This window comes from Apteryx mantelli, chromosome 6 (assembly GCF_036417845.1).
Source record: "Apteryx mantelli isolate bAptMan1 chromosome 6, bAptMan1.hap1, whole genome shotgun sequence".
Classification (NCBI taxonomy): Eukaryota; Metazoa; Chordata; class Aves; order Apterygiformes; family Apterygidae; genus Apteryx; species Apteryx mantelli.
In genome coordinates this window covers 7,044,077-7,185,440 of record NC_089983.1, presented here as the reverse complement: position 1 = coordinate 7,185,440, position 141,364 = coordinate 7,044,077, and the positions used below count along the sequence as shown (strand labels likewise).

The 141,364-nt window shown below is 50.0% G+C and overlaps 1 protein-coding gene across 1 annotated transcript; it reads left to right on the top strand.

Moving 5' to 3' along the window:
• The first annotated feature begins 60,371 nt into the window (after positions 1-60,371).
• LOC136992338 (double-stranded RNA-specific editase 1-like) lies at positions 60,372-108,632 on the top strand. Its single transcript, XM_067298679.1, has 9 exons — positions 60,372-60,466; positions 62,444-63,378; positions 77,366-77,480; positions 81,634-81,802; positions 82,343-82,491; positions 83,104-83,272; positions 94,942-95,123; positions 106,978-107,156; positions 107,797-108,632. The coding sequence occupies exons 1-9, from the start codon at positions 60,439-60,441 to the stop codon at positions 107,971-107,973; spliced, it is 2,103 nt and encodes a 700-aa protein (XP_067154780.1). The 5' UTR covers positions 60,372-60,438; the 3' UTR covers positions 107,974-108,632.
• The last annotated feature ends 32,732 nt before the right edge of the window (positions 108,633-141,364 follow it).

Below are 141,364 nucleotides of genomic sequence, written 5' to 3'. Positions count from 1 at the left end.
TGGCAGCAAGAAGCAGCCTTGCGACTGTGGCTGCTGCAGCCCCGAGTGCCTGCTGGAGGGCCTGGGTGCCCGGGGGCTCCGTGTCACCCTCTGCCATCTCTGGCCACACGTGTGGGGCTGGTGGGAGCCTTGTTCAGTGCCTCACAGCAAGGCCCTTGGGTGTCCCACTGGGAAAGCGCCCTGGGGTCAGCCCAGCCCGAGGGGAGGTGGGCGCATGGCCAGGTGGGCAGGGCTGGGGGCCATGTTTGCTGCTGGGGGTGGGCTGTGGAGCAGGGCTTATGGGGGGCTGTGTGTGTGCCTAGGGCTCGTTGGGCGGCGCATGAGGGGCCGGAGCAGGCAGAAGCTGGAGGCCATCTGTGAGGGTGAGTGAGGGCAGCAGGGTGTCAGGCAGGGCTGGTGGGAGGAAGACAGATGCTGGGCAGGGAGCTGCCATGCCTGCCCCAGGCGAGGAGGGCTCTGCTCGCCGTGCAGAGCAGGGGCGGTGTGGGTAGAGTAGAGAGAAGATTTCAGGCACCTTTGGGACATTCCTGGCCAGTAACTGCCAGCCGATCCATTTGTCCCCCCTGCTCCCTCCTGGCTGTGGGAAGAGCCGGGTGGGACTGGCTGTGTCAGGAGGCGATGCCTGGGGCCTGTGCAGATACAGGGCCTTGATCTCTGCTCGCCTCCTTTCCCTCTCAGCCCTTCAAGGCTTGCAGGAGGACATCAGCCCGTCCATCCATTCCCTGGCGACACAAACCATCGTGATGCTGAGAGCTCCAGGGAGGCAGTCTGCATCTGGAGGCACCCATGAAGGCTTGTGCTACCGGCTGAGGAGAGCGTGGCAGCGGTGGCACTGTCCTCTGCGAGGAAGCTGCTGGTGCTCGGCCACGTCCTGATGCCAGGGTGCTCTGTGCACAGGGGCCACCTGAGTGTGCGGGGAAGTCATGGGGTCCCTGGCCTCTCTCGCTGCCTGCAGGACAGCTCCAGCCCTCAGGCGCAGCCCGTTGCAGACTTGTGCTGCCCGTCCACCCTCTGCTGGCCTTTCCCCAAAGAAGCAGCCCTGTCTCTTCACCACATGTCAGTGTCTTTTCTTTGGGCAAACGAATTGGTGGAAAAGTCAGGCCGTGAAGGAATTGTTCTCACCCCGAGAGGGGAAGGACATGCCCTCCCTGCAGCAGTCTCTGGCAGCCACAATGTAACCCCCCCCCCTCCCCCCCCCGCTTAAGCAGTGAGGGAAGGCCCCCGTTTCCCCTTACAAAAGGGTCAGCAATGGCTGGAAGATGGCAGCGGTCTTTCCGAGAGTCTGCCTTGAAAAGCCATGACCTCTTGTGCCTGAGGAAGGGCCTGGCGCTGGGCCCTTGCCGGCGCAGGCTTCCCCTGGTGTGGCTGAGCCCAGGAGCTAGGCGGCTGCCCAGATGCTCTGGCTCCAGCAGCCAAGTCAGCTGCCGTGCTGGGAAAGTCTCCTTCGCCAGAAGGCAAGGCTGCACCCGTTGCTGTCCCCTGCAGCCTGCCCTCCTGCGCTCAGAGAGGAAGAACCGCTGGGCTCCCCTTTGCACGCCAAGGGCGGTGAGTGCCTGTGGCCAGGCACCGCAGGATTTGCCCATGCAGCACCAGTGCCCCAGGGCGCAGAGCTCTGCACAGGCACTAGAGGCTCCAGCCCCTCTGCAAAGGGAGCTCTTCAGGCTCCCTGACTGCAAAAGCCAAATGTAACAGCAGGAACAGGCTTGAGTGTGCGCCTTCAAAACGATGATACAGTATTTGCCCAGAGAGTTTACACCTTTCAGATGAGGATTTGACACCTGCTGATTTCTCTCCTTCAAGGCTCTTCTTCTCCATGCCCACAATAGGGGTGATCCCTGCTGTAAAACCCGCATGGCCGTGACTGATCGACCCAAATTCAGCCGGGAGCCCTTAAATGGCCATGCATAAAGTAGATCAGCACAGTGCAACCTTGAGGCATCAGCCCTCTGGGTCCCTTGTGCAATCAGGGTGCTCAGTAAATGAGTGCTGCAGAGCGGACGCCTCAGTATACCCCAGCTGCAGGACATGGAGCCAGGCCCTGAGCTCAACCCAGCTTCTCCCGTTGCAATCCCAATGCCCCGGAGCGGGGGCCATTGGCAGCAGCAGCAGCAGCTCTGCACCCGAGGGCTCAGCACCATGGGCTCAGTTCAGGCAGGCGGCAGCTCGCCCAGCTCTGTGCGGCCGCTGCCCTCAACCGCTCGGCACCGCCTGGGCGAGCGCTCAAGGTGACACCTGCACCCCACGTGCCTTCTCTTCCCGCCTTTGCCCTCTGCTTCCCTCTTCCTGCTTTTCAGGACACCCCAGCGCCTGCTGTGTCGGTGTCCCCAGAGCCCTCTGTTGCTCTGCCCTCACTTGACCTCTGAGTCCTGGGAGAGAGCCCTTGGCACAGGAGCATGGGCTATGTGACTGCTAAGCAGTATCCCCTCATAGACTTCAGTGGAGTTGCACCTCCCGCAACTGTACAACAGCATTTACTTCTATCACAAGGACCTTGCCCATCTCCCAGTTACTTCCACATACCCTTCTTGCCATCCAGTGCCACAAGAACAATGCCAAACTTAAAAGCAAATGACTGCTCCAGCAAACCTCACAAATCAGGTCTACAGCTCAGACAGAACAGAGATCAAAACATAACCCAGCAGGTATGCTGTAAGACACAGCTTTGCTCCCAGGGCTGAGCAAGTCCCAGGGATTTCAACAGGACATTTGTGCTCCTCCAGCTTTTTCAAAAAGCAGAGGGATCTTAAACTGTGCATCTTGGCAAACTCACAGAGTGCAAAACAAACTGATCCTCTTCTCACCTCACATCTCTCCCATTCTAAGGAGCTTTCTGCAGTAGCACAAGAGGAACATGTGTGAATGCTGCATGTGATAGTCACAATAAATGGTTCAACTGTCCTCATTATTTCAAAAACATACCTAGAGCTAACTTGAACAAGAATTAGTTGTAAACAGCCACCTTAAGATTCAAGGCTCTGCTAAGCAGGCATTTCTGAACCCTGCTCCTACAGCCACTGCACTTCCTGGCAGTTGCAAGGCCCCTTGAACTATCAGCAAAGGAGGTCAGGAGTCACCTTCTGCATGCTTGACATCTACTCAGCAACACAGTACATTTCAGACCTTAGCATTTGCTGGGGTGGCAGCAACACAGCTGACACTTAACCAGACAAGGAGCAACCCTGGCAGACCTCACCTTTGCTTCTCTGACAGTAGAGCCCACTCCTTAAATTAGGTCACTAACTGCAGCCACCTGGTTGCAATTAATTGTTCACACACCACACAATTACCCAATTAGCACACCAAAGTTAAGTAATCCAGTAAGAAAGTTTCTGATCTAGCCAACAGTTACAAATGCCAGCATCTATGCTCCACTGTGGACACGTCCTGGTGCAGATAGGAGGGGAGACAGTGACTTCTGGCGAATCTGCCACACCACCAACACTCATTGATTCTAAGCCCTGACTCATTGCTGCTATCTAGTTCTCACAAAAAGCCTGTTTAAGGTGCTTTTAGGCTGCACTTATGGTTGAACTGCTCACACTGAGAAGTAGCAAGCAGCACTGCCCTAAGCACATGCTTTTAGTTCATCAGCTGCTGGCTCATGCAGCTCCCAGGCTCTGACCACACCATTAGCCTCCTCAAGCTCCAAGGCACACTTGCATGTCAGCTCAGAGTTTGGAAATGCCATGACCACAGGTTCCTGGGGCGCAGCTGGAACCCTGGACCCAATTCATCAATGAACATTCTGCACGTGCTTAGCTTTAAATAGCTATGTTGTTTGAGTGACCAGTTAAGTGTTGCCTTCAAGTGGAACCAAAGCACCTCGGCTTCTCTCTGATGTCCCTGTAGCAACAAGAGACTGCTGCTCAGTGACAGCTTCAGCAGTGGTTTTCCAGTTTCCATTCAGGAAACTAGAGCAGACTGGGCAATACAGTCATTTTGCTACTTTGAGTCCTGGCACTACAAGGACCCATTCAGCAGAAAGCAATATACTGATTACAGCTTTCCTGCAGACAGCAGGTGCACCAGGCAGTCAACCCCACTCCCCTTCCCCTCCCCCACCCCACCCCACCCCACCCCCTTTTTTCCCCCCTTCAGTCACAGTTCTCTTGTCTCATAGTAAGGCTACTTTTCAACTAATTTGGGCTTGTCTGGGGAAACAGTGGTGTTCCCTCCAGGAACTTTAGCAGAGCAAAAGCTACACACCTATGAAATCTCTCTCTGCCATTATGAAGAAAAAAATGTTAACAGCAACATTAGCCCGAGTTACTTTATTGCACACGCAGGTGAACATTTCCTGTTGAAACATTGGCTTAAATGGCTCATTGGAAAATGTGTAGCAACTCATAAAGCACCTTCCTCTTGGTATGAAACTCATAAATTCATACTGCTCTCCTAGTGAAAAAGCTTTCTTCCATCAAATATTATGCACAGACCTGGGGGGGGGGGGGGCGGGGATAAGGCTGGGTCTTGTTAGGTGAATATGAGTAGTTAATTAATCATTGCAAGAGTTTGCCTGGATATTTTATAACAGAAATTAATTTTTCCACACCAACAATAGGATGCCATTGGACTGGCAGAAAAAATACCTGCTAGTCCTTCTTCACTGCTGAGAAGGACTCGGGAGCAGTCCGAGAAATAGCTGGGTGACATCCACCGAGACCTGACATACGAATGGCCTCTTAGGAGAGTTTCTGGAAACAAGCAGGGCTTCATTTAATGCCTATCTATTACTTACCAACGAGAGGTACACGTTAATTTTTCCAAGCGTTTAGACTCAAAGCACAGCTTTACTTGAACGTCTCGAGATCTATTTCACCCTCCCAAGAAACCTGAAAGTAACCTAAGCCTAATAATCTAAAATAAGCTTTTTAGCACCTCCCAGGAAGCAACCCCCCCCCCAACACACACACACTGAAAGCAAACCAGTGCTTAAACTGAATAAAAATGCTCCCATTTAGAAGCCCCCTCACGGGCCCTGCGAGGAAAAACTGTGCAAGAGAGCGGGAGGACGCTCCCACGAAGCAGGAGCCGGGGCGGGAAATGGCGGCGCTAACGGCCGCCGGGCGGGGGGGCGGGGCCGGGGGCGGGGCGGGGGGTGTCTCAGCAGCGCGGCGGGAGGGGGCGGGGCAGGGCCCGGCGGGGCGGGGCGGGGCTGCGCTGCGCTGCGCTGCGCTGAGGGGGCGCGCGGAGCGTTGGCACGTGTGTCGCGCGCGCGTGGAGCGTTGGTGCTGGCAGCTTGTGCGGCGGGTGCCGGCCTCGCTTCAGGAGCTGCTGCCGGAGCCGGGCTGCTGGCGGGGAAGGAGGAGGGAGGCCGGGGCGGGGAGGGTTGGGGTGGCGGGGCGCAGCACACACGGGCGCCGCTGAGGGGTGTAGGCCTTTTGGCGGTTAGCAGAGGCCCAGGAGCTCCGCTGAGGCCTGTGTGGGGCTGTGCAGCTGCGGCCTTCCCGTGCTGTGAAGTGCAGTGTGCGGCACTGATGACCGCTAGCAGTGAAGCCTCAGCGCGGGGAGAAGGAGGATGCCGTGCAGGCTTGGGACTGCAGAGCGGGCCTGGGACTGAGGCAGCCTTTTGTGTGAGAGACGTGCTCTAGCTGAGGCACTGGGCTGCCAGGGGAAGGAGCTGAAGGAAGAGGTGAGCAGGCTGCACGCCGTGAGGGAGGGTGAAGAGGAGCTTGATGGGGTCTTTGCGGGAAGTCTGCAGAGGCAGGAGCCTGAGCCACACAAAGCGAGGAAGGAGGGACGGCTGGAGGCACCAACCTGAGTCCTCCGCGGCAGAGCCCTCCCTGCGAGCCTGCCACAGACCGAGGCACCGATCTGCCACAGAGAAGGCTGCCAGCCCTGGGGATTGAAGAGCTCCATACAGCATCGGGGTGCTGCTTGACTGTGTTCCCCAGGGGGAAAACATATTTACGTACATACTGACAGACATATCTATCTGTGCATACACACATATTTAATTTGCCAAAAGACTTCTCCCTTTCAAATTACCATTTGATTCCAGAGAGGCCAGCGCTGCTGCAAGACCTCAGGCTGAGTCTCCCCAAGAGGCGAGGGAGGCGGGACACTGCCGTGCTGCAGGACGAACAAGGCAGCCTCAAAGGGGTTGTGAGGAACGGGAGAGCAAAGGCTGCTGAGCACATCCCTTCCTCTGACCCACTGACACATCCTGGTGCCAAAGCCTTGCGTGAGGGAGCGCTTTCTGCCCTGACATCAAATACGTTGGCTATGGATCAGAGGAGCCAAAACCTCTCAGGTCCCCCTGTCCTGCTGTGCTGCCAGTTCACGCCTGTGTTGTGCTTTGCCCCAAGAAGCAGTGCTCTTTCTTCGTGACACGTGGGTGTCTTTTCTTTAAGGAGACAAAGGCGAGGAGGAAAACAGCTTTCCCATCGCTTTGGGGTCACTGCCCTCAACATCTCCATGCCCATTTCTCCCAGGCTGGGCCCATGGCTCTTTATGTGGCCCTGCCAGTGCAAGTGCTCAAGGCAACGCCTGCATCCGCGCATCTTCGCTTCGCCCTCTTCTCTGCCACAGCTCCCTTCACTCCAGAAATGCCCGTGCACCCTAGCAGGGAACCGAGCAGGCCCACGCATAAGAGAAACACTCCATCTGCCAAGCTGAGTTTGAAGAGAACCACAGCTGCGATCCTTCTGGAGCTTCCTGAAACGCCGGCATTACTGCCAAGAGCCCCCTTTCACCCTGCCGCTGTGCCCTGGGTGCACAGTGCTGGGACGAGAAACCTCTGCAGAAGCTGGAGCAAAAGATGAGGTGGACAAAGAGCCACAGCAGGTGAGAGCATGGGCCGCACTTCAGAGCAGGGCACTGCAGGTGCTGTTGGTCATGGCAGCGCAGGGAAGAGATGAGGAGAGCCTGTGCCAAGGAAGAGGGCTGTCTGCCTGTGAGAAAGAGGCAGCTGCTCTGTCCCCAAGAGACTGTTATTTGGAAATAAAGCAGCTTCCAGAGACACAGGGCCAGCATGGTGACCCGATGTTGCAGCCACTCCTGAAGGACTACTGGCAGTGTATTGATGGCCATGAGAAAAAAGAGGCAGCAAAGCCTTGCAGAGAAGAAAATGAAACAGAGTCAGTTCAGTTTTGTGCAGGAGGAAACTAAAATAACAAGGGACTTGCTTCTAGTCACATTGGAAAAGCAAGGCCAGGACATAAAAGAGTGCAGAACAGACTAACAGAGCTCCTTCCAGACGCTAGTTGAAAGACTATGGAGAGAAGGAGACTTCTCCGTGTCAGGAAATTGTTCCCCAAAAGGAAGGAAGAGAACCCCCCCCCCCCCACCACCACCACCTCTAGTTCGTCTTCCCATGCAAGGGAACAGCCCCAGCACTCAGTGCTCACCATCTCAGCTCAGCAAGTGCCCTTCTTGCCCAGGCCAGTCCTGGCACAATTGCAGGAGCAAATTGAGCTGCTGCAGATGGAGGAAGGGGCTGCTGCCTCCAGGCCCCGCAGCAGCAGCAGCAGCAGCAGCAGCAGCAGCAGCAGCAGCACTGCTGTCTCCATCCTGATGGCTGAATCTTCCGTTTTCAGTCGTCTGCCTGTCCACAAGTAGACACGTTCATTTGTACTTAGGAATTTGTTTCACCTAAGTTGCCATCTTTGAAAAATTAGGCTTTGAGTCCAAACTCAATGTGTAGGTTCCGCTAAGAGTAAGCTGAGACAGGCCTTTCTATCCTATCCTAAGAGTCACCCATGAAGGGCCTCGCAGAGCTACCCTTAAGCAGATGCCCAAATTTCTTGCATTGAAACTGGGGTTGAGATGAACCTCTGCCCAAACGTGCCAGTCTAGTTTAGATGCTTCATGTCTCAAGAGCTACAAGACTGAAGTTAAAAGTGAGCTGTAAGTATAGAGATGGAATTTATTCTTTCGTTATTGTGGTACTGCTGGAGATGAAGGCTGTACATGCAGGCAGCGCACATCAGTCATTAGTTCCGTGGTGGAGCAGGGACTCCGTGGAACTTCTGAGAAAAGAGAGTGGCTGGAGACAAAGGACAGATGGCCTGACCCTTGACAATTAAGTAGTTGACTGCTTGTTACAAGAGCCGTCTGGGTAGAAATTGCAGACAGTTTAAGAAATGTCCCCAGGCAACTGCTGCCGTGTCTAGCTCGATTTGTACTCTTAAATGTGTTGGTTACCATGGTGGGTGGAGTGTCCTCCAGACTCCTGTGGGTAGGTCTTACTGCACAAGTGACCAAACTGGACACAGTTAAGCCATTTGTAAAGAGTCGGCAGAAATTGTTCTCGCAGAAATGGTCACTTAAGACGGGGTGCTCCCTGCATTGCTGGAAAGCAAGCAGGTGAATATTTTGCTTGAAGGAGCACTAGGATGAATGGCCTTTCTTTCCGCTGATCTTTTCTAAATCTCTTTCTTTCCTTGCCTGTTTTGGGGTTTGCTTCCCTGATCTAAGGAGGGGGTCTCCTCATGATGCCTCTGTCTCTGCCCCTGTTCCCCAAGAAAGGCGAGGCAGGGAGAGCGGAAACACACTGGCCACCCCGCGGGAGAGGGCTGGGGGCTGCAGGGCTTTGCCCTGCAGCACAGCAGGAGGGCCCGGCTGCCTGGATCCTGTCACAGATGAGGTCGGGGGTTGGGGGCAGTGGGCCCAGAGGGCAAAGGGCCCACGGTCGCACAGCGTGGGGGAGATGGGGGACACCTCGTGGAGGCCTGAGTGGTGTCAGGGTTTGGGAGGGCTCAAAGGCCCCAGGGGTGTGTGAGGGCCCTGGGGACTCCAGGCGGGCAGTAGGGACCGCTGAGTTTGGCCGTGCCCCCCAGGGGGTGGCTGGTGGTGGTGATGAAGCATCCGCCAGGGTGCCGCGTGGAGGAGAGGTTTCCTTCGGGGCTCATGCCCTTCACACCTCGTCCCACGTGTGTCCCCGTGGGGCGCTCATTAGGGTGGCTGAGGGCAGGGCCAGGGAAGAGTGGTCGGGGGGACCAGGCGAGGATGGGAGCGGCCCTGAGGGGCCCAGACGCCCATCGGGGCCCCGGGGCAGCCCGAGGGCAACCAGAGGTGTCCTGGGACGGGGGGGCGAGCCGGCCCTGCGCCCCCGAGGGGACACAGCCTGCCCCTCCCCCGGCCAGTGACAGGCCCCCCTAGGGTGACAGTGGGGCCCTTTGTGACTGTGCTCCTGTGACACCCCGCGGCGTTGCCAGGCGCCGGCACGGCCTCGGCCCCGCAGTGTCCAGGAGGACGGCGACGGGAGCGGACGGGAGCGCGTGGGGCTGGCGAAGGAGCCCCCTGAGTGCACCCAGGTCTTTCCCTGTTGCCCCCGGGCAGCCCCGCGGAGCCTTTGCCACGTGGCCAGGATGGCGGAGCGACCCCCCAGCCACCCCAGGGCGGCCGGGGAGGAGGAGGCGAAGGACGACGGGGCCCTTGCAGAGGGCAGCTGCGAGCTGGAGCCCCGCGAGGGCTGGGTGCCCCAGGCGCTGCCAGCGGGTGAGTGCGGGGGCACCGCTGGGCTGGGCAGGGCTGGGGGCTGCGAGCCCTCCTGCTCTGCCCCGGGCTCCCGGCTGCCGTGGGGGCTGCCGTGGGGGTACCGGGGCCGCGGGGCCTGAAAGTGCTGTGCTGCAGCGCTGCGCCCCGTCCGCTGGGCACCTCGCAGGCCTGGCGAGCCCAGGGCAGCCGGGGTGTCCGTGGGCCAGTGCAGGTGCCTGGCCCGGGGCTGGCTGCGTGCATGGCAGCAGGCGTGCGGCGGGGCAGAGGGCTCGGCTGTCTGCTCTGCTCCCTCTGGCAGCCCTGCAGCTCTGCCTGCTCTCTTTCTGCATCAGCTCCCGGCCTGACTGTGCCCAGAGAGGAGGCGGAAGCCCTGGGGTACATGCGCGCCTTTTTGAGACGCCGAGGGAAGGTGAGTGTCGCCATTGCCTGCTGGGCTGAGCCTGCATCTCGTGGTGGGTGCCTGGGGGTGCGCCACGCTCAGAAGCCCCCGGAGGGCTCTTGGCCGTGGAGGGCTGCTCCCTTGCAGGCGCCGCACCCGTGGCTGCAGGCCCTGCAGTGCTGCGGTGCTGCTGGCCGTGCCCCTGCCCCTCTCACGCTCTCTGTTTGTCCCTCTGCTCCTGGTACCAGGAGGCGGCTGAGAAGCTGCGGTTCCTGGCCTGCGTCCGCACCCTCTGCACAGCGGCCCCCTCCAATATCTTGTTATGGCAGGAGCTTTTGCTGTGCAGGCAGGAACTGGCGGAGTCGCTGGAGGTGAGGGGAGAGGGGACCGCCATCAGGCGTGGTGGAGGGAGGGGGCGGTGGCCCAGCAATGAGGGCAGGACGGGGGTGTCTGAGCACGGGGGGCTGTGGGGCCCTGGCTGGTGGGCAGAGCCGCTGCCAGTGTGGGGCTGCTGGAGCCTCTGAGGAGGCGGGGGAGCTGGGTCCTGGGCAAGGAGGGGGCCGCCTGGGTGTCAGTGGTGGCATGGGGCAGCTGGGCTCTGGCAGCCCTGCAGACTGCTCGCTGGGCCCTGGCAGCTGCCATGGCCCATCGTGGTTGTGCTCTGCAGGTGCTGCTGCAAGAGGAGCCCACCGACCAGCTGGGCACTGCGGTGCGGCAGCAAGTCATGCTTGCCATCAGCGCAATGAGGTAGCTGTCGCAGCCCCTGGCTTGGCCAGGGCCTCGGCAGCAGATGTGCCGGTGGCCCCAGTCCTAGCTGGGAGGCTTCCCCCATCCTGGAGGAGTCTGCCGGCGTCATCTGCTGGGCCTGTGCTGGGCCCCAGGGTGGTGGAGACGGGAGGGCAGAGAGGGCCCTGGGGCTCTCCCACGTCTCCTGAGCTTTCCCCAAGGGTGAGGCAGGAGATATGGGTCCCGATGCCCTGTGGCTGCCAGGCCTGTCCTCTGTCCCTGGCCAGCATCGTGGGGGGAAGAGGTGGCTTCCCCACGTAGTGTGGGTATCCCCCGTGGGTCTGCCACGCCCGGGTCTGCATCCCCCTTGCCAGGGCACAAAGGTCCTGCTGCCAGCTGCAGGCACTGAAAGGCCCCTCTCTGTGCTTGCAGCCAAGTCGGGCTGCTTGCGAAGAGCAAAAGGAAGAGCCTGCTGCACGCCTGCTTCTGCAGCGTCTTCTGCCTGCCTCCAAGGGAGGAGCTGCGGAGCCGGGCTGCTGCCCTCGACTCCCAGGTATGCGCTGGGTGGCTTAGGGAGGCGCGCCAGGCTGCCTGGGCTGGTCCCTGGCTCCCCTGTGCCGAGAGACAAGAGGGAGCTCCAAGGCAGGGCAGGCTCTCGGCTTGGCTTTGCCACCCCCATGCCTTCTTCGCCTTGCCCTGGGCAGGGTGCCGGGCAGAGCCACCAGGCTGGGCCCTGTGCAGCAGCTCTCCTGCCCTGGGGCCTCTCCGTGGGCTCCACAGCACCATGGGTGTCCCCCTCGGGCAGGAGGAATTCAAGGCCCTCTCGGGCAGGTAAGGGGCAATGGGGAAGAAGCACCTCAACCCTCTGTGCCCCTTGCAGACCCTGGACGCTCTGGACAGCATGCTGCAGGTGTTGGCGCTCGACTGCCCTACCTCGGGCCTCCTGGAGATGCAGAACATCTTGCAGGTGTGGTATTTGCCAAGAGTGGGGTTCCCAGGACGAGTCCCTCATTTGTAAGGGAAGATCCCCCCTCAGGTGGACCCCTCCCTGCCCAGCAGCAGCTGCAGAGAGCACGCTGCCGGGAGGGGCCTGGCTCCCTCGTGGGAGCGGGCTTGCCCACGGTGCTCTGCTGTGAGCGCAGTGTCTCCTGGCAGAGCTGCCTGCCTTGGAGCAGCCGTCAGGGCCCAGGGCAGAGCAGCAGCTTTTCTCCTCCCAGGTGCTGCTGCCCTTCGCCGCGTGCCAGCCAGCAGCTGTGCGTGAGAGGGCCGTGGGACGCATTGCGAGGCTGAGTGATCTGCTGATCGGCTCTTTCTTGCTGCCGGTAAGGAGCGTGTGGTGCAGGCAAGCTCCAGCCACCCCATGGCCCCTTGTCATCACCCCCGAGTGGCCTGCAGCTGCGGGCTCCCTCTGAGGGCAGCCTGGGCAGTGGTTAGGGCCCTCGGCAAGAGCCTGCCCTGAAGCTGAGGTCTTGGCCTGTCTCTTTGGGCTTCCCCCTGTGGTCCCTGCTCTCTCGGGAGGCAGCTGTGCCGCCAGCGCCGTGCAGGCCAGGCCTGCCCTGGGTGCATGCCGTGGGCGCAGCAGGTCTGGCAGCCGTCCCTGGCCTTGGCTGCTGCTGTGCAGCTGCTTTGGGAGCCAGGGCAGTCAGGGGCCACCAAAGCTCTGGCTCCCCTGGGAATCCAGGCCTGCATGGCGCGTGGGTTGAGGGCTTTGATGCTGAGCTCAGGCCCGGTGTCAGCGCTGCCTCCCTCCCCCAGGCCCGCGGCTGCTTTGAAGGAATCGATGCCAGCTCTGCCAGCCTCGAGCAGAACTATGTCCCCATCGTGGGGCAGCTGGTGGGGCATCTCACCCTGTGTTGCGCCAACGAGGACGAGGGGAGCAGTCACGAGGCAGCGGATGCTCTTTGGCACCTGTACAGATTCCTGCAGCGGGAAGAGAGTAAGAAGCTGCGTCGGGTGGGTCCTTGCAGTCACGGGCAGCCAGACAGCAGGCACTCATCCCTGTGGTGCTGAGCGGTGGCCTGGGAAACCTTTGGCAGCACCTGCTGCTCCAAGGCCTCCTGTCTTGCCTCAGACCAGAGCATCCGCTCAGAGTCATTCTGCCTTTCTGTATTCTTGCAAGCAATTTGCCCTTCCCGCGCCTTGCAATAGGCCCAGACCCTCCCTGGGCGTCCTGCTGCCCAGCCTTTTCTGGCATGCCCTCTTCATCTGCCAGGGGAGACTTCTCCCTGCCGCCTTAGTGGGCCATGTCCCCCTCTGGAGCCTTCCTGCTGACCGCCCTGCGTTTCCCCTCCTGTGCAGGCAGGGAGCTGTCGCAGGATAGCCCAGAGCACCTGCAGCTCCAGCAGGCCTGGGAAGCTGCCAACAGCTTCTGGCTTTCGGGGTCTAAGGACGTCAGCGAAATGAGCAGGGTAAGGAGCGCCTCGCTGGTTGGGACTGCCAGGTGTGGGGTGAGCATGGGACTTGGACGAAGAGAGGGATGGCTAACGGGGGGGGCTGATGGGGCCTTGCGGTCACTGGGGAGAGGGCTCGCACTGTGTGTGGACTGGGAGTAGCCAAAGGCTTCCCTGCTGCCACCAGCGAGCTCTGGTTCCCTGCAGGAGCAGTGCACGGGGACCGTGACCCCAGCCATGCAGCTGCAGCCCAGTGCCGTCAGCCATCCCGGCAGAGCCCCTGCTCCTGGCCCTCCGGGGGTCGCCGTGCCAGCACTGCCGCCCGTCTCTCTGCAGGGCCGCTTGCTGCTCAGCCAGGCACCGCTGTTGGGACCCTGGGTGTGACGTATCTATCTTGGCTGCCCTCCTTTCTCCCGTAGCTCTTTGGGAAATACCTGTATCCCGCTGAGAGGACAGCCGTCATCCTCACAGCCATCGGGGGCATGAGAGCCGGCAGCACCTATGACACGCAGGCAGCTGCTGCCATGCTGGATGCGCTTGTGACAGACGATGCCTCCCTTTTGGAGCATGTAGGTAGCCTGTGGGTGGCGTGGCCGGGGCTGGAGGCCTTTGGGGAATTGCTTTTCCCCTGAGCGCAGGCGTGCCAGGGACCCGACCCCCTGTGAGGGCAGCACAGAGCGGTGGCAAGGGCAGCCGTTCTCGGTGGGAGCTGGGCGAATGGCTGCAGTGTGGCAGCAGCCCCAGTGTGAGCCGTGTCCCCCCAGGTGCCAGAGATGGTGAGGTGCATGTGGAGAAGCGTGCTGTCCATCGGGGAGGTGTCTGCGCGGCTCAGCCTGGACAGGGCTCTTCTGCTGCTGACGTGCGCATACCCCAAGGAGGTGGTTGTGAGCCTGTTGCGCTGTTCCCCATCCTGTGACAGGTATGTGCCCGGCAGCCTTTCGTGCTTGGGGCCCCGCAGCCTTTCGAGCTCATCGCATGTGGGCTGCAGGCCAGGTGGAGCTTTTCAGTACTCTGCTGAGGGGCTGGGCCCTCCCGCTGTCCCCGTGTGGCAGCCCCGGTGCAGCAGGCAGGGCTGCAGCAGGCAGAGCTGACCAAGCCTGCCTGCCTTCAGCCCCTGAGCCCGCTCGCCTTGCTGCCTCCCTGCCCCACAAGGGACTTGAGCTTGGGCGTGTGGTGCCTGGTGGGGCAGGGCAGCGAGGGGCAGTGGGCAGAGGCAGGGCTGGCGGGCAGCCCAGGCCCTGTGCGGCTGCCCAGGCCACGGCGCTGCGGCTGCGGCACCTGCTGACAGAGCGCTCTGGGCCTGCAGCGCTGCCGCGGCCATGTGGCGGGTGCTGGTGTCGAAGCCCGGAGGTGCGGAGCGGGTGCTGCGGGAGCTGGTCAGTGTGCTGGAGGACTGGCCGCTGCACAGGACAGTGACCTCGGATGGGGACGCCATGGACGTCTCTTCGCTGGCTGTGAGTTTGTGGAGGAAGCCTCGCTCTCCCCTAGGGCTGCGCTCGCCCCTGCGGGCGAGAGGCAGGGAGCCCTCTGCCCTTCCCCATCCACCGCCAAGCTGTGACCTCCCCCAGGGCTGCGGCTGGCAGGGCCCTGGCCAGCGCCCGACGTCGGCCGCGCCAGCACGCTGGGCTGCCGCGCCTGCTCTGGGCCCTCTGTGCACAGCGCCGGAGCTTGCCTGAGCGGCTCTCTGTCTTCCTCCCTGTCTGCATCTCCCTGCCTCGCCGGGCACGCTGGCAACGTGGGTTGGGGGCAGGATGAGGGTGCGGGGCATGGTTAGGGGCAGGCAGGAGCAATGCGGAGGCCAGGCAGGCCACAAGGGCTGGGTCAGGGACGCCAGGGTGGCCTGCAGGCTACATGTGGCCCTCCAAGGTGATGTTCACACCGTCCCAGGAAGGCTTGTTGTGGCCATGTGACAGAGAGGAGCTGAGCCCCAAGAGCTCCCATGGCTTTGCTCTGGCCAGACAGCCAGGGCAGGCACTGCTGCTTCTCCCAAGGCGCAGGGCAGTGCCTGAGCCTCACCCCCAAGCTCGGGCAGCGCAACAGGGACGTCTCAGCAGCGAGAGGTGTGTCTGTTTTTTTTCTGCAGGCCACCAGAGCGCTACAGGAGATCCTCCAGCAGCCGCCCTGCCTGCAGGTGCTAGAGGTGTTTTTCCCCCAGCTCTTCCTGGCGCTGCTCTTCCAGATTTCCTTCAGTGCAGAGCTGACGCTGGGAGAGGCTGACATCTTCCGGAGGGAATGCCGAGGAGAAGAGTCTGCTCCCACCAGCCCCGCCAGGTGCTCCACCGCAGCCCCGCCGTCTCTGCCGTGGACCTATAGGCAGGGCCAGGGGTGCCAGCGTGACCTGGGCTTTGCTCCGCACGCAGGTTAACAGTGCGGACCATGAAAGCACTGCTCTGCCATGCTGGCTACGAGAGCCAGGTGCTGGTCCTGGCGAGGAAGGGTGGCTGGGACCTGCTGCTCCGCGCTGAGACCTACCGCAGGGGAGTGGGTTTGCTGGCCAGGTGAGAGCCCCCTTGTCCCCGCTCTGCCCCAGCGTTTCTCCCCTGCAGACAGGGTGCCCCGCAGGGGTGCCCATCCGTGCAAGAAAGGGGCTGCAGCTTCAGCACTTGTGATGGAGACATGGCTGAGTAGAGCGGCCAAGGCAGCTCCTGCTCCAGAGCTGCTGCCCAGCTCTGCACACTGCTGGGGGAGAGGCAGTGTTAGGAGGCCCGAGAGAGGGTGACAGGCAGCAGCAGTCCCCTCGCAAAGCCCTAGAGTGCCCTCCCGAGGGGCCTGGGCTCGTTGCACTGAGAGCCCTGAGGTGTGTGTGTGCAGGCAGCCCTGGCAAGGGCAGCGTAGCAGGGAAGGGGCAGGATGCCCGGAGGAACACTAGAAGAGCCCAGGGGGCATCCATCCAAAATGGGCAGCAAATGGGTTGTGTTGGAAGTCTGGACTTCAGGGCAGGAAGGGTGTCTTTCCAGTCTGCCCCGCCAAAAGGAGCCTGATGACGCTGGGCAGTGACTTTCTCATGGCGAGGTGTGGTGGGGAGAGACCATGGCTCCCCGAGCAAATGCTGCCAGAGCTGAGCACAAACGTGGCCTTGCCCTCCGTGTCATGGCCCATGGGGGCCTGGTGAGAGGGCTCGGGAGTGCAATTGGAGAAGAGGTTTGCCTGGGCTGCTGAGAGCTGACAGTGCCTTCTTCCCTGTGCCAGAGAGATGAGGAAGACCCCAAGAGAGCTGCGTGTCTTCCTCTTCCAACGGCTGACAGCGCTGCTGGAGAGCGAGGAGTCCTGCCGGGAGATCCCCGCCATGGCTTTCCTCGTGGAGGTGAGGCTGCTGGCAGGCGGTGCCTTGCTGGGGTGCCTCTAGCTCCGGTGCTCTCTTGTACCCACAGGTGTGGGATGGCCAGCAGCGAGTGGAGGGAGCTGGGGCAGTGGGTGCCGTGCGATTAGTGCCCTTGGCCTTGGCCCCTGTGTGGTGGGGTAACTCTTGTCGCCACGTGGATTTGACGCCTCCTTTGTGCCAGCTCTCTAGTCAATGGCTCCTCAAAGGCCTGAGGATAAGAGGCTGCAGCTGGTGGCAAGGAGCAGAGGAGGAGGCGAGGGATCTGCGCAGTGCGCCATGAGGCCGAGGGCAGGGAGCGTGGCCCCGGGGGCTCTCAGCACTCAGTGCTGCGTTTGGGCCGGGCTTTGTGTGTGCCTGGTGGCCTTGGCCCGAGCTGTTGGTGGGATCCAGCACTGCGTGACACGGGGAGTCCTGCCGCCATTGCCAGTTTGTGTGTGCTGTGTGTTTCAGCTGCTGGCCTGCAGTGACCTTCGTGGAGACAAAGACGCTTTCTTGGACCTTTTTCTTTGGACGTCTCTGCGGAGTCGCTGCTGCGTGATGCATGGGCTGGTGCTCAGAGGCCTCGTCCTGCTGTGTGAGAGACAGGAGATGGTGAGCAGGGGACAGCGGGGTGAAGGTGTGCAGGCAGCGTGGGTCTGGGTAGGGAGTGCTGTGGAACAGGGTGGCTTGGACTTTGCTGGGCCTCTGGAGCTGTGTTAGCTAGAGATCGTGGCGCAGCACCAAGCAAGGCAGCTCCAAAGGGCTTGTGTGGCGGGAGTGCTGTGGCCAGAGGGAGCGTCCCGCTGGGAGGTGGAGGGGAGCCTGAGCACAGGGCCAGGCTTTGGGCACAGGCAGCTTCCGGGCCGCGAGGCAGCAGCCCCCACCCTGCGGAGGCCAGCACGTGCTGAGTGCTGCCTGGGGGGGGGGGGGGGGTGTCTCTGCGCTGCGCCGTAGCCTCTGTGCACAAGCCGTGGGTGTCCGCAGGGCCTTGGCAATGGGGCCCTGAGCCCCGGCGGGACAGGAGCCTGCTAGGGTTGGGACTGCTCATGGCCAGGGCAGGTTTCCAGGCAGCCTTGGTTACTAAGCGCGGTGCCCATTCAAGTCTGGTGGAGAAGAGGGCCACTGGTCAGGTGCAGAGGAGCCTGTGCTGTGCTCTCCTCCCTCCCTGTGCCTCAGACCCCCCCAGGCCCATGGCTGTGCCGATAAGCCCAGGCAGCCGGGAGGTTGCTGCAGTGATTGCCGTGCCAGCTTCTGGGAAGCCAGCGGGGAAGCTGGTGTCTAACAAGGCAGGCCTTTTGGCCAGGGCACTCTTTTATTTCTTCAGGAAGTGAGGTTGTGTTTCCCCCAGGTAAGAGAACTGCAGTACCTGTTGCCGCTGCTCATGAGGTACCTGCAGGATGTGGACAGGGACATGAGCACCAAGGCCTTGATGGTGCTCAGCCGTGTGGTCCCTGTGATGGAGGGAGAGAGGATCACCCACGCGGCTCCGCTGCTGGCCGGGAAGCTCCTGCCACTCTTTGAGGACGTAAGGCTGTGGGGAGGGCCGGGGGTGCTGCTGGTGTGCGTGTGAGGCTGTGTGCGGGGTCACGGCTGTGGTGTGTTCTCCTGTGCGTGTGAATTTGTGCTTCCCACCACAGGCCATTTTGCAGTGTCTGCAGAGCTGGCCCACAGCTCCTTGGTGCAGAGGGAGGCTCCGAAACCTTCATCTCCCTATCAGCCACACTGCCCCCTGTGCTCCATGTGGGCTTGGAGCAGCCAGTGCTGAGGTGCCGCCTCTTCCTTCCCCCCAGGAGTCTGACTGCGTGCGGAAGCTCTCCATCCAGCTCTTCGGAGCTGTGATGGAGACTGTAGCGGGCACCAAAACCCAGCAGCTGAAGATGCAAGTGCACAGGAGCCTGCTGCCCCTGTTCTTCCACCTGCATGATGAAAGCCCAAGTGTGGCCGAGGTATGGATGTGCAACGTGAGCGGTCATTTGGGGAGGGCAATGCTGACCCCCTTTGGGTGGGCGTGAGCGTGAGGAGCAAGGGCTGCTGGCAGTGGGCCCCTTTGAACGTGGGTCACCTTGAGGCCCAGGCTGCTGAGTGCCTGAGGAGGTGCAGAGCCCCAGCTTCCCAGCTGTCCCTGCAGGTGTCCGAGGATGGGGTTTGACCCCCAATCGCTGTCGCCCCTGTGCTCTGCCCAGGGCTCGTGGAGAAGTCTGGCCTGGGGCATGCCCAGAGCAGCTCAGCAGCTCTTGGGGCTCTCTGCTGTGCTGCCAAGGCAGGACGAGGTGCCTGAGGTGCTGCTTGCTCCCCGTCTCTGCCCGGGACGTTGAAGCCCATGGCAGACCCAGGTCCCAGCTGCTGCCTCTTCCCATGGTGGGCCAGGAAAGGCCCTGAGGCTTGCCAAGAGGAGGGGGTCGCAGGGTCTTGTCCCCTGGGCTGCGGTGGCATCTCCCAGTCTCTGCTGCTGCGCAGGTCTCTCAGGAAGCCCTCGTTGGTGCTGCCGAGTTCCTCAAGTGGCAGCAGCTCAGACACCTGGCTGAGACAGCGCAGACATGGAGGATCGGCAAGTGCCTGGTAAGGACGGCCACAAAGCGCCCAGACCCAGCCCGGACAAGGCCTGTTCGCCTCCATGGCCGGCATGTGGGGCAGGCAGCTGTGCCCCTCACCACGGCTGCATCGCAGAGCCGCCTGCCTGGAGCAGCACTCACGCTGCCCTTCTCCAAGCACACTGCCCCGGCAGGCTCTTCTCCAGGCTCCTCTCCCCTTGCTGACCCATGGGATGCTAAAGCAGCCTCTGGCCCAGCTGGGCCCTACAGCGGGAGGGCACCTCAGCGTGCCTGGGGAGCAGCCTGCCCTCTGCTCCCTCCAAAGCTCGGCACTGCCCAGCTTGTGTGTGGGAGTGACGAGTGTCCGGGCAGGGGAAGGCCGGGGAAGCTGGTCCGGGGTGGAGGGACTGCCTGGCTGCGTGGAGGGGTGTGTGTGCCAAGGCCATGCCCTTGTGCTCTCCTCAGCTGGCGAGGGGCAGGAGAAGAGTGGACGAATACCTGCGCCAGAGCCTGTTGTACTTGGAGAGCCCCCAAGAGTCCTTGCGAGAGGCAGCTGTGAGGTTCACTGGTGAGCCCCAACCGCTGCGGTCCCTCTCTGTCCCGGGACAGCTCGGCCCCAGCCCCGGCTGCTGCGCTGGCAGCAAGAAGCAGCCTTGCGACTGTGGCTGCTGCAGCCCCGAGTGCCTGCTGGAGGGCCTGGGTGCCCGGGGGCTCCGTGTCACCCTCTGCCATCTCTGGCCACACGTGTGGGGCTGGTGGGAGCCTTGTTCAGTGCCTCACAGCAAGGCCCTTGGGTGTCCCACTGGGAAAGCGCCCTGGGGTCAGCCCAGCCCGAGGGGAGGTGGGCGCATGGCCAGGTGGGCAGGGCTGGGGGCCATGTTTGCTGCTGGGGGTGGGCTGTGGAGCAGGGCTTATGGGGGGCTGTGTGTGTGCCTAGGGCTCGTTGGGCGGCGCATGAGGGGCCGGAGCAGGCAGAAGCTGGAGGCCATCTGTGAGGGTGAGTGAGGGCAGCAGGGTGTCAGGCAGGGCTGGTGGGAGGAAGACAGATGCTGGGCAGGGAGCTGCCATGCCTGCCCCAGGCGAGGAGGGCTCTGCTCGCCGTGCAGAGCAGGGGCGGTGTGGGTAGAGTAGAGAGAAGATTTCAGGCACCTTTGGGACATTCCTGGCCAGTAACTGCCAGCCGATCCATTTGTCCCCCCTGCTCCCTCCTGGCTGTGGGAAGAGCCGGGTGGGACTGGCTGTGTCAGGAGGCGATGCCTGGGGCCTGTGCAGATACAGGGCCTTGATCTCTGCTCGCCTCCTTTCCCTCTCAGCCCTTCAAGGCTTGCAGGAGGACATCAGCCCGTCCATCCATTCCCTGGCGACACAAACCATCGTGATGCTGAGAGCTCCAGGGAGGCAGTCTGCATCTGGAGGCACCCATGAAGGCTTGTGCTACCGGCTGAGGAGAGCGTGGCAGCGGTGGCACTGTCCTCTGCGAGGAAGCTGCTGGTGCTCGGCCACGTCCTGATGCCAGGGTGCTCTGCGCACAGGGGCCACCTGAGTGTGCGGGGAAGTCATGGGGTCCCTGGCCTCTCTCGCTGCCTGCAGGACAGCTCCAGCCCTCAGGCGCAGCTGTTGCAGACTTGTGCTGCCCGTCCACCCTCTGCTGGCCTTTCCCCAAAGAAGCAGCCCTGTCTCTTCACCACATGTCAGTGTCTTTTCTTTGGGCAAACGAATTGGTGGAAAAGTCAGGCCGTGAAGGAATTGTTCTCACCCCGAGAGGGGAAGGACATGCCCTCCCTGCAGCAGTCTCTGGCAGCCACAACGTAACCCCCCCTCTTCCAGCAGTGAGGGAAGGCCCCCGTTTCCCCTTACAAAAGGGTAGGCAATGGCTGGAAGATGGCAGCGGTCTTTCCGAGAGTCTGCCTTGAAAAGCCATGACCTCTTGTGCCTGAGGAAGGGCCTGGCGCTGGGCCCTCGCCGGCGCAGGCTTCCCCTGGTGTGGCTGAGCCCAGGAGCTAGGAGGCTGCCCAGATGCTCTGGCTCCAGCAGCCAAGTCAGCTGCCGTGCTGGGAAAGTCTCCTTCGCCAGAAGGCAAGGCTGCACCCGTTGCTGTCCCCTGCAGCCTGCCCTCCTGCGCTCAGAGAGGAGGAACCGCTGGGCTCCCCTTTGAACACCAAAGGCGGTGAGTGCCTGTGGCCTGGCACCGCAGGATTTGCCCATGCAGGCACCAGTGCCCCAGGGCGCAGAGCTCTGCACAGGCACTAGAGGCTCCAGCCCCTCTGCAAAGGGAGCTCTTCAGGCTCCATAAGTTCAAAAGCCAAATGGGGCAGCATCTGATCGATGGCTTTAAATATCTGGAGGGAGAGTGTCAAGAGGACGGAGCGGGACTCTTCTCAGTGGTGCGCAGTGCCAGGCTGAGGGGCAAGAGGCCCAAAGTGAAGTGCAGCAAGTTGTGTGTGAAGCTAAGAAAAAGCTGGCTTACTGTGAGGGTTCGTGAGTGCTGGAGCAGTTGCCCAGAGCGGTTGTTTGGAGCGATGCTGTGGTGTTGGAGTGAAGTGTGAAAAGCCCCTGGTGAGGGGCAGAGGCCTGCCCAGGATGGGGAGGGAGAGAGGACGCAGGTGCAGGAGGGCATGTGGCTAAGTGCCCCAAAGCGGGCTGTGAGCAAAGCTCAGCCCCACTCTGGAGGCACGAGCATCCTGGGAGCATCTGCAAGGGGGGGTTTTGATCAAAGCTCAAGCCTGCTCTGGCTTTGAGGTGTGAGCACCGCCTTCCTGGAGGGGTGCTTGTGCCCTGTGCGTCCTAAGTGGAGGGCCCAGGAAGGAGCCCTTGCTGCTTGCTGGAGGCAGGGGGATCCTGGGAGCATCTGCAAGGCCCTTGTGAGTGAGGTGGTGGGTGGGAGGCTGGTTTGGGGGTCTGTGCGACGGGCACAGGCTGCTGGTGCTGCAGAGGCCCACGGGAAAGGCCGCCAGGCTGGAAGTGTTACCAGGGGCCTCAGGCAGCTTCTCAAAACAGGGAGTGGGAAAGGAGGCAACTGTTGCCAGGAGCTTCACACAAGAATACACTCAAGGATACAATCCTCGCAACTGTAACTGAGACATCCTAGAGGAGTACAGCTAAACCAGCAGAAAGCAGTGGGAACCAAGGTTAGGCACAAGACAGCTTTCTCAAGCAAAGAAATGAGCCAAGCCGAGACCATCTATGGAAAAGGAGCTCAGAGTTCATGGAAAAGGCACCTCCTCAGCAACCACTAGGGACCACCAGAGACCCCCACAGAAGGGCCCCCAGCGATTCAGACCGCATGCGTAATGACTACGTAAATATGATAATAAGTTCCAGGAAATAGAATGAATATGTATGATCATTCCGAGAAATTTAATGCATCTGTATGGAACAAAGCAATATTACCTTTGGCTAATGCAACATACGGTATGCACGTTGGGAGGAGCGATTCCCCATGCATCTGGCATCGTAATAAAGAGAATGCTTGTTTCTTAATGCTCCATTGGTGTTAAGGAGTTTTACTGCCGCTTTCGGTGACAGTTTTGGCGACCCAGGTGGGACTCTGCTTCTGAATCTTGACGGATCCGCGGGATGGCAGCACCTGCAGCCAGCACCGAGGGATTCTCGGGGAGAACCTCCGATCCCTGGACTGAAGAGCTCTAAACAAGACCCCTGGGAAGGTAAAGGCATTCCTTTCTTAAAAGTAAATAAACATAAATAAATAAACAAATAAAATTAATTAATTAAAAAAAAAGGTTTGGGTTGCCTGCCCATAAGATGCGGCAAAAGCCTCGCAGGGTTGGGCTAAAGAGGTACCGCAAGCGGGTTAGAGTCCCGCCAGATCAGGCTGGAGTCCTGAATTGCTCGATTTTTGTGGTAATGTGACCTTTGGAACGTTATTGGACTTTGTTTTGTGGATTTTGTGGTTATGGGTAAGCAAGCATCAAAAGAGGGGGGGATCTTGAAGAAATCACCTCTGGGATGTCTTTTCCAGCATTGGCGCACCGGGAGGCACACTTACCAAAAGGCAATTAATTAAATATTGTAATCATTGGTGGCCAATGTATACTTTAGATGATCAGGAAGAACGAATAAGAATGCAACTGAGAACTATAATACCATATTAGGAGAGCAAACTTTGGCCTCTTCAGGCACCTGCTTGGAGGAATCCCATGGGTTAGGGCCCTAGAAGGAAGGGGGGCTCAAGAGAGCTGGTTAATATTCAAAGATCACTTCCTCCAAGCTCAAGAGCGCTGCATCCCTATGACTAGGAAGTCAAACAAAGGAAGCGGGAGACCTGCATGGATGAGCAGGGAGCTCCTGGCAAAACTCAAACAGAAGGAGGAAGTCTGCAGAAAGTGGAAAGGGGGACGGGCCACTTGGGAGGAATATAGGAACGCTGTCAGAGTATGCAGAGATGCGACGAGGAAGGCTACGGCCCATTTCGAATTACATCTGGCAAGAGATGTCAAGGACAACAAGAAGGGCTTCTTCCAATACATCAGTAGCAAAAGGAAGACTAGGGAAAATGTGGGCCCATTGCTGGATGGGGTGGGTGCCCTGGTGACGAAGCATGCAGAGAAGGCAGAGTTACTGAATGCCGCCTTTGCTTCAGTCTTTCCTGTCAGGCCAGCCCTCAGGAACGCCAGACCCTGGAGGCAAGAGAGAAAGTCTGCAGAAAGGAAGACTTTCCCTTGGTTGAGGGGGATTGGGTTAGAGACCATTTAAGCAGACTTGACACCCACAGATCCATGGGCCCCGATGGGATACACCCACGAGTGCTGAGGGAGCTGGCGCATGTTATTGCTAGGCCACTCTCCATCCTCTTGGACAGGTCATGGAGAAGAGGAAAGGTGCCTGAAGACTGGAAGAAAGCCAGTGTCACCCCAGTCTTCAAAAAGGGCAAGAAGGAGGACCCAGGAAACTACAGGCCAATCAGCCTCAGCTCCATCCCTGGAAAGGCGATGGAGCAGCTCATGCTGGAGGCCATCTCCAAGCATGCCCTCCCTGCAGCAGTCTGTGGCAGCCACAACGTAACCCCCCCTCTTCCAGCAGTGAGGGAAGGCCCCCGTTTCCCCTTACAAAAGGGTCGGCAATGGCTGGAAGATGGCAGCGGTCTTTCCGAGAGTCTGCCTTGAAAAGCCATGACCTCTTGTGCCTGAGGAAGGGCCTGGCGCTGGGCCCTTGCCGGCGCAGGCTTCCCCTGGTGTGGCTGAGCCCAGGAGCTGGGAGGCTGCCCAGATGCTCTGGCTCCAGCAGCCAAGTCAGCTGCCGTGCTGAGAAAGTCTCCTTCGCCAGAAGGCAAGGCTGCACCCGTTGCTGTCCCCTGCAGCCTGCCCTCCTGCGCTCAGAGAGGAAGAACCGCTGGGCTCCCCTTTGCACGCCAAGGGCGGTGAGTGCCTGTGGCCAGGCACCGCAGGATTTGCCCATGCAGCACCAGTGCCCCAGGGCGCAGAGCTCTGCACAGGCACTAGAGGCTCCAGCCCCTCTGCAAAGGGAGCTCTTCAGGCTCCCTGACTGCAAAAGCCAAATGTAACAGCAGGAACAGGCTTGAGTGTGCGCCTTCAAAACGATGATACAGTATTTGCCCAGAGAGTTTACACCTTTCAGATGAGGATTTGACACCTGCTGATTTCTCTCCTTCAAGGCTCTTCTTCTCCATGCCCACAATAGGGGTGATCCCTGCTGTAAAACCCGCATGGCCGTGACTGATCGACCCAAATTCAGCCGGGAGCCCTTAAATGGCCATGCATAAAGTAGATCAGCACAGTGCAACCTTGAGGCATCAGCCCTCTGGGTCCCTTGTGCAATCAGGGTGCTCAGTAAATGAGTGCTGCAGAGCGGACGCCTCAGTATACCCCAGCTGCAGGACATGGAGCCAGGCCCTGAGCTCAACCCAGCTTCTCCCGTTGCAATCCCAATGCCCCGGAGCGGGGGCCATTGGCAGCAGCAGCAGCAGCTCTGCACCCGAGGGCTCAGCACCATGGGCTCAGTTCAGGCAGGCGGCAGCTCGCCCAGCTCTGTGCGGCCGCTGCCCTCAACCGCTCGGCACCGCCTGGGCGAGCGCTCAAGGTGACACCTGCACCCCACGTGCCTTCTCTTCCCGCCTTTGCCCTCTGCTTCCCTCTTCCTGCTTTTCAGGACACCCCAGCGCCTGCTGTGTCGGTGTCCCCAGAGCCCTCTGTTGCTCTGCCCTCACTTGACCTCTGAGTCCTGGGAGAGAGCCCTTGGCACAGGAGCATGGGCTATGTGACTGCTAAGCAGTATCCCCTCATAGACTTCAGTGGAGTTGCACCTCCCGCAACTGTACAACAGCATTTACTTCTATCACAAGGACCTTGCCCATCTCCCAGTTACTTCCACATACCCTTCTTGCCATCCAGTGCCACAAGAACAATGCCAAACTTAAAAGCAAATGACTGCTCCAGCAAACCTCACAAATCAGGTCTACAGCTCAGACAGAACAGAGATCAAAACATAACCCAGCAGGTATGCTGTAAGACACAGCTTTGCTCCCAGGGCTGAGCAAGTCCCAGGGATTTCAACAGGACATTTGTGCTCCTCCAGCTTTTTCAAAAAGCAGAGGGATCTTAAACTGTGCATCTTGGCAAACTCACAGAGTGCAAAACAAACTGATCCTCTTCTCACCTCACATCTCTCCCATTCTAAGGAGCTTTCTGCAGTAGCACAAGAGGAACATGTGTGAATGCTGCATGTGATAGTCACAATAAATGGTTCAACTGTCCTCATTATTTCAAAAACATACCTAGAGCTAACTTGAACAAGAATTAGTTGTAAACAGCCACCTTAAGATTCAAGGCTCTGCTAAGCAGGCATTTCTGAACCCTGCTCCTACAGCCACTGCACTTCCTGGCAGTTGCAAGGCCCCTTGAACTATCAGCAAAGGAGGTCAGGAGTCACCTTCTGCATGCTTGACATCTACTCAGCAACACAGTACATTTCAGACCTTAGCATTTGCTGGGGTGGCAGCAACACAGCTGACACTTAACCAGACAAGGAGCAACCCTGGCAGACCTCACCTTTGCTTCTCTGACAGTAGAGCCCACTCCTTAAATTAGGTCACTAACTGCAGCCACCTGGTTGCAATTAATTGTTCACACACCACACAATTACCCAATTAGCACACCAAAGTTAAGTAATCCAGTAAGAAAGTTTCTGATCTAGCCAACAGTTACAAATGCCAGCATCTATGCTCCACTGTGGACACGTCCTGGTGCAGATAGGAGGGGAGACAGTGACTTCTGGCGAATCTGCCACACCACCAACACTCATTGATTCTAAGCCCTGACTCATTGCTGCTATCTAGTTCTCACAAAAAGCCTGTTTAAGGTGCTTTTAGGCTGCACTTATGGTTGAACTGCTCACACTGAGAAGTAGCAAGCAGCACTGCCCTAAGCACATGCTTTTAGTTCATCAGCTGCTGGCTCATGCAGCTCCCAGGCTCTGACCACACCATTAGCCTCCTCAAGCTCCAAGGCACACTTGCATGTCAGCTCAGAGTTTGGAAATGCCATGACCACAGGTTCCTGGGGCGCAGCTGGAACCCTGGACCCAATTCATCAATGAACATTCTGCACGTGCTTAGCTTTAAATAGCTATGTTGTTTGAGTGACCAGTTAAGTGTTGCCTTCAAGTGGAACCAAAGCACCTCGGCTTCTCTCTGATGTCCCTGTAGCAACAAGAGACTGCTGCTCAGTGACAGCTTCAGCAGTGGTTTTCCAGTTTCCATTCAGGAAGCTAGAGCAGACTGGGCAATACAGTCATTTTGCTACTTTGAGTCCTGGCACTACAAGGACCCATTCAGCAGAAAGCAATATACTGATTACAGCTTTCCTGCAGACAGCAGGTGCACCAGGCAGTCAACCCCACTCCCCTTCCCCTCCCCCACCCCACCCCACCCCACCCCCTTTTTTCCCCCCTTCAGTCACAGTTCTCTTGTCTCATAGTAAGGCTACTTTTCAACTAATTTGGGCTTGTCTGGGGAAACAGTGGTGTTCCCTCCAGGAACTTTAGCAGAGCAAAAGCTACACACCTATGAAATCTCTCTCTGCCATTATGAAGAAAAAAATGTTAACAGCAACATTAGCCCGAGTTACTTTATTGCACACGCAGGTGAACATTTCCTGTTGAAACATTGGCTTAAATGGCTCATTGGAAAATGTGTAGCAACTCATAAAGCACCTTCCTCTTGGTATGAAACTCATAAATTCATACTGCTCTCCTAGTGAAAAAGCTTTCTTCCATCAAATATTATGCACAGACCTGGGGGGGGGGGGGGCGGGGATAAGGCTGGGTCTTGTTAGGTAAATATGAGTAGTTAATTAATCATTGCAAGAGTTTGCCTGGATATTTTATAACAGAAATTAATTTTTCCACACCAACAATAGGATGCCATTGGACTGGCAGAAAAAATACCTGCTAGTCCTTCTTCACTGCTGAGAAGGACTCGGGAGCAGTCCGAGAAATAGCTGGGTGACATCCACCGAGACCTGACATACGAATGGCCTCTTAGGAGAGTTTCTGGAAACAAGCAGGGCTTCATTTAATGCCTATCTATTACTTACCAACGAGAGGTACACGTTAATTTTTCCAAGCGTTTAGACTCAAAGCACAGCTTTACTTGAACGTCTCGAGATCTATTTCACCCTCCCAAGAAACCTGAAAGTAACCTAAGCCTAATAATCTAAAATAAGCTTTTTAGCACCTCCCAGGAAGCAACCCCCCCCCCAACACACACACACTGAAAGCAAACCAGTGCTTAAACTGAATAAAAATGCTCCCATTTAGAAGCCCCCTCACGGGCCCTGCGAGGAAAAACTGTGCAAGAGAGCGGGAGGACGCTCCCACGAAGCAGGAGCCGGGGCGGGAAATGGCGGCGCTAACGGCCGCCGGGCGGGGGGGCGGGGCCGGGGGCGGGGCGGGGGGTGTCTCAGCAGCGCGGCGGGAGGGGGCGGGGCAGGGCCCGGCGGGGCGGGGCGGGGCTGCGCTGCGCTGCGCTGCGCTGAGGGGGCGCGCGGAGCGTTGGCACGTGTGTCGCGCGCGCGTGGAGCGTTGGTGCTGGCAGCTTGTGCGGCGGGTGCCGGCCTCGCTTCAGGAGCTGCTGCCGGAGCCGGGCTGCTGGCGGGGAAGGAGGAGGGAGGCCGGGGCGGGGAGGGTTGGGGTGGCGGGGCGCAGCACACACGGGCGCCGCTGAGGGGTGTAGGCCTTTTGGCGGTTAGCAGAGGCCCAGGAGCTCCGCTGAGGCCTGTGTGGGGCTGTGCAGCTGCGGCCTTCCCGTGCTGTGAAGTGCAGTGTGCGGCGCTGATGACCGCTAGCAGTGAAGCCTCAGCGCAGGGAGAAGGAGGATGCCGTGCAGGCTTGGGACTGCAGAGCGGGCCTGGGACTGAGGCAGCCTTTTGTGTGAGAGACGTGCTCTAGTTGAGGCACTGGGCTGCCAGGGGAAGGAGCTGAAGGAAGAGGTGAGCAGGCTGCACGCCGTGAGGGAGGGTGAAGAGGAGCTTGATGGGGTCTTTGCGGGAAGTCTGCAGAGGCAGGAGCCTGAGCCACACAAAGCGAGGAAGGAGGGACGGCTGGAGGCACCAACCTGAGTCCTCCGCGGCAGAGCCCTCCCTGCGAGCCTGCCACAGACCGAGGCACCGATCTGCCACAGAGAAGGCTGCCAGCCCTGGGGATTGAAGAGCTCCATACAGCATCGGGGTGCTGCTTGACTGTGTTCCCCAGGGGGAAAACATATTTACGTACATACTGACAGACATATCTATCTGTGCATACACACATATTTAATTTGCCAAAAGACTTCTCCCTTTCAAATTACCATTTGATTCCAGAGAGGCCAGCGCTGCTGCAAGACCTCAGGCTGAGTCTCCCCAAGAGGCGAGGGAGGCGGGACACTGCCGTGCTGCAGGACGAACAAGGCAGCCTCAAAGGGGTTGTGAGGAACGGGAGAGCAAAGGCTGCTGAGCACATCCCTTCCTCTGACCCACTGACACATCCTGGTGCCAAAGCCTTGCGTGAGGGAGCGCTTTCTGCCCTGACATCAAATACGTTGGCTATGGATCAGAGGAGCCAAAACCTCTCAGGTCCCCCTGTCCTGCTGTGCTGCCAGTTCACGCCTGTGTTGTGCTTTGCCCCAAGAAGCAGTGCTCTTTCTTCGTGACACGTGGGTGTCTTTTCTTTAAGGAGACAAAGGCGAGGAGGAAAACAGCTTTCCCATCGCTTTGGGGTCACTGCCCTCAACATCTCCATGCCCATTTCTCCCAGGCTGGGCCCATGGCTCTTTATGTGGCCCTGCCAGTGCAAGTGCTCAAGGCAACGCCTGCATCCGCGCATCTTCGCTTCGCCCTCTTCTCTGCCACAGCTCCCTTCACTCCAGAAATGCCCGTGCACCCTAGCAGGGAACCGAGCAGGCCCACGCATAAGAGAAACACTCCATCTGCCAAGCTGAGTTTGAAGAGAACCACAGCTGCGATCCTTCTGGAGCTTCCTGAAACGCCGGCATTACTGCCAAGAGCCCCCTTTCACCCTGCCGCTGTGCCCTGGGTGCACAGTGCTGGGACGAGAAACCTCTGCAGAAGCTGGAGCAAAAGATGAGGTGGACAAAGAGCCACAGCAGGTGAGAGCATGGGCCGCACTTCAGAGCAGGGCACTGCAGGTGCTGTTGGTCATGGCAGCGCAGGGAAGAGATGAGGAGAGCCTGTGCCAAGGAAGAGGGCTGTCTGCCTGTGAGAAAGAGGCAGCTGCTCTGTCCCCAAGAGACTGTTATTTGGAAATAAAGCAGCTTCCAGAGACACAGGGCCAGCATGGTGACCCGATGTTGCAGCCACTCCTGAAGGACTACTGGCAGTGTATTGATGGCCATGAGAAAAAAGAGGCAGCAAAGCCTTGCAGAGAAGAAAATGAAACAGAGTCAGTTCAGTTTTGTGCAGGAGGAAACTAAAATAACAAGGGACTTGCTTCTAGTCACATTGGAAAAGCAAGGCCAGGACATAAAAGAGTGCAGAACAGACTAACAGAGCTCCTTCCAGACGCTAGTTGAAAGACTATGGAGAGAAGGAGACTTCTCCGTGTCAGGAAATTGTTCCCCAAAAGGAAGGAAGAGAACCCCCCCCCCCCCCCCACCACCACCTCTAGTTCGTCTTCCCATGCAAGGGAACAGCCCCAGCACTCAGTGCTCACCATCTCAGCTCAGCAAGTGCCCTTCTTGCCCAGGCCAGTCCTGGCACAATTGCAGGAGCAAATTGAGCTGCTGCAGATGGAGGAAGGGGCTGCTGCCTCCAGGCCCCGCAGCAGCAGCAGCAGCAGCAGCAGCAGCAGCAGCAGCAGCACTGCTGTCTCCATCCTGATGGCTGAATCTTCCGTTTTCAGTCGTCTGCCTGTCCACAAGTAGACACGTTCATTTGTACTTAGGAATTTGTTTCACCTAAGTTGCCATCTTTGAAAAATTAGGCTTTGAGTCCAAACTCAATGTGTAGGTTCCGCTAAGAGTAAGCTGAGACAGGCCTTTCTATCCTATCCTAAGAGTCACCCATGAAGGGCCTCGCAGAGCTACCCTTAAGCAGATGCCCAAATTTCTTGCATTGAAACTGGGGTTGAGATGAACCTCTGCCCAAACGTGCCAGTCTAGTTTAGATGCTTCATGTCTCAAGAGCTACAAGACTGAAGTTAAAAGTGAGCTGTAAGTATAGAGATGGAATTTATTCTTTCGTTATTGTGGTACTGCTGGAGATGAAGGCTGTACATGCAGGCAGCGCACATCAGTCATTAGTTCCGTGGTGGAGCAGGGACTCCGTGGAACTTCTGAGAAAAGAGAGTGGCTGGAGACAAAGGACAGATGGCCTGACCCTTGACAATTAAGTAGTTGACTGCTTGTTACAAGAGCCGTCTGGGTAGAAATTGCAGACAGTTTAAGAAATGTCCCCAGGCAACTGCTGCCGTGTCTAGCTCGATTTGTACTCTTAAATGTGTTGGTTACCATGGTGGGTGGAGTGTCCTCCAGACTCCTGTGGGTAGGTCTTACTGCACAAGTGACCAAACTGGACACAGTTAAGCCATTTGTAAAGAGTCGGCAGAAATTGTTCTCGCAGAAATGGTCACTTAAGACGGGGTGCTCCCTGCATTGCTGGAAAGCAAGCAGGTGAATATTTTGCTTGAAGGAGCACTAGGATGAATGGCCTTTCTTTCCGCTGATCTTTTCTAAATCTCTTTCTTTCCTTGCCTGTTTTGGGGTTTGCTTCCCTGATCTAAGGAGGGGGTCTCCTCATGATGCCTCTGTCTCTGCCCCTGTTCCCCAAGAAAGGCGAGGCAGGGAGAGCGGAAACACACTGGCCACCCCGCGGGAGAGGGCTGGGGGCTGCAGGGCTTTGCCCTGCAGCACAGCAGGAGGGCCCGGCTGCCTGGATCCTGTCACAGATGAGGTCGGGGGTTGGGGGCAGTGGGCCCAGAGGGCAAAGGGCCCACGGTCGCACAGCGTGGGGGAGATGGGGGACACCTCGTGGAGGCCTGAGTGGTGTCAGGGTTTGGGAGGGCTCAAAGGCCCCAGGGGTGTGTGAGGGCCCTGGGGACTCCAGGCGGGCAGTAGGGACCGCTGAGTTTGGCCGTGCCCCCCAGGGGGTGGCTGGTGGTGGTGATGAAGCATCCGCCAGGGTGCCGCGTGGAGGAGAGGTTTCCTTCGGGGCTCATGCCCTTCACACCTCGTCCCACGTGTGTCCCCGTGGGGCGCTCATTAGGGTGGCTGAGGGCAGGGCCAGGGAAGAGTGGTCGGGGGGACCAGGCGAGGATGGGAGCGGCCCTGAGGGGCCCAGACGCCCATCGGGGCCCCGGGGCAGCCTGAGGGCAACCAGAGGTGTCCTGGGACGGGGGGGCGAGCCGGTCCTGCACCCCCGAGGGGACACAGCCTGCCCCTCCCCCGGCCAGTGACAGGCCCCCCTAGGGTGACAGTGGGGCCCTTTGTGACTGTGCTCCTGTGACACCCCGCGGCGTTGCCAGGCGCCGGCACGGCCTCGGCCCCGCAGTGTCCGGGAGGACGGCGACGGGAGCGGACGGGAGCGCGTGGGGCTGGCGAAGGAGCCCCCTGAGTGCACCCAGGTCTTTCCCTGTTGCCCCGGGCAGCCCCGCGGAGCCTTTGCCACGTGGCCAGGATGGCGGAGCGACCCCCCAGCCGCCCCAGGGTGGCCGGGGAGGAGGAGGCGAAGGACGACGGGGCCCTTGCAGAGGGCAGCTGCGAGCTGGAGCCCCGCGAGGGCTGGGTGCCCCAGGCGCTGCCAGCGGGTGAGTGCGGGGGCACCGCTGGGCTGGGCAGGGCTGGGGGCTGCGAGCCCTCCTGCTCTGCCCCGGGCTCCCGGCTGCCGTGGGGGCTGCCGTGGGGGTACCGGGGCCGCGGGGCCTGAAAGTGCTGTGCTGCAGCGCTGCGCCCCGTCCGCTGGGCACCTCGCAGGCCTGGCGAGCCCAGGGCAGCCGGGGTGTCCGTGGGCCAGTGCAGGTGCCTGGCCCGGGGCTGGCTGCGTGCATGGCAGCAGGCGTGCGGCGGGGCAGAGGGCTCGGCTGTCTGCTCTGCTCCCTCTGGCAGCCCTGCAGCTCTGCCTGCTCTCTTTCTGCATCAGCTCCCGGCCTGACTGTGCCCAGAGAGGAGGCGGAAGCCCTGGGGTACATGCACGCCTTTTTGAGACGCCGAGGGAAGGTGAGTGTCGCCATTGCCTGCTGGGCTGAGCCTGCATCTCGTGGTGGGTGCCTGGGGGTGCGCCACGCTCAGAAGCCCCCGGAGGGCTCTTGGCCGTGGAGGGCTGCTCCCTTGCAGGCGCCACACCCGTGGCTGCAGGCCCTGCAGTGCTGCGGTGCTGCTGGCCGTGCCCCTGCCCCTCTCACGCTCTCTGTTTGTCCCTCTGCTCCTGGTACCAGGAGGCGGCTGAGAAGCTGCGGTTCCTGGCCTGCGTCCGCACCCTCTGCACAGCGGCCCCCTCCAATATCTTGTTATGGCAGGAGCTTTTGCTGTGCAGGCAGGAACTGGCGGAGTCGCTGGAGGTGAGGGGAGAGGGGACCGCCATCAGGTGTGGTGGAGGGAGGGGGCGGTGGCCCAGCAATGAGGGCAGGACGGGGGTGTCTGAGCACGGGGGGCTGTGGGGCCCTGGCTGGTGGGCAGAGCCGCTGCCAGTGTGGGGCTGCTGGAGCCTCTGAGGAGGCGGGGGAGCTGGGTCCTGGGCAAGGAGGGGGCCGCCTGGGTGTCAGTGGTGGCATGGGGCAGCTGGGCTCTGGCAGCCCTGCAGACTGCTCGCTGGGCCCTGGCAGCTGCCATGGCCCATCGTGGTTGTGCTCTGCAGGTGCTGCTGCAAGAGGAGCCCACCGACCAGCTGGGCACTGCGGTGCGGCAGCAAGTCATGCTTGCCATCAGCGCAATGAGGTAGCTGTCGCAGCCCCTGGCTTGGCCAGGGCCTCCGCAGCAGATGTGCCGGTGGCCCCAGTCCTAGCTGGGAGGCTTCCCCCATCCTGGAGGAGTCTGCCGGCGTCATCTGCTGGGCCTGTGCTGGGCCCCAGGGTGGTGGAGACGGGAGGGCAGAGAGGGCCCTGGGGCTCTCCCACATCTCCTGAGCTTTCCCCAAGGGTGAGGCAGGAGATATGGGTCCCGACGCCCTGTGGCTGCCAGGCCTGTCCTCTGTCCCTGGCCAGCATCGTGGGGGGAAGAGGTGGCTTCCCCACGTAGTGCGGGTATCCCCCGTGGGTCTGCCACGCCCGGGTCTGCATCCCCCTTGCCAGGGCACAAAGGTCCTGCTGCCAGCTGCAGGCACTGAAAGGCCCCTCTCTGTGCTTGCAGCCAAGTCGGGCTGCTTGCGAAGAGCAAGAGGAAGAGCCTGCTGCACGCCTGCTTCTGCAGCGTCTTCTGCCTGCCTCCAAGGGAGGAGCTGCGGAGCCGGGCTGCTGCCCTCGACTCCCAGGTATGCGCTGGGTGGCTTAGGGAGGCGCGCCAGGCTGCCTGGGCTGGTCCCTGGCTCCCCTGTGCCGAGAGACAAGAGGGAGCTCCAAGGCAGGGCAGGCTCTCGGCTTGGCTTTGCCACCCCCATGCCTTCTTCGCCTTGCCCTGGGCAGGGCGCCGGGCAGAGCCACCAGGCTGGGCCCTGTGCAGCAGCTCTCCTGCCCTGGGGCCTCTCCGTGGGCTCCACAGCACCATGGGTGTCCCCCTCGGGCGGGAGGAATTCAAGGCCCTCTCGGGCAGGTAAGGGGCAATGGGGAGGAAGCACCTCAACCCTCTGTGCCCCTTGCAGACCCTGGACGCTCTGGACAGCATGCTGCAGGTGTTGGCGCTCGACTGCCCTACCTCGGGCCTCCTGGAGATGCAGAACATCTTGCAGGTGTGGTATTTGCCAAGAGTGGGGTTCCCAGGACGAGTCCCTCATTTGTAAGGGAAGATCCCCCCTCAGGTGGACCCCTCCCTGCCCAGCAGCAGCTGCAGAGAGCACGCTGCCGGGAGGGGCCTGGCTCCCTCGTGGGAGCGGGCTTGCCCACGGTGCTCTGCTGTGAGCGCAGTGTCTCCTGGCAGAGCTGCCTGCCTTGGAGCAGCCGTCAGGGCCCAGGGCAGAGCAGCAGCTTTTCTCCTCCCAGGTGCTGCTGCCCTTCGCCGCGTGCCAGCCAGCAGCTGTGCGTGAGAGGGCCGTGGGACGCATTGCGAGGCTGAGTGATCTGCTGATCGGCTCTTTCTTGCTGCCGGTAAGGAGCGTGTGGTGCAGGCAAGCTCCAGCCACCCCATGGCCCCTTGTCATCACCCCCGAGTGGCCTGCAGCTGCGGGCTCCCTCTGAGGGCAGCCTGGGCAGTGGTTAGGGCCCTCAGCAAGAGCCTGCCCTGAAGCTGAGGTCTTGGCCTGTCTCTTTGGGCTTCCCCCTGTGGTCCCTGCTCTCTTGGGAGGCAGCTGTGCCGCCAGCGCCGTGCAGGCCAGGCCTGCCCTGGGTGCATGCCGTGGGCGCAGCGGGTCTGGCAGCCGTCCCTGGCCTTGGCTGCTGCTGCGCAGCTGCTTTGGGAGCCAGGGCAGTCAGGGGCCACCAAAGCTCTGGCTCCCCTGGGAATCCAGGCCTGCATGGCGCGTGGGTTGAGGGCTTTGATGCTGAGCTCAGGCCCGGTGTCAGCGCTGCCTCCCTCCCCCAGGCCCGCGGCTGCTTTGAAGGAATCGATGCCAGCTCTGCCAGCCTCGAGCAGAACTATGTCCCCATCGTGGGGCAGCTGGTGGGGCATCTCACCCTGTGTTGCGCCAACGAGGACGAGGGGAGCAGTCACGAGGCAGCGGATGCTCTTTGGCACCTGTACAGATTCCTGCAGCGGGAAGAGAGTAAGAAGCTGCGTCGGGTGGGTCCTTGCAGTCACGGGCAGCCAGACAGCAGGCACTCATCCCTGTGGTGCTGAGCGGTGGCCTGGGAAACCTTTGGCAGCACCTGCTGCTCCAAGGCCTCCTGTCTTGCCTCAGACCAGAGCATCCGCTCAGAGTCATTCTGCCTTTCTGTATTCTTGCAAGCAATTTGCCCTTCCCGCGCCTTGCAATAGGCCCAGACCCTCCCTGGGCGTCCTGCTGCCCAGCCTTTTCTGGCATGCCCTCTTCATCTGCCAGGGGAGACTTCTCCCTGCCGCCTTAGTGGGCCATGTCCCCCTCTGGAGCCTTCCTGCTGACCGCCCTGCGTTTCCCCTCCTGTGCAGGCAGGGAGCTGTCGCAGGATAGCCCAGAGCACCTGCAGCTCCAGCAGGCCTGGGAAGCTGCCAACAGCTTCTGGCTTTCGGGGTCTAAGGACGTCAGCGAAATGAGCAGGGTAAGGAGCGCCTCGCTGGTTGGGACTGCCAGGTGTGGGGTGAGCATGGGACTTGGACGAAGAGAGGGATGGCTAACGGGGGGGGCTGACGGGGCCTTGCGGTCACTGGGGAGAGGGCTCGCACTGTGTGTGGGCTGGGAGTAGCCAAAGGCTTCCCTGCTGCCACCAGCGAGCTCTGGTTCCCTGCAGGAGCAGTGCACGGGGACCGTGACCCCAGCCATGCAGCTGCAGCCCAGTGCCGTCAGCCATCCCGGCAGAGCCCCTGCTCCTGGCCCTCCGGGGGTCGCCGTGCCAGCACTGCCGCCCGTCTCTCTGCAGGGCCGCTTGCTGCTCAGCCAGGCACCGCTGTTGGGACCCTGGGTGTGACGTATCTATCTTGGCTGCCCTCCTTTCTCCCGTAGCTCTTTGGGAAATACCTGTATCCCGCTGAGAGGACAGCCGTCATCCTCACAGCCATCGGGGGCATGAGAGCCGGCAGCACCTATGACACGCAGGCAGCTGCTGCCATGCTGGATGCGCTTGTGACGGACGATGCCTCCCTTTTGGAGCATGTAGGTAGCCTGTGGGTGGCGTGGCCGGGGCTGGAGGCCTTTGGGGAATTGCTTTTCCCCTGAGTGCAGGCGTGCCAGGGACCCGACCCCCTGTGAGGGCAGCACAGAGCGGTGGCAAGGGCAGCCGTTCTCGGTGGGAGCTGGGCGAATGGCTGCAGTGTGGCAGCAGCCCCAGTGTGAGCCGTGTCCCCCCAGGTGCCAGAGATGGTGAGGTGCATGTGGAGAAGCGTGCTGTCCATCGGGGAGGTGTCTGCGCGGCTCAGCCTGGACAGGGCTCTTCTGCTGCTGACGTGCGCATACCCCAAGGAGGTGGTTGTGAGCCTGTTGCGCTGTTCCCCATCCTGTGACAGGTATGTGCCCGGCAGCCTTTCGTGCTTGGGGCCCCGCAGCCTTTCGAGCTCATCGCATGTGGGCTGGAGGCCAGGTGGAGCTTTTCAGTACTCTGCTGAGGGGCTGGGCCCTCCCGCTGTCCCCGTGTGGCAGCCCCGGTGCAGCAGGCAGGGCTGCAGCAGGCAGAGCTGACCAAGCCTGCCTGCCTTCAGCCCCTGAGCCCGCTCGCCTTGCTGCCTCCCTGCCCCACAAGGGACTTGAGCTTGGGCGTGTGGTGCCTGGTGGGGCAGGGCAGCGAGGGGCAGTGGGCAGAGGCAGGGCTGGCGGGCAGCCCAGGCCCTGTGCGGCTGCCCAGGCCACGGCGCTGCGGCTGCGGCACCTGCTGACAGAGCGCTCTGGGCCTGCAGCGCTGCCGCGGCCATGTGGCGGGTGCTGGTGTCGAAGCCCGGAGGTGCGGAGCGGGTGCTGCGGGAGCTGGTCAGTGTGCTGGAGGACTGGCCGCTGCACAGGACAGTGACCTCGGATGGGGACGCCATGGATGTCTCTTCGCTGGCTGTGAGTTTGTGGAGGAAGCCTCGCTCTCCCCTAGGGCTGCGCTCGCCCCTGCGGGCGAGAGGCAGGGAGCCCTCTGCCCTTCCCCATCCACCGCCAAGCTGTGACCTCCCCCAGGGCTGCGGCTGGCAGGGCCCTGGCCAGCGCCCGACGTCGGCCGCGCCAGCACGCTGGGCTGCCGCGCCTGCTCTGGGCCCTCTGTGCACAGCGCCGGAGCTTGCCTGAGCGGCTCTCTGTCTTCCTCCCTGTCTGCATCTCCCTGCCTCGCCGGGCACGCTGGCAACGTGGGTTGGGGGCAGGATGAGGGTGCGGGGCATGGTTAGGGGCAGGCAGGAGCAATGCGGAGGCCAGGCAGGCCACAAGGGCTGGGTCAGGGACGCCAGGGTGGCCTGCAGGCTACATGTGGCCCTCCAAGGTGATGTTCACACCGTCCCAGGAAGGCTTGTTGTGGCCATGTGACAGAGAGGAGCTGAGCCCCAAGAGCTCCCATGGCTTTGCTCTGGCCAGACAGCCAGGGCAGGCACTGCTGCTTCTCCCAAGGCGCAGGGCAGTGCCTGAGCCTCACCCCCAAGCTCGGGCAGCGCAACAGGGACGTCTCAGCAGCGAGAGGTGTGTCTGTTTTTTTTCTGCAGGCCACCAGAGCGCTACAGGAGATCCTCCAGCAGCCGCCCTGCCTGCAGGTGCTAGAGGTGTTTTTCCCCCAGCTCTTCCTGGCGCTGCTCTTCCAGATTTCCTTCAGTGCAGAGCTGACGCTGGGAGAGGCTGACATCTTCCGGAGGGAATGCCGAGGAGAAGAGTCTGCTCCCACCAGCCCCGCCAGGTGCTCCACCGCAGCCCCGCCGTCTCTGCCGTGGACCTATAGGCAGGGCCAGGGGTGCCAGCGTGACCTGGGCTTTGCTCCGCATGCAGGTTAACAGTGCGGACCATGAAAGCACTGCTCTGCCATGCTGGCTACGAGAGCCAGGTGCTGGTCCTGGCGAGGAAGGGTGGCTGGGACCTGCTGCTCCGCGCTGAGACCTACCGCAGGGGAGTGGGTTTGCTGGCCAGGTGAGAGCCCCCTTGTCCCCGCTCTGCCCCAGCGTTTCTCCCCTGCAGACAGGGTGCCCCGCAGGGGTGCCCATCCGTGCAAGAAAGGGGCTGCAGCTTCAGCACTTGTGATGGAGACATGGCTGAGTAGAGCGGCCAAGGCAGCTCCTGCTCCAGAGCTGCTGCCCAGCTCTGCACACTGCTGGGGGAGAGGCAGTGTTAGGAGGCCCGAGAGAGGGTGACAGGCAGCAGCAGTCCCCTCGCAAAGCCCTAGAGTGCCCTCCCGAGGGGCCTGGGCTCGTTGCACTGAGAGCCCTGAGGTGTGTGTGTGCAGGCAGCCCTGGCAAGGGCAGCGTAGCAGGGAAGGGGCAGGATGCCCGGAGGAACACTAGAAGAGCCCAGGGGGCATCCATCCAAAATGGGCAGCAAATGGGTTGTGTTGGAAGTCTGGACTTCAGGGCAGGAAGGGTGTCTTTCCAGTCTGCCCCGCCAAAAGGAGCCTGATGACGCTGGGCAGTGACTTTCTCATGGCGAGGTGTGGTGGGGAGAGACCATGGCTCCCCGAGCAAATGCTGCCAGAGCTGAGCACAAACGTGGCCTTGCCCTCCGTGTCATGGCCCATGGGGGCCTGGTGAGAGGGCTCGGGAGTGCAATTGGAGAAGAGGTTTGCCTGGGCTGCTGAGAGCTGACAGTGCCTTCTTCCCTGTGCCAGAGAGATGAGGAAGACCCCAAGAGAGCTGCGTGTCTTCCTCTTCCAACGGCTGACAGCGCTGCTGGAGAGCGAGGAGTCCTGCCGGGAGATCCCCGCCATGGCTTTCCTCGTGGAGGTGAGGCTGCTGGCAGGCGGTGCCTTGCTGGGGTGCCTCTAGCTCCGGTGCTCTCTTGTACCCACAGGTGTGGGATGGCCAGCAGCGAGTGGAGGGAGCTGGGGCAGTGGGTGCCGTGCGATTAGTGCCCTTGGCCTTGGCCCCTGTGTGGTGGGGTAACTCTTGTCGCCACGTGGATTTGACGCCTCCTTTGTGCCAGCTCTCTAGTCAATGGCTCCTCAAAGGCCTGAGGATAAGAGGCTGCAGCTGGTGGCAAGGAGCAGAGGAGGAGGCGAGGGATCTGCGCAGTGCGCCATGAGGCCGAGGGCAGGGAGCGTGGCCCCGGGGGCTCTCGGCACTCAGTGCTGCGTTTGGGCCGGGCTTTGTGTGTGCCTGGTGGCCTTGGCCCGAGCTGTTGGTGGGATCCAGCACTGCGTGACACAGGGAGTCCTGCCGCCATTGCCAGTTTGTGTGTGCTGTGTGTTTCAGCTGCTGGCCTGCAGTGACCTTCGTGGAGACAAAGACGCTTTCTTGGACCTCTTTCTTTGGACGTCTCTGCGGAGTCGCTGCTGCGTGATGCATGGGCTGGTGCTCAGAGGCCTCGTCCTGCTGTGTGAGAGACAGGAGATGGTGAGCAGGGGACAGCGGGGTGAAGGTGTGCAGGCAGCGTGGGTCTGGGTAGGGAGTGCTGTGGAACAGGGTGGCTTGGACTTTGCTGGGCCTCTGGAGCTGTGTTAGCTAGAGATCGTGGCGCAGCACCAAGCAAGGCAGCTCCAAAGGGCTTGTGTGGCGGGAGTGCTGTGGCCAGAGGGAGCGTCCCGCTGGGAGGTGGAGGGGAGCCTGAGCACAGGGCCAGGCTTTGGGCACAGGCAGCTTCCGGGCCGCGAGGCAGCAGCCCCCACCCTGCGGAGGCCAGCACGTGCTGAGTGCTGCCTGGGGGGGGGGGGGGGGGGGTGTCTCTGCGCTGCGCCGTAGCCTCTGTGCACAAGCCGTGGGTGTCCGCAGGGCCTTGGCAATGGGGCCCTGAGCCCCGGCGGGACAGGAGCCTGCTAGGGTTGGGACTGCTCATGGCCAGGGCAGGTTTCCAGGCAGCCTTGGTTACTAAGCGCGGTGCCCATTCAAGTCTGGTGGAGAAGAGGGCCACTGGTCAGGTGCAGAGGAGCCTGTGCTGTGCTCTCCTCCCTCCCTGTGCCTCAGACCCCCCCAGGCCCATGGCTGTGCCGATAAGCCCAGGCAGCCGGGAGTTGCTGCAGTGATTGCCGTGCCAGCTTCTGGGAAGCCAGCGGGGAAGCTGGTGTCTAACAAGGCAGGCCTTTTGGCCAGGGCACTCTTTTATTTCTTCAGGAAGTGAGGTTGTGTTTCCCCCAGGTAAGAGAACTGCAGTACCTGTTGCCGCTGCTCATGAGGTACCTGCAGGATGTGGACAGGGACATGAGCACCAAGGCCTTGATGGTGCTCAGCCGTGTGGTCCCTGTGATGGAGGGAGAGAGGATCACCCACGCGGCTCCGCTGCTGGCCGGGAAGCTCCTGCCACTCTTTGAGGACGTAAGGCTGTGGGGAGGGCCGGGGGTGCTGCTGGTGTGCGTGTGAGGCTGTGTGCGGGGTCACGGCTGTGGTGTGTTCTCCTGTGCGTGTGAATTTGTGCTTCCCACCACAGGCCATTTTGCAGTGTCTGCAGAGCTGGCCCACAGCTCCTTGGTGCAGAGGGAGGCTCCGAAACCTTCATCTCCCTATCAGCCACACTGCCCCCCGTGCTCCATGTGGGCTTGGAGCAGCCAGTGCTGAGGTGCCGCCTCTTCCTTCCCCCCAGGAGTCTGACTGCGTGCGGAAGCTCTCCATCCAGCTCTTCGGAGCTGTGATGGAGACTGTAGCGGGCACCAAAACCCAGCAGCTGAAGATGCAAGTGCACAGGAGCCTGCTGCCCCTGTTCTTCCACCTGCATGATGAAAGCCCAAGTGTGGCCGAGGTATGGATGTGCAACGTGAGCGGTCATTTGGGGAGGGCAATGCTGACCCCCTTTGGGTGGGCGTGAGCGTGAGGAGCAAGGGCTGCTGGCAGTGGGCCCCTTTGAACGTGGGTCACCTTGAGGCCCAGGCTGCTGAGTGCCTGAGGAGGTGCAGAGCCCCAGCTTCCCAGCTGTCCCTGCAGGTGTCCGAGGATGGGGTTTGACCCCCAATCGCTGTCGCCCCTGTGCTCTGCCCAGGGCTCGTGGAGAAGTCTGGCCTGGGGCATGCCCAGAGCAGCTCAGCAGCTCTTGGGGCTCTCTGCTGTGCTGCCAAGGCAGGACGAGGTGCCTGAGGTGCTGCTTGCTCCCCGTCTCTGCCCGGGACGTTGAAGCCCATGGCAGACCCAGGTCCCAGCTGCTGCCTCTTCCCATGGTGGGCCAGGAAAGGCCCTGAGGCTTGCCAAGAGGAGGGGGTCGCAGGGTCTTGTCCCCTGGGCTGCGGTGGCATCTCCCAGTCTCTGCTGCTGTGCAGGTCTCTCAGGAAGCCCTCGTTGGTGCTGCCGAGTTCCTCAAGTGGCAGCAGCTCAGACACCTGGCTGAGACAGCGCAGACATGGAGGATCGGCAAGTGCCTGGTAAGGACGGCCACAAAGCGCCCAGACCCAGCCCGGACAAGGCCTGTTCGCCTCCATGGCCGGCATGTGGGGCAGGCAGCTGTGCCCCTCACCACGGCTGCATCGCAGAGCCGCCTGCCTGGAGCAGCACTCACGCTGCCCTTCTCCAAGCACACTGCCCCGGCAGGCTCTTCTCCAGGCTCCTCTCCCCTTGCTGACCCATGGGATGCTAAAGCAGCCTCTGGCCCAGCTGGGCCCTACAGCGGGAGGGCACCTCAGCGTGCCTGGGGAGCAGCCTGCCCTCTGCTCCCTCCAAAGCTCGGCACTGCCCAGCTTGTGTGTGGGAGTGACGAGTGTCCGGGCAGGGGAAGGCCGGGGAAGCTGGTCCGGGGTGGAGGGACTGCCTGGCTGCGTGGAGGGGTGTGTGTGCCAAGGCCATGCCCTTGTGCTCTCCTCAGCTGGCGAGGGGCAGGAGAAGAGTGGACGAATACCTGCGCCAGAGCCTGTTGTACTTGGAGAGCCCCCAAGAGTCCTTGCGAGAGGCAGCTGTGAGGTTCACTGGTGAGCCCCAACCGCTGCGGTCCCTCTCTGTCCCGGGACAGCTCGGCCCCAGCCCCGGCTGCTGCGCTGGCAGCAAGAAGCAGCCTTGCGACTGTGGCTGCTGCAGCCCCGAGTGCCTGCTGGAGGGCCTGGGTGCCCGGGGGCTCCGTGTCACCCTCTGCCATCTCTGGCCACACGTGTGGGGCTGGTGGGAGCCTTGTTCAGTGCCTCACAGCAAGGCCCTTGGGTGTCCCACTGGGAAAGCGCCCTGGGGTCAGCCCAGCCCGAGGGGAGGTGGGCGCATGGCCAGGTGGGCAGGGCTGGGGGCCATGTTTGCTGCTGGGGGTGGGCTGTGGAGCAGGGCTTATGGGGGGCTGTGTGTGTGCCTAGGGCTCGTTGGGCGGCGCATGAGGGGCCGGAGCAGGCAGAAGCTGGAGGCCATCTGTGAGGGTGAGTGAGGGCAGCAGGGTGTCAGGCAGGGCTGGTGGGAGGAAGACAGATGCTGGGCAGGGAGCTGCCATGCCTGCCCCAGGCGAGGAGGGCTCTGCTCGCCGTGCAGAGCAGGGGCGGTGTGGGTAGAGTAGAGAGAAGATTTCAGGCACCTTTGGGACATTCCTGGCCAGTAACTGCCAGCCGATCCATTTGTCCCCCCTGCTCCCTCCTGGCTGTGGGAAGAGCCGGGTGGGACTGGCTGTGTCAGGAGGCGATGCCTGGGGCCTGTGCAGATACAGGGCCTTGATCTCTGCTCGCCTCCTTTCCCTCTCAGCCCTTCAAGGCTTGCAGGAGGACATCAGCCCGTCCATCCATTCCCTGGCGACACAAACCATCGTGATGCTGAGAGCTCCAGGGAGGCAGTCTGCATCTGGAGGCACCCCTGAAGGCTTGTGCTACCGGCTGAGGAGAGCGTGGCAGCGGTGGCACTGTCCTCTGCGAGGAAGCTGCTGGTGCTCGGCCACGTCCTGATGCCAGGGTGCTCTGCGCACAGGGGCCACCTGAGTGTGCGGGGAAGTCATGGGGTCCCTGGCCTCTCTCGCTGCCTGCAGGACAGCTCCAGCCCTCAGGCGCAGCTGTTGCAGACTTGTGCTGCCCGTCCACCCTCTGCTGGCCTTTCCCCAAAGAAGCAGCCCTGTCTCTTCACCACATGTCAGTGTCTTTTCTTTGGGCAAACGAATTGGTGGAAAAGTCAGGCCGTGAAGGAATTGTTCTCACCCCGAGAGGGGAAGGACATGCCCTCCCTGCAGCAGTCTCTGGCAGCCACAACGTAACCCCCCCTCTTCCAGCAGTGAGGGAAGGCCCCCGTTTCCCCTTACAAAAGGGTAGGCAATGGCTGGAAGATGGCAGCGGTCTTTCCGAGAGTCTGCCTTGAAAAGCCATGACCTCTTGTGCCTGAGGAAGGGCCTGGCGCTGGGCCCTTGCCGGCGCAGGCTTCCCCTGGTGTGGCTGAGCCCAGGAGCTGGGAGGCTGCCCAGATGCTCTGGCTCCAGCAGCCAAGTCAGCTGCCGTGCTGGGAAAGTCTCCTTCGCCAGAAGGCAAGGCTGCACCCGTTGCTGTCCCCTGCAGCCTGCCCTCCTGCGCTCAGAGAGGAAGAACCGCTGGGCTCCCCTTTGCACGCCAAGGGCGGTGAGTGCCTGTGGCCAGGCACCGCAGGATTTGCCCATGCAGGCACCAGTGCCCCAGGGCGCAGAGCTCTGCACAGGCACTAGAGGCTCCAGCCCCTCTGCAAAGGGAGCTCTTCAGGCACCATAAGTTCAAAAGCCAAATGGGGCAGCATCTGATCGATGGCTTTAAATATCTGGAGGGAGAGCGTCAAGAGGACGGAGCAGGACTCTTCTCAGTTGTGTGCGGTGCCAGGCTGAGGGGCAAGAGGCCCAAAGTGAAGTGCAGCAAGTTGTGTGTGAAGCTAAGAAAAAGCTGGCTTACTGTGAGGGTTCGTGAGTGCTGGAGCAGTTGCCCAGAGCGGTTGTTTGGAGCGATGCTGTGGTGTTGGAGTGAAGTGTGAAAAGCCCCTGGTGAGGGGCAGAGGCCTGCCCAGGATGGGGAGGGAGAGAGGACGCAGGTGCAGGAGGGCATGTGGCTAAGTGCCCCAAAGCGGGCTGTGAGCAAAGCTCAGCCCCACTCTGGAGGCACGAGCATCCTGGGAGCATCTGCAAGGGGGGGTTTTGATCAAAGCTCAAGCCTGCTCTGGCTTTGAGGTGTGAGCACCGCCTTCCTGGAGGGGTGCTTGTGCCCTGTGTGTCCTAAGTGGAGGGCCCAGGAAGGAGCCCTTGCTGCTTGCTGGAGGCAGGGGGATCCTGGGAGCATCTGCAAGGCCCTTGTGAGTGAGGTGGTGGGTGGGAGGCTGGTTTGGGGGTCTGTGCGACGGGCGCAGGCTGCTGGTGCTGCAGAGGCCCACGGGAAAGGCCGCCAGGCTGGAAGTGTTGCCAGGGGCCTCAGGCAGCTTCTCAAAACAGGGAGTGGGAAAGGAGGCAACTGTTGCCAGGAGCTTCACACAAGAATACACTCAAGGATACAATCCTCGCAACTGTAACTGAGACATCCTAGAGGAGTACAGCTAAACCAGCAGAAAGCAGTGGGAACCAAGGTTAGGCACAAGACAGCTTTCTCAAGCAAAGAAATGAGCCAAGCCGAGACCATCTATGGAAAAGGAGCTCAGAGTTCATGGAAAAGGCACCTCCTCAGCAACCACTAGGGACCACCAGAGACCCCCACAGAAGGACCCCCAGCGATTCAGACCGCATGCGTAATGACTACGTAAATATGATAATAAGTTCCAGGAAATAGAATGAATATGTATGATCATTCCGAGAAATTTAATGCATCTGTATGGAACAAAGCAATATTACCTTTGGCTAATGCAACATACGGTATGCACGTTGGGAGGAGCGATTCCCCATGCATCTGGCATCGTAATAAAGAGAATGCTTGTTTCTTAATGCTCCATTGGTGTTAAGGAGTTTTACTGCCGCTTTCGGTGACAGTTTTGGCGACCCAGGTGGGACTCTGCTTCTGAATCTTGACGGATCCGCGGGATGGCAGCACCTGCAGCCAGCACCGAGGGATTCTCGGGGAGAACCTCCGATCCCTGGACTGAAGAGCTCTAAACAAGACCCCTGGGAAGGTAAAGGCATTCCTTTCTTAAAAGTAAATAAACATAAATAAATAAACAAATAAAATTAATTAATTAAAAAAAAAGGTTTGGGTTGCCTGCCCATAAGATGCGGCAAAAGCCTCGCAGGGTTGGGCTAAAGAGGTACCGCAAGCGGGTTAGAGTCCCGCCAGATCAGGCTGGAGTCCTGAATTGCTCGATTTTTGTGGTAATGTGACCTTTGGAACGTTATTGGACTTTGTTTTGTGGATTTTGTGGTTATGGGTAAGCAAGCATCAAAAGAGGGGGGGATCTTGAAGAAATCACCTCTGGGATGTCTTTTCCAGCATTGGCGCACCGGGAGGCACACTTACCAAAAGGCAATTAATTAAATATTGTAATCATTGGTGGCCAATGTATACTTTAGATGATCAGGAAGAACGAATAAGAATGCAACTGAGAACTATAATACCATATTAGGAGAGCAAACTTTGGCCTCTTCAGGCACCTGCTTGGAGGAATCCCATGGGTTAGGGCCCTAGAAGGAAGGGGGGCTCAAGAGAGCTGGTTAATATTCAAAGATCACTTCCTCCAAGCTCAAGAGCGCTGCATCCCTATGACTAGGAAGTCAAACAAAGGAAGCGGGAGACCTGCATGGATGAGCAGGGAGCTCCTGGCAAAACTCAAACAGAAGGAGGAAGTCTGCAGAAAGTGGAAAGGGGGACGGGCCACTTGGGAGGAATATAGGAACGCTGTCAGAGTATGCAGAGATGCGACGAGGAAGGCTACGGCCCATTTCGAATTACATCTGGCAAGAGATGTCAAGGACAACAAGAAGGGCTTCTTCCAATACATCAGTAGCAAAAGGAAGACTAGGGAAAATGTGGGCCCATTGCTGGATGGGGTGGGTGCCCTGGTGACGAAGCATGCAGAGAAGGCAGAGTTACTGAATGCCGCCTTTGCTTCAGTCTTTCCTGTCAGGCCAGCCCTCAGGAACGCCAGACCCTGGAGGCAAGAGAGAAAGTCTGCAGAAAGGAAGACTTTCCCTTGGTTGAGGGGGATTGGGTTAGAGACCATTTAAGCAGACTTGACACCCACAGATCCATGGGCCCCGATGGGATACACCCACGAGTGCTGAGGGAGCTGGCGCATGTTATTGCTAGGCCACTCTCCATCCTCTTGGACAGGTCATGGAGAAGAGGAAAGGTGCCTGAAGACTGGAAGAAAGCCAGTGTCACCCCAGTCTTCAAAAAGGGCAAGAAGGAGGACCCAGGAAACTACAGGCCAATCAGCCTCAGCTCCATCCCTGGAAAGGCGATGGAGCAGCTCATGCTGGAGGCCATCTCCAAGCATGTGGAGGACAAGAAGGTGATCAGGAGTAGTCAGCATGGCTTCAGCAAGGGGAAATCATGCTTAACCAATCTGACAGCCTTCTATGACGGAATGACTGCCTGGGTAGATGAGGGGAGAGCAGTGGATGTTGTCTACCTTGACTTCAGCAAGGCTTTTGACACTGTCTCCCATGACATCCGCATAGACAAAGAAGCTCAGGAAGTGTGGGTTAGATGAGTGGACGGTGAGGTGGATTGAGAACTGCCTGAATGGCAGAGCTCAGAGGGATGTGATCAGCGGTGCAGAGTCTAGTTGGAGGCTTGTAGCTAGTGGTGTCCCCCAGGGGTCAGTACTGGGTCCAGTCTTGTTCAACTTCTTCATCAGTGACCTGGATGAAGGGTCAGAGTGCACCCTCAGCAAGTTTGCTGACGATACAAAACTGGGAGGAGTGGCCGATACACCAGAGGGCTGCCATTCAGAATGGCAGGTGCTGCCATTCAGAGAGACCTGGACAGTCTGGAGAGGTGGGTGGAGAGGAACCTCCTGAAGTTCAGCAAAGGCAAGTGCAGGGTCCTGCACCTGGGGAGGAATAACCCCATGCACCAGTACAGGTTGGGGGTTGACCTGCTGGAAAGCAGCTCTGCTGAGGAGGACCTGGGAGTGCTGGTGGACACCAAGTTAAGCATGAGGCAGCAATGTGCCCTTGTGGCCAAGAAGGCCAATGGTCTCCTGGGGTGCATGAGGAAGAGTGTTGCCAGCAGGTCGAGGGAGGTGATTCTCCCCCTCTACTCAGCCCTGCTGAGGCCACATCTAGAGTACTGCTCCCCAGTACAAGAGGGATGTGGCACTACTGGAGCAAGTCCAGCGAAGGGCTACAAAGGTGATTAGGGGACTGGAGCATCTCTCTTATTAGGAAAGACTAAGAGAGCTGGGCCTCTTTAGCCTGGAGAAGAGAAGGCTGAGAGGGGATCTTATTAATGTGCACAAGCATCTTAAGGGAGGGTGTCAAGAGGATGGGACCAGACTCTTTTCAGTGGTGTCCAGCAACAGGACGCGAGGCAACGGGCACAAACTGAAACACAGGCAGGTCCATCTGAACATGAGAAAAAACTTCTTCACCGTGAGGGTGACAGAGCACTGAAACAGGTTTCCCAGAGAGGTGGTGGAGTCTCCTTCTCTGGAGGTATTCAAAACCTGCCTGGACGCAATCCTGGGCAACGTGCTCTAGGTGACGCTGCTTGAGCAGGGGGCTTGGACTAGATGATCTCCAGATGTCCCTTCCAACCTCAACCATTCTGTGATCTGTGGTTACAATTAATGCTGTTTTGCCGGGGGGAGGGGAAATGGGATGAAGTACCATATGTGGGTTGCTTTTTCACTTTACAAAATGATCATGAAGCCAGAAAAAAATGTAAACTGATGGATAATGATTCTAACGGTATATATGTCTTGGCTGATAAGGTGCAGAAGAAACGGAGACCGGAATGTTGTTCTGCATGTGATATTGGGAGAGGTTGTATTAAACAGTTTGAGGAAGCAGAGGAAGTGCAAATGTTAGTAGAAGTTGTATGAAATAAGGCAAGGGGGGGATGAAAACCCCTCACCATTCTATGAAAGATTTTCTGAAAGTGCTAGGAAATGGCCTGATTTGGATCCGGAGGATGAAGCCAACAGGAAAATGTTTAATATGTTGTTTACCGGGCAGTCAGCACCAGACATTAGGCGAAAGCTACAGAAAGTGGATGGCGTAGGAGGTATGTCCATTTGACAATTAATAGAAATAGCTTAACAATAGGGAGGAAGTAGAGAAGAGAGAAAAACTGAAAGAGAAACAGAAGGATCGAAGGTGACAAGCTTCTCTGCTAGCAGCTGCTATTGCAGGAAATATGTTGTTTTGTGGAGGGCTGGGAAAATGGGGTGAAGTAATGTATGTAGATTTGTTTTTTGCATTAAGGGACCACCGTGAGTGGCAGAAAGATTGTGGGATGATTCCAAGGGATCCAACGGTACTAGCACTAGAGAAAGAGGGAACGGGTCAAAATTTGAAAAGGCGTTGTTGCGCTTGGAGTATTGGGAAAAGGTGTTTGAAGTGTGGACGGGAGGAGGAAGAAGATTTGGAATTGATGGTTGCTCCCCGACAGAGGTCTTTCAAAAAATATATGAAACTTCTCTGAGCTGCAGCTTTCTGCTTTTTACTGTCATCTTTACAATAATAGTTGTTTCATCTGCCAGGTTATGTTTTTTATATGACATTTGACAGCTATATATGCTGTTACATGTTAATGTATAACACTGGATAGTCACTAAATACAGAACTTTCCATATAACTTGTATCTAGTTCTTCTTCAATGATAAGTTTCGACCAAGGTAGATATTAAAAGGGTCCTTTACAACTTTTTTTCATGTAGTGACAATACAGAATATTCAAACAAATGAAACATGAATTATATCTGTGTTTGTCCTCACGTAGTGCATATTTGTTCTATCAAACATTTAGTTAAAAATCTTTCAAGGAGCCACTCAGGGAAACAAAGTCAAATACTGCTGAGTTGGCTAACACATTTGGAAGTACTTCTAGTGTTTTCATGCCTTTGGAAATACTCTGCAGGGAATAGAGACTTCAGGAAAATAAAAGGCTGTTGACTTTGGGAAGTCTGTTAGCAAAACTTGGCATGCATGCCCACGTATGAAAAATGTGGGACTAAAACATTACTGTTTGAGATTTGCATATTTGTGTATACCTGTTATACAGAAATATATCTTGTGTGCGTTACTAGGTGTTATGTGAAATGCGTAACTAAGAGCGTGAGAAATGAGAAACAATCATAAAGCACCCTGAAGAAATCTTAATTTCTTGCGTGCAGCTAGGATATATAATGTGTTCCCCTTTTATATGCCTCATGTTTCTATGAAATGTAAAAGGCTGATGCCAGGCCAAAGAGCTTCCCTCCTTTTCCGTTTATTTTGAAAGCAAATTTGCCTTTCCACGTCTGGTGGTGATGCAAGACGGCACGTGAGGACATCTTTGGTATCGTCGTCTGAGGAAAACGGTCCTTCCTTGCCCGCTTTCACTTTCAAAAATGTCTCGAAGGGTTAATTGTCACATGTGCCTCTTGCGGATGGTAGGACTCAACTGCAGTGTTGATTGTACCCTGCCGTTAATCCTGCAGTTTGATGAATGGACCTTGAATAGGTGAAGAGAGTATATAGTGGGGATGTAACACAGGGTTAACTGTTCTTGCTGCTGTGACTTGCTGGAATAAATCACTGTATCTGTCTGCCGAGAAGTCCTGAGGGCTGACCCACCCTGTCTTTAGCTGGGCTCCTGCTCCTTCTGTCACCGAAATCGGGAGTAAAAGGCTTAAAAATGTAAACTTGCTGTACTTTTTTATGACTATTTAAATTAGCATACAGCGTACTTTTAAATGTGATTTTTTTTTTTTTTCTGTGTTTGGCATAGCTGGTGTGTAATGCATTTAGAAAAGGAAGGTTTTTTGGTTTGGTTTTTTTTTGATACTGCTTGTATTCTAAATATTACAGGATGTGTTGCTATACAGAATCACTTAGCTATGGTAATTGTTTTTAGTTAGCAGCTGGATTTTGATTTGTCACACCATGTTAAAAACCAAAAATCCCCTCTACTACACCATCAGAGTGAAAGCCTGTATTTATTTTAACAGCCTACCTGAGAGAAAATAGGGTGTTTTTTTGTTCCAAAGGTCAGATTTTTTTCAACAGTCCTTTTTCCCAAAAAAGGTTCTGTATATGCACTGACTGGACCCAAATCAGTTAAGTAACTGAGTAATTAATATTTATGTCAGTTGTTCACTATTGCTATTCTTTTCAAAGCTTGGTAATCTCTGAGCAACAATTAACCTTTTTCCATTATTCTTATCTTTTATTGCAAAATTAGAGTTTTTTCAAGTGCTCTCGAAGACTGTTACTCCAGTTGTTACTTATTTTAGAACAGGTTATTAGGAATAAAACTGAGGATTTTGATCGTATCTGCTGTTTGATGTGAATGCACAGTTTCAGTAGAATCCTGAATTTATCATTGGTCAGATGTCACTAAAAATTACTGAATGTTAATTCTCAAGCAATGCAAAGATTTTATACCTGCAGGATCCGAGAGATTTCTGAACATCTGTAGCTAAATAGGTTACTTACGGGCAATAAGTAAGTTTATCTATTATTACAGCTTCACAGCAGATTTTATAGTGCAGTAATGCAAGTTTGGAAGGTCAAAGAAGTCAGAAAGCCTGTTCCTTCTTCAAAGTGAAATCATAACTGAGTTATTAATGATTTCAGGACTGATCGAGCGTGCCTTGGCAGGAGAGGAAGCTGTTTGCTGTAGTGAGAAGCTTGGGTTCAGATGCTTTTTTCCTGAAAACACTCATCCCGATTTCTCAAAGCATGTGATTGCACTGTTCTCGGTGGGACCTGTTCTGTATGGAAGGGCGTTTTAAAATTTTCTTTATAGCCCAATCCTATACCTCTAGAAGCTAGCTGAAAAAATTTCCGTGGAGTTCAGTGGAAAAAGATAGGAAGATTAGTCTCCTAATTAAATGTGCACAAAAAATGCTGGGACATATTAATTCTTTCTGCCCTAGCCAAATACTGTCTCTTATATGTTATACATACTATTTGAATGTTTTTTACTAGGAAAAATAAATGTTATTTGGACTTCTTTAATAAGTACATTCTGTAGAAACCTTAACAACAATTTTGTGATAGGAAATTGCTATGCAGGAGAAAACTGAAATTTTCTAAGCTTTTAGTTGAATAGCTGCAACAAATTCCACAACGCATTTTTCAATTGTAATGGCTTGTAGCAGTGATCTAGCTCTCATTCTGTTCTCTGATTTATCCGATTATTGTTACTTTTTCCAAGAATGGCTTAATCTGAGAATTGAGTTGAGAGGGTTTTCTCCCCCCCCCCTTTTTTTCCCCAATACAGACCTGCAGGTAGCACAGCCCTTCCTTTTCCCTAACGTGTCCATATAGTAAGTCCATGGGCACTCTCTTGTTGCTGTGCATCCACAGCTGAGGGCCTTACAGTCCTTGTTTTGCAGTGTCAAGGGTGCTGCTCTGGCCTGCTCTTTGGTCGGCAAGCTTCTCATTAGTCCTGCAAAGCAAAGGAGCCCAAGCATGACAAGCTTCTTGGAAGTACCACTGCATGGAAATCCTTTCGGAGAACCATTTGGATATTGCGAGTGTTCCTGGGCGGTGGCGACGGGAGGTGTCGGGTAGCTCTAAATGAGTCGTGCGTGCCAGATAGGCAGGGGCTGCATTCAGAGCTGGCGTGATGGGTGCTGGGTCAGCGTTTCTTCTCTGTACAGGCACAGAGGTACCTGCCGTGGCTGTAGCCGCCAACTGCAGTGACGCCTGCAGAAAGTGTGGTAGTATGTGAGAAAGTTAACTTTGGGATTGCCTCTATCAAAGGGCAATGGATTTACGCTTCTAGGACTGGGGTATGTATGTCACTAGTTTCTCCTAGAGCCACCAAAATGTCTACATCTCAGCCTCCAAGAGGAGTTTCTGAAACAATGGTACGACAGAAGCTGTCTTGGCATTGTCTATGGCCATGATCTCTGAAGAAGCAGGAAGAAGCAGTGAGTTCACTGGCTTTAACCCTTCACTCTCCCTCATATGCTCTCAAGTTAGTGCTCTGGGCAAAAACTAGGTCTGGAACGCGTGTATACGCTCCAGCTGGAGACCACCCTTGGTTGTGCCTCCTCGCAGCCACGTGCACTTCCCAGGGGCTTCTGCTGGTATGACTTCACATCCATGGTGCTCTGAGACAGAGGAGGGGAGAACATCTCTTCATACTTAACTTCAGAAAAAGTCACCAAGGCCAAAAGTAATGGAAAAATTTAGCCAAGTCTGAACCTACCTAGCAAACCCTCAAGAGACTTGTGTTTAAAGTCAAACACAACTGTACAAACCTTTACTCTAATAAATATCTAAGCTATAAGCAACGCCTAGATAACAGCACAGATGGAGAAGGTGGCTGTGCCAGCTGTTTGACTTGGGCTGCAGACTTAGCTCGCGTTTTTGTACCCGCTCTTGTGAGTTCAGGCAACAGCAAATGTGAGCTTTGAAAAAATATCTGCCTGGGGTTTCTTGGCACGGAGGTGACGTCCCATCTAGGCTCTGAAAGATGAACGTAGTTGGGCATCAGGCATCTGAGGGTGATAATTGAAAAGGAAGGTTCATCTGTATTTCTCTTATTCAGACTTAGACCTGCTATTTGACTCAGCTCTCTACCTCTCCTGAAATCTTTCTGGCTTGGCTGGGAAAAGTAATAATTGCAGTTGACTCTGGTCAAAAATAAGAATTTCACAGGCCCCTGTTCAAGCTTGCAAGCTTCGTTCAGTTATAAGTATGTGGTGGTGTATCGTTGTTCATTTTTTGTTGTTTTTTTTTTTAATTGATGTGAACCTACTTATAGACTATAGAAATACATAGCATAGGAATATCTTGACTCATAAAGACTTCCGGCATTTTATTGTTTTCAGAGCATTTTACTTTATTGTTTTATACACACTGAAACAAATAATTTTAAAAAGATTTTTGTACGCAGTTTTTACAAAATTGGGCTCTTTTTGTGGTATTGGAAAGCAAACTTGAGAAGCTTTTACGGAGCAAATTTAAGTAGCCTGTTCTCAAAAGTTTTACTAGGATTTTTAATCTCTTTAGGGGAGGAAGGCTTATGTGATTTGTGTTATCCTTTCCATCTCTCTACCCATCTCTTCTAGTGAAGATGGCAATCAGACAGAAGAGACACTCCCAAACTAGTGCTGCTGTTGTGCAAGGGTGGCCCACTCGGTTATTAAAAATTGGTGAGCCAGCTGCTGCCAAACAACTGTGCTCTTAGAGCACCTGGGTTAAACACAGGGTGTGATCTTTCCTGCCTGGTGGCAAAGGTCCTGATCAGTGTACTGTGATCGTGTATCAGGTTGTCTATCAGAAAAATGTCTCAGGCTCTCAGAAGAGGTGTCTCCTTTCTGAAGTCTCTAGCTTCCTAGCTGAGACCGGAGAAATCTCACGCTTCGGTCTCTCTGGCTCTTCATTTGTGTAGCACTCCAACAGAAAGCCCAAAAGGCTTCTGGTTGTCCTGTCCTCCTTTTCTCCCACTCTGCACGTGGGCATGCACATGTTATTTGAAAACTGTCGTCTCCAATCTCTAGGCATTTTCTTTGACTGTCTCTGGAAAATTGCTCCATTTCCTTCCTGATTCTTTCACTCATCCCTTGTTCCTAGGTAGTCTTTTATTGTCTATTTGTTATTGCTGTAATACTTGGCATTGGTTCAGGACCCTGGAGTCACCTACCTCCCTCTCTGAGTGGATTTGGCCTCCTTGACAGGTTTTCCTTGGTGTCCAAATGCTCTTCATCCCATGAGTCATTTTGTATTACTGTAGTGCTCGAGAGCCCAGCAGTGACAAGAGCCCTTGCACTGAGGTGCTGTAGAGTCAAAGAGCAAAGAACAGGCTCCTCACTCTGGAGAGATGAGAACTTTGTGCCAAATTCAGACGAGCAGCAGCTAGGGCTGAACAGGGAGGTTGTGATGTGTCCTGAGTCGCCTGCCCAGCTGCGTCATGGACGGCAGAATCGGTGCTCCTGCCTATACTGAAAGTAGCTCTAAGGATATATGATACTGCAAGAAAGGAGGGGAAAACCCCCTCCAAAACCTCAAACCTACCAACATTAAAGAATATTCAAATTTGTGATTTCTTGTGTACTCATCTGCTGCAAAAAGGCTGATGCTTCTTTCAGTATTAAGCAGTGGAGATGTGCTACCATCCCATTTAATGCAGTGGGTTTTTTTCAGTGTATGGGTGTAACCCAGAGGCTGTTGAAGACAGAAATAAATAAAACTGTGATCAGCTCCCATTTGTATGTTTGAAAGGCTTTTCTGATTCCTAAGCTTTATTTAAATGAAGGCTCTCTCGATTTCTGGGTGTTTAAAATAATAATTGTTTTGTTTTACTGTGCTCAGTAAAACATGCTTGTTTATGGCAACTTCAGTTATCTGTTTTTTCCCCCCCAAATTGCACCAGGATGGAAGCTGTCATGAAATGGGGACTCTGCTAGCCAGAATGAAACGGAGTAGCCAAGATTGTTGGAAGCTTGCAGCTGAAACAAGACATGATCAGGAGCTCTGCATCCCCCCATGGGCTATCAGGAGTATTTTACCTCAGGCCTACAAAATCTGAAGTACCTAAGAACCTGAAGTATTTCAGTGGTCCTCTAAATGCTGAAGCTATTTGTATTGTGGAGCTGTTTCATGTTTTGTCAGCCAAAGTGCCAGCATCTTAGGGGATGAAGCCTGTTAGTTTTAGTGGTACGGGAGGAAACATAAATGGCGTGTTAAACACGATAGTGCAAGGTTGACAATGAGACATGGGCTCACAGAGCAGCTGCAACAGTTTCTAAACACCTGTGGGCACTGCAGCGGAAAAGACCTCTAGGGCAGGATTTGAGAGAATAACATTACAGCTTTCTGGATACTTACAGGGAACTCATTCCTGCCGTTTTCCTGCTAAAGAAGAGAGTTTAATAGTGCTCACACTGAAACAATCAATGTTGATGTGTTTGTGGAATGAAGTTCGGGTAGGTATCCCATTACTGCATAAAAGGTGGTGATAGAGCTGGGCTTGTCGTGAGGAACCCTGAAAGTCAAGTGTTGCAGTTTTGTGTGAAGTGAAACAGATGGAGCAGGGGACACCAAAATTGCTGTAGAGAGTTGTAGAGAAAGTGTGTAAGGATGTGAGCATGCATCTATAGCTAGGTTTGAAGTGATGGTCTTAAAGACTCTTTGAATATGTACGAAAGGTAGGATGGGATTTGTTAAGGACCAGTGGGGAGAGGCTGTAGTATGCAAGGTGCATGATGATGAGGGTAAGGACGAGAGATTATCACTGTGAAACCTGCAATTTAGCTAAAGCTAAAAGCTGAGGAAGTTCTGTAATTTGGTTTCAAGTGCCCCTAGGAGTCTCAGGAGTAGTACGTGTGAATGTAGTGTTTCAGCTCTGTGCCCCTTGCAGTTCCAGACTGCAGGTGACATAGTCCTTGGGAAATTTTACTCTTTGTCTTGTGCGTCGTGCTTATATGCGTGATGAAGATCTGCTTTAGTCTGTGCTGTCTAGCTAGTGGGAGATCTAGGCAGCTTCGTATTGTTCAGAAATGCGTTTTGTGCATTTTGGCACTACGTTTCCTCTCCTTGTTTATGGAGAATCCTCTTAATTTCTCAGATCGGTATCTTTTCTAGACTGGGTTGAGCAGTGAAATGGAAATTGTCTCTCAGGAATGAAGAGGCATTTTCAGGTCACAAACTTGAGTGGTCATAAACATTTTACATTGCTGATAGGAAATTTAGGATAATTACAGGCTCTCAACAGCCATGCATGGGGTGTTTTATTATTGAAACAGCAAGTGAAATGGTGACAAACATATGACGTATTATTCTTTCTCATGTAACTTTTAAAAGCATAGTATTAATTAGCCTAATGATTGCTAAGTAGGCATTTTGCTTTTTCAGTAAGTGCTGCTCAACTTCTGCTGTGAAAAGTAAGCCATAAAGACTGCAAATACTTTGCTTGCTGAAGGATTTGTTCGGTTGAGGATATAGCAATTTTAAATATTTTTAATTACTGAATAACAATCTTTGACTTAGCATAGGTGTTAACATCACAAATATACTGTCTGTATATTTTATTGACATTTATTCCCTTTCTCAGTATCTGATACTCCTTTCTGAGTTACAAGTTTGTAAATGTTTGATATGCACATTTAATTTGCATTTTAATCGTATGTGCCAGTGGCTATGGGTTTACAAAACCTGTTTTTCGAAGTGACCATTTCACTGTGCAAGTCATGCACTTATCCTGTCCCAAACTCCTCTCGGGTTGATCAGTGATGACGCTTGGGGGTTTTATCTATAGATCCATGGCTCGACCAACTGTTTGGACTGTAGAGGTGACTAGTGGTGCTTTTGTGGCTGAAATGCTGGAGGAGGACTTGATGTCTGCCATCCCAGTGGGTTATACAGCTGTTGAGCGGTCAGCTGTATTACTTGTTTCAGTATCCCTGCATATTGTATTTCATTCTTGGATGCAAGGTTTTTTTGTTTTCTTTGGTTGTTTTCTTTTTTTAATGTTAGCAAAGTGTTTGTTCCCCCCCCCCCCCCCGTAAAATGGTTCCATATATTTGGCATTTAGATCTGGACTCTGGATTTGCTGTGCTCTGCATGACGTGTCTACTAAGATAATAAGTATGAGTGGAATGTCTGGTTACTTCTGGCAATCTTTGACTTAAGAACAACTTGAACGCAAAGTTCTACATTTTTTTTAACTAGCTAAAGCTCAGTACTGTTTTAATGTTAATGTAAAATGGAACTGAAGCTAAATTTTCCCACAGGAAGTGGGAAAAGAACTGGAAAAAAATTCATTGTTATGAAGCAGCCATTTGGTTATATTAAACCACTTTTTTTTTATTTTTACATCATCCTTACCAAGTGACCATACTGATTTATATGGATCTCTCCTCTCAGTAAGTGTTGAATCTGTTGTCTGATTTCCACTAATGTTGACATTGAAGGGAGTATGAATTGCTAAATATTTAATTAAAGTTGACAGCTAGATGGAAGAGAGAGATATAGATGTGTGTCCCCAGTGAGGGAGAGGCTGCAATAAGAGCAAAACAACGTAATCGAGTGAATACTTCAATATAAATTGGGTATTGAACAATACATAAACAGAAAACCCCTGGGGCTGCAGTGAGTCCAGCTGTGCTGTTTGACATCATAGTGTTCACGTTGGAAAGAGGTGTTGTGAAAGTCCTGCTGCAGGGAGAACTTCAGCTGAAGCTGATGCGGCACGAGGCAGTCCTGCCAAGGTGAAGCTGCTGAGATGCGAGGCAATCGTGCCAGGAGGGTTGGAGCTGGAGGCAGCCAGGTTTCCTGAGTTCAGCTGCTCGCAGAGCTACTCGTTTGATCAGTGTCTTACCATAACATGCTTTGCTAGGGTCTCCACCTAAGCCGCCTCTTTCTTCTGATGATCTTTGTAATGGGCGCAGTTATCAGTTGTGCCAACCCATGCAATGGCATAAAACTAAGCTGTGTCTTTTATGCCACGTGCCTTCCAGTATTCCTCCTTTTTTGGAGGCACAGGCAACCTCTGCTTCCTGACCGTTTCTCACTGTCCCTTCCAGTTGCAGCCTCAGTCCACGGTTTCACCATGTGTTGTCTTTCCTGGCGGTACGATCTTAAGATATCGCCAGTGTCTCTCCTCTTCCTTGCCCAGGAATCATTTGTTGTAGTGCTGCAGAACTCTCTGATAGTTTTGCTAGTGCCACCAGTTGTGTATCCATGCTGAGAATCGGCTCCCTGGTCTGACCTGGCACAAGCATTTCTTCGTCCCCTGCACAGCCTGGCTGTGCAATAGCTGTCAACAGAGATGAAGAGAGAACATGCCCTGGTGAAGGAGTGATAAGACCGGTGTCTTAATCCCCACTGAAGACAGCATACGTGACTGCAGCCTTGGTCTGAATTGGTTGTCGCTTGTTCTGCTGAGTCCTGAATATCCTGAACACCTATCCTGAAAGTGTGTCCGTGCAATCATTAATTTTTAGGAAGATATGTACTTTGTAGGTAAAATTTCCATGGGTAATTAGAAATGATGCCCCAGAACTTCAGCATCTGGGTTCATCCAGATCCTAAAATTCTTGCAGCTTCTGAAAATATGACATGTCAAATATTTTTTTGAAGGGAAGAAAAGAACAAGGTTCTTAACGGCCTCAGGATACGTGTTGCAGCACTGGGAATGAGAAAGCTCCAGGAGCTTTAAAGCCCTGTTCCCTCTTTCTGCGTTAAAAGTAAACTAAGTAAAAGGCTGAAACTCTGACGGGAAACAACTATGTTGTTGGCAATAATAAAAGAGTGCTAAAGTTTGCCTTGTGATTTCTGTGGACTCTTCGTTTTGACGGACCAGATGAAAGATGCCCTTAACAAAAGTGGGTGTTGAATCTTAATTTAATCTGACTGTCAGCAAAAGCAATCAAAGTCATGTTGGCATATTAGCATTTTTGATAGTTACTAAAAGGAAATTTGAAATGTAGTAGAATAATTAATTATGTTAAAGAATAACATGGGATTGCTAGGCATTGATCTTTGTAGGAGAAGCATTACTAAGAATGTATTATTGACTGTTTAGGGAGGGTAATGACAGCAACTGTGGTGCGCTAAGGGAGATCAGAGGTGCAGCATGGTGGGAAACCTGATAATGGTGGTAGACTTGCATCCCTCCCATGTAAACTGGATGAATGTCACGTCAGGACTCGTATCAAGACTGGATTTAGAGGTTGCTTTATCATGGAGCAGCTAATAAAGAAGGAGGCAAGAGGGGAAGCAGTTCTCAGCTTGGTCCTGAACAGCTCAAAGAGCCTCCTGCAAAATGTAATGATCAGAGCTGTTGTACAACAGAGATCATAATATAGCTCGAAGCACATCCTTGCAGGAGTGACCAAAGCCCTCCCCAAATCCACTGCAGTAGTGCCTGATTTCAAAGAGAAGAACTACGTAGAAATGGGGAGACTTGCTAAGGGGGTGCTAGGAAAAGTAAGACCTTTGCAGGTGATGTGTAGACTATTTCAGTTTGTGATTTTGGAGATGAGATGAATGCACACTGCCTGTTCAAAAGGCCTTGAGAGAAGGCCGGGGGACCACAGCATGATTAAATAGCAGAATAAGGGGCAGCAACTGGAATTACGTGGTCTCCTTCAAACAGCTGAAGCTGCTGCCAGATAGTGATAGTGTTGCTCATGTTGTGTAATAAAGCTTTGGAACATATTTTATATGTTAATATTTGGTCCTAAAAGCAATGGGAAAATTCAGGGGGACCCTTTCCCTCTGCCCATCTTACGGCATCCATTTTTTTATTCTCCGTTTTTATTAGTGGGAAACAGAAACAGAGAGGCAGAGCGATTTGCCATCAACATGCCTGTCTGTGATGGGGTGAAGAATTTAGTTTAAATTTGCCTGGAAATTCCTGTTCTTGCAGAAATATCTTTGAAAGAGAGGCCTTGACAATTTTCAGAGAATGGCTAGATTATCACAGAACTGTTTTGCATTTGCACAATACGATTCTCTCTTCAAACGCTTTCCAAACAGTTACGGTAAGGAATCCGCAGAAAATAAATGCATCATAAAAAGAGCAATAACGCAATGCAGAGTGCAGAGAGCACAGGATTTAGCTACTAATACTTTAGGAATGCTGAGAGGCAGGCGAACACAAAATTCAACAGATCGGCAAGTACAAAACAAATGACGGTTTCCCATGGTTTGATCCACTGCAGTTAAGGATGCCAAGAGGTTAATTCTCCGCTTTACTCTCCTCACCGTAACAACAGATCTTTTGGTAGAAGTGTGCATCTCTACATCTTTCACGTGTGGTTCTGGGTTCAGTGCTCCCTGTTGACTACTGGACTTGTGAGCAATACCTAAAGAGCGGCATGTGTTAGGTACCAAACAGACCTGCATCTTCAGTGTATCGACTGCTTGAACTGTGCTTTCACGTGCAGAGTGGGTTTGACATTGTTTTTACCTTGAGACGTCCTGCTGGTTCACTGCGGGAAGAGCATTTCTTCACTTAACCAGGTCTGAAGTTGCTGTCACAAACTGCTGACTCTAGAAGTTACCCGCAATAGTTGGTGAAGAAAAGTTGTGTTTGCAGCGAGATGATGGGGTTTATGTACGGTTGTACTTCTGATACGTGTCTATATCTTCAGATTAAAAATGTTGTGGCCTGCCATAGAAAAAGCAAAAATGCTTGCCTAAGTTGCAGAATTGGCAGTTCTGCAGGCTGCCCCTCAGCTGCAGAAATAGAAACGACCGAAAAAGGTTATGCGAAGAATGAGCTGTCCATGGTCACTGGGGAAAAGCGTAGGGGCAGCCCAGAGCAAAGCCAGTGCCCAGGCTGGCGGATGCTGAAGGAGATGGATCACTTTAGCTTGTATGTTGGCACATTAAAGCTTAAAAACCCCATTCTCTGTTTTCCAGACAGAAGCAGTCTCCGCCAGCCAAGAAACCAGCAAAAATATTTCACAATGGACGTAGACGATGAAGAAAACATGAGTAAGACGTGTTTATTTACACAGTAATAAATGATGTAATCGCTTCTGAAGGTGACTTTCTCTCCCTAGCACAGCGGGTGACTATGAAGAAATTTTGTAAGCACAAATTAAAACGGTTTCTTTGAATGTTTTAAATATGCTATAGAAGAATGAATCAGAGCTTTTGCACTAAAAGAACTTTTAAATACATATGGCTATATACTAATCTAGTTACCCTGTGTGTGTTTCATATTTCTCTTCCAACACTTGGCTAATCATGCAAAATATTTATATTTCAAAATAGTCTGTAGTTTTGTAACATGACTCTTCCTACTTTGAACTGGCAACGAAATAACGATGACAGTTTTCTCACATTGATTAAACAGTTTGGTACACTGCAGCGATATCCCACATATGGGACTGACGCATCCCGCTGTGCTAGCGTAGGTAGCGCAGAGAACCCTTTCTGTGCCCTGGCTCTGTACTGTGTGTCCTGGCTTTCCGGCTGCTCTTCTGCAAATTCCTCACCTCCCGAAAGACCCGCAGGTAGGGTTGCAGGTCGCCTTGTCCTTGAGCTAGGTGAGATTAGTTCAAGAGCAGATTTTGTGCGAGGTTTCCAATCCAGGTGAGAGCCTTTTGTGCAGTTTTAGTAGGCAGGTCATTAGGAGGCTTCCTGGAAATAAAGATCGTGATTACATGAGATGGTGAGGGAAGAGTACTGATTTGAAAGGTCAAAGGCCTGCCCCAAGTGTGTACAGTGCCTCAAGCAAACATGTTGAAGACAGGACCATTTCTGTAGTCCGTAGTGCACAAACCATGCTAATGGTGGCCAGCATCGTTCTGGGCTTCTTGGGCTTTTTCACTTAGAATGACTGCAGTGTTTGTGGTTTGCTTGTTGCCAGGGGTGTTAGTTACGCAATGCAAGATACCTCCGCGTTCTGCCATCACAGCTTTCACGCTGGCAGAGAGGTAAGAAGAGGCCACTGGAAGAAGAAAAACAATCTGGAAGAGGGAGAAACGCTGGAAGTGCAGATGATAAGCATTAGGGTGCAGTTAGAGGTCAGGATGGGCAGGCTCAGGGGGAGAAGGGAGAAATGAAGGAGGCTGAATCAACATACATAAAATAAGTGGGGGAGAGCAGAAGCTGGAAGAAGGAAAAGCAAAAGGAGGAGCTAAAAAAAATCACAGTGCTCAGCTCACCACGTATCTTGGATGCCTGATTGTTCTCATTAGACAGCTAATTGTTCCAACCCTGGCCTAGTGAAGTGTTTAAATATATGTTAAGCACAAAAAGAGTCAAATATAGTGACCATCTTAATGAATACGTTGGTGAAGTGCTGTGAGGCTGCTTATTCCCTCTGAATGACAGTGGCTAAATGCTACATCTCTCGCAATGTTTTTGAAGCCCAGCACTATAGGAAGCTTTAGAAGAGAACAGGTGAAATTCAGTTTGAAGAAGTTACAACATGTTTTTCTTGGGAAATGTTGGATTATCATAAAAAGAAAACTAAAAAACTTAATTGTTTTTGAATGCTTCATTTTTCTTCAGCTGTAAGAGTGAACTTGCCTGGAATAGCTCTTAATATCAATTTCCTGATTTTTGGTCTTCAGCATCTGTTTTTATTTTACTTGTGGTAATTTTTTGTTTTATAGGTGTATATTGCAAATAGTATAAACTGTATTTCTGGTCTAAAGCCTTTTTCAGGCCAAATGTAATTTATGAGTAAAAGTTTTGTTCCAGTGTGATTTGAATGCAAAATAAAAGCTTTGGTGTTTTATTGCTGTAGGAAGATACCAAATGCATAGTTCAGAAATCGCTCTTGAATGTTATTCCTTGAATTATTAGGAGATCTAGCTCTCCGTTTGTACTGCAGAAACGTTAGCCTGTGAGCACACATCACTTAACCAGTTACAAAGATAGATAAAGGAATCTATAAATTTTGCATTTACAAGATCCTGCAACGAAGGCATTGTAAGTTACTCTTTCTGGGCACCACAGGTTCAAGCAGCACTGATGTTAAAGAAAACCGCAACATGGACAACGTTCCCCCTAAGGATGGCAGTGTGCAAGGCCCCGGGGAGGGGACTCAGCTCTCCAATGGTGGTAGCAGCAGCAGCAGCAGAAAGCGTCCTTTGGAGGAGGGCAACAATGGCCACTCCAAATTTCGCCCGAAGAAGAGGAAGAAAACACCGGGCCCCGTTTTGCCAAAGAATGCCCTGATGCAGCTTAATGAGATAAAACCTGGTTTACAGTACAAACTTCTGTCCCAGACGGGTCCGGTTCATGCCCCCATGTTTGTGATGGCGGTCGAAGTTAACGGACAGGTCTTTGAGGGGTCCGGCCCTACGAAGAAGAAAGCAAAGCTCCACGCCGCTGAGAAGGCTCTGCGGTCTTTCGTGCAGTTTCCAAACGCCTCTGAAGCACATCTAGCAATGGGGAGGACTCTGTCCGTGAACACAGACTTTACGTCTGACCAAGCAGACTTTCCAGACACGCTTTTCAATGGATTTGAAACTCCAGTTCCTTCCGATGCTTCCTTTTATTTAGGGTCCAATGGCGATGGATCCTTTAGCTCTAGTGGGGACTACGGTTTGTCGACGTCTACTGTAACTAGTAGTCTTATGCAGTCACCTCTCCCTGCACCATCACCGTATCCATCCACAAGTGGAAAGAACCCTGTAATGATCTTGAACGAGCTGCGGCCAGGGCTGAAGTACGAGTTTCTCTCAGAAAGTGGGGAAAGCCATGCTAAAAACTTTGTCATGGCAGTGGCGGTGGATGGTCAGACTTTTGAAGGATCAGGAAGGAATAAAAAGCTCGCAAAAGCTCGGGCTGCTCAGTCAGCTCTGGCATCCTTATTTAACATGCAGCTGGACCAGACTCCATCTCGACAACCCATCCCTAGCGAGGGGCTCCAATTACATTTACCGCAGGTGAGGAGCCCATTTGCTTTTTGTTCATATATTTCGGTGACTGCCAAGAGTATCCGAGTCATTTGTTTTGAATCAGCTTAAAGCATATTTCTGATGTTTACACCGCTTGCGTGTCTTGTTGGGTGATTTATCCACTTACGGCTTCTGTCAGCGACGTGAAATCATTGTATTCTGAAATCCTTCTGTTCCGTTGGACAGCAAAGAGGTTTTGTTTGTTGATCCTTTCAGCCTTAATCACATCACGTAATAAAATGCAAAGCATAGCTTAGTGCCCGCTTAAATTACAGTTTTTATCAGGGAAAAAATTGAATCATGGCTTTCTCGTGTGAGGCAGCTGTGCACAGATGGAGTTCAAGTCAGGATTTTACTGCTTTAAATAATTTGATTATCTGATACAACAGTTTTTACTAGAGAAGAAAATCATTCTCTCCTGCAAACCGAAATTGTTGGCATGAACGGTGCTGAACAGCGAATGTCAAGGACAGGTTAAGTGAGGCCAGCGCAGTGGTCCCTTGCAGCCAGTACTTGAATAAAAGCCAGACTTTCAGTGCGTGTATCCAAGAAATGTGTGAAGAGTTTTAAATAACTGTCAGCTAAAGGATGATGCACTAATCAAATCAGTTAATTGAAATTTACAATTATTTTAGTCGACAAATATGTGAAAATTACTTTGGCAAGTAAATCTGGTAAGAAATAGTTTAAATCAAATAATAGATGAATTAGGCAAAGTATTGAACATACCAGACATAGACAAGAAATGTAAAGTAGCTAGAATGGAGTAAATTTTTAATCAAGAAAAATTCCCCCTTATTTATGTACTTTTGTTTTTCCCCAGTCAGACACCAGTAATCATTTTTCAAATGACCTCTTTCTAGTGCATCCATTGGCCTTTTTATATTAACATTACATATGCTTATCTCAATTCCAATACTTGCCTATTATTTTCTTGCACCTTTCTGTATGCTTTTTTTAATGAGACTTTCAAGGCTTTGACCTTTGCTATCCCCAAGGAAGGTTTTAGAGTTTGTTAAAAATATAAAATATTATTGTCTAAATCAATGCATCATTCAAGAAAGTGGGATTAAAGAACATAATTTGAGGTTGTGAATATTTTAGGTACATTTTTCCCTCAAAATGCTTGGACAATTTGCATCATTTGGAAACTCATATATGCTGTCTTTTTATGTTGCACAATTATTGCATTATCGGTGAATGTTTCCTGCATTTTCAAATCTAGGACGGTGATATTTCATCTAGTTATTTCTGTTTATGATTTCTCAGTAGTTTCAGTTAATTCAGACCACATTCTCTGTAGAGCTTTTTAAAAAGCCTGTGGCACCAGCCGCTAAAGTAGTTCACTCTAGTGATTTGCACAGTATTAGTTCTTGAATCAGTAAAATGGTCAAAATTGGAACTGCCATAAGAAGTGGGGAAGAATTATTCAGAGTAGCTTCGGATAGGTTTTAATCTTCATTCCTGATGTTGTGAATCACTATCAGCTGTCTTAGCCTACTGTACCGTAAAACCGACTATTGCTATAGGTACGCTTGCCCTCATGCAGGAGACGGCCAGGACATTCGAGCCTTGGGCTGCGTTTTTAAATAACAAAACAGCAACACACACAATCATTTTTTTTGCAGTGCTCCTATGCTGACCTTCATATCTATATTGTATAGAACAAAGGGTCCTTTAGGACCAGATTGCGTTTTACATCTGTTACAGGTGCGCAAAGGAATAGGCTACTCGGCTGTGGAATTACCCTGACACAGAGCATGGCATAAACTCAAGAGCGCCCAGCAGGCTTTAGAAGTAGTTCAGAAGTCTTTTGATCAGCTTGTAGTCAGGAATTTATTGTCCTTTCTTCACTTTGGTGTGTTGTATTAATGTGCTTTTAATTACAATTGGAATTAGCTGTCAAGTTATTGGAATTGTATCAAGGAAGAATTCAGTCTGTTAGTAGTTAGTAGTTAATAAGGGACTTCAGCATTTGTGGGACTTTTTAAGGGTTTGTATTAGGTCTTGCTTTATTTATCTTCTTTATACTCTTTGTGGGTTGTTCTTTTTTTACACAGTGCTTATTCAGTATGTGTAAAGATGATAAATTTGGAGATAATCCTAAAATGAGCAAAGCTGCAAACACTGGAGAGCACAGAAGTGACGTCAAAGGGATAGGATGTGTTATAACCCTTAGACCAAATAAAATGGTAACTGGGTTGGAAAAATCGGAAGCTCGGTGCATGCAAGGGGAGAAAAATCCAAGATACCAAATGTTCAATGGAAAGAGTAAAGGTATGATGTAGTCATGCCAATAAAGATGTTGGAATTTACTGTCTGAGTGGCAGGTTCAAAATGAATTTTCAGTTCAGAGCTGTGCGGTAAAAAGGACAGGACAATTCAAGATGCGTAGTCTGAGATAGCATTACATTATGGATCTGAGAGTCAGTGGTCATCCTCTGCACAAGTCTAAGACATCTCTAATATGCTGTAGATTAGCTATATACATAGTTAATACGTTATGGTTAATTTGTGGTGCCTCATGAGAAAAACTGATAGAGTGCAAAGAATTTAGAGGAGAGAAAAGATTATTATTACTCTGGAGCTGATTGTAAGTATTGGATGGAATGCATATCAGTTATTACACACCTGATAGCTGCAGACACTGTGGAGGAAGTTAAATTTGGAGATACATGCGTAAGTTATCAAATGAAACAAGGAAAGTTTACATTGGAAATGAGCTTATAAAAAGGACATTGGTATAGTCTTTTGGGCCGTGGAGTGGATTATCAAAGTGCTAATCCAGTGGCTTAATACATTTAAAATCAGTCTGTGCAAAGCAAGCATATCTGCTTATTTCCAGCTTGACCTTTTGTGAGGGATGAAGCAAGGTTGCCAGTGGTGTGGAGAATCTCTTTGCTGAGAAAGTGGCTTGAAACCAGTAAGTCGCTTAATAAAATGTGCCTCAGAACAGATGAAGAAGTCCTGACGAAAATCAGGCCTCGTGTATGTATTGCCTTGGCATCCAATGTATTAACGTGGAAGAGATTTCGTCAGTCTTACATATCGGGCTTTACTTTTCCAAAACAAAGAAATCAATCCGGTGAAACCTTCTGTATTAGCAGTAAGAGAAAGCATATACCAAGGACTCCAAAATGTGCACTCTTCCACTCCTTGCCGTGGAAGAAAATTAAATGTTTCAACACATCTAGGTTAATGTTGTTAAAATGTTTAAAATCCATGTTTAAGGCTTATCATGGATCTATAGAGTCTGTAGGCACTTAAGGTTGATGAGAACTGAATAGAGAAGATAGAGAAAGGTGAACAGTATTTTAAAATCTGCTCTGAAGACAAATGTGTCATGTGTTTATAGATGAAGTGTGGTAGCTATTGCAACCAGGCGTTTGCAAATTGTCCACGTAAAGTCCAAATCAGGTTACTGAAGAAAGGAGTATTTTGGAGGCACTGAACCCCAGGAAGAGCCATAGTGAGCCGGACCAAAGCTTCTTCTCGCCCATCGGCCTATCCCTGGTGCCAAATCGTCCTTTGCTGTCCCAGAGATCACTTGTTTTCTCTACTTTTTTTTTCTTTTCCCTTAGACATTCCCTGCTTCCCAAGAGGGCTGCAAGGGTTTGAAAGAGGTGGGCTGATGCTGTCACTAAAAGCAAAATCAAGCATGGACGGTGGCCAATACCAAATGCCTTGAGAAAACTGAGAACAGGGCATATCTCTAGCAACACTCCCCCAGCATATTCTTCCAAACTCAAGAATTTTCTTAGCCAAAAATGGCATTTTTCCATTTAAGAGCCCTTGATGGATTAGGACACCCTCCCTCCCCCCGCAAGAATTTCAGTTCTTTCTTGAACTTTTGTAAACTTTTAGCTTCCACAGCACCTTGTAGTATTAAGTTCTGCAGTTTAGGTGCGGATTATGGGAAGAAGCATCTCAGCCTGTTGGTTTTGAACCTGCTGCAATGCATTCTGGTGTGCCCCAGTAATTCTGCTGCCTCCTAGTAATGCACTTTTCCAGGCGCTTGGTACTTTTTCCTGCAGTGTTTCCAGTGCATATTGTGCACTTTGTGACTTCTAGTAAAGTCTGCTGGTCCAGGCAACACCTGCTGCCAGTGGTTGTGATGGAAACTGTTCTGCCAGGGTAGGTATCCTCTCGGGGCCACTGGTGGCTGGGGTTGGGAAAACCTTCATAGAAGCTTATCATGATATTTCCCAGATTTCCTCAAACTGTTGACTTAAAAAGATAGCTAATGAGTTGTGATGCAAAGGGGAAGCACTGCTGGGTCTGGAAACAACTGAAGAGATAGGAATGAGGGAATTGAAATTGTAAATATTGAATCTTACGGAAAGAGTTATTTAGATTAGTGAAAGCTGGAGAAGTTGTGAGAGAAGGCAACAAACTAAATAAATAAGCAGCATAATTGCAGATGAAAATAATTAAAACATCCACTAGAGGGAATACTTTTAATTATTCACCTCATTTATTGCAAATTCAACTTAGGGCAGAAAGAGCTTGTGTATCATTATGGACATACGTGCAAACAAAATGTTACACGGAAAAAATTGAGTGAGATCCAATAGTGTGATGGGTATTTTCACTTGAGGTACAGTATTTAATCCTGGTCTAATTTGGGGCAGGCAGGGAATAAAAAAGAAGTATTAAAAAACAGAAACGATGTACAAGTAAGTGATGCAAGGGATCAAAGGTCTGGGAAGACTTCCTCTGGAGAGATGCTTGAAGACACCTAGAGTGTTTAGTGAAATATGTTCAATGTATAAAGTTGAATAAGAATGTAAGAAATTCAGACCTGGTAGAAAGATCATGCTGAATATGTTCATAGGAATTCGTGAGTAATGTCTTGAATTAATTGTGGTGGAATTAAAAGAGATAAAAAGATACATTTGTGTAAGTAATGAGAGAATTTACTGTCTGATTGGAGTTTCTTTAAATAAATATAAGAAACTTTTTTATCATGGAGAACTAGAAAATAACTACCGTGTTTTATTAGCATAGATATGTTTGCACCTTCTCTGAGTTGTGTATGCTGATCACTGTCAGAGGAGAGATAATGTGCCAGGCTGACCCCGATTTTGCCTACTGTGGACACTGCCAGTGCTCATCAGCTTGTGAGAAAGTTCACATGAGCCCTAAACTGTAAAGGTAAGAAGAAATAAACCTGAGGGAGAACATTTGTGCTTGAGAGGAAGAGGAAAGATCCCTAGCGCTCCAAAGAGTGCCCAGAAGTTTGGGAAGTTTTGGGTCAGTTCCCCGCTCAGATCCAAGAGTGCTGTCAACCCCTGAAGCGCCCTTGGTCCACCACTGCTTCAGTACTTACCAGCATTTATCTAGATGGAACAGCTGCTTTTGGTAGGAGTGATCTCCTGCTGAGATCTTCCTTCAGATCCAGACAGACCTGAACATTTTAAGGTTCAGAATATTTTAAAACATAGATTTTCAGGGTTTTTTTTCTTTTTCTGAAACATTGCTGTAAAATATTTATTAACTGAAATTGTTTTGTATATGTGGAAAAGAACTGGTTTCACTGTAACTTGCACCAGAGAAAGGAACGATGCACCCAAAATAGCTTTGAGCTCACATGCCTCAATGAGCAAACTGTCATCTATTTTGGGTCTTTCCTTGTTTGAATTATCCAACTTTGAATAAATGAGTTAATACAGGAGAGGGTGGTAGAGAAACTGTATGTGTCTCATGTTAGGGCACTTCTTGAGAATGGGAGAGGAAAGTTCAAATTCTGCTTCAATTAATGTTTATTTATATGAGATGGAATAGATCCCGAAAGAGATATGACAGATCCACCCCCCAGACAGGTCAGTGGTCTGGGCTTGATGGGGAGGCAGAGCTTCAAGTCCTTGGATTTTTTTCTTCCAGAACCTGACATTTTTATCAGCCCCAAAACAAATTTGAGGTCTGCAAACTATTAAGTTTAAGTATGAAGGCACCTCTGAAGTTGTCTGGTCAGTTAGAGAAGTTCAGAGATTTCTAACGCAGTGTATTTATGGGTGCATTGGGAATGCCCGCATAACTACTTATTAAGCAGTTATTGTTAAGCAGCTGTTTTGTACTCTCATTTTTACTTCTTCCTTAGGCTTATCAAGAATAACAGGCGTTGAGGATTACAGCCTTTAAAGTATATTTCATTTAATGAAGTGATTTTCATCTGGTGTCCTTGTCTTTAAACTGACCTGTTAAACGAGGTAATAAAACAAGAGGGAATATCTCTTTGGAAAGAGAAAAATCTTCATGGTTGTTTCTGGAGGCGATCCAAAGCGGCTGGAGGAGGAGAAGTTGAGCGTTGTGGCCTCTTTGCTTCCAGCGGCCGGGCTCCTTGGCAGGCTTCCGCTGCGCCTTTCCTCACCCACCTCCAGCCTTCATTTCAGAGACATCCTGCACCGTTTGCTTCAGTTTGCGCCCCTTGTTACCTTTGATAATTCCTTTGCAATAGTAAGGTTCAGCTCTGTCAGGCTCCTTCCCTTCTGCTCTCTTCTGTCTCTCCTTCCACCTCCTTTCTCAGAATCCCTTTTATAAAACTGAATTCAGAGTATATCCTTATTAATTGTAGAAGCCATAAAAAGGGTCACTGAGGAAAGAGTTTCCTTTTCTTCTTCTTCTTCTTTTTTTTTTTTTAATTCAGGAGACTAGCAGTTTAAAAATATTACTATGGATTTGAGAAAATGGAACAGTTAACCTCAGTAAGCTCATATGTTACATATAGACTTCAACTGTTACTGTTTTTACTCTGCTTTTGTGAGACTATTTTAGAGTGTGCACCCAATATAATAATAATAAGCGTATTCAGGTTCTAGGAAACATACGAAAAACCATAAAATTGATTGGCTAGTACAAGCTTGCTTTCTTCAAAACTTTTAAGAATCGCTGAAAAGATTTTCTGTCCCTAAGTCTGCAAATATATATGCAAAAGCTTCTCTAGTGTTTGCCCAGAGATCAGCTTCGAGGCTATAGTAGCCTTAATTTAAGGAGAACAGAAAACGTTTTCCCACATGTAGTGTTGTCTCTTCTGTCTCTGCTGTACTGCCATAGCATCTGTCCGAAACTGGTTTTGCCCAGGTTGAAACTGCTAGCGATAAATGGTGATGGCCTGAGGATTTTCCATGCTTGTTTGAGCTGAAAATAAGATAACAAAAAATTATTGTCTAATCTGGATCTATTCCCTGATCATAATGTAGCTCATAGGGTAAACACTCGTGCTGGTATCACCTAGAAAGTTTATTCCCCAAAACCCAGGAGCTGAAGAGGACTGTAAGAAGGTAGGAAGAGCTTAACCCAGTGTTGTTCCCAAAGAAGGTACCTTTTGAAACGACAACTTTAAACTGTTGTACCTGAATCTGTCAATCTTGATTGCCATGGAGGAGAGCCCAACTGTCTGCACAGTGTTTTTAGGGGAGCAGCTATCTCACCATTTTGAAATACAGAGGTTGGTCAAAGTTTTTTCATCACAAAACTATCCTGTTGGGGTATCTCAGGATACCCCCAACCAAGTGTACCAGGAAATACTGCAGCTTGGAGTAGAGCATTCTTGGATACCTGACAGTAAAGGCAGACTTTTTTCCAGCTATCTTTGTTAGATGAATGAATTTGCAAGTATTAAAGGTTGATTCTTCCCTTCCCTCCACGCCTTATGATCCACAGAGGCAAACATCTTTATCTAAAATATTTTCCAAAAGCAGCATCGACCTTTAATCGAAATCAAACCACTAGACTTGTAGTTTCCCTTTCCAGGACATTGTTTCACTATGGGAACACTACTTGCATATCTTAGGTGCCGTGATGTTTTTGTGGTTCAGTTGGATGTGGGGGCATGGGATGTAGAAGACTATGGGGGGAATGTCTAGGCTTTGATAATTAGTCCAGAGGAGTTCCATTTCCTGTGGTGTGTGTCCATGAGGGTTGCATTTTGTATCCAGGCAGATTTTTATTTTATTTATTTATTTATTTATTTATTTATTTATTTATTTTTGCGGAGAAGCTTGAGGGAAACTATGGGTGGTCCCATTCCACAATTGCATATTTACAAAGCACTCTTTCTTCAATGTGACATTTTGCTGGGGACAGTTGAGCAATGTCGTTTAGTAAAAAATCACACTTTCCTGAAAGTTTACCAGTCTCTTGCAAGCATTAATATGCAGCAAAGATATTCTGAAGTAATAATACTTACTGATTAAAAAAAAGAATCTTCTTTTATTGGGAGCTCGTGATTAGAAGTGTATGACTATGACAACTAATCCTTCAAGTTCCCTATCACATCAGCTCATATTTACACACAGTCCCATAAATGAGCTTCTCCTTTCTAATCTCTTCTGTGACAGAAGTGAGTTTGAAGTATCTCTAGTAGGGTACTCCACTCTTGACAACATGGCCCCTATGACAGATAGATAAACAGAAAGAAAACACCGTTGATTCTTTTTCTTTATTCTTTAGGAGCCCTCCTCCCCTGCCCCAGCATCAGCAAAAGTGCCTGCAGAGAAAAAGTGAGCGATAGGCAATAAAAACACGACATCTGTTTTTTATCTTGTGTTTAGCATGAAGGAAGTGCTTGTCCTGGATTACTTCCTCCTTGATTTCAAGGTCACTGGAGCATCTCTCTTATGAGGAAAGGCTGAGAGAGCTGGGCCTGTTTAGCCTGGAGAAGAGAAGACTGAGAGGAGATCTTATCAATGTGTACAAGTTTCTTAAGGGAGGGTGTCAAGAGGACAGAGCCAGACTCTTTTCAGTGGTGCCCAGCGACAGGACGCGAGGCAACGGGCACAAACTGAAACACAGGCAGGTCCATCTGAACATGAGAAAAAACTTCTTCACCGTGAGGGTGACAGAGCACTGGCACAGGTAGCCCAGAGAGGGTGTGGAGTCTCCTTCTCTGGAGATATTCAGAACCTGCCTGGACGCAATCCTGGGCAACGTGCTCTAGGTGACCCTGCTTGAGCAGGGGGCTTGGGTTAGATGATCTCCAGAGGTCCCTTCCAACCTCAACCGTTCTGTGATTCTGTGATGATCTATCGCTATTCCTTGACTCTGCAGAGCTAGTGAGGCAGCACATTTCTAAGCTCTTCTGAGGAAAGTTACTGCTCCTTTGAAAAACCAATATACTAGGGATCTGTCTGTCGTCAGTAGCAGAGGCTGTCTCCTTGAGCTGCTCAGCCAGCTGTGTCCCTGTAGTTTACATGTTTTTGAGACATGAAGATGATGGTAAGAAAACAGGCAGCAAAAGTTCCAGATGAATCAGATTGGTTGTGTCATAAACAAAGAGTTTTTGACTTACAGTGTTATGGGAAACGGTGAGATTTTTGTTGCCATGACCATTATAGTTTCAGTAAAATCTCAGTCAGTGGACTTTTATTACTATTTTTAATATTTTGAAGGGCAGACAAATAGGCAAGTCCCAGCAGTTATTGCCAGACTTGAGTCCTCATCTAATGAGAAGATAATTTATTGATAAAAGCATGTCTATTCAGGCTAAAAAGTCTGATTCTCTAATTGTCAAATGTAACCTAAAGCAGATAAACGCTCCATCTTTTCCGGTGGAAGTCAGGTGGGAAAAGGCTTTGCGGTGCTGTGAGGAAGTGGCGTGTCTAGAGTGGTGAGACAAATCTGAAACACACAGTACTGCAACTTTGCGGGACTTGTTCTTTGTCATCCTGCTGCTCTTCTGCCCACCTGAGGTATGTCCAGGAGATCTAGGGGAAACATGTTTGTAGGTGAGGTGGTATCTTTGTTGAGGTGATTGGAAAAAATGCATGAATTTTGTGCACCGATTCCCTTTATTGACTTACTGAGCCATAGCAAGCCACATGAAATGCATAAATAGACACAAGTGCTCTTAAAGAATCTACTATTTTAATGGAATAGACTGCTTGAGAGAAAAAGATAGTTCATATCTAGTTTATTGGGTAAGTATTCCGCAGTTTCAAACCTATACAAGACCAAAATCTTGACAACTTAATCTGTAGACATTTAATAGTGCTTATTTCTCACCATGCACCTGTTTTTATGCAACTTGGATATCAGATCAATAACATCTTTAATATATTAACCTGCTTCTATCAGTAAAATTCTTTTCTTTTTTCCCTCCCTCACAGTTTCTTCTGTGTTGTTCACATCTCTAGTGGACATTTTTGTCTAGCTTGAGTTCTGCTTAGTTCTTCTTATCAACGCTCTCCAGGGTCTTATTTTATAATTCATTCAAGCGTTTTTAGGTTTCTTTGCCAGCAGCTTAGTTCCACGTTGTTTGAGATGCAGCCCCATCCTTCTGCATAAGCTTACATTTTCCCAGAAAGACTCACCGTATTCTCATTTGTATACTAACACTGTGGTTATATCTACTTCACCAATTATGTAAGAAATAATCTTGTCAGAAAAAGCTATATATACATATATATATATACACATACATACACACACACACACATATATATATAAACCCTATATATGAGCATTCCACCCAATTACTTGTCAAGTAGCTATCGGAGCCTGTAATACCCTTTTATCAGCAGTACTGGCAGATAACTTGTCCATGGGTATATTCCCAGAAATGCCTAGAAGTTTGAGTTCCTGCCCCATGACAAAAAGCCTCATCAAGCGGTGCTGGTTCCCTATGAAATGGGGAGATTACAGGCCTCTGCAGATCAGCCTCCATTTAGCCATCTGGACTGAGGAGCTACATAAGGAAGCGATGTTCAGAGATCCTGAAAGAAGCATTTCTGTACCTTTCCCTTTTACTACCGGTGGTTTTTGGCTCAAGGTTTTGTGAGCACCATTTCTGATATGCGGCATTTTTATGCAGGCAAGTGTTTGAGAAGACTCTTTCAGACCACGCTTAATTTTTACAAAGAAGGAATAATCCATATTTTTTGTTACCTGAACAGCAAGCCTTTCTGGCATGCTGATGCTTTGGTTCAACATGCTGTCCCTGAAGCATCTGTTCTGTTTGTGGTTAGGGTGCATCAGTATTCGGAGAAGTTTTTCACTACTTCTGCAATAATATGTTCTCTCGTAACATTGATCAGCATGGTTATGCGTTGCTTGATAGCTGGTCAGCTACCAGCCATATTCTCCTGGAAGCTCCAGTATGTCTGATGTAAAGCACAGTAGAAAATTAGGTATGATTTTTTAGAAATGAGAGCATGAAACTTGCAACTAGGAAGCATTATCAGCAAACTACGCAGCGGGTTTGTGGCTAAAGTGTTGGAATGGGACTCTGATCTTTGTTCAGTTCTTTCCCCGCGGTGGTCTGCCATGTAGCTGTAGGCAGGTTAATTATTTAAGCTACGTGTGTCTTAATTTTCCATTTCTAATACCAAGATGAGTATAGAACTGTTGGCATTTACTGTTTTGCTTCTTGTGTATTTATTTACCTTATAGTCTTTCATCCTGCAAAGTTTCACTCTTATTTACTGCATTATATAAGTTCTGGGACTGGCACAATTAAATTTTGTGTCATTTGATCATGATGCTATTGTAGCACAGATTATGACAGAATTTTGGGTCCAGCGTCAGAAATACTTTGTTTGCATTAGTGAGATAAGAGTTTCTGAGTTGTAGTCTATTCAAATGCATCATGAAAATTCGTAGTTGGAGTGTTGGGGCTCTTAAAACCTGCAAACTGTGCAATGCAAAACATTGACTGAAGCTTAGGATAAATGCGACCTCCGTCACCACTGACTACTAGTCTTTGTTTCCAGTAGGCTTCTGGAAAAAGCCGTAGAGCTTGGAAATTATGACACACAGGCTGTAGCTATTTCTTCCTTGGCTGCTAAAGCTCTCCCAGAAGGGGGTTAACATTGAGAATTCCTTCATGTTGTTTCCGGGCTGTCAGCTCTTACGGGCTTTGCAAAGATGATGGTGGAGAATTGAGCTGACAGTCTTGCAGCCCTCTGGTTTTTTTGACCCTGGCAATGCGTTTTTAGATCCAATTATGTTTAAGTTTTTGTTTAGATTCAACTGGATCCCTCCACACAGATCTGTGTACTGTTGCCCATCAGCACTGTTGGTTTGCCTTGGACCCTATCTAGGAGGAAGGAGAACGGTGATTTTCTTCCATTACTGAAGGGGCCCAAAGGTAGTTAGTAAGCAGAATCTTCTCAGTCTCAAGAGTCCTTTTGGGCTTGATTTACTTGCCCACGCATGTGTTTAGCACCACATTCAATGCTCTTGGATACCAAAGACATCTGCATAGCACTGGCAGATAAGACACAGGACCTGTGCTCTTCTAGAGCATCGTGGGCCAGGTGGTTACTGCACAGCATCTCGGGTACCGCTGGGGGCAACACATGGACAACCGAACTGAGCTCTTTATACCTGGGACTTCAGCGATGGGATTTGGCTCCAAACTATAGACTGCTACACGTAGTCAAAAATATTAAGCCTAGGTGTTTCTGTGTTCATGAGTGTCCGAGCTGCCGTTATAGTCAATGGAGAGCTGCTCAGTGAAGTCTGGAGGGTGGCTCAGCTGATCAAATACAGGCAGTCTGTTGAGGGAGAGCTGAATGGTCCACCATGTTGACTGCATCTCTGTTGACTGTAACAAGAGCTTAGCTAGCAGCTTACAGCTGGACACCCATCTGCAGGGGTCCGTGGTCTGGACTGGGTTCCCTCCCCAGCTCTCAGTTCTCCCTCTCTCTTTGGATCCTGATGCTGATCCTGGTGGGAGACAGGTGAGAATGAGCTGCCACATCTCCCGTACTAGCTTTGGGCTTCTTTCTTTGTGCCTGGGTGGTGTGATGGTGTCTGAAACAGCCCAATCAGCCTTAAAGAGCCTGTTTTAATGGGCATTCCTACTTCCTCTAAATAAGAGGAAGATGCCTAAGAAGGTTTTTCTCTTTCTTTATGTATCTAGATTACAGCTGTTTCTTTTTGAACGTGTAACTTGCCATACTCAGCCATTTCTTTTGGAATAAATAACTGTGCTGCCATGCACACTGCTGGGGTATTGCGCTTCATGGAGTGCATGTGAAAACTACTTAGCCAGTACCAAGTACAGGCATTAACCAGTGTTTTTCCTCAAAGGCAATGTTGTTGCATGGTTTGCCCTGGTTTTCAGTTTCTTTTCAGGTGAAAATTCAAGATTTTGATTTTGACTCATTTCCTCTAGCTGTTATGGTTCCAACCGCCTTAAGAACATCGGGTGAGATTAGCTGCAGTGTTGAACTGAACCATCGGCAGAGTTCAACAAAAGCAGGACTGGTATTTTGAAGTTTCCCTTAATATTAGAAATTATTCACCCTTACAGTATGACCCATGTTGCTTGCCAACCCTGTTGGCAAATTATAAGGATGTATCTATTATTCAAGTTTTCCCGAAGGTGAGAGAGATGAATCTTCCTAATTTTTGATGGCTTGTTTTGGGTTATATGTTGACATTTTCCATTCCTAAATTTGCATATGTCTTGTAAAAATAAAAATATAAAATTTAACTACTGTTGAAAATGGATTCATTCTTATTTATGTAATAACTGCATAATTAATTCCATGGTTATAAAAGGTTTATATGATGGTTTGAAGAGGCTGGTTTTTGCACTTCAATCCTCTTGTCAGGTCCAATGTTTAGGATACTGAACTGATGTGTTTTGAGGTTTGAGCATGAAAATATTGACTCAACTGTCTATTCAGTTGTTCTCATAAGCCTCAAATGTTCATAACAATCATGAACATTAGCTGTTTTGATTCTTGGCTTAAGGCTGTCTGACCCTGTTTTTGTAGATGCAGAGCACACAGAGCTCCAGTTTAGCCTACAGAGAGCTATGAGAGTTCAGTATAACTGAAAATTGGACCCTAGATAGCTCCTGGACGCACTGCAGAACTTGAAAATCTTTGTCCCATCAATCTTCTAAAAATGAACGATGCAAACTCTTTTAATCTATTATGTCAAATCAGTACAAGTGCAGATCTTTATAACCTAATGGTTTTATTATTTGTTTAATTTCCTAACGTGCATTTCTGTGATTTTACAGGTTTTAGCTGATGCTGTTGCATGCTTGGTTGTAGATAAATTCAGTGATTTGACAGAAAATTTCACATCTCCACATGCACGGAGGAAAGTCCTTGCTGGAATTGTGATGACAACAGGTAAAAAAAAAAAAAAAAAAACCACCCACCCACCCACACCATTTTAACTGCTTAAATACCAGAACTCTGGATGTATTCTAAGAAACCGTATCTTTTCTTCACTCAACCAGTATTGAAATATATTACTGTTTAATCTTCAAACTGTTGTGTTTAAGGCACTTGGATCTTGGTTAAATGTGATTACAAGAAAATTCTACCTGCGAATACTTCTATTTCAACAAAGTTCCTATATTCTGTACAGGTAGAGATGCCTGAGACTTCTGAGATATTTGAGACTTCTAATTGAGACTTCTGAGATAAATCGTATTCTATAAAACACATGTATCTTTTGAAATGAATTATGCACCTTTTTGGAAATAAATGTAAACATAACATTCAGCACATTAGTCACATAGACAGTATCTTCTGTTTTGGCATATAATGTTATAAATTATGCTTGCTTTCCAAGTCCTTAGGACTTTGCGCTTTATTTAGTTATTCTTGCAATATTTCTTTCTTGGTGCTTAGTGTCTCGGTCATTTTAGTAAAAATACTTGCTGAAAGCAGCTTCTGTTTGAGCAGCTGACACTAGTGTGCATGCACAACCAGCAGCAAGGTTGTGCTTTTGTGATTGCTCACATGAGATCTGTGCTCTGCCGGATCAGTTGGATCAAAAGTGAAATTCCACCGTAAGCTGATCTGCATCTGTGCTGCTGCTGAATTTTCCTTATGTTAAGATTTATCCTTGCCTTTAGTCCAGTTGGTCACTTGATTGGACTGAAGTTCATTTTGGACCTGTCATGAAATACCCTATTAGCTGTACAAGTCAGAGCAAGATCTCCTCTCCCACCATGTTTGAATTGTCATTTTTATTCTTCTCCTCCTTCTTGGAAGAAATGAGATTGCTTTATAACAAAGGATAGTCCCACAGACTGCTTCACAGAATTTTCGAGGTATCCGGGAGCTTTGGCCGCATCCCCATTTAGGATGCACTAAGACTTCTTGCAGTTGGGGCAGTTCATTCGTGGTTATTCTTGTCCTCTTTGTAGGCTCATCATGGTCTTTTTCAGGCCTCTGGGATTCACACTTGTGTGCATTCAGGAGGCTGCTGCTGTGAAGGCAGTGCTCCTTGGGCTCTCAGTGCTGACCCCTCTTATCTGGGTTTCCCCAGGACCTGAGCAGGTCCAGTACTCCTGCTGGCATCTCAATGGGCTGCATTTGTGAATCCACCTGACAAGCACGTGGAACCGGCAGAAGGGCTGATGGCTTCACTGTGCAGAACCTAATGGAGAGCGGTGCGCGTGTGTTAGCAAATTGGGCATTGCTTCTGTCAGAGTGAAGGTTTTGTACAGATTGCTGCCAGTAAAGTTATTTGGTACTGGTTCAGCTGCTTTGCCTCACGTGGCTATGACGTTTTCGGTCTGGTATTCTGCATCCTAACCATAAGCCTCGGAGACTACGCTGGTAAATGCAAGAAACTGCTTGAAAGCCTGGCAAGTCTAAGAGAAGGAAACTTGATGGGTTTGACCATTTCTAAAATTAATTTAAAAAACACTGAATTATCTTTAGTGCCAGAAGAGATCATTCTGCCCTAACCTTTATGATGTCCCAAATTCTCATGAAGTATTATGTGATCCAGAAAGTAAGGGGTTCGGTTTTAGTACAGGTGCTTAAACATAAGCTCATCAAAGATCCCTTCCACGCACATACTTTGTGCTCCAAGTAAATACAAAGTATAAGTGGGGTAAAACTGTTCCCCAAAGTCTGTCCAGTGAGACATTGCTAGTCCCTCATCCTGATGATCTATCTGTGAAGAACATGCTGTAGTTTTATTTTAGATTATTGTATAATGTTGAAAAAGTTGTTACTGTAATTACAGCCCTGTGTCCAAGATTCCCAGAGGAGCCATGTGCCCAAAGAATCAAAAGCCTTAATTAACATGTGACTACATTTTGATTAACTGAAGAAATAGCTTTGCACGTTATTAGAAAACGGCTTTGTATGGATGCGTTAAGTGTCTGGGGAATCCCTAGAATTAGGTGACCCTGACGCCCAGCCTTAGAGAACAGCTTCCCCTGACATGAGACACTGAATATCCCGAACAGGAATGCCGTTGGCCATGATGGCTCGTAGCAGGGGAGCCTGTACCAGCTTGTGCTGCCGAGGGCCAGCAGGGCAACTGCTGAAGTTCTCGTAATGTCACTGTTCCCTTCATAAATCTCCACCTGGATTTGTTCTGTTCCCTGTGTTAGACCTCAGAAAAACGCTAGGAAATTTCTGCACGAGTTCAAGGTTTTCAGATTAAAAATAGCCTCTGCAAAGCCACAGTGAACACACAGAGAAGAGAGGTACCTGTCGCTACACGGGGGCATCAGGATGACTTGGGCTGAAGGCTTTGTCCAATACTTTCATTTCGCTCGGCCCCTTTCTTTTCATTTGAAAGTGCCAAGTTTTTGATCTGCTGCGTGTTTTATTTGAACATTTCTTCTCTTGGCTGTTTGGTAAATAACAAAAAAGTAAATTCTATCAAAATGCCAGCTGACTAAAATGAACCTTGAGCTAACTAAGCTACGTTTCTCTAGGTAGTGACTCTAGTAAGTATTTGGCAGAAATATATGCTTAGAAAATACAAAGGCTGTATGTTTCGCTACAATATCTGGGACCAGACTCTCCCCTGGAGCTGGTACGTATCACGGACGAGTCCCACCAGAGAGCTGGTTATGGCTTCTTGATTCTCAAGTGACTAACCGTGGCCCCTTCCACACGTTAAGCTTTATTTCTACTGATTTTGAGGTGGTGGAGCACCTCCCCATCTCTCCTCCTTGGTTTTATCTCAGCCCCATAGGAGGGCAAGCTGGGCTCGTATTCATTTTTGCGAAGGCTGTACTTCGGTTAGGATTTATTTCATCAACAGTGACAGCTCAAACAACCCGTCCTGTTCCGTGCCACTCATCCCCTTACTAATTACTTGTTCTGCCCCGTATATTGGCACTGCCATAGGGCAATCAGGTGGTGAACAGTACTAGGGCCCTGAATTGCATTCAAAACAACGGCTATCTTCCCCATCCAGCTCACCGCATGTTTGCCCAGAGGTGTGCCAGCAGTACAGGAGTGCGAACAAGCCGCTCCAGAGTCGGAGCTGGCACAGCTGTGGATGGGACGTGCATCACATCTGGCTCTACACTGTAGCAGGCTCCCTCTGTATAGGCACCCCTGGGAACTGAGCTCACATTAAGGGGAGGATCCTAAGCCTTAGGTGCCTAAAGTCCGGTTAAATCTGTTTTGGGGTCGGTGTGTAGAATGTGGTTTCTCGACTTTTACTTACTCTAATAACTATTCTGCGGCAGGAAGATAGCAGAGGGCATTTGGCAGGGCTGGCCGCTTTCTGCCTCTGCTGATCAAGCGTTGTGAACTTCGAAGGAATTAGCGTGTGGCTTGTTGGGGCTTTTTGCTCTGTTTTGCTAGAGGGATGTAACATTTTGGACCTGCCTTTCTGAATTCTTCATACAGCTGACCTCTATTTTTTGTGACAGAGGCAGTTTTCTGACTATAAAACACAAAATATTTTTAAAGATTTCACATCTAGTTGTTCTGTGCAGAATTATTTAACATCAAGGACTATATCTCTAGAAATATTATACTGCTGATAAGCTTTGCAGCGGTTTAAGCATTTAATCTTCCTTCCTACTGTAGTTCTACCTTTCCTGTTCTTGGCTTAATACCCAATCAAAATGTGTTGTTTTTTAATAAATCAGTGCCTTTTAATAAGACAAATTTCTAAAATCACAGTGGATATCTGCATGTGTAGCCAAGAGGTATGTGCTGCAAGCTAGCGGGCCAACCGTGTCTCAGAAAAAAGCAGTGTCTTTGGAGTTCAGGCTTTAATATCTCTTCCTGAAGCAGCAATGTTTTCCTTGCAAGTTTTCAATTTCTAACTAGTCTGAACTCCGAAATGAAGAACTCACGTGAACCATAGACCATGCTGGTATAGGCGCAGGGAGGACAGGTCTGAGTGAAGCTTTTGCTATAAAGAAAGTATTGGAAAAAGAACCAATTTTTTTGAAAGGAAAACGCAGAAAGAAGCATTGTTTGAATTTTGCGGGAAGAAATCTCTTGCTAGAATGACTGTGATTTTTAATTGCCGAAATTAAAATTTTGAAATTTTGTTTTGCAGGTACAGATGTGAAAGACGCTCTGGTAATAAGTGTTTCTACAGGAACAAAATGCATCAATGGTGAATATATGAGCGATCGTGGTCTTGCATTAAATGATTGCCATGCAGAAATTGTATCTCGCCGGTGCCTGCTTAAATTTCTATATACTCAACTTGAGCTTTATCTAAGGTAAGCTTGAGAGAAACAGAAGATGAACTAACACCACCAAACTGAAAAGCTGTCTTAAACACTTGTCTTATATTTATTTGAATGTGAAACAATTGTCCTGAAATACCCTGCTGAAACAAGCTAGTATGTGAAGTAATCTCTCTTACATTAGAAAGCGTAACTGAGCACTTCAGGCCATTTCCCATAAAGTTTAACTTTAACAAAACGTGTGTTCAACTAGGTGTGAACCTGGGGAGGGAAGCGTGGAAAAAAGTATTTGGGAATCTTTTTGTAAGCTATAAACATGTAAATCAAAATAATCTGGGCTAGCAAATATGTGAAGTTTCATTTCCTGATAAGTCTCTAAAAGTTCACTGGGAACGTCGAGGGCTCTCTCTTTCTTGTCTCTAGTGTCTCTTCATTTTGTTATTTCTAATAACTGTTAGAGTTATAACCATGTCTAGACATACTGTAATCATTTTAATGTCTATTGAGACTGAGCAGTTTACATTACTTATGTGTTTATTTCAGTTTTGACTATAGCTTTCTTCTCTATTTCAGCAATAAAGAAGATCAGCAAAAATCCATTTTTATCAAATCTGAACGCGGCGGGTTTAAACTGAAGGAGAATGTGCAGTTTCATCTCTATATCAGTACGTCTCCTTGTGGCGATGCTAGGATTTTCTCACCCCATGAAGCAGCACAAGAGGGTATGACAGCAATCATATTAAAGCTGTGGAGTCTAAAGCGTATTTGATCACATACAAGTGGCACAGTTAGAGCTTAGGTGTCTTCTTTCCTTTTTGTGTAGATGTGTGTTAGAAAAAGGTCTCTCCAGAAAATCCGAGTAATTCTTCCTGTATCACAGAAGTTAAGTATAGGCAGATCAACCACCTGGGCTTGAAGAGGCTGAAAATTAGTAAAGATAAGCCAGCGTGTCAGCAAGTATCCTTACAGAACTAACCAGGCCATTTTAATATTGCTGTCTCTTAATGGTTGTTGTCTGCCTGCTCATTTCTTGATCTGCTGCTTGACTTCATTCTAATACTATAATGTGCAGAATAGAATTTAAGAACTACCTGCTACATATTAATTGTTCCTTCATGGAAAGCTTGGTTCAATTGCGAATGCATTTTAGGAGACACGGTGTACAAGAGAGATGTTTGATGCTGTAGCTAAATTGAAAGGAGCAATAGAAATTGTTACGCAAGTTAACAATTACGCAGGCAAGTGTCTTTAATTGACTGTTCTTATTTTAATGCCATATATAAAGTATGTTGAGAGTATTTCTGAGTTGATGGTGAGCACTTTTTGTCATATAGATCAAGGGGACAGACATCCAAACCGCAAAGCAAGAGGACAGCTACGGACAAAAATCGAATCTGGGGAAGGGACAATTCCTGTGAGATCTACTACCACTATCCAGACGTGGGATGGAGTATTGCAAGGAGAAAGGCTACTTACCATGTCATGCAGTGACAAGATAGCTAGGTGAGATATTACTAATTGGTTTCTGTGGTATTGTTTTTTTTATTGCTGAATAAAAAAGGCAGGTGTGCATGACATGTGCAATGAATGTGCAGGTTATCAATGGGTTTCACTGCTTAAGCGTAGTGCGAGGGGGGCTATAACCATTAATAAAGCTCTGATTCTTCACCTGCGATTGGTGTCAGACCTTCTGCTGGCTTCATAGGTGGGGTGGAAAAATTATCTGTCATTCCAGCCACTTAAAGTCAGGACAGCTTTGTTTTGTGTTTATATCACTGGAAAATATCAGAGGAATGTTTTTTTTTTTTTTTTTTTTTTTTTGGCCTAACATAATACGGCATTAGCAAAACAGTGCAATAAGTACATTACACAAGTCATATTGGATAACTTCCTCTGATGTATTTACATCTTTGTATATTAGAGATACATGTGTGTTCCATGGATGGATTTAGAATTACATTGTTTCATACAAGGAAGAAATGTTTCAGTTAAAAACATGTTAATTGATGGGCACTTTTAAATTGTAACTTGAAAATGATTTAAATTTTATTTGAAATGTTTTTACTTAAATGGTTGAACTGTAATTAAAATAATATGTTTTCTAACATTAGTTCTTTTATGTACATTTATCTGATTTACTCTTTTTTCTTTTATTATTTAATTTTTCAGTTTTCTTTTTAATTGGGCATAGACAAAAGATTCACCTACAATTTAGCAAGTGTCCTTTAAATAGTATCAGAAGCATGGGAGACTTCCTAGAAAATTGTAGCATGATTTTTCAAAATGAGTCTGTATGTTTTCAGCCTCTCTATGCTTTCATAAAATGTGTAAGAGAAATGCCAAGTTTTTCAGCTGATGTTTTTAGCTTAATTTTTAATAAAAATAGCTATGCATTTTTGTCAAGTCACGGTTAGTTTGATTCAAAATTTGTTGAGCATATTTTAACACAGAAAATAAGTCAGAACTTATTTGTTGTACACTGTGTATACCAAATTAACGATACAGGGTGAAGGTTATGTAATTGTTTTTTTCCTCTAGTCTTGTCTCAAGCAATCAACATCTCTACTGAATAAAGACGTTTTTCTTTGTTATTTTTAAATCCCTCTGACATAAATGGCCAGGGCCTTTTTGAAGTGAGGACAGTGGGTTGTTGAAAAATAATTCTATAAAAATGGCATTTAAGTTTCTTTTAGAATTTTATCAATAACTCACCAAGCAGGTTTGCCAGCTTCACATCAGTGACTTCTTTCAGCCGTCCAATATGGTAATCATGCTGCATTCATTTGACTTCTTTTATCACGTCATCATTGCTATTAGTGAAAATAAAAAATGAAGCGAGTTCTTGAGCTAGAACACATTTGACTATTTTGTTGATTTTGTGTGATGCAGAACAGAATCCATCTCACGCTTGCCTAGCTAGCTGTCACCTCTCCTTGGGGCTAATGGGAATAATTTTGTTTGTGCCAGTGAAGGAAGCAAATAGAATCCTTTGACACAGAGCAAAGACTATATGACGGGTAAGGAGGCCCAAATTTTCATATTCTTTTTTCTTTTTTTTTTCCATCTCCTCCTTCTTCTTCTTCTGCTTTTATTTTTTTTAATTTCCCTGACACTTATGATCATGTTTTGTCCATTTAAATTTGAAAGAATGCATTGCTATGTAGTTTCCAATATTCAGTACTACAGAACAATTTAGCCCTTTCAGGTGTCACTAAATTTTCAGTCAGGCTAACTTGCTCCTATGGCACAGAAATAATTTCTTTAATAAAAACCTACTAAGTACCTCTTAAGTCAAACTCACGGTCAAACCAAAGCTTTATTTTGCTAAAGATTGCATTTCTTTGCACAATAAATCTTCCAGCCTAGACAATATAGGGGTAAATTCTCTTTGTGCAGGATTACGTGGGGAATCCAGTGTATTAAAATTATTGATTTCTGAACAGCTCCCTTGTATAATCCAACCTGTTACTTCAAGCCTCTGAGTGCTTTGTTGCAGCCTGTTGTCTACCCCATCCTGAGCCGGTTAGGAGTATCTAAGGAACTTGCAACCTTTCTGTTTTACTTCTCCGTTCCAGTGAAGAGTTGCTGACAAGTACAGGCTCTCCAGCGGCTGCTTTCCACTGCGGTGGAGTGCCAAGCCCACCGGTAGTAAGGGGATGAGCTTTGATACTCATCTGTGGGCTTCCTCTGGTTTCTCTTTACGTTCTGACTGCAAGTTGGCAAACTTAAATTCACGAAGCTCTGGGTTGGATTCTGCCATGGACTGGGATAGGACTCATGAAATGGGCTTTGGCTGTAGAATGATGTTGGTCTGCTGTTTTCCCCGAGAGCTCAGCTCGCCTTTTCTTCCCTGGCTTCTCCAGTGGCAGATACTCAGCACTCCTTACGCCACCAAAACATCCTCCTGAAGGGACAGTCCTGCTGTTCTCTGCCAGTCTTCTCTCATTATCGCAGTGGTAAAGGCAAGGTGGTGGTTTAGCTCCCTTCCCAGTCACCTGGGAAGTGAGAGAGCAAGAAGTTGTGAAACAGCCCTGTAGATTTTGCCTCAGAAAGTCCTCGCTTTACTCTGACTGCTCATCTCCCTCTGTTCTTGCTTTTGTAACCTTCTTTCACCTCGTGCTTGTGTTGGGAGAATGCTGGAGAGGTAGGGGAGAAAAGACAAAAACGATCAAGAAATCTGAAAGTTCTGCTTTAGGGAGGAAGGAGTGGTGGGGGGTCCCTGCCAGGGCACCAAACTCTAACCTGTAGTGATATCATGTGGTGTAAACCTGGAGAACAGCAAAAGGTCTGTATATGTAACAGTAGATGTAAGCCCACCTTGGATCAGAAGCATTCGAACTGGATTATTCCTAATGTGTTTAGCACGTGATGTCATTCGAGGGCAGTGTAACGGTGATTTCTATGACCAGAATAATTGGTTTGGAACATTAGTATTCATAGATTTGTTTTAAATGTATCCTGAATTTGTTCCATATATGTGTATTTTGGCTTCAGATAATTGCTTGAAGTTCTCATAAAACATTCCAGTCATAGATGGAGTATGTTTTATTGTCTTGCTGAGAAGAACAGAACGTTTTTCTCCGTGTTTTATTCCTAGGAATGATCCAGGAATTGAGAAATGGTTTAACGTTAGATCCAGTTACTAAGGGGGAAGTCGCTTGTTCCCTTTTTGTCCAAAAGGGGAAAAATAATTATTTCTGATAATCTGTTGAGTGAAAGAACACCGCCTGCCTACACATTGGCCTTTTCTTGTCTTGTGTTTATTCAGAGTAGAAGATCCGAATGGAAGTTCCTAACTCAGTCTTTATGTCCATCTCTTGAATGGCTTTGCTCACTAAAGGCTGTGTATTCTGCAGTTATATTCATTCTCGTCCAGTATTTTTCTGGTTTGAAAGTGATTTCCAAAAGGAGAGCTTCACAGCTGAGTTAGTATGATCTCTGAATAGCAGTAGAAAGAACAATCTTCTCATCAATTCTCAATCAAAATAACAGTGGTCTATTTGAATGTATTAATTTTGATATGTGGTGACTGTGTGGCACCTAGATTAAAAAAAAAAAAAAAAAAAAAACACCTCAGGGAAAGTGGAAGGAAACAACTACCCAAGATGAGGTATCTAAGTCCTAACCAGTAAGACCAGTGACCTGAGTCCTGGCTCAGGCTTGGCAGCATGCAGCAAACCCAGGCAACAGCAGAAAAGATGGGACAAGTCAGAGCATTGTGGTTGCCAGCCTAGATTCAGCTGCAGCTTTCCGATTTAGCTAACTGAAAATGTGACCGCAGCATGAATAAAAAGATCTTTGCAAGGAATCCTACCGTCAAAGAACATGGACTTCTGGCATTAGTTGATTTATAGTGTGGGCTGCTACCTGACCCACTTGAACTGGAAAAGAAAAGAAACTCTGACTGCACTCCACATGCAGATGTTGCTGCCTGTTTGTGCTGTGGCTCATGGAAGGAAAGCACTGATCGTAGAGCTTCAAATAATCTCTTAGACAAGGAAGCAAAGAGAAATCAGGAGTTTAGATTTGACCGAAAGAGAAATGAAAAGGTGATTCGATCAGTGAAGTCTGCTACAGTCCGCTCTGGCTGTTCCTTCTGCCAGGTAATGAAAGCGAAGTCCAGCTAGACAGGTGCCCACAGCAAGCAGAGCATGACCCATGCAGCGTGAGTCTGGATTTGACTTGAAGAGCAGGAGTGTCCCTGTGCGTGAATGATGAACCACAGTGAATGGTGAACACGTCTGTTACGATGAGGCAACAAACGAGCGCACTAAGAGCCAAACGCTGGGATATTCAGTCAGATCCACTTCGGAGACACAGAGGTGAAGACTAACACAGAGGGTTCTGCAAGCATCTCTGGGGATGATGCCCGCCTTAAACTTGGCAGGCTGATCGTAGCAGTCACAGAAAGTAGAAATAAGCAGAAAAACCATGAACATAGCTAGTGCAAACACGAGCACCTTCTGTTCAGAGATAGCTAGAAACACAATCTTTAGGTTCCTAAGTTTGCAAGGTAGGAAGCAAGTCCTCTCACACCTTGGATGCACGATCATCAGGAGGGGCTCCTGGTTCACAGGGCAATTCAGAAGGCCTCAAAATCTTGTTGGTATCACAGTAGGCAAAGCCTACCTTTGAGATTATGGCCTGAGAGAGCTGCCATCTGGGCTGCAAGCCTTTGTCGTGGAGGAGGGCAGAAGATTCATATGACGAGGGAAAACACTTTCCAGGGATGGTCTGACATCTTCTCACATCTTGCAGCTTGCCCCAACCCCTCCCAGAGAGGAGCGCCCCAGAAGATACAACATGCCTCTTACTTGTCCTTTCATTGTGCTTTTTGTCTTTTTTTGAAGAAAGGAGATTTGACTGAGGCCTGTGAAAACAGAAATTAAATTGCATGAAAATATAGCTGTTACTTTGCATTATATAAAATTTCCATCCTTAGTCCCTTGCCTTTGAGTGCAAGTAAAAGCTTGACATAAACAAAATGTCTACTAAATCATTTTCCTTTTCCCATATTTATTGCTGTTTATAAATGATATTAATAAGAGTAGCTCTTTGAACTGTAACTTGTTTTTTCTCAGGATTTGCAGTCTCTCATAAATATAACTTCATTTTTCAACAGACAATTCATTTTGGTAGTTGCAGAGGATTCAGTATTCATTTTCCTGTGATAAGTTCTGACACCAATTCCATATGCACTGTTTAAAATGCAATGAGTAATGACTCAGCTCTTGCATACTTCCGTTTGCATAAAAATAAATGAGTGGTGCTGAGACACTGGTATCAACGTCATGCTTTATCGCTTATTGCTGTTAGGCTCCCTTCACTTCTGTGGTCTCTCTGAAACAGTATCAATAATGAAATTTATATGCAGTTTGGGTTTGGAAAGTTCAGAGGTGAGTTTTTAACTGCAGCCTGTATTTTCAGCAAGAAGTGCACTAGCAAAGTCTGTGCTAAGGTATTGCTGCAGAGTTAAATTTTATGTTTTTTTTTCCCCATGTATTCAGAGTTGTAAAATGAGCTGTACATCATGAAGACATTAACAGACCAATAGGCATCCTTATAGGTGTTCACCATAGGTGTCCTTGCCTCTGAGCACGTATTAGTCCAAAGCAGAAGTCTGACAACATAGAAAGGAAAACAGGACTCCTCTTGATTTAAAGTCAGTGTTGAGTTTCTTTGTCCTCTTTTTTAATGTAGCATAACTGAAAACTGCAAAAAGCTTAAAAGGTGTGCATTAGCCTCCAGCTTGTTAGCATCTAAGCAGTGAATATAGATTAAGGAAACCAGTAAGTATGATAATTCTGGAAAAATCGGATTTCCCTGACGTGGTGCTCATCTGTAAAATTGTAGCTCTCAGGTGAGCCCGCTGCACAGAGAATGTTCCCTCTATAAATTTCAGATTTTGAACACAATTCACGTGCAACTTCATTGCCAAACCAAAAGCTGTATGTGAATTTATGGATACTTAAGTGCAGGTGTGGCAGAACCTGAAACTGGTTATATCTGTAGGAACAGGCAGTTGTGTAGCAAATATTAAGTGAAGTGATGCTGAGACTTAAATTGGAAATGTGCAGATGGACGGTGGCTCTCATTGGTGTCTAAAGGGTGTCCTTAAAGGTGGTGAGATGTAGCAGCGGAAAGGAAAGCTTCTCCGGACCCTTGAACACAAGATTACTTTTCAGAGGAGGTGGCAGATATGGCAGAGTCTTGGTGACAGGGAAAATATTTGGTCTGACTGTAGCTAAGTGTGCTAAGTAAGCAGGGACACAAGGCACTCTGAGCCTCACCCCTAGCGAGACATCTCAGCAGCATTTCTGAATCAGAGTAGTTTTGGGGTTGCACCTGCATTTTTTCAAGTGCTTGAGTTTTTCATGAAAAACACTCCATGGAAAGCAGAATTTTATGCAAAAAAAACTTCATCAGAAAAGAAGATCTGTTGGTACAGTTTTGATGGAAAATCTTCAAAAAAAAAATTATAAACCTGATACCCAGTGAGAGACTGTATGTAATCATACATGATCTCTTCTTCATAGCAAACAATGAATATATGAATTTATAAAATAATCAAGAGTCTAGAGATAAATAATAATGGGGTTAATGAAAAGGATGCATTTTATACATGATCAGATCAGATCTAATTTGTTGCTCCTCTTACAGTTTGCTCCATCCTACATCATTTTGCTCAGCAGGGTGGTCCCACTGAACTCAGTGAAATCATCCACAGGAAAAAGTATCATTTTTTCACTGCTTATTTCATTTCTAAAAGCAAGCTAACTTTAAGCTGGGCTGGCAAATGTGCTTCCAGTAGTTTATTCTCTGATGGCAAAACTGTTTTAGGAGACTGCTGTCGCCCGTGCCCAGCTGCTGCCTGCACACCGCAGTTCCCTGCCTCTCAGCTGTGACGATGCAGCTGGTTGGGGAGCTCTGAGCCAGTGTGGACCAGCAAAACTGCCATTTTAAAACACAAAACCTTGATGATTTCACTGACGTGATTTGCAGCACAGCTGGGGCAAGCCAGCATGCAGGGGCAGGACCTGATGGTGCTTTTTGTATCACGGTATTTCCAGCGGCGAGCATCTCCTCCTCCTTGCCCCTTTTTCAATTTTTTATTATTTTTTAATTTGGATCATTTCACTGATCTGACTTTACAGAGAGCCATACAAGCAATCGAATTAGTGGACTGAGGAGGATCAAGGCGGTGAGCTGCAGTAGATGCGTCCTCTTACGTCAGGCTTCGTCTTGAGGAAATGACAGGGTGCAACTTCACACTGAGTAACAGCAGCAGGTTACAGTATCCTTTGCCTGGAGCCCTCCTAGTGTTTGTTAACTGTTGCAACAGTAGCCAGATAGTGGCTAAATTTATCATTTCTAGTTCCTTGTCCAAGAAAAGCAGCAGTAGCTAATACAGGTAATAATAATAACACTGAAAACCTTAACACAGTTGCTAGTAAGGGCCATTGTGGTATGTCTGCTGCCTTGAGAAAAAAGGAGGGCTGTAGTTTTGATTTAGTAGCTTCTTCTGTTTCCCTTCCCTTGCTTAAGTACTTTTCTAATGGCTACTAAAGAGCTTTAGAAATTCTGTCGCCTCCTCGGAGTTGTGCTTAAACATAACCTTGATGAGCCCCAGGAAGAACCTGCTCGAGGACTCCTGGCTGACTGAGCTTCTGTACCATGAAAGGCTGCTCCGAGGTTAAGAAAATTGGTTCTGAATCCTTTCAGGGCAAGTCAATAAGCCACTGTCTGAAGGCAGAGCTTTCTAGCATCGCTTTGGAGCACCTTTCCTTGCTGGCACGTGGCTCGCAGAGCTGCGAAGTTGAAGCCGCGGGAGGAGAGCTCGCCGGCAGGGACTCGGCTGCAGGTATTCCCACCCGCACGAGGAGTCGAAGCTTCCGTTACGTTAGACGGTCGTCTCGTTGATGAGAGCTCTTCAGCTGAAAAAACATGGTCATCTTCAGACTAGGCATCCTGAGTAAATCACCGTTAACTGGAATCGGGCCTGGACACACAACTCAAATGCAGGGACCTGTATTTAAGGGTCAGCAGTCTGGAACTAGGTCCTGCGCCTGGTGCTTAGTATCACCATGAAAGGTCATATTTAAAATGGCAGCTTTAGTTTGAAGTTTTACAAGTGGTTGTGAAAGGAAATCGCTCGATTCTTGCAGTAACTTAAAACCCGAACGCTGAGGATAAGTAAAATAGTGGTAAGAGGCATCGGTTTTATGCTCTGCTAGACTAGTGTGTCATTTTTTTCCGGTGAAAAGTTTCACGTTGGAGGATTTCTCCCTACCTGTGGAAGCTCTTCTCCTCTGCAGCAAAGCTCTTGACTATGCGTCTTCCTTGAGGCATTTGAATATTCCCATTGGCATGAATGCACCGGTCCTGTGTTCTGCTTAAGCTTGTGGTATAGCGCTTTTCTCCGATGCAAACTCAATGCCGTTTTCCTGTTTTGACTGTGAGAAAAGGTGTTGCATGGGTCCAGTCTGTTCCGTGCTTTGGTGGGCTGCCCATTATGGTCGGACCTGCCACGAGGTCGTACATGGGAGTTCTGGATTTTTGCCTATGGCTGGGGTGAAAGGTTTTAATTGCTGAATTGGAGATGACAGAGTTGTCTTCCATTATCGCTTTCTTGGGACATCAAGTGCTCCGAAATAAGTGTTACACCTTGGCCGGAGTCTGCATGCTCTGCTACAGCGTGGCATTGCAGTGGAAAGGTTCATTTCTATGTTATAAACTCAGTCTGAGAACTGGGAGATTGGAATTTGTACTAGACTTAAGTCACTTCAGTTACTTAACCCTTTCTGCTATTACTTTATGTATTAATGTGAAGAAAAAAGCTTTTACTCAGTTTTTTTCACTGGCTTGACTCAAAAGGCAGCACAGACTTTATTAAAATTTTCTGGAATAAATTTTGCTCCCTGCTGTGCACCTCAGTTTGTAGTGAACCTATACAGAACTTGGCCCGCTAACTTCAAAATAGGTTGTGATTTCACTAAACAATGTTTTTGGCCTTTTGAAAATTGATACATGGTGTTGATATAGTTTCTTTTCAGTTCATATCCATCAGCCTGATTTCTAGTACTTGTGCTAATGGAGGTGAGAAACTGTCGTTTAGCCAGGAGGAAGTATAGTGTAGAAAGGAACAACAAGAAAAGTCTCTGTGTAATCCTGCCTCTCTGACTCAGTTACAATCTACAGATCTTCACTGGGTTTTATGTTTCTCTCTGAGTTACTGCCAAACGTTATGATACAAAACTAACTTAACTTTGCAGTACGTCTGCAGGTGATTTCTGATATAGGTATATTTTCCTGTGGATAACTGTATGTAATCTTATTGTAGCATTTGAAATTTAAACCTGATTTTAAAAGCCTAACGACCATCCGACCCTGCCTAAGCAATTTTAAGAGCGTGAGGTTTTGGTCATGTAAATGGGTTCTGCAAACCCTGTGCTTGCAGCGAGCCAGCTGCTCCGAACCCAGTGCCCACGAGCACGTCCTTCAAATGGTGAATGCGACACAAGTGACCTTGGCAAAACCAGCACGTGTTGGGCAGTTACTGCAGAGTGGTGATGTTGTAATGCAAGCTCCTACAGTTTGTCCTGCAGATGCTTATTCAGCTGTCCAAGCTCTTCTTTTTGAGTTAATCAATATAATTTTACCAGGACAAGCTTCATCTTTCATTTTCTGTGCCAGGGAAGGGTACCAAGTTTGGGAGAGGTGTGTGTGGGAAAACCAGCAAAACACAAGCTCTAGAAATATTGCAATTGGTATCAATAAAAAGGCCCTGCAAAGCTTGCAAAGGTTTTCTTTGGGGAACTAGGGGTTGCCGGAGGAGCACTTTGGCCTTCTGTAAAATATCTGTCCATTGCTCAAGTACTGTTCCTGAAAAGTAAAATGAAATAGGCTTAACTTGAGGAAGCTTAATTTGTGTGTCCGCAAGTTTCAGATACGGTTGTAAGACCACAATTTGCAATGCTTAGACTTGAATTCTTTCCAGATGTTTCTTCCGTAATATTATCTGTAACTGTAGTAGTCCATATGCTTCTCTATTCTTGATGTAGGTAATACTGCAAATAACAAGAAAATACCATTGAGATTTATTTGGCACTTGAAATACGTGACTGTGCTTACAAAATTCTAGTCATGATAAAGTCCTTAGAAAGGCACCTAGGCCCTGGTAAGCAATAATTTTTCACCTGATACCTTTAATCTGATGGTTTCTTATTGTTTGGCTATTGATTGCATTTTCAGTGTTATACAAAATATGCCTTTATTCAATGTAAACTATGCCTTAAATTTTATTAGTACAGTATTTCTACTCATTCATTAAAGCCAACTTTTTTAATGACAGGTGAGTAAGCTAATGCACATTGCCTCCATTTTCATACTCAGTAAAGGTTTGCAAATAAGTTGTTTACTTGGGCTGCAATTTTTTTTTAAACCTTTTTCAAATCTTGTAGCCGGTCAAAATGTGTAGTCCAGTTTCTAGCAGTAGTTAAGCAGTTGTGCTACACAGTTTCTAGCCTGAGCTGATGGTGAGGTGGAGCTGTGTCATCCCTGCCCAAGCTCCGAGAAACACTGTTAGCAAGGGGCGGATTTCCCTCTCTTTTTGTAGGGGAACTTTGCATCCGTATTAGGATGGGGCTTTTGCTAATGATGACCATTTTGTATGAGTACAAGATCTTCCATTGTGCTAATTTTTCTTTTTTTCAAGCACCAAAAGACATTTTCCTGCTGCTTGTGCACCCAGTTGTCTAGGTGTTGCAGTTATACTCAGATATGCTGTGTTAATTGTGCAAAACTGTTTGCAAGTATACCTCAAAAGAGAGGACAGTGGAAATACCCTGCAGTAGGCTTTGAGGTTCAACAAAGTGTTTCATGATTGTCACGTACAGATTAAGAGCTGAAACTCGATCAAATGAGCAGAGCTACTAAACCCATTCATCATTTTGCTCCTGTACAGGCTAGGTGCCTACACTGAACCTGTACCAGTGTAGGCTGTAACGGTGCAGGCAGGGATTTATGGTTGGAATCTATGAAATGGCTAAAGTGAGCAAAGAATATATGCACCTGGATTTCTGGAGATTCAGTTTTCTCTCTGCCTGTGGATATTGCAAGCAATGACAAATATCTTTTTTGGCGGCAGCAGCATGTGGACCGCTTGGCTAGGATGTAAAGGAAAAACATTCTCTTGTGATGATGAGGCCTTGCAGACCCAATCCTTCTTGTATTCTGGGAAAGACAGTTTGCCCACTGCCAGGTGTGTTTTGGAGGCATTAGCTGCTGTTTCTGGCTGAGGATCTTGCAGTTTGGCTCTTTCTCTGACTGAGTGATCCCGTCCATGTCTGACCCTAGGAGGCTTCGAAAATGCATCACCAGATACATTAGTGGGGAAGTGAAGTTATGGAATCTGCTCCTGATATTGATGCTGACTGTAGACCTGTTGGTAAGGGTCATCTTACTCAGGATACCATTGAGCATCCCATAAGCTGATCTCTAAAATTCTCTCAGGTGTCACAGCTATGCTACCATAGTCACACTCTAGGCATGAGGAAGAGTTTGAAGTCTAGTCCATTGTGATTGACTGCTATTTTGACTGGCAGATGTTACTTGTTCCATTAAAAAGAAAGTGTTTTTTTTGTTTTTTTGTTTTGTTTTTCCCTCCCTCTTAGGTGGAACGTATTGGGTATTCAAGGAGCCTTACTTAGCCTCTTTGTGGAGCCAATTTACTTCTCTAGCATCATCTTGGGGAGTTTATATCATGGGGATCATCTATCCAGAGCCGTATACCAGAGGATAGCAGAGATAGAAGATCTACCACCTCTTTATACACTCAACAGACCTTTACTTAGTGGCAAGTATCTAATGGAGAAGGCCGTACCGGTAACTAAGTCTGTTCCAGTAGCATTGTGATTTTGCAATTCTCAAAAACCTTGCGAATTATGTACTGTGAGTAAATTGCTTTGTGGTTACAGCACAGAAGTTCCAGTCTAAACCTAAATCAGATATTCAGTCAGAAATACCAGAGCAAGGAGCCTTCATGAGTTAAAAGGTCCCAGTAAGAACTGGGGTGTGACCCTTTTAATGTGGTTTCACGTAATTGCTGTCTGGAATGTGCCCTAGTGATACGTGAGGCAAGTTGAAAGCCTGGGCTTAGTAAAATCTCTTCCCATCCATAGAATAGCGTTAGATCTCACTGTTACTTCTCTTGCCATTGCAGATATGTGTTGAACGGCTGCATCTTTTAGCAGTGTGCCAAGATACACACATTTGAGTCACAATTTCTAGATCAATAACCACCTAAAAATGGATGGAGAGAATTTCTCAGCTGCCATTGGTTGTATTTTCTTTCTGTCATCAATCTCTGTTGGATGCAGCATTGGCTTTAATTAGCATGGCACCCAACTTGTTTGCATGATCCAATTATCATAATACTTTCATTTCCACTTTGTAGTTTAATGCTGCATTCAGAGCCTGGTGGCACGTCCTTTAGGAAGGTTTTAGTAGCGTATTAGATACCTCTGACGGACAGCAATACAGCAATCCCCAGCAGGCGCAGTGAGCGGTTGTCTTCTGCAGCTGCTATTGAACCTTTAAGTCCTGTTCTTTAGTTTTGTGTCCATCTTAGAATCTAGTGGGGCTAAGAGGAATGGCAGCGTTTGAATTAACAGGTCTTAACTTCTGATTGAGCCGTGACTTAAAGGAAAGTTCTAAAATACTAAAAAAAACAAAAAACAAACACCCCCCCCCCAAAACTAAAGCTGCTAGTTACGGTAATGTGGTGAAAGTTTTAAAAGTGAAATCTCTTATCCTCCCTATCATTGTGTGCACTGCTTTGTTCTGTAGAGCTTGGCTTCTGGCATGTGTCTGTTTATTTTCCAGGAAAGAAAGATCAGTATTTTAAAGCATGTTTAAAGTATGACATGAATTTTACAAATAGATGTAGGGAGTGGGGAGAAGGTGTATCAAACAACCAGCAATTCTTTAGAAAAGAAAGCTAATTAGTAAGGATTCCCTGAACCAGGACATACTAAAATGTTAAGTGATGGATTTGTCCATGTATTAGCATGTAAGTAAGAGTTATAGCACTCATAATTCCAAATATATAACTGGTTTATGAGCATAGTAGCAGACGCATGGACTGTTGCTGCCTGATTTCTGGGGATTTTTATCAATTCTTCAAAACAGCAGGTTGCGGGGGGGACAGTTTTTGTGTTGTTATTTTCAGAACGTGTGACAGCACCTTGGCTTCTTAAAAGCCAAAAGCTGAAATATTGTGTTCATCTATTTGATAGGAAATAGCACCATCTGTTTTACGAGTTCAGCCAGAACTCACTGAGCAGTAGAGAGAATTCAGAAATGTTCTCAACTGTTAAGTTTTTGTGAAAATACACACATCTCAGAATGTACAAGAAGCTTGTTTGGGAGGGAGAAAGGAGGAAAATTATTATTATTATAATTTTTTTTTTTTTTTTAACTGAGAGGATTAGTCTTCAAAGCCTGTGTTTTGATCCATGCTATTGGATTCAGCTGGGGCACTTTTGTAGCTACAGATTTACTCTTTGATTCACGCCTTTTACAGTGGATTCCTATTTGGAAATACTGCTGAAGCACGACAGAAATAACTGTCCCCAATTCTATGTTCCTCCTGATCCTGCATATGCAATTCTATAATGATTGCTCATTTCTAACCGGGATATGAAATAAAATAACATCTGTTGAGTTATGGCATTCCGTATTTCCCCACTGTCTCACCTATTTATCTGAGAAAGCACTAAACACTGAGGTTTTTTTCCTCTTATAAGATGATTTTTTTTGTCTGCAGGGACAGTTGCATTAAGTTGAAGTCAGACTGAGTTATTGTTATCTACTGTACCGTTCAAAACTGTCTTTGCATCAAATGTTCTTTCTTTCTCCATAAAAGATTTTCTGCTTATACTTCCTTTTTTTTTTAAGCTAGTTAAATGCAAACATGCATATCAGAGCAGCTGCTTTGCAGTCAGTGAGTGCAAGAAACCCATATGTTGGTAGAATACTCCCACCCAATATCAACTCCCGGGATTCTTGATTCAAGGAGCCAACCTTTCAGCATGCCGTTAGCGCCATGGCACGGAGGGACCATGAGCTCTCACAAAAAAATTGGGCTTTTCAGTTTGAGAGAAGAGAGGTTGTGAATTTCTAGAGCAATCTGAAAAGGGACCAATTTCTCGATCAAGCTTTGAGAGTGGGAGCAGATAACAGACTGCCAGTGTGCAAGGGAATCTGCACAGATTCTTTCTGGAGTCATTGATGGAGATTAGCATGAAGGAGTTACCGAGTGCAAAAAGCAGAGTAACAAAAACTCAGCAAATACGCCATTTAGAAAAACAGTCCTTGAAAATCCTTGTTAGAAGAAGTCATTAAATATAAAAGAGAAGGCATTACATATAAAAGGCAAGCTCTTCTTTAGCAGAGGCAATTAGTATGAAGAGAAGTTCATTAAACATCTGTCTTTATGGTTCCCATTGCTGGTGTCCGTCATTCCCTTCTTTCTGTGAGGGCTACTAAGCCAAATCCTGCAGTAGTCTCTGCTTTTCTGGACAGTGCATTTTTTTCTTAACTTTGAATAAAACATTTAACACAGCCTACCTTCCCCCTGTTTTGACGTCTAGTGTTACGCTTTAGTTTGTGTATGGTCTCCTGTTTTTTACCAGCGTATTGTCAGAAATGAAGTTGTTGGGGGTTTTGACCAATTCCTCATGGTACTGACATGGTCTTCCTCTGTTTTGTTTCTTGGATAAAACATCCTGGAGCAGTGTCACATCTTCCAATTACCTGTCACCAGCATAAAAACGGTTTTAAATAAGACTGAGGTCTTAGGGTAAGGTCCGTCTAGCCTAGTACTATTCTCCCACTGGTAATTACGCAGTGAAAAGTAGGAGTAAATGGTAAGCCCGTAGAGATGCTTCCAGAGAACAGCAGTAGTAATCTGTGGCTCAGGGACTTTCCGAGTCAGGGGTGAAGAGTCTTTGTATTTAAAAATTCTTAATGGATCTTTCGCTCATTGACTCCTGTATTTGCTTGTTGGATTGGTGTAAACTTTTTAGCATCCAAGCATCTTCAGTAAGGCAGTCCATAGGATGTGTAAAGATTTGTGCAATGGAATTTACTTTCTGCTAATATAATTAGATGCTTCTTAGGTCTTTGCTCAAAATAGGCAATAAGCAGTTTTTCCCTATCACTTTCATCATGCCACTCAGTTTTCTAGACCTCTATGATGTTCCAACTTAGTCATCTTTTTTCCCAGATAGAGTCTTCTTGCACTTTGTTGTTCCTTGTATGGAAACCATTCCACATAAGGATCATCCTTTCCATTTCTCTATAGTCTTTTTGAGCTAGAGAGCACCTGATAATCGAGATAAGGCAGCAGTACTGATTTCTATGGTGACATCGTGATGTTCTGTTCCGTTCTGTATTCCTTTAATAATTATTCCTAACATTTTCTTTGCCTTTTTTGATTGCTGTTGATTTTTGACCTGACATTTTGATAGAACTGAGTATTAGAAACCAAAGCCTGGTTCCTGAATGCTAATAACCAGCTCCAAGTCCAGCACTTTTTATGTAAAATTGATTGTTTTTTACTTCATGTGTATTACCTTATATTTATCTAGAATGAATTTCATCTGCCGTTTTATTGCCCAGTCACTCAATGTTGCAGGTTTTTTCTGCTACTTTTTGCAATTGCTTCTCATCTATACTATCTTGAATAATTTAGTGTCTTCAACAATCTTTCCCCAGTTTTTCCCCCACCACTCCGTTTCGGGTCTTCAAGGTGCCAGCACAGACCTTGAGGCTCTCCAGTAGTGACCTGCCTCCACTGCGAGAATGAGCTGTTCAGTCCTGTCTTTGAGTCCCTGTCTTCTGACCAGCTCAGTGACCTTCCTCCCACTCAGTGACCTTCCCTCTTGTCTCAGGATTGTGTAGTTTCTTTAGAAACCTTTCATGAGAAATCCTGATAAATGATCTCTAGAAATCTGTGTAAAACCTTGTAAGTCAAATAGCCGCTGTCCCCATTTGTTGACTACTTCAGAAGGCTCCAGTGCACTTGTGAGGCTGGGCTTCCTTTTTCCAGAGCTGGGTTGGCTCTTTCCAAGGAGACTGTATTCATCCAGATGTCCATTAATCCTGTTCTTTAAGGCAGACATCAGGCAAACAGGCCTTCTGCTTCCCTAGATCTCCCCTGGCTCTCTAAGAATTAGTGTCACACTGGCCATCCTCCATCTTCAAATACTAAGGCAGTTTTTTGTTGACTCCTTCCCAATATTGTCATGTCTCCACATGTGCCTGTTAGTTCCTACCAATCTGCCTGGTAAAGATGTTAGGTTTATTGAGTGATAGTTCTCTGGCACGCCTCTGAACTCCTTTTTAAAAACTGGAGTCACCAGCTACCTTCTGGCCTGGGAAGACTACTGTTTCTGCTGTCACATCTTTGATTTCCTCCAACGCAGCTGAATACTATCTGGGTGCTGTAACTGGTGTTTGTTCACTTTGTAGGTTTATCCTAGAACTATTTTTACTGGCACCTCAATTTGAGATGTGTCCTCTGACATGTTACCGGTAAAAGGGGCTCAGGCCTTGGAACCTATCCCGGCTCCTTAACAGGGAAACTGGATGCAAAAATTCATTCAGTTTTTCACAATATCATCTTCTTTCTTCTCTGAATGCTCCCTCTATAGCTTGGCCAGCTGTTGGCAAAACTGATTTCCTGTTGCTGCGATGTTCAATGGATTTATTGTTAATTTTTATGTCTTTTGCAAGCTGTTTCTCAGACTCTCTTTTTGGGCTGACTTACCATGTGTTTACATTAAACTTGTCATTTTACAGTCCTTCCCATGTACGTCCTTTGAAGCTAGCTTCAGCTTTTTGGAATATGCCATTTTGCATTTTATAGCCTTCCTTACCCTGCTGTTTAGACACACTGGCTTTATTTTGGTCTTTCTAAAGTGTTTCTGGCTGGGTGGCGTGCATTTGCTCTGAGCTTCCGGTTTGCCTTCAGATATTCTCCGTGCTGCCTGCCAGGTTTTTACTATTAGCTGCCCTTGTCCTGACCTCCTCTGTAACGAGATTGGGAGTAGGAGAAAGAACTCCCTCGCTGAACGCTTTTGTACAGACTGGCTAGGTTGAAAGGAGCGGTTCTTGCTGCAGGCCGCAACTCTTGGCCGCAGCTTGTCTCCGTGTTAGAGTAGCTAATCACCATACCTTCTCCTGGTTTAAACTGGGTCAGGTTGTGTCAATGGGTAGAGAAGCTCTCCCAGCAAACCCTGACCACACGGCATGCGCAGTAGCCAATGCTGGAAGTCTCAGAGGGAGTACCACAGCTCCAGCCCTTTGGTTTCTCTAAATGGAGCTGAGCACAACAACCATGGAGCTCACCTTTGAAACTGGTAAGCTTCTCTACTGTTTTTTGCTGTGCGACTGTGCCCGCACTCCAGTCGCCATGGAGTGCATGATCGTCGGACTGTTGACTGCTTGTAGTCAGGAATGGCCAACTTCCAAGTTGTCGGGGAAGATGCACATGCCATCGCAAGTTGCCTTTCACTGTTAGGTTTGATAGAAAATTTGAAAGCCTAGTAGAATCTGTTGGGAATTTTCCTATACTAGTCCTTTCTTCGTTTTTTTGTTTGTTTGTTTGTTTGTTTTTTTAATTTTTGGAAACCTGAATTGCAGTTACATGGGTTTGGTCAGTCCTGAACTTAAGTAAAGATTCCTTCTGTTGTCCAAGTCTTTGAAAAATGCCTCTTCTGTCCTGTGGAAGCACGTGTGTCTTCCACTGATTCCTGTGATACAAGGAATGGATTCAAGTTGCAGAACTGAAAGCAATATCTGAACTATTGTATCCTCAGCAGACCTTCTCTACCAAGATCTGATGAATATTTCAGTGCATCTTCTCCTGTCACCTGCTTTGCCACACAGGATCCCAGAAGAATGCATAGAGGCTAACCCAGGCCTGACTTATTTTTATTTAACAGTCTGGATGCCAGTCAGATCTTGTCCAACAGACAAAAGGGACTGGTTGAAAGCAAGAATATGCTGCTCAAATATATTGTAGGAACACTTTATTATACCCCCAAAGTATTTATGGGCTCTGATTGGACAATCAGGCTGTATTCTCACATTGGATCCCAAAGTGTGTAGGTACATCTTAGAAGTTTGACAGGATCTTATTTCACTAATATTCAGGGAAACTGAGCAGCTTCTTTGAGGAATGACCCTGTTCTGAATTTTGTACGCTGGCTTCACAGAGGAAGGAGCCCTGCTGCCTCTTTGCTGAAATCACTGTCACTCTTTGTATCTCATATTTTGTTAGGAAGATGCGCAGAAGAAGCATTTGTCATGGTAAGTGACTGAAGTGCTTATAAATTATAAGGGAAGAGGATTCTCAGCCTGCAGACCTGGCCACGCAAACTTCAGAAGCCGCCTCCATTAGGTGGGGCAGGGTGGCACTAGAGGGGATGGGGAGTGATTCGGGACAGGGTTGTACACAAGATGTCAGTCACCAGCGTAGGACTTGATAAAGATTTTTCAATGAACATGCATCAGCACTCTTCTGAAGAACTGCTGTCTGCATAATTTTTTTCCTTCTTTTTTTTTTAATATATCCTTCAACATGATTTTGGCAGTTTCCTTGGTACCTAATCCTTCCATTCATATTTGTGTTTTTCAGCCCTCTGTGTCCTTTCTAATGAAACTTGTCTGTGGGTTCTGTCCTCAGAGAACTGGCAGGCTTGATTATTTATGTAAGCACTGGAACGAGGATGCTGTGACCTCTGCTTTCATGTGTTAGACCTGCTTGTAGTAATGTCCACAAATAAATTCTGAGCGGTGTCCTTGAAATAGCTTACTTACACCAGTTTTCAAAGGAGGATAAAACATCTTCCTTTCTACCCTAGTTTTCTCTCCCATTACTAGTTCCAGCTTATTGTGCCCTGATCACATCTAGATTTTGAGGGAGAAGATATGATCCACCTTAAGTGTTATCAGATGCTTTTCTTTTGAGATGACCTTTATTCCCTGTTTGGGCTGCCTGTGATTCGCCTTCAGGGACTCCTGTGGCATCTCTGCAAGGTTTATGCAGATAACAAAGCAGCTGAACAAGGTGTTGTCATTTAAGTATATCTGAAATTCTGAGTCCATATATGTACTTTTTTTTTTAAGTTAATACAGCAAAGTAACCTAAGGAGTGTGACTGTACAAGTGCCATGGAAATGTAATGTGTACTTGAGTGTGCAGCTTCCTCGTCCTTCTTTGCAAATCCCCTCTGTAGCATTACAGTGTTCACCACATCGGTATGGAAGGAGCATGAGCAAGCCCTATGGGGAAGCGTAAGCTATTATTTGCTGAAAGAGATGCATGCAGCCTAAATATCTTGGTCTTGGAGGGAATCATTCACTGAAGGAAAACTTAAGGCAACATTTTTCTTTCTGGAATGGAGAGAGTGGCCTTAAATAATAAAGGGAAAAAAGGTCTTTTGCAGTACTTCATGAACGATATCTGATCACTGTACTTCTTCAGTAGTGTACGAAACAAAAGCCAAGGTAATCATAGAGATATTTTTAAGTTAAATAAAAAGTACAACTGACCCACTTGTAATATGGTGGCATTTTTTTAACCCCCTTGCCTCAGTAGTTTTGATAAATGGGTTTTGAATTAAGAGTATCATCAGTATGCCGTCTTAAACAGATGGGTCTGTTCCATGCAAGCTTCATGGAAAGAGCCTAGATCTCTGTGCTTTTTGAGAATCACTTAAAGAGCTTGGATTCCTTTTGGGCACACCAGCAATTTGTAATTTGTTAGGTTTTCAGGCGCAGGCCTTCTGTTGTGTGACTCACAGAGTAACAGGGTTTATTTGCTCTGCAGCATTTGGACTTTAATGGCACAGGAGGGGTTTTGTTTTGCATGATCAGCTCCAGTTTTCGTGGCTTAATGAGTTTTGCATCACTGCAAACTGAGACTTACGATGCTCGTGTTCATTGCCGACCACTAAGAACGACAGCAGAAGTTGTGCTGAGGTGCTTCCTGCTTTCCTCTTGTCAGAAAATCCTGTTCTTATTGGGTCTTCCTCAAGTACTACTTGTGTGATATTCTTGATGGTACCTGTGTTTTTAGTATTCAAGATTAAAATTTGAACGTTGTGAATGGGAATGGAAATTCCCTCCTCTGCTCTTTTCCTTTCATATAAAGCAAGATTGAGGCTTTTTTGGCGGGGGAGAGCTTATATCTGTTCCAGTCTATCTTAGTGCGTGGAAAAATCTTTATTTTGGGGGTTTGCTTTTCTGACGTTACTTTTCTCGGAAGCATTTGTTCCTTTTTCTCAGGTTGGATCTTTCTTATGCTGATGGCCCTAAAATTGTTTGTGTTTCAGTGGGCCTTTTCATGGGCCAGTCGAGCTAGTAGCTCTGATTTCAGATGTGATAAACATTTGTGAGGCTGTGCACTGGTGACTTCGATACGTGCTTACCCAGTTGAGCCTCCGTATTTTTGGTGACTGTTGGTAAGGTAGCTTCTCCTGTTTCCAAATTTCATCTGTCCCTAGTCTGCTGGCTTCATTGCTGTTTGCAAGAGGATTTAGAAGTTGGAATGGATTCCCCTGTTCACGATGACAACGTCCTCCTTATGCTGATCAGTTTGTTGATCCCACATTCGTCTTGTTCACACATTTGCAGATGAAGGGAGTTAGATCTGTGGCATCGCATGGATGAGGTAGATTGCTTTGGTGCATGTCAGCTCCTGGATGCCTCTTTCCTGAAAGAAATCAGAAGAGATCTCTTCAGGAAACCTTTGTTCAGGTTCTCCATTTTTTCAACTTACCTTTTAAGAAAATGGTGAACGGCAGGGTTTTTTTTCTATTTACTCAGCACATTATTATGTATCAGTCATATTAACCAGGCTGACATAAAACAAGAATAAAAATAAAACAGTATCAGGAAGTTGGGTAGGGTTGATATTTCAAAATGTTAGTTTGTTTGGAAGAATTGAGCACAGTAAGCAACTGAGTTTTATTGTATCCAGCCAGGATGTCATTCAGGATTTAAGGAAGACCTCACACGCTCGCAGTGCTGGTCCTTCCAGGCTGCAGCTGGGGAGCTACTGCCGTGCGGGGCCGTAAGCTCCTCGCTCAGCCTCACAGCCGGCAAGCAGGGCATGCAGTCAGCGGGCCATAGACCTGGAGGAGGTGTCGCAGCGGCGAGGCTGGCGTCGAGTGAGCGAGTCTTGCAGTCATGTGGCTTGGATTGGCGTAGCCTCATTTATTAGATTGTATTTCAGGTATCAGCAAAAAAAGCATTCTGCTGCAGTGCTTATGCTCAGTTTTTATAAATTCACTAAATTTTACGAAGTTTAGGACCTAACAGAGATTGTCGTAATCTGAAAATAAATTTGAAAGAGGCTTTAAATGAGAATTGCATTAAAGTAAAAAATGGGGCTTATTATTTATTAGAAAGAAGAAAACCATGTGTTTATCTGCTCTCTTCCAATGAGATAACTGAGACATGTCAAAGGTAACATTTTAGATTAACAATTTTGCAGCCTGTATAACATCTGCCGGGTCTGTGATTAAATGACAGAATGCAGGATCAAAGCCAATGTGTTGTACAGCTTTTTCATAGTGCGCATAACCTAAAACACTTGCTATACTAATAGCTCGGGAGTTCAGCCTGGCAGCTGTCTTAGAGCACTGAGCAAGTGCTGAGAGCTCTGCTGATGCATCCGTGGGAGATCTGTTGCCTATGGGTGGTAGCACCTCTCAGGAGCCTTCGATACTGTACGGTGGCTATATACTGCGTGGCGCTGGAGTGCCGTGGGGAAATCCATCCTGCTCCAGGCAGCTGACTTCTGTTCATGCTTGGGTTATACTTGCAGTTGCTTTGCTTCTCCGTAGGTAGAGATAAAGTAGTATTTGAGAGGTGCTGTAAAATTTCACGTCGGAGCAAAATAGTCTGAATTCTCTCCTAAAACTTGAGTCTGGCAGATTACTGTTTCTGGGCATCTTAGGTATTAATGGGCAAAGCTTCACAGAGCGTGTTAAGTGGGCAGATGGTTGTAGCATGGACAGGTTAAAGCTGAAAGATTCGATCTTCTGCTAATTTTAGTTTTTTGCACAGGATGCTGAGGTTGGGGCTCGCTTTGTCTAACGTGGGCACCCGCAGCATGGGCGCTAGTCAGGTGCTAGTCCCTGGACAGCTGGTAAGCAGAAGGAGGTGCTCTAGCATAAATGAGAAACATCCTGTGCTGAGGAATGACAAAATAGGTCAGATCCCCCCAAAAGTACTCATTCCTTTGCGGTCTGTAAGGAGAGATCAAAAATAAATAAAGGTATAAAGAAAGAATTGACCGTTGCTGGTTGCCAGCTTGCCTTTTGGGCCCTGAGGCTCACATCATAGCTTGACAATTTAGGGGCGTTTAGGTGAACAGCCTGGCATCGAACACAAAAAGGCTGTAGCAGATCTGACGTAAAACCCGCTCTGCAAGACCAGTCTTTCTTTGCCTCTCGCTGATGACTTTGTTGACTACGCTGTTACCTGTTCCTCAGTGGAGGAAGTAGAGCTCTTAGCCTCTTGTAGGATACAGCATCTCAAAAGCAAGGCTGAATGAGTTAGAGGTACCGGGAAAAAATTAATGTGTAGTAACCACTGTGCATCTGAATGTCTGTAAACACAGGGAGAGAGGAAGAAATAAGTTTGTGTGAAGTGCTTCAATTTTGCCACTTCCTAGTTTTTACATTTCCTGATTTGCAAGACTGTACTTTGAAGGTAGTCAGGCTTTTGTAGCAATAGATCAGTAGCCTTTAATGAAGTGCATTTAATATCATCTCTATCACTCTAAAGCTACTGAAATGTAGACATGGTCATGTCTTGGTTTGCAAAACAACAGGCCTAACTCCATTTTTATGAAGGAAAGTGAAAAAGCGCATTGTGGGCGCTTCTAAATAAGTATGACTTCTCCAGTTAAAGCTGTAGTGGGAATTTGTTGTCCGAATTGTAATTACATGCGTTGAAGCGTGACCAGGATTCATATTTTTACAAGAATTGTGATGATGGGATCATTACTCATTTGGAAATGAGGTATTAAATACACACCTAAACTGTTACAGCAGTGCAGGGAAAGGAGAATGTTTAGACAGTTACAGCTGGCAAAACTTTGCTAAATCTGCTCTTTGCTATATTCGGCTAGTGCCATTACCGAATGCATTTTGAGACCGGTGGTTTCTTGTGCAGGAGCGGAGCAGCTTTATTTCTATTTCATAGTTATCTGCGGGTTGACCACTGATTCGTTCGTTTGTCATATCAGCTAAGCCAGATCCTCCTGAGATGCATGGGGCAAGGCTCCAGTATTACTTTCCACGTGGGGCTCCTTGCTACCGGTCTCACCATAATCCCCTCCCTCTTGGGCCCGAGGGGAGGATGTTTTCCCAGAGCTCTGGCGATGCTCTGTTAGGAATCGCAGAACGAATAAGAGAGCGTTTTAGCCCCGGTGAGAATGCAATATGCATGGCGAAACCCCTAGGATTCAGCTGAAATTCTGTAGGAGAAGGTTCTCACAAGCAAAGAATTGCTTATAAGATTGCCTAGCAAGAAGATCTCAGTAACGTTGCTGTATGGCTTATTCCCCAATAAAAAGAACAATCAAGAGTTAAGATGTATCGTTGTCATTAAATAACTCTTCTCTTTCAGGTATTAGCAATGCGGAAGCCCGCCAGCCAGGGAAAGCACCAAACTTCAGTGTAAACTGGACAGTAGGAGACACTGGTCTCGAAGTTATTAATGCTACAACCGGCAAAGATGAAATGGGTCGTGCATCTCGCCTTTGTAAGCATGCTTTGTACAGCCGCTGGATGCGTATTCATGCAAAGGTATTCAAAAGTGCAAGATTTTCCACTTCTGTTTTATTCATAATGAAATACCTTCGTGTGTGCTGCTTTCTGTGCTCGGAAAACACTTTCTGAGCCTGTTATAAGCTCAACCTGATGTTAGGTATTGGTCTGTGTAGTAGTGGAAAAGAGTCTTTGGTTGGCTTATTCTTTAATTTTATAATGTCTAGTCCCAAATTTATGCAAGGATCTAAAAATTCTTGTTATAACTAAGTAAACAAAGGGTGTTAACTCCTTTGAGCTTGCCTTCTCATTTTAATTTATTTGGAAAGATAATCTGAACAGGTTCGATTTTAGTGGAAGTGGGATTTCACCCTGTCCTTTCTTAGGAAGGCAAGATACCAGGAAGCATCAGTTAGTGCTTTTTCGGTGTCTAGACTTCTTCTGCCAAAGCAAGCTGATAGTTCAGGAAAAGGATGGCTGGGAGGGAGAGTACGCAGTGCTGTTTTCCTTTCAGCTCTGCCTACTGGGCCAGCTTTGCCTCCTTCCGCTTCCTGAAGGTTAGGTTTAATAGTTCGTGCCTTTGCTTAAAAATATCTGGTTTAATAACCGCTTTGCTCCTGAACTGTTTGGTTTAAGAGTTCAGTCTCTCATCTTTTCTTCTCTTTTTCGATCCATGCAGCTTTCGTCCAGCTTACGCTCAAAGATCATCAAGCCTAACCTGTACCACGAAACGAAGCAAGGAGCCACCGAGTATCAAACTGCCAAAGAGTGTTTGTTCAAAGCGTTCCTGAAGGCAGGACTCGGAGCCTGGGTGGAGAAACCGATAGAGCAGGATCAATTTTCTCTTGCTGTCTAATCCACAGACTGCACATCACTTTGGAAAGGGGGTTGTTCTGGAAATCCTGGTGTCCAGCATCGCTTTCTGGCATCTCTACAGCAGACGAAACATCTTTTTACTCTTTTTTTTTTTTTTTTTCGGAAACTTAACTTGTAGATGTTTCTGTTTTGCCTAAGTATTGAAACTCGATGATTATCAGATCCATAATTCTATATTTTGTTACGGGAAAGTCATTTTTGGTGTCTTTCTAGAAATACTTTTACTCTACAAAATTTGCAGTACGGCTGTCCTTATAGTACAAGATGACTCATTTTTTCTGGGTTAAAATAATAATTTTTTTTTAATTCAATGTCATCAAGTGCATGAGAAAATGGAAGTTGCTTTAGGTTTTACACCACACTTTTAGTAGGAAGTAGCTTAATTTTTTAAAAAGAAAATAGATGACAAAGTTGATTCTACTCCTCTATTAACTTGTTTTTGAACTGCAGATATTTCTACCATATAGACCACAAAGCCAGAATGGAGTCTGGACAGCTAGTTTTTCCCCACTTCCTTGCTCTTTAAAACCAGCTGCTGAAAATTTCATGTCTTTGATGTATGTATTTATTAGTCTGTGACCCAGTTTTTAACATGCAGCTTTTTATTCTGTTTTTAAAAATACATTTACCTCCCATTTACACACATTGTGAAGTCTTTGTTTTTTTACCATTGTAAACTGGAAACAAACAGTTATTTGTAAGTTAGGAAGTTTAGTCTCTAATGTGCAGAAATCTGTTTAGCACTAGGTGATTTCTTTATCCCAGGAGCTCATCAGAATATAATCGTAACTGTAACAGTAACGTGGAAGCTTCCAAAAAAAAATTGCTCATTTTAAGAGCACGAAACCTGAATTGCCAAAAACAATCTACTCATTGAGTATTAATTGCTCTCTCCTCAAGGAAATGAAAAGCTCTTCTACGGGCAAAAACTCGTTAAAGCTTCTTTCTTGTGAGTTATATCTCTTTTCACTGGAGTTATTGTGTCCCTTTGAGGTTTCATTGCCTTTGGCCTTTACGTATGTGGTGGTCTTTATGAGCTAATTAGGTAAGTTACTCTCAAATGTGCTTTTATTCACTCTGATAATTATTTAGAAAAGTGTTTTTTTCACAAAGGTGTAGACACTTTCACATCTGCTTCATATAAAAATGAAAGATAGGAGGGAAATACTGTAAGATCTGTTAGATCGACTGGTGTGTTGTCGGCACTTTTAAAAACACTTTTTACTAAGTGGCATCTAGGAGTGGGTTGGAGACTGCCCAGTGTTGTTTCTTTGCTTACGTAGCATGTGTCCACATACATCATGTGGTTCATGTCTATCCAAACAGCACGTACACGTTCTGAAAAGCCTCTCGAAGATCCCCTTTTGCGAACAGTTAAGGTGACGTTTCATGGTACAGGAGTTTGGGTGACAAAACCGAATCAGTGTGTTTCCGCACCCCTGCTCCCCGCTACTGGTTCCTGTCGTTCCATCCCGTTTCACCACCCCTCACCTGTGCCACGTCCTCGACTGGATCAGCAAGGTGGTCCATGTACTAAAATAGAAGTAAGGGTTGTTTTTTAGACCCACATTGGGTCACAGATCCGGTGTAGAGTTGTGCTGGCACATCTGAGGACGAAGCGAACTAGAGCACGGGGATCCCTTCAGCCAGCTTCACTGCCAAGTCCGTGTATCATGAAACTCTAGCCGAAGTTATCATACCTCAAACCAAGTGTCTCCGGGGGATTAGTGACTACTTGGGGTGTTGCAGACTTCAGTGTAAAACCACTTCTGGCCAATGACGAATGCCTAGGAAATGTGCTGCTTTGTTTTTGCTCAAGTAGGAACCCTTGCAAAAAGAGCCTTCAAATGGAAAAAAAAAGATCGAGCCTGAAAATCACCTGTGCATTAGTTTAAACCTCTGGGTTAGTGTCTTGGAAGTAGTGCATTAAGGCCCAGTCTAACCATTTGCGACATTATTAGGGAGAAGAGTGAGCACTGCTGCAGGAAGGGAAGCCAGTCCGTTGTCAAGGGGTTCCCTCCGAAAAAAAACCCCTGGTGCTTCTAGAAGTCACTGTCCTTCCCAGATGCTTTGCGTTGTGCCAGAGGAGCAAATTTTGCGAGCTATAATCAGACAGACCGTGTTAAATGAGCTGCTCTGGGACCCTAAGCCAACCGGTCCACTTCTGCATTAAGCCTGGGAGTGCTCCCATGGTCTCTGCAGCCCCCACAGAGCAGAAGGGCAGCTCTTCCTGAATGCAGATACGGCTTTTGCTCTCATCTGACTGAGGCTTAGACCGGCTGTATCTCGAAAAGTTATTCAATTGTGATTTAATTTGGTCAGATGTTGCAACCCTCACGTATTTGCCTTTAAGTCCAGTCCCGTGAATAGTGTCATTAACGCTGCAGAAATTCTTCTGGTGGCTGTAGTTGAACATGTGCATACATCGTTGCAGGACGGAGGGAAAGCTGCTCGCACTGTGTAGATTTTTCTTGGGATTATTATTGTTTTTAAAAGAAGTACACATTTTTAAGGGACTCAGTCTATTGATAAATGAAGTCTTTTGATAATTTCAAGCAAATTATTTTTACCCATCTTTCTGAAGTTCTCATTCAAAAGGACCAGGAAAGTATTAACTCAAACTATTTTTTTTTATGAAGTCACAAATATGAGCAATATATTTAAGTATTATAGACATAGTTTTTTAAGCTGCTCAAATGAACTATTGAAATTAAACTGTAAAGGAAATCTGTTCCATGCCAAAATCTTTTGATGAAGGAGTGGTGTCAGGTTATTTATGAGGAATGAGTTCTCTTGTTTATAATTCCAGGATTTTAACAAGAAAGACGTTTTCCAGGGTCATATGCTTCCATATCTGTCTTCTTGGGAGTCAATAAAATACTACCTGGCTTCCCTCGCTTGCTTGTTCCCTTTGCGCGGTGAAAAGAAGTTGCAAGAAAAGTCCTTAATCCTTCCGAGGACACGACGCGGTCACGCTCCACCAGCCTCTGCCGTGTCCCCTGCTTGTTTAACTCCATGCCCCGACGGCTCGTGCCAGGCACAGTTGCGGTTGCCGGTGCTCCCGTATTCCTCACGAATCCCCAGCGCCGTGCGTGAATGAGTATTGATGTATTTAATTCTGGATGATTGCAACGGAGAAGATGCTTTAGCTACCAGCAGCTGCTGGGTTTTGTGGCCGGCCTTTCCGTGCGAGACCGTTTGGGAAGGCCGAGCGGTCTTCCTGGAAACACTTGCCTGCTGCCTAGGCCGAACTGGTGGAAACTGACCTGAGCAAAAAAACCCCGCGATGCCGTTCTGGGAGCTGTTTGGGTTCTTTTCGTTTCTTCTTTTGCGTGAAAATGAGTGCTTGTCTCAGGATCTTCAAAGAATTTAAATAACGAGCGACAACTTTAACGTTAACGAATACTTGAAATATAATTTAAGGTGTTTTTTTTCCTCCAGATGACATTGTAGCTATAATAAAGTTTGTAGGTTAGTAAAATAGAACATTTTAAACATAGACGTTTGAGATCTATCTATATATATATATTCTGCAGGATCATTTAAGAAAATTGGGGCCTAAAGGTAACACTTGAAATACTGGTTATGGTTGTACTCAGGACCTGATAATAACTATAGAATATTTCCTATCTCTAGTGTGTGAAGCGTACCATTTATAGAAGTTTGTTAGCAATGCTTGTCCCATAACTGTATGAATGTCCACGTACTTCTCACGCTCACAGTCCCCACTCGCCTGTATGTATTTAGTGACGATAATTGTGCCTGTGTGTATGTGCAGCTTAGAAACGTACAGCAATGAGCTTTCTGTACAGTTAACAAGTCTGGTATTCCCCTCATGCTAGAGAAATCATTTCAGTAATGATTACCGCCTAGGAAACTCAGGAGTAGAAGATTTTTACGTGTCATTACTCCGTATGTCCTCATGGAAAGCTAAAATAATTCACAGCTGAAGTTCAAGGAACTTAGAGCTGGGTCACTGGTATTTCATTTAATCAGATCAATTCTGTGGTTTCTAAGAATGCTGTTTTTAGCCAAATAAAAGGAAAAAAAAAAAAAGCTGATCGTGCGCTCTCCATGAAAATTTATGCTGGTTATTGAATAACGCTGATAATGTAGAATACACGTCTTGGTTTGCAGAAAGCAGCACAGGTGTCTAATGGAAGAGTAGCATCGCCTTTTGAAACCAAGCTGTCTTTTCCAAAAATAACCAGCCACTTTCGTCTTTCTAAGAATTGTTCAGTTGTGGTCGACATGTAATTGAAGTGGATTTTTTTTTTTTTTTTGATATTGGTTGTTTTCTAAATAGTGAAAATCATTATCGCCATTCATTAAATTGAGCTTTTATGCTTTGAAGGCTTGCACTTACAGAGGAGCCGTGCTTTGAAGTCTTTGCGTTTTGTCGTCGTCAAATGTCCACCGTGAAAATTAGTCCCAAGTTTACTCAAAGTGCAGAAGAGCTGCAGTTCAGGTGCATAATCAGAGGAAAAAATGTTTAACGTTATTCAAAACGTAAGAACCCGTAGAAATAAAATGTGTAAAAATCCATTATCCTGTCTCAGAATCGCCATGTTTTTTATTATTTTTTTTTTAAGGCTATTATAAAATACCAGGTGATTTCAGCTGAGTTTAAAATACTTCATCTTTACTTGGTGCATTCTGAGAGGAACTGACACTTCTCTGAAGGTTGCCTAGAACTCCTGCAAACGTAGATTTTTTGGAAAGGACGTTGAATGGATTTTAAAAGGGGCGTTAAACGTCAGGCCTTTGAGCCAGGAGGCCCAGCACGCTGGCAGCTCGTGCCAAGCCCCGCGCCAGTGCCCTCCGCGCGCCCGCTCCTGCAAACCTGACTCTCGGCGCCTTTTATACCCTCCGGCCTTTTGTACGACGGCGGGCAGCGTGCGCCTCGGCAGGCTTCCGCCAGGGCAAATTCGAGCGCCCGGTTCCGTCGCGTGCTTTTGAAAACGTTACGTGTTTAAACCCAACCTTTATTCTAATCGTCTTCCACATGTAACGGGCCGAGTTATTGCAGGGTCGATGGTCATTTGCACGGGGCAAAAATTGTCCTAGCAGCTGGTTTGGTCCATTGGGTTGCAGGTGTTGCTGAAGGAGGTTCTGACAGAGGTAAAAGAGGGTGGTTGCTTTCTCTTCCTACACGACCTTATAGGATGGGGTTAGCACACGCAGGCGGTTGCCTTTCTGCTCCCTGCTGCTCTCTGCCTTCAGAGGCTTCGTGGCCGAGAGCCCGGGCGCGTGGGCGGAGGGAATTGCCGCTCAACAGCAGACACTTCCCGGCCGCCACCTTCTTTGGAAACATCCCAGCGTAGGCATCAATCGCACGTGCGAGGTCTGGTCGATCAGTCCATGTGCCATAAAACTGGTGCTTTTGGGACGCGTCGGCTTTACTGCTGTTCGTTTGCAGACGGTCTGGAGTATTTGCGAGAAACTTTGGTCTGCGCCACGGGGAATAAGGTTACAGGGGTCTCTGCGGTAGGCAGGTTGGGTGCTACGGCGGCAGGAGGTGTGATACGTTGCCATTTGGCAGGCGTTCCTGTCCCCAAAGCATACGCCAGCGGATAAAAGATAGGCGTATAAAAATTAAGGCCCAGTTTTCCCTAAGTATTTTGATTAGAATTAGGTGCCTAAGCTGTTACGGTGCTTCGGATCAAACCTTTTCTTCCACTGGTTTTGTTCAATTGGTTGTCATGAGGACAGCGCAAATCTACAGGGATTAAAAAAAAAAAAAAGAAAAGAATTATGGTTGAAATCCTGAATCTGTCAAAGCTGACGGAGACCAAATAGGACCAGAGTTTCTCCCTGTATCATGTAGACATACAGCGTTTTTCAGAACCTTTCCAATTGAAATTCCGTACTGTTGCCTATTAATGCACGGGCTGTTAGTTGTGCCAATAGCATTTTCACATGCAGAAATTAGTTTTATGGGTAGCTATATTTTGTTTTCTTTTGTTATTCTAGGAAAAAGGATTTAAGAAATATGTTGCTGCAAAAATTGAGACCAGCTGGCCTTGGTAGATGCGACATTTTAAAGAATTTCTGTTCTTTAGAGAGAAAGATCTACTGTCTAGGTCATCAGTGTTTTTTATGTTTTTAATATCTTTATTGTCATACAAATACTGTTTTTGTTGTAGTTCAGCTGATACATCTTTAACAGATTTAAGATCAAATGTGTGTGTGTGACTATATATTTTTATATATATATATATTGCTGTACATAATTTGCATTAAGCAGTTACTCTTCCCCCAATCTTACTGTGTGATAGTGTGAAGACATTAGCTTTTACTAACCGATGTAAGGATATTAAAGAACACTGTCAAATACTTTCATTAATATTTTTTATTTTCCATTCATCAACGTGAGAAGACCTCATTTCACCTCTGCTATGTTGTTTTCCTTACAGCCCACGTGTACATATCCCTGTATCACTGCTGAAGCACAATCCATCAATTGATTAGTCTTAAATAATGACTGTTTTGCATACTACCTTGCTTTGTTTAATTAATGTTTGTACAGAGATTTGAAAATATAAAGAGCTATATCATTGCTAAGTTTCACCATTGTTTTTGTATATTGAGATCATCAGTGTCAGTAAAAAATATATATACTTAGGTGAAACGGATGGCACAAAATCCTGTGCAAAATCCTGTCCTGCTTAAAGGACAGCTCTGTCTGCGGCAGCGTCCAGAAACCATTACTGCTGCTTTAAATAGCAGCAAGCTGAAATCTTCTCCTGTCGGGAGAGACCTGGGACCATTCTCCTGGCTGAAGTGGCCCCTGGTAAAGGCCTGGAGAGCTGAAAGTTTCTGTCATTGTCATCAAATCAGTCAACTAGCCACGGAAATGCCTTCTCAGATCTGGGCCCCTGGCCAGGGTGCGCAGTGATGGGCTTGCTGCACCCTGCACCCAGCCAGGGCAGTGCAGAGACTGCTCACACCCATGCATGCACCCCCCCGCCCCGGCTGGGTCCAGCCCTCCAGGAGCAGATGCAAAGCACGCAGTCTGCTGAAGTGGTGCTCTTCCTCCACGTTTCCGCGTCCCAAGAAATATGTTTTTTGACGATAGAGCTGATTTAGAGTGAAAGAGCAAGATGGAAAATCCCTGCATTGGTGATGCACCTTGTGAGGGGCTCAGGGAACCTTCCTTACAAACAGCTGGTTGCAATACATGAAAATCAAAGACCAGGCACGTGCAAAAGAAACCACCAGCAACGTGGAAGTGTTTTCTCAGAGGATGTCTTGATGGATACTGCCACCGACCTTGAGCTGTGGTCACCAGCCCAACCAGTAGTTCTTACTGGGTCTCTCCACATGTTGGTTGACCCTGGAAAGTATAAGATTTGGACACTGCTCAGAGGGGAGAACAAAGGGACTTGCAAAGGCACAGCACAGAGGTGACGCTCTCCACCGCTGGGAATTCATTCCGAGACACCGCTGCTTTCTGTTTCCTGAAGAAAGGCAATGGCTTTGTGGATGAAGGACAAGTGAGCAGGGACCGATTCCTGGAGATGCTTGCAAGCCTCTTGATCTTCTTCTTGCAATCTTCTTGATCTGCCTGCATCCCCTCTGGCCTTCTCTGCTCAGCCAGCACCACCATGCAGCAGAGGTGCAGGTACTGCCAGGGTTCCCCTGTAGTGTTTAGGTCCATTGGGATTGTCCCGAGCCTCGCACTTGTTCAACCTGGGCTCTGACTTATGGAAATCTGTCAGCAGTGACTGGCTGCACATCTCCGAGGGAGGACAGGATGATGCCTGGGGATGCTGGCATGCTGTTCAACAGTCCTCAGCAGCCACATGGGTCGGAGGTGTCACTGGGGATCTCTGCCTTTTGTCATTCATCATTTTGCAGTCAGAAACGCAATCAGAAAAAAAACCACCCTGATCTTGCCCTTTTTCCTTTACTTGGTGCTACAGGGCATCACATCATGAGCCAGCCCTACGCAGCACCAGACTTGAGACGAGCTTCTGGCTAAGACATGGGGTTTCTGACAGCCCAGCAACGTTGGGCCTTGTCCAGCCTAATGACACTGTCAACCGCACAAAGTAACTCTGCTCCCTTGTTTGCAGGGTCATGTGTTTGCCTTATTATTCCTTAAACAAGTTGGTCCCTACAGCTCCAGTTGGAGGGACAAGTCAGTGGCAAGGCTTGGCCTTTCATGAGGTTTTATTTCGGCATGGGTATTGCACCGAGCTCGACGGTAGTCACTTAGCAACAGGCAATGATCTCCTGCAAGGACATGGGTCTGAAAGGCGTTTCCTTGTGCAATGAAATGAGGCTGGTGGCAGATGGAAGCAGGGAGGATGGATGGAGGAGCTGTTTCTTCCAAAGTTGAAGCTATTTTTACCCAGGTTCCTTGACTTGGAAATTGCTGCCCTGTGGCAAATTCCTTCATTAATAGTACGTGAAGGTTATGGGAGAGGTAAGTCAGTAGCTTTTTATGCTCTGGTGCCTTACAGGAAGCACCTGTCTGTGGATGCAATGGTACATTTTGATGGACTTTTTTTTCCTACCTCTTTCTGCTCTGGCTCCTGCATGGGGAGTGAATTAGCTGCAGAAGTACTGACTATGTGGTGGCAAGTGGCACATCGTGCTCCATTTGCTGAATTCACAGTGAGTGGCAAACAGATACATGCTCTTCCAGGCACGCAAATGTGTCTGGTGTTCAATGATCAGAGGCTGAGGAAGGCAGCCCCCATGGCTGCGTGGCCCTGTGGATGGGCAGATGCACAGACAGGCAGCTGTCGCCACCCTAGAAAAATGTTGACTGCACAGGGACCCAGGGAACCAGGAGCCAGGGAAAATCTTTACAGCCCTTGGAGGCAACCACTGACTGTCAGGGCCATGCTTATAGTGTTTGAATATTACTGTGGCTCTAGCACAGCGCCTAATTTTACAATCGGGCTTCACAATTAGTTCATGTCAGCAAAAATTCGGTTTTCACAAGGACAGCAAAGGTGTTTGGGGCATATCCTTCTGCCAAATTTCATGGTCTAGCTAATGCCCAAGTTAGGGCTGTTCAAATAAAGATAGGGCTTTGTAGCAGTAGTAAATAGTGACAAGTATTTTAGGGGACATGCAGGAATGGTTGCAGGTCTTCTTCTGAAATTAAAAGCAAGCAAAAATATCTCCAGTCCCAGGCATGAGAAACATGACCTGGTGCTGGTCACACCTCCGCATTGATGCATTTGTCCCCACTGGACATATTTGACTTGGCTGTTATTTTTTTCTTGACCACGCTGTAGCTCTTTAAATTGGAAATTGTGAATGAAGACTGCAGGGTTTGAGCTCAAGGAGGAGCTCAGGAAGCCCCAAGGAGCTCTGCTGCAGCACGTGGTAGATCTTGCAAGTCTTCACAGGTTCAAAAAGAGAAAAAAGACTTTCAAGGGCTGGTGAAATAAAAGAGGTGGACCCACCAGCTCCTGATGCTCTTGCTCATCGCTGGAGAGGGCTGGGGGAAGTGTCACCCCCAACTTGCATGTTCTCCTGCCACGTCTGCTATGAGCCGCTCTGCAGGTGGGGTGCTGCCCTCAGTCCAACACAGCCTGGAGTGGGTCTCCTGAAATGCAAAACTGCTGCTGTAAGTCCCTCTGATGCACCGAGGATGGGACTGGGTGGTAATGTCCCTTGTCCTGCAGCTTGCCCCAGCTCCTTCCTTTGGGGCCCCACAGGTTACTGCTCCCCAAGGCATGGCAATGTTGTCTGAAGCTCCCACAGCTCCTGTATGGTGATTATACAGGGTTGTTCCATTGAACCAATCAGGTCTTTCACATCATACACGATGCAAGTGCCTGCCAAACCCTCTATTACCCTGTCAATAAGTATGTGGGGAAAATGGATTAAATACCAGCTTCACGGTGCTGTGACTGCTGGTATCAAGCATTCAGGAATTTCTAGCCTTCCAGCTGTGTTCTGGAGGCTGCAATTAAAATGTGTAATCGAATTTTTACACCTGGCTTCTCTCCTGATGGAAAAGGTTACTGGTGACAAAGCCCCTCTCTTCCCTTCCCTGTGTTTCCCCTTGTTAGCACTCCTCTGCTTAATGCAGGGCCGGTTCATCCAAATTGGCTGCAAAGCTGTGATTGCCATCACGGCAAGAAATGCCCACGTCTTTCATTTCTCACTGGGAAATCATGCACTGCTGCCCAGCCAGGACAGGGCTTTGCAAGCTTCTTGAAGTTTGTTGCCTGAAGATTTTCAGGGCCGTACGTAGCATGGCAAAGTCTTGGCGTAGTCTTGCACAGGCCAGTGTGGAGTTAGCAGGGGTTTGCTGGCTGTGGTGTGGTGTGGGCTTATTCAGGATGATGTGGCGGAGAGCTGCACCAGGAGCAGCAGGGATGAGGTGGCAGGCGCAATTCTGCAGTTCTCTCTTTCTGGACAATTTAACACCGGTGACAGGGCTGCTTTGCTGGAGCAGGGACTTGCACTCCCACGGCAGCTACTCGGCTATCAGCACTGGCTCAGGGACAGATCAGCGGCACCATGCAGGATTTGCCATGGGAAGCCCTGAGTTTAATCATGAGGTTGCACTCATCCCGCAGAAAATGGATTTCTGTTCCTGCTGCGCTTTGGTGGGTGGCACTTGTCACTTGGCATCCTTGGAAGAAACGTCAAGCTGGCTGGATGCCGCCAAGCTGACATTGAGGAGTACCTCCAGCCGGGAGAGACGATGCTGATATATGTCCTCTTGTCACCCACTGCTGTAGCCCCAGATTGCCCCAGATTGCAGCACATTATTCCGGGAGTGACAGCCGAACTTTTGGTTGGACGTTGGGCTCCAACAGTCCCCAGGCTGTCTTACAGCTGCTTCCAGTGTCCCATGAACCCACACCAATGGGGACTGACTGCACCAGGGTGTGAGACAGGAGCCTCCATGGAAGGTGGGAGGCTGTCCGTGCCGGTGAGTTGCTGCCCTGTGGGAATTTTTAATTTTCCTGTGTGTGTGTGTGTGTGTGTGTGTGTGTGTTATTCTATAGTTTTATTTATAAAACTTTATGAGGGGTGAGAGACTGACACCTCCAGCCTCCTCAAGGGTGTCTGCCCTGACTCTCTCTAGCCATCCCTGCATTTCATGGAGGGGCATCAGGTTTGTGCCTGGGGGGCTTTGGCTGCTCTATGATTTCACTGCCCATGGGCACAGCAAATCCCTGTCCTGAGACACTACGGCTGTCCTTGTCTTTGCAGACTTTGCTTGGTGGCCAAGGCACATTGGGGGTTGTTGCCTATGGGGCTGCAGATGTAACATGCTCGTGATGGGGCAGCAGAGATCGTGCAATATTGAGCAGGCTGCCCAGGGCCACAACACCCCTGAGCTCGCCGAGGTCTCACTCTTCTCCTACCCACAATCAAAATAAATCCCCTGTTTTCAGAAGTAACCCATGGGCAGGAGTCTGAGGACTGGAAGGAGCTGAGGAAGGAAAACGGGACAAGCTAGGAGCAAAACTCAACTCCATGGGCTCATGTTTTCCACAAGAAGAGGTGGGGATGAGGAGTGTGATCTAACTGATCCTGAACAAGCTGATGCATTACCTCCAGCCCAACAGCTTGGGCTTGTGATAAATGGACTGGGGGATAAGAAATGCAATGGCTATGTTGAAGATGAGCCAAGAGGAAAAGGTCTGAGGAGATCTGGGTTGATCCAGCAACCTTGGAGACTGCACAAAGATGGCAGAACCAGTGCTGACAGGCGCAGAGGGAAGATGGGTTTGAAAAGCCAGATCCCACCACGCAGTTTCTAGACTGGAGCAACATTGCACACAGGAGTGTGGAGCCGACCTTGAGGCCTGCGTAGCACCTCACACCCTGCCTGCTTGTGCATCCCTTCTTCTGACGGGCATTACAGGCTGAGAAATCTCCTCTTCTTGGATAGGGGTTTTTCTGTCTGCTTGACACCTGCTGCATAGGAGCTGCCTTTGTGGAGCTGAAGAGCCACGAGGTGTGCCCAGCCCCACCTTGGGGGCTGTGGAAAATCACCACAAGTGGAGAGCTTGGCACATACCAGTGAGAAGTTTCTTATTTGCAGAAAGCTGGCCAAGGGGATGCACCAAGGCAGCCACCACTCTAGCTAGGTGCAGAAGCTGAGGATCAAAAGCACTATGTAGGTGCAAGCTCTGGCCCCACCAAGCCCTAACCATGAGATGGGGCTCACCAGGCTGCAGCAAAAACCCACGGCTTGTAAGAAAGCGATAGTGGGGGCTGCTCCTTCGCTGTGTCCTTGTCACTCACAGAGCATCTCTCTGGGCAGCTGGGGAGTACCCAGCCGGTCTGCCAGGCCACCACCCAGACCCTGTAGCATGCCCATGCATGGGGCAGCTGATGAAGACCTGGAAATACACCCAGCCAATGCATGGTGGCTCTCTCCAAAAAACTGGTGCTTGGCTAGAGCAACTCCTGGAGGAAAAGAGGATCCCTGTAGGGACACCCCAAGAGGTGCAGAGGATTTGTGGCACCAGGGATGGAGACCGAGGTGTTGGTGGTGCAGGTGCAGGCTCAGCCCCTCAGCCCAGGGCCTTTATACGGGGGCAGAAACAAGGGCAACCGTGGGCAGGTCTGCCCTCATCCTGTGCAGTGGGCTTCTGTCCTGGTGGGGCAGGGCAGGGAGAAGGCAGGATGCTGAGGCATGTAAATAGGACTCTAATTTCCGTAGGTAGCAAGACCATGAGAAACTATTTTGTCTGTCTGGTCTGACCACAGAGTAATTTGAGGAAGAATAATTTGTCTGGATTTACCTACTGAGACTGGTGGTTAACACATTGTAGTCTTCTGGGCAGAAAAGCCCTCCATTACCACAAGTTCCAGTAGTGGACTGTGGTTGCATCACATTACAACCCCTCTTTTTGCTTTGGTTTGATGCAGTGTGGGCCTGACCCTGGGTGGATCAGAACCAAACGCGAGCAACATTTGGGTGGCTTCACCCAAAATGGATTTAGAGGAGCCACCATAACTCTGCAGGTATCGCCTTTCTTTGCAGGTGACACCTCTGACAGCTGTGGTTCTTGCTGGTCAGGATGTGGCGGGCCAGGGCGGTGTGGTCTGGGAGGTGAGCTGCCAGGATGCACCTCGGAGGACCCGGCTCCCACCCCACTTACATGGCCGAGGTTGCAGTGGGGGCATGCACCAGCCATACAGAGGGACATGGGAATCCCACATTGGTATCACCAGAGATGGCTGCCACGGTCACAGGGGTGGGAGAGGCAGCTGCCACAGGAGCTTTTAGCCTGGTGAAGCATCAGTCCTGCTGTTGTTTGCCATGCCTCACTGCCCACCAGTGTCACCTGGGACACAGCTGTTGGGACAGGGAGGTCTCAGTGCGGATATGGAGGTAGAGCAGCCTCTCACCAAATAGGATTTGTTGCATTTTTTTAGGTCATTTTCACTCCCCACCCCCAAAGGACCTGCTACTGAATTATTCTCCTAATAACAGTTCCTTTAAAGCTGCTCTGCTGTAAGTTAATTGCTTGCTTTAGTCTATTCCTTAAAAAAAAAGACCCAGGTTAATTACGGAGATTGTTGGGAGTACTGTGGGGCTGAAGGGCATGGAGTCAGGAGAGAATTTGGGAGGAAAAGAGCGGGGGCACAAAGGAGAAACAGGATGTGGCAGACAAAGCGCACCACCCTTTTGCAACACGAGTAACAAACTAGCTGGTGAAGGCCAGGCAGTTTTATCCAGTTGCACAGCGGAGGAGGGAGCAATATGAAAGGATCGCGGTCCATCCCTGACCGCAAAGGGTTGCATACCAAAAAATAATTGCTGCTCACAGACTAAGTGTTGACCTATAGTGCCCCTAGCCTCATTATCCCTGATTACCATATTAAAAAACATGCCCTTTGCTGCATAATGATATGTAAATAAGGGGGGGCATACCCCAAAACAATCGTGCAAATGGCAACCTAGCCAATGAAGTATGATTGCCGCGCTTCCGCATCCCACCTTCAGCAACTATAAAAGAGAGGACAGCCCACTAAAGTTTTAGGAAGGGAGGAAAACTGAACCTCCCGACCTGTTCACCAGAGATTGCTGACGAGCGAGCCTCCTTCTCCCCTCCCCCAAACAGGGACGCCTCTTTGGTAAGACTTGTGCCTCCGGCCATGTTGGATGTTACCCCGGGGAAATATATTATTACTGAAAGCGCTTAATTGTTAGTTTGAGCTCAAAGAAAGAAAATTTGTTGCAGCAGGTGCATTTATCAGTGGCAATTCTGGACCTGTTGTACCTGTCGCTTTAATAAATTCTTATTCTTTTTTACTTTGCAAAATGGACTCAGGGAAAGTCCTTGAACAAGGGGCTCTGGTAGGCAAATGTACATTGCCAAGACAAGGAAGGACCTTCCTTCCCTCCCTCCCTCCCTTCACGCGACAAAGGGAAAAGTAAACTCCAGGTGAAATGCAGCAAGCGTGAAAGCCTTCATCTTCGCAGGCAGCCTCTCTCCCCCCAGCCCCTCCATGAAGCCTGTTGCTTTCCTTTGAAGTCAGCGGAGTAATTAAAACATCAGCCGGCTGCTGTCTTTTAGTCTAGAGGCCAAAAACCCCATGACAGGCCCTGCTTGTCCTGGGAGCATTTGCCATTCCCCACTCCTCATCAGCCTGGGGGAAGGCCAAACAGCACCCGGATGTGCACGCAAACACGACATGGACACGGCCTGCTGTGGGCAGACGAGTGCAGGCAGGAGAGCTGCTCCTTTGCAGGCACCCACGGACACTCACTCCCCCTCCCCGGGCCAGCAGCTGCCCTGACAGTGCACCGGCGGCAAGTGGAAGGAGCAACGCTCACGTGGGGGGAAATGGAGGCGATGTCCGGACACAAAGAGGGAAAGAGAATATATCTGAGCACGCACAGAGGGGAATAGAGCTAACTGAGGTTGCACGGAGGGGAATAGAGCACATCTAAGCATTCATGAATGGGAAAAGAGCTTAGCTGGGGATGCACAGAGGGGAATGGAGCGGATGTGAGGGTGCGCGGAGGGAGAGGGAGCTTGCGTGAGCTCACGAGGAGGGTAAAGTGCTGAGCTGACGGTGCATGGTGGGGAATAGGGCTCATCTGAAGGCTCGTGGATGGGGAATGAAAGGATCTGTGTTCACATGGTGGGGAATGGAGTGAATCTCGGGGTGCACAGAGGGAACTGGAAGAGAGCAGGGGGGGTTGGACTAGATGATCTCCGGAGGTACCTTCCAGCCTCAACCATTCCATGATTCTGTGAGATGTGAGCATGCATGGAGACGAACAGAAATGACCTGAGGGGGAGTGGAAGGGAACAGAGATAACCCGGCTGTGCATAGAAGGAACGGAGCTGGTGTGAAGGCACACAGATGGGAATTGATAGGATTTGTGTTCACACCGTGGAGAAAGAAGGGGATCTGAGGATGCACAGAGACAGTGGAATAAATCTGACTGTGCCCAAAGATGAGTGGGACTGCGTGCACAGAGGTGAGTGCCAGCACAAAGGCTTGGCGCTCTCTTGTCAGGCTCTGCACTGCTGTTTTGCCTTTCCCAAGGATAGTTGATCCCCACTCTGGGAAGAAACTGGGATTTCTAAAAATTTACTGGTTTGTTTTGCTTTTCTTCCAGCCTTCCTCCTCCCCAGGTTATGACAGGGAAGCATTTGCTGCTCAGGAGGGTTTGCAGCAGAAATGCCTGACCTAAGGCATTGTGAAGAGGTGTCACTTTGTGGATGCCAGTGCTGAGAGGCGACAATGGGGACCGCACAGCCTCGCAGAACATCGGTGGCAGGGCTGGTACTGGGAGCGGGGCCATCGGACATTTGAAGAGCCTTGCTAGTGAAGTAGTCCCACCCAGCCAGGCCTGGGGCATTTTGAAGAAGACAAAACTGCATGAGGATGCGTGACTTTCATGAGCGCCATGGGGCAAAGGGAAATGTGTGGGGGGAAGGAAACGAAGCTTGTTTTTTTGTGCCCCTGCCCATTTCACTTAGCCTCTTTTTTGGGGTACGTGCATGCCTTTTTGAGATGTCAAGGGAAGGTAAGTGTCGCCATTCCCTGCTGAGTTGAGCCTGCATCTCCTGGTGGCAGCACTCACGCTGCCCTTCTCCAAGCACACTGCCCCGGCAGGCTCTTCTCCAGGCTCCTCTCCCCTTGCTGACCCATGGGATGCTAAAGCAGCCTCTGGCCCAGCTGGGCCCTACAGCGGGAGGGCACCTCAGCGTGCCTGGGGAGCAGCCTGCCCTCTGCTCCCTCCAAAGCTCGGCACTGCCCAGCTTGTGTGTGGGAGTGATGAGTGTCCGGGCAGGGGAAGGCCGGGGAGGCTGGTCCGGGTTGGAGGGACTGCCTGGCTGCGTGGAGGGGTGTGTGCGCCAAGGCCGTGCCCTTGTGCTCTCCCCAGCTGGCGAGGGGCAGGAGAAGAGTGGACGAATACCTGCGCCAGAGCCTGTCGTACCTGGAGAACCCCCAGGAGTCCTTGCGAGAGGCGGCTGTGAGGTTCACTGGTGAGCCCCAACCGCTGCGGTCCCTCTCTGTCCCGGGACAGCTCGGCCCCAGCCCCGGCTGCTGCGCTGGCAGCAAGAAGCAGCCTTGCGACTGTGGCTGCTGCAGCCCCGAGTGCCTGCTGGAGGGCCTGGGTGCCCAGGGGCTCCGTGTCACCCTCTGCCATCTCTGGCCACACGTGTGGGGCTGGTGGGAGCCTTGTTCAGTGCCTCACAGCAAGGCCCTTGGGTGTCCCACTGGGAAAGCGCCCTGGGGTCAGCCTTGCCCGAGGGGAGGTGGGCGCATGGCCAGGTGGGCAGGGCTGGGGGCCATGTTTGCTGCTGGGGGTGGGCTGTGGAGCAGGGTTTATGGGGGGCTGTGTGTGTGCCTAGGGCTCGTTGGGCAGCGCATGAGGGGCCGGAGCAGGCAGAAGCTGGAGGCCATCTGCGAGGGTGAGTGAGGGCAGCAGGGTGTCAGGCAGGGCTGGTGGGAGGAAGACAGATGCTAGGCAGGGAGCTGCCATGCCTGCCCCAGGCGAGGAGGGCTCTGCTCCCGGTGCAGAGCAGGGGCGGTGTGGGTAGAGTAGAGAGAAGATTTCAGGCGCCTTTGGGACATCCCTGGCCAGTAACTGCCAGCTGATCCATTTGTCCCCCCTGCTCCCTCCTGGCTGTGGGAAGAGCCGGGTGGGACTGGCTGTGTCAGGAGGCGATGCCTGGGGCCTGTGCAGATACAGGGCCTTGATCTCTGCTCGCCTCCTTTCCCTCTCAGCCCTTCAAGGCTTGCAGGAGGACATCAGCCCGTCCATCCATTCCCTGGCGACACAAACCATCGTGATGCTGAGAGCTCCAGGGAGGCAGTCTGCATCTGGAGGCACCCCTGAAGGCTTGTGCTACCGGCTGAGGAGAGCGTGGCAGCGGTGGCACTGTCCTCTGCGAGGAAGCTGCTGGTGCTTGGCTGTGTCCTGATGCCAGGGTGCTCTGCGCACAGGGGCCACCTGAGTGTGCGGGGAAGTCATGGGGTCCCTGGCCTCTCTCGCTGCCTGCAGGACAGCTCCAGCCCTCAGGTGCAGCTGTTGCAGACTTGTGCTGCCCATCCACCCTCTGCTGGCCTTTCCCCAAAGAAGCAGCCCTGTCTCTTCACCACGTGTCAGTGTCTTTTCTTTGGGCAAACGAATTGGTGGAAAAGTCAGGCCGTGAAGGAATTGTTCTCACCCTGAGAGGGGAAGGACATGCCCTCCCTGCAGCAGTCTGTGGCAGCCACAACGTAACACCCCCTCTTCCAGCAGTGAGGGAAGGCCCCCGTTTCCCCTTACAAAAGGGTCAGCAATGGCTGGAGGACTGCAGCGGTCTTTCCGAGATTCTGCCTTGAAAAGCCATGACCTCTTGTGCCTGAGGAAGGGCCTGGCGCTGGGCCCTTGCCGGCGCAGGCTTCCCCTGGTGTGGCTGAGCCCAGGAGCTAGGCGGCTGCCCAGATGCTCTGGCTCCAGCAGCCAAGTCAGCTGCCGTGCTGGGAAAGTCTCCTTCACCAGAAGGCAAGGCTGCACCCGTTGCTGTCCCCTGCAGCCTGCCCTCCTGCGCTCAGAGAGGAGGAACCGCTGGGCTCCCCTTTGAACACCAAAGGCGGTGAGTGCCTGTGACCAGGCACCGCAGGATTTGCCCATGCAGGCACCAGTGCCCCAGGGCGCAGAGCTCTGCACAGGCACTAGAGGCTCCAGCCCCTCTGCAAAGGGAGCTCTTCAGGCTCCATAAGTTCAAAAGCCAAATGGGGCAGCATCTGATCGATGGCTTTAAATATCTGGAGGGAGAGTGTCAAGAGGACGGAGCAGGACTCTTCTCAGTGGTGCGCAGTGCCAGGCTGAGGGGCAAGAGGCCCAAAGTGAAGTGCAGCAAGTTGTGTGTGAAGCTAAGAAAAAGCTGGCTTACTGTGAGGGTTCGTGAGTGCTGGAGCAGTTGCCCAGAGCGGTTGTTTGGAGCGATGCTGTGGTGTTGGAGTGAAGTGTGAAAAGCCCCTGGTGAGGGGCAGAGGCCTGCCCAGGATGGGGAGGGAGAGAGGACGCAGGTGCAGGAGGGCATGTGGCTAAGTGCCCCAAAGCGGGCTGTGAGCAAAGCTCAGCCCCACTCTGGAGGCACGAGCATCCTGGGAGCATCTGCAAGGGGGGGTTTTGATCAAAGCTCAAGCCTGCTCTGGCTTTGAGGTGTGAGCACCGCCTTCCTGGAGGGGTGCTTGTGCCCTGTGCGTCCTAAGTGGAGGGCCCAGGAAGGAGCCCTTGCTGCTTGCTGGAGGCAGGGGGATCCTGGGAGCATCTGCAAGGCCCTTGTGAGTGAGGTGGTGGGTGGGAGGCTGGTTTGGGGGTCTGTGCGACGGGCGCAGGCTGCTGGTGCTGCAGAGGCCCACGGGAAAGGCCGCCAGGCTGGAAGTGTTGCCAGGGGCCTCAGGCAGCTTCTCAAAACAGGGAGTGGGAAAGGAGGCAACTGTTGCCAGGAGCTTCAGGCAAGAAGGTACCCAAGGATACAATCCTCGCAACTGTAACTGAGACATCCTAGAGGAGTACAGCTAAACCAGCAGAAAGCAGTGGGAACCAAGGTTAGGCACAAGACAGCTTTCTCAAGCAAAGAAATGAGCCAAGCCGAGACCATCTATGGAAAAGGAGCTCAGAGTTCATGGAAAAGGCACCTCCTCAGCAACCACTAGGGACCACCAGAGACCCCCACAGAAGGACCCCCAGCGATTCAGACCGCATGCGTAATGACTACGTAAATATGATAATAAGTTCCAGGAAATAGAATGAATATGTATGATCATTCCGAGAAATTTAATGCATCTGTATGGAACAAAGCAATATTACCTTTGGCTAATGCAACATACGGTATGCACGTTGGGAGGAGCGATTCCCCATGCATCTGGCATCGTAATAAAGAGAATGCTTGTTTCTTAATGCTCCATTGGTGTTAAGGAGTTTTACTGCCGCTTTCGGTGACAGTTTTGGCGACCCAGGTGGGACTCTGCTTCTGAATCTTGACGGATCCGCGGGATGGCAGCACCTGCAGCCAGCACCGAGGGATTCTCGGGGAGAACCTCCGATCCCTGGACTGAAGAGCTCTAAACAAGACCCCTGGGAAGGTAAAGGCATTCCTTTCTTAAAAGTAAATAAATATAAATAAATAAACAAATAAAATTAATTAATTAAAAAAAAGGTTTGGGTTGCCTGCCCATAAGATGCGGCAAAAGCCTCGCAGGGTTGGGCTAAAGAGGTACCGCAAGCGGGTTAGAGTCCCGCCAGATCAGGCTGGAGTCCTGAATTGCTCGATTTTTGTGGTAATGTGACCTTTGGAACGTTATTGGACTTTGTTTTGTGGATTTTGTGGTTATGGGTAAGCAAGCATCGAAAGAGGGGGGGATCTTGACGAAATCACCTCTGGGATGTCTTTTCCAGCACTGGCGCACCGGGAGGCACACTTACCAAAAGGCAATTAATTAAATATTGTAATCATTGGTGGCCAATGTATACTTTAGATGATCAGGAAGAACGAATAAGAATGCAACTGAGAACTATAATACCATATTAGGAGAGCAAACTTTGGCCTCTTCAGGCACCTGCTTGGAGGAATCCCATGGGTTAGGGCCCTAGAAGGAAGGGGGGCTCAAGAGAGCTGGTTAATATTCAAAGATCACTTCCTCCAAGCTCAAGAGCGCTGCATCCCTATGACTAGGAAGTCAAACAAAGGAGGCGGGAGACCTGCATGGATGAGCAGGGAGCTCCTGGCAAAACTCAAACAGAAGGAGGAAGTCTGCAGAAAGTGGAAAGGGGGACGGGCCACTTGGGAGGAATATAGGAACGCTGTCAGAGTATGCAGAGATGCGACGAGGAAGGCTACGGCCCATTTCGAATTACATCTGGCAAGAGATGTCAAGGACAACAAGAAGGGCTTCTTCCAATACATCAGTAGCAAAAGGAAGACTAGGGAAAATGTGGGCCCATTGCTGGATGGGGTGGGTGCCCTGGTGACGAAGCATGCAGAGAAGGCAGAGTTACTGAATGCCGCCTTTGCTTCAGTCTTTCCTGTCAGGCCAGCCCTCAGGAACCCCAGACCCTGGAGGCAAGAGAGAAAGTCTGCAGAAAGGAAGACTTTCCCTTGGTTGAGGGGGATTGGGTTAGAGACCATTTAAGCAGACTTGACACCCACAGATCCATGGGCCCCGATGGGATACACCCACGAGTGCTGAGGGAGCTGGCGCATGTTATTGCTAGGCCACTCTCCATCCTCTTGGACAGGTCATGGAGAAGAGGAAAGGTGCCTGAAGACTGGAAGAAAGCCAGTGTCACCCCAGTCTTCAAAAAGGGCAAGAAGGAGGACCCAGGAAACTACAGGCCAATCAGCCTCAGCTCCATCCCTGGAAAGGCGATGGAGCAGCTCATGCTGGAGGCCATCTCCAAGCATGCCCTCCCTGCAGCAGTCTGTGGCAGCCACAACGTAACACCCCCCCTCCCCCCCCCTTCCAGCAGTGAGGGAAGGCCCCCGTTTCCCCTTACAAAAGGGTCGGCAATGGCTGGAGGACTGCAGCGGTCTTTCCGAGATTCTGCCTTGAAAAGCCATGACCTCTTGTGCCTGAGGAAGGGCCTGGCGCTGGGCCCTCGCCGGCGCAGGCTTCCCCTGGTGTGGCTGAGCCCAGGAGCTAGGAGGCTGCCCAGATGCTCTGGCTCCAGCAGCCAAGTCAGCTGCCGTGCTGGGAAAGTCTCCTTCACCAGAAGGCAAGGCTGCACCCGTTGCTGTCCCCTGCAGCCTGCCCTCCTGCGCTCAGAGAGGAGGAACCGCTGGGCTCCCCTTTGAACACCAAAGGCGGTGAGTGCCTGTGGCCTGGCACCGCAGGATTTGCCCATGCAGGCACCAGTGCCCCAGGGCGCAGAGCTCTGCACAGGCACTAGAGGCTCCAGCCCCTCTGCAAAGGGAGCTCTTCAGGCTCCATAAGTTCAAAAGCCAAATGGGGCAGCATCTGATCGATGGCTTTAAATATCTGGAGGGAGAGTGTCAAGAGGACGGAGCAGGACTCTTCTCAGTGGTGCGCAGTGCCAGGCTGAGGGGCAAGAGGCCCAAAGTGAAGTGCAGCAAGTTGTGTGTGAAGCTAAGAAAAAGCTGGCTTACTGTGAGGGTTCGTGAGTGCTGGAGCAGTTGCCCAGAGCGGTTGTTTGGAGCGATGCTGTGGTGTTGGAGTGAAGTGTGAAAAGCCCCTGGTGAGGGGCAGAGGCCTGCCCAGGATGGGGAGGGAGAGAGGACGCAGGTGCAGGAGGGCATGTGGCTAAGTGCCCCAAAGCGGGCTGTGAGCAAAGCTCAGCCCCACTCTGGAGGCACGAGCATCCTGGGAGCATCTGCAAGGGGGGGTTTTGATCAAAGCTCAAGCCTGCTCTGGCTTTGAGGTGTGAGCACCGCCTTCCTGGAGGGGTGCTTGTGCCCTGTGCGTCCTAAGTGGAGGGCCCAGGAAGGAGCCCTTGCTGCTTGCTGGAGGCAGGGGGATCCTGGGAGCATCTGCAAGGCCCTTGTGAGTGAGGTGGTGGGTGGGAGGCTGGTTTGGGGGTCTGTGCGACGGGCGCAGGCTGCTGGTGCTGCAGAGGCCCACGGGAAAGGCCGCCAGGCTGGAAGTGTTGCCAGGGGCCTCAGGCAGCTTCTCAAAACAGGGAGTGGGAAAGGAGGCAACTGTTGCCAGGAGCTTCAGGCAAGAAGGTACCCAAGGATACAATCCTCGCAACTGTAACTGAGACATCCTAGAGGAGTACAGCTAAACCAGCAGAAAGCAGTGGGAACCAAGGTTAGGCACAAGACAGCTTTCTCAAGCAAAGAAATGAGCCAAGCCGAGACCATCTATGGAAAAGGAGCTCAGAGTTCATGGAAAAGGCACCTCCTCAGCAACCACTAGGGACCACCAGAGACCCCCACAGAAGGACCCCCAGCGATTCAGACCGCATGCGTAATGACTACGTAAATATGATAATAAGTTCCAGGAAATAGAATGAATATGTATGATCATTCCGAGAAATTTAATGCATCTGTATGGAACAAAGCAATATTACCTTTGGCTAATGCAACATACGGTATGCACGTTGGGAGGAGCGATTCCCATGCATCTGGCATCGTAATAAAGACAATGCTTGTTTCTTAATGCTCCATTGGTGTTAAGGAGTTTTACTGCCGCTTTCGGTGACAGTTTTGGCGACCCAGGTGGGACTCTGCTTCTGAATCTTGACGGATCCGCGGGATGGCAGCACCTGCAGCCAGCACCGAGGGATTCTCGGGGAGAACCTCCGATCCCTGGACTGAAGAGCTCTAAACAAGACCCCTGGGAAGGTAAAGGCATTCCTTTCTTAAAAGTAAATAAATATAAATAAATAAACAAATAAAATTAATTAATTAAAAAAAAAGGTTTGGGTTGCCTGCCCATAAGATGCGGCAAAAGCCTCGCAGGGTTGGGCTAAAGAGGTACCGCAAGTGGGTTAGAGTCCCGCCAGATCAGGCTGGAGTCCTGAATTGCTCGATTTTTGTGGTAATGTGACCTTTGGAACGTTATTGGACTTTGTTTTGTGGATTTTGTGGTTATGGGTAAGCAAGCATCGAAAGAGGGGGGGGATCTTGAAGAAATCACCTCTGGGATGTCTTTTCCAGCACTGGCGCACCGGGAGGCACACTTACCAAAAGGCAATTAATTAAATATTGTAATCATTGGTGGCCAATGTATACTTTAGATGATCAGGAAGAACGAATAAGAATGCAACTGAGAACTATAATACCATATTAGGAGAGCAAACTTTGGCCTCTTCAGGCACCTGCTTGGAGGAATCCCATGGGTTAGGGCCCTAGAAGGAAGGGGGGCTCAAGAGAGCTGGTTAATATTCAAAGATCACTTCCTCCAAGCTCAAGAGCGCTGCATCCCTATGACTAGGAAGTCAAACAAAGGAGGCAGGAGACCTGCATGGATGAGCAGGGAGCTCCTGGCAAAACTCAAACAGAAGGAGGAAGTCTGCAGAAAGTGGAAAGGGGGACGGGCCACTTGGGAGGAATATAGGAACGCTGTCAGAGTATGCAGAGATGCGACGAGGAAGGCTACGGCCCATTTCGAATTACATCTGGCAAGAGATGTCAAGGACAACAAGAAGGGCTTCTTCCAATACATCAGTAGCAAAAGGAAGACTAGGGAAAATGTGGGCCCATTGCTGGATGGGGTGGGTGCCCTGGTGACGAAGCATGCAGAGAAGGCAGAGTTACTGAATGCCGCCTTTGCTTCAGTCTTTCCTGTCAGGCCAGCCCTCAGGAACCCCAGACCCTGGAGGCAAGAGAGAAAGTCTGCAGAAAGGAAGACTTTCCCTTGGTTGAGGGGGATTGGGTTAGAGACCATTTAAGCAGACTTGACACCCACAGATCCATGGGCCCCGATGGGATACACCCACGAGTGCTGAGGGAGCTGGCGCATGTTATTGCTAGGCCACTCTCCATCCTCTTGGACAGGTCATGGAGAAGAGGAAAGGTGCCTGAAGACTGGAAGAAAGCCAGTGTCACCCCAGTCTTCAAAAAGGGCAAGAAGGAGGACCCAGGAAACTACAGGCCAATCAGCCTCAGCTCCATCCCTGGAAAGGCGATGGAGCAGCTCATGCTGGAGGCCATCTCCAAGCATGCCCTCCCTGCAGCAGTCTGTGGCAGCCACAACGTAACACCCCCCCTCCCCCCCCCCTTCCAGCAGTGAGGGAAGGCCCCCGTTTCCCCTTACAAAAGGGTCGGCAATGGCTGGAGGACTGCAGCGGTCTTTCCGAGATTCTGCCTTGAAAAGCCATGACCTCTTGTGCCTGAGGAAGGGCCTGGCGCTGGGCCCTCGCCGGCGCAGGCTTCCCCTGGTGTGGCTGAGCCCAGGAGCTAGGAGGCTGCCCAGATGCTCTGGCTCCAGCAGCCAAGTCAGCTGCCGTGTTGGGAAAGTCTCCTTCACCAGAAGGCAAGGCTGCACCCGTTGCTGTCCCCTGCAGCCTGCCCTCCTGCGCTCAGAGAGGAGGAACCGCTGGGCTCCCCTTTGAACACCAAAGGCGGTGAGTGCCTGTGGCCTGGCACCGCAGGATTTGCCCATGCAGGCACCAGTGCCCCAGGGCGCAGAGCTCTGCACAGGCACTAGAGGCTCCAGCCCCTCTGCAAAGGGAGCTCTTCAGGCTCCATAAGTTCAAAAGCCAAATGGGGCAGCATCTGATCGATGGCTTTAAATATCTGGAGGGAGAGTGTCAAGAGGACGGAGCAGGACTCTTCTCAGTGGTGCGCAGTGCCAGGCTGAGGGGCAAGAGGCCCAAAGTGAAGTGCAGCAAGTTGTGTGTGAAGCTAAGAAAAAGCTGGCTTACTGTGAGGGTTCGTGAGTGCTGGAGCAGTTGCCCAGAGCGGTTGTTTGGAGCGATGCTGTGGTGTTGGAGTGAAGTGTGAAAAGCCCCTGGTGAGGGGCAGAGGCCTGCCCAGGATGGGGAGGGAGAGAGGACGCAGGTGCAGGAGGGCATGTGGCTAAGTGCCCCAAAGCGGGCTGTGAGCAAAGCTCAGCCCCACTCTGGAGGCACGAGCATCCTGGGAGCATCTGCAAGGGGGGGTTTTGATCAAAGCTCAAGCCTGCTCTGGCTTTGAGGTGTGAGCACCGCCTTCCTGGAGGGGTGCTTGTGCCCTGTGCGTCCTAAGTGGAGGGCCCAGGAAGGAGCCCTTGCTGCTTGCTGGAGGCAGGGGGATCCTGGGAGCATCTGCAAGGCCCTTGTGAGTGAGGTGGTGGGTGGGAGGCTGGTTTGGGGGTCTGTGCGACGGGCGCAGGCTGCTGGTGCTGCAGAGGCCCACGGGAAAGGCCGCCAGGCTGGAAGTGTTGCCAGGGGCCTCAGGCAGCTTCTCAAAACAGGGAGTGGGAAAGGAGGCAACTGTTGCCAGGAGCTTCAGGCAAGAAGGTACCCAAGGATACAATCCTCGCAACTGTAACTGAGACATCCTAGAGGAGTACAGCTAAACCAGCAGAAAGCAGTGGGAACCAAGGTTAGGCACAAGACAGCTTTCTCAAGCAAAGAAATGAGCCAAGCCGAGACCATCTATGGAAAAGGAGCTCAGAGTTCATGGAAAAGGCACCTCCTCAGCAACCACTAGGGACCACCAGAGACCCCCACAGAAGGACCCCCAGCGATTCAGACCGCATGCGTAATGACTACGTAAATATGATAATAAGTTCCAGGAAATAGAATGAATATGTATGATCATTCCGAGAAATTTAATGCATCTGTATGGAACAAAGCAATATTACCTTTGGCTAATGCAACATACGGTATGCACGTTGGGAGGAGCGATTCCCCATGCATCTGGCATCGTAATAAAGACAATGCTTGTTTCTTAATGCTCCATTGGTGTTAAGGAGTTTTACTGCCGCTTTCGGTGACAGTTTTGGCGACCCAGGTGGGACTCGGCTTCTGAATCTTGACGGATCCGCGGGATGGCAGCACCTGCAGCCAGCACCGAGGGATTCTCGGGGAGAACCTCCGATCCCTGGACTGAAGAGCTCTAAACAAGACCCCTGGGAAGGTAAAGGCATTCCTTTCTTAAAAGTAAATAAATATAAATAAATAAACAAATAAAATTAATTAATTAAAAAAAAAGGTTTGGGTTGCCTGCCCATAAGATGCGGCAAAAGCCTCGCAGGGTTGGGCTAAAGAGGTACCGCAAGTGGGTTAGAGTCCCGCCAGATCAGGCTGGAGTCCTGAATTGCTCGATTTTTGTGGTAATGTGACCTTTGGAACGTTATTGGACTTTGTTTTGTGGATTTTGTGGTTATGGGTAAGCAAGCATCGAAAGAGGGGGGGGATCTTGAAGAAATCACCTCTGGGATGTCTTTTCCAGCACTGGCGCACCGGGAGGCACACTTACCAAAAGGCAATTAATTAAATATTGTAATCATTGGTGGCCAATGTATACTTTAGATGATCAGGAAGAACGAATAAGAATGCAACTGAGAACTATAATACCATATTAGGAGAGCAAACTTTGGCCTCTTCAGGCACCTGCTTGGAGGAATCCCATGGGTTAGGGCCCTAGAAGGAAGGGGGGCTCAAGAGAGCTGGTTAATATTCAAAGATCACTTCCTCCAAGCTCAAGAGCGCTGCATCCCTATGACTAGGAAGTCAAACAAAGGAGGCAGGAGACCTGCATGGATGAGCAGGGAGCTCCTGGCAAAACTCAAACAGAAGGAGGAAGTCTGCAGAAAGTGGAAAGGGGGACGGGCCACTTGGGAGGAATATAGGAACGCTGTCAGAGTATGCAGAGATGCGACGAGGAAGGCTACGGCCCATTTCGAATTACATCTGGCAAGAGATGTCAAGGACAACAAGAAGGGCTTCTTCCAATACATCAGTAGCAAAAGGAAGACTAGGGAAAATGTGGGCCCATTGCTGGATGGGGTGGGTGCCCTGGTGACGAAGCATGCAGAGAAGGCAGAGTTACTGAATGCCGCCTTTGCTTCAGTCTTTCCTGTCAGGCCAGCCCTCAGGAACCCCAGACCCTGGAGGCAAGAGAGAAAGTCTGCAGAAAGGAAGACTTTCCCTTGGTTGAGGGGGATTGGGTTAGAGACCATTTAAGCAGACTTGACACCCACAGATCCATGGGCCCCGATGGGATACACCCACGAGTGCTGAGGGAGCTGGCGCATGTTATTGCTAGGCCACTCTCCATCCTCTTGGACAGGTCATGGAGAAGAGGAAAGGTGCCTGAAGACTGGAAGAAAGCCAGTGTCACCCCAGTCTTCAAAAAGGGCAAGAAGGAGGACCCAGGAAACTACAGGCCAATCAGCCTCAGCTCCATCCCTGGAAAGGCGATGGAGCAGCTCATGCTGGAGGCCATCTCCAAGCATGCCCTCCCTGCAGCAGTCTGTGGCAGCCACAACGTAACACCCCCCCTCCCCCCCCCCTTCCAGCAGTGAGGGAAGGCCCCCGTTTCCCCTTACAAAAGGGTCGGCAATGGCTGGAGGACTGCAGCGGTCTTTCCGAGATTCTGCCTTGAAAAGCCATGACCTCTTGTGCCTGAGGAAGGGCCTGGCGCTGGGCCCTCGCCGGCGCAGGCTTCCCCTGGTGTGGCTGAGCCCAGGAGCTAGGAGGCTGCCCAGATGCTCTGGCTCCAGCAGCCAAGTCAGCTGCCGTGTTGGGAAAGTCTCCTTCACCAGAAGGCAAGGCTGCACCCGTTGCTGTCCCCTGCAGCCTGCCCTCCTGCGCTCAGAGAGGAGGAACCGCTGGGCTCCCCTTTGAACACCAAAGGCGGTGAGTGCCTGTGGCCTGGCACCGCAGGATTTGCCCATGCAGGCACCAGTGCCCCAGGGCGCAGAGCTCTGCACAGGCACTAGAGGCTCCAGCCCCTCTGCAAAGGGAGCTCTTCAGGCTCCATAAGTTCAAAAGCCAAATGGGGCAGCATCTGATCGATGGCTTTAAATATCTGGAGGGAGAGTGTCAAGAGGACGGAGCAGGACTCTTCTCAGTGGTGCGCAGTGCCAGGCTGAGGGGCAAGAGGCCCAAAGTGAAGTGCAGCAAGTTGTGTGTGAAGCTAAGAAAAAGCTGGCTTACTGTGAGGGTTCGTGAGTGCTGGAGCAGTTGCCCAGAGCGGTTGTTTGGAGCGATGCTGTGGTGTTGGAGTGAAGTGTGAAAAGCCCCTGGTGAGGGGCAGAGGCCTGCCCAGGATGGGGAGGGAGAGAGGACGCAGGTGCAGGAGGGCATGTGGCTAAGTGCCCCAAAGCGGGCTGTGAGCAAAGCTCAGCCCCACTCTGGAGGCACGAGCATCCTGGGAGCATCTGCAAGGGGGGGTTTTGATCAAAGCTCAAGCCTGCTCTGGCTTTGAGGTGTGAGCACCGCCTTCCTGGAGGGGTGCTTGTGCCCTGTGCGTCCTAAGTGGAGGGCCCAGGAAGGAGCCCTTGCTGCTTGCTGGAGGCAGGGGGATCCTGGGAGCATCTGCAAGGCCCTTGTGAGTGAGGTGGTGGGTGGGAGGCTGGTTTGGGGGTCTGTGCGACGGGCGCAGGCTGCTGGTGCTGCAGAGGCCCACGGGAAAGGCCGCCAGGCTGGAAGTGTTGCCAGGGGCCTCAGGCAGCTTCTCAAAACAGGGAGTGGGAAAGGAGGCAACTGTTGCCAGGAGCTTCAGGCAAGAAGGTACCCAAGGATACAATCCTCGCAACTGTAACTGAGACATCCTAGAGGAGTACAGCTAAACCAGCAGAAAGCAGTGGGAACCAAGGTTAGGCACAAGACAGCTTTCTCAAGCAAAGAAATGAGCCAAGCCGAGACCATCTATGGAAAAGGAGCTCAGAGTTCATGGAAAAGGCACCTCCTCAGCAACCACTAGGGACCACCAGAGACCCCCACAGAAGGACCCCCAGCGATTCAGACCGCATGCGTAATGACTACGTAAATATGATAATAAGTTCCAGGAAATAGAATGAATATGTATGATCATTCCGAGAAATTTAATGCATCTGTATGGAACAAAGCAATATTACCTTTGGCTAATGCAACATACGGTATGCACGTTGGGAGGAGCGATTCCCCATGCATCTGGCATCGTAATAAAGACAATGCTTGTTTCTTAATGCTCCATTGGTGTTAAGGAGTTTTACTGCCGCTTTCGGTGACAGTTTTGGCGACCCAGGTGGGACTCGGCTTCTGAATCTTGACGGATCCGCGGGATGGCAGCACCTGCAGCCAGCACCGAGGGATTCTCGGGGAGAACCTCCGATCCCTGGACTGAAGAGCTCTAAACAAGACCCCTGGGAAGGTAAAGGCATTCCTTTCTTAAAAGTAAATAAATATAAATAAATAAACAAATAAAATTAATTAATTAAAAAAAAAGGTTTGGGTTGCCTGCCCATAAGATGCGGCAAAAGCCTCGCAGGGTTGGGCTAAAGAGGTACCGCAAGTGGGTTAGAGTCCCGCCAGATCAGGCTGGAGTCCTGAATTGCTCGATTTTTGTGGTAATGTGACCTTTGGAACGTTATTGGACTTTGTTTTGTGGATTTTGTGGTTATGGGTAAGCAAGCATCGAAAGAGGGGGGGGATCTTGAAGAAATCACCTCTGGGATGTCTTTTCCAGCACTGGCGCACCGGGAGGCACACTTACCAAAAGGCAATTAATTAAATATTGTAATCATTGGTGGCCAATGTATACTTTAGATGATCAGGAAGAACGAATAAGAATGCAACTGAGAACTATAATACCATATTAGGAGAGCAAACTTTGGCCTCTTCAGGCACCTGCTTGGAGGAATCCCATGGGTTAGGGCCCTAGAAGGAAGGGGGGCTCAAGAGAGCTGGTTAATATTCAAAGATCACTTCCTCCAAGCTCAAGAGCGCTGCATCCCTATGACTAGGAAGTCAAACAAAGGAGGCAGGAGACCTGCATGGATGAGCAGGGAGCTCCTGGCAAAACTCAAACAGAAGGAGGAAGTCTGCAGAAAGTGGAAAGGGGGACGGGCCACTTGGGAGGAATATAGGAACGCTGTCAGAGTATGCAGAGATGCGACGAGGAAGGCTACGGCCCATTTCGAATTACATCTGGCAAGAGATGTCAAGGACAACAAGAAGGGCTTCTTCCAATACATCAGTAGCAAAAGGAAGACTAGGGAAAATGTGGGCCCATTGCTGGATGGGGTGGGTGCCCTGGTGACGAAGCATGCAGAGAAGGCAGAGTTACTGAATGCCGCCTTTGCTTCAGTCTTTCCTGTCAGGCCAGCCCTCAGGAACCCCAGACCCTGGAGGCAAGAGAGAAAGTCTGCAGAAAGGAAGACTTTCCCTTGGTTGAGGGGGATTGGGTTAGAGACCATTTAAGCAGACTTGACACCCACAGATCCATGGGCCCCGATGGGATACACCCACGAGTGCTGAGGGAGCTGGCGCATGTTATTGCTAGGCCACTCTCCATCCTCTTGGACAGGTCATGGAGAAGAGGAAAGGTGCCTGAAGACTGGAAGAAAGCCAGTGTCACCCCAGTCTTCAAAAAGGGCAAGAAGGAGGACCCAGGAAACTACAGGCCAATCAGCCTCAGCTCCATCCCTGGAAAGGCGATGGAGCAGCTCATGCTGGAGGCCATCTCCAAGCATGCCCTCCCTGCAGCAGTCTGTGGCAGCCACAACGTAACACCCCCCCTCCCCCCCCCTTCCAGCAGTGAGGGAAGGCCCCCGTTTCCCCTTACAAAAGGGTCGGCAATGGCTGGAGGACTGCAGCGGTCTTTCCGAGATTCTGCCTTGAAAAGCCATGACCTCTTGTGCCTGAGGAAGGGCCTGGCGCTGGGCCCTCGCCGGCGCAGGCTTCCCCTGGTGTGGCTGAGCCCAGGAGCTAGGAGGCTGCCCAGATGCTCTGGCTCCAGCAGCCAAGTCAGCTGCCGTGTTGGGAAAGTCTCCTTCACCAGAAGGCAAGGCTGCACCCGTTGCTGTCCCCTGCAGCCTGCCCTCCTGCGCTCAGAGAGGAGGAACCGCTGGGCTCCCCTTTGAACACCAAAGGCGGTGAGTGCCTGTGGCCTGGCACCGCAGGATTTGCCCATGCAGGCACCAGTGCCCCAGGGCGCAGAGCTCTGCTGCACAGGCACTAGAGGCTCCAGCCCCTCTGCAAAGGGAGCTCTTCAGGCTCCATAAGTGTCAAAAGCCAAATGGGGCAGCATCTGATCGATGGCTTTAAATATCTGGAGGGGAGAGTGTCAAGAGGACGGAGCAGGACTCTTCTCAGTGGTGCGCAGTGCCAGGTCTGAGGGGCAAGAGGCCAAAGTGAAGTGCAGCAAGTTGTGTGTGAAGCTAAGAAAAAGCTGGCTTACTGTGAGGGTTCGTGAGTGCTGGAGCAGTTGCCCAGAGCGGTTGTTTTGAGCGATGCTGTGGTGTTGGGAGTGAAGTGTTGAAAAGCCCTGGTGAGGGCAGAGGCCTGCCCAGGATGGGGAGGGAGGAGAGGACGCAGGTGCAGGAGGGCATGTGGCTAGTGCCCCAAAGCGGGCTGTGAGCAAAGCTCAGCCCCACTCTGGAGGCACGAGCATCCTGGGAGCATCTGCAAGGGGGGGTTTTGATTCAAAGCTCAAGCCTGCCTCTGGCTTTGAGGTGTGAGCACCGCCTTCCTGGAGTGGGTGCTTGTGCCCTGTGCGTCCTAAGTGGAGGGCCCAGGAAGGAGCCCTTGCTGCTTGCTGGAGGCAGGGGGATCCTGGGAGCATCTGCAAGGCACCTTGTGGAGTGAGGTGGTGGGTGGGAGGCTTGGTTTGGGGGTCTGTGCGACGGGCGCAGGCTGCTGGTGCTGCAGAGGCCCACGGGAGAAGCCGCCAGGCTGGAAGTGTTGCAGGGGCCTCAGGCAGCCTTCTCAAAAACAGGAGTGGGGAAAGGAGGCAACTGTTGCCAGGAGCTTCAGGGCAAGAAGGTACCCAAGGATACTAATCCTCGCAACTGTAACTGAGACATCCTAGAGGAGTACAGCTAAACCAGCAGAAAGCAGTGGGAACCAAGGTTAGGCACAAGACAGCTTTCTCAAGCAAAGAAATGAGCCAAGCCGAGACCATCTATGGAAAAGGAGCTCAGAGTTCATGGAAAAGGCACCTCCTCAGCAACCACTAGGACCACCAGAGACCCCCACAGAAGGACCCCCAGCGATTCAGACCGGCATGCGTAATGACTACGTAAATATGATAATAATGTTCCAGAAAATAGAATGAATATGTATGATCATTCCGAGAAATTTAATGCATCTGTATGGAACAAAGCAATATTACCTTTTGGCTAATGCAACATACGGTATGCACGTTGGGAGGAGCGATTCCCATTGCATCTGGCATCGTAATAAAGACAATGCTTGTTTCTTAATGCTCCATTGGTGTTAAGGAGTTTTACTGCCGCTTTCGGTGACAGTTTTGGCGACCCAGGTGGACTCTGCGTCTGAATCTTGACGGGATCCGCGGGATGGCAGCTCCTGCAGCCAGCACCGAGGGATTCTCGGGAGAACCTCCAGATCCTTGGACTGAAGAGCTCTAAACAAGACCCCTGGGAAGGTAAAGCATTCCTTTCCTAAAAGTAAATAAATATAAATAAATAAACAAATAAAATTAATTAATTAAAAAAAAAAGGTTGGGTTGCCTGCCCATAAGATGCGGCAAAAGCCTCGCAGGGTTGGGCTAAAGAGGGTACCGCAAGTGGGTTAGAGTCCGCCAGATCAGGCTGGAGTCCTGAATTGCTCGATTTTTTGTGGTAATGTGACCTTTGGAACGTTATTGGACTTTGTTTTGTGGATTTTGTGGTTATGGGTATGCAAGCATCGAAAGGGAGGGGGGGGGATCTTGAAGAAATCACCTCTGGGATGTCTTTTCCAGCACTGGCGCACCGGAGGCTACACTTACCAAAGGCAATTAATTAAATATTGTAATCATTGGTGGCCAATGTATACTTTAGATGATCAGGGAAGAACGAATAAGAATGCAACTGAGAACTATAATACCATATTAGGAGAGCAAACTTGGCCTCTTCAGGCACCTGCTTGGAGGAATCCCATGTGTTAGGGCCCTAGAAGGAAGGGGGCTCAAGAGAGCTGGTTAATATTCAAAGATCACTTCCTCCAAGGCTCAAGAGCGCTGCATCCCTATGACTAGGAAGTCAAACAAAGGAGGCAGGAGACCTGCATGGATGAGCAGGGAGCTCCTGGCAAAACTCAAACAGAGGAGGGAAGTCTGCAGAAAGTGGAAAGGGGGACGGGCCACTGGGAGGAATATAGGAACGCTGTCAGAGTATGCAGAGATGCGACGAGGAAGGCTACGGGCCCATTTCGAATTACATCTGGCAAGAGATGTCAAGGACAACAAGAAGGGCTTCTTCCAATACATCAGTAGCAAAAGGAAGACTAGGGAAAATGTGGGCCCATTGCTGGATGGGGTGGGTTGCCCTGGTGACGAAGCATGCAGAGAGGCAGAGTTACTGAATGCCGA

Bases quoted from the DNA above. Each gene is read 5' to 3' on its own strand.
- LOC136992338 (XM_067298679.1), top strand. From the start codon at position 60,439: ATGGACGTAGACGATGAAGAAAACATGA. The intron at 77,481-81,633 runs GTAAAAAAAAAA...TTTGTTTTGCAG, and splicing joins TGGAATTGTGATGACAACAG to GTACAGATGTGAAAGACGCT. The intron at 95,124-106,977 runs GCAAGTATCTAA...CTTCTCTTTCAG, and splicing joins CAACAGACCTTTACTTAGTG to GTATTAGCAATGCGGAAGCC.